The sequence below is a fragment of the Muscardinus avellanarius genome (genome assembly GCF_963383645.1).
Source record: "Muscardinus avellanarius genome assembly, chromosome: X".
Classification (NCBI taxonomy): Eukaryota; Metazoa; Chordata; class Mammalia; order Rodentia; family Gliridae; genus Muscardinus; species Muscardinus avellanarius.
In genome coordinates, this window is record NC_137792.1 from 106,046,267 (window position 1) to 106,190,445 (window position 144,179).

Genomic DNA, 144,179 nt, shown 5'->3' on the forward strand with positions numbered 1-144,179 from the left:
GCTCTGTTCTCAGTCCGCTTTCTCTCTGGAGCCTGGTGATTTTTTTGTTTCTCTGGTGATGGTGTTTTCTGGCTATGAAAGGCGCTGATTTTGTGGTAATGGAGATTGGTTGTTAGCGGGGCTCTTAAGCCCTGCTTTTCTCGGTCGCCATCTTCCCGGAAGTCCACCACATCATTTCTTATGATATGTTAGAAGGCACAAAAGGGACCCAAAAATAAAACAAGTGTTTCTAAAACCATAATGTACTACAGGATTTTCTTGGATATCCTCTGAGAAACACAATATATTCTGGGTCAAATAAGCTTTCAAGTACTGATTAAAGCATTAAACATGTTTCTTAAAAAAAAAAACAACTCCTCAGAGCCATTAAAATGTGTTAGTGTTAAATATCTCCATGGGATGATTTAGAAAATGCAGGATTTCCCAAACACATTTGACTGTAGAACCTCCTGATCATGGTACAATTTTTGACACTTTGTAGAATGCTATTGTTCACTTGAATGAAGTTTGTGAAATCCTAGTCCCAACAAATGCCTCAGATTTGCCATGAGATACACTAGCAGAGTTTCTAAGTGAACAATCTCATTCCACAACTGTTAGGAAGATGGAGGGGTAGATGGCTTGGGAGTGCCTAAATCTTCTGAGTGGATATACAAATCCAGAACATGGTTAGTCAGTTTCAAAAGCCCATGGTTATTTCAAAATCTGGGTCATCAGAGCAAAGATGGAGTGCTCAGGAAATAATCCTGAGTGAAACACATAGGGAATTCAGAATCCATAGTGGATTTGATCAGCCGAGCTTAGCAAGAGGAAAATGTCCAGGGATGGATCAGGAATTTTCCTAAAACCAACATAAAGCAACTAATATAATTGTTTTATTTCAGTTATATAATCAATCTTGGTGGGAGCACAATGAACTCAATTGAGAGAGGCATCTAATACTGAGATAACATTGGCATTTGAGGAATATAAAAAGAAAGATTCCAGAAGTATTTGGCTGATGAGTAATATAAGTCACCCACAGTTGGTAAATAAAAATTTTAAGTTTTCAGAATGCAAAATAAAAATGCAAAAGTTGATAGCTTTTCTATATTCAGAAATAAATTTTGTAAGAAAAAGATAAAGAAAACAATTTCATTCATGATAACTTTAAAATATATCTAGAAATAAAACCAAACCAAAAAAATAAATAATTTCTCAATGAAAATTGTAGAAAATTAGAGAAAGAAATTGAAGAAGATGCTACAAGATATGAAAGTCCTTTTTAATTCACAGATAGGCAGAGTTAATAATGTTAAAACAATCATACCAAAGTCAATCTACAGACTCAATGCAATCTGCACCAAAGTCTTTACAGAACTAGAAAAATAACTTTTAAAATTTCTGTAAAAAGTATATTCAGAATGCAATTCAGAATAAAAATAATAATGCTGGAGGTATCACAATATCTAATTTTACATATACTATAGACTCATAGTAACAAAACCAGAATGACACTAGCATAAAAACAGATATTTAGGTTAATAGAGCATTTTACCAGTTACAGAAACAAACCTGAATAGGTACAATCATGTGCTTTTCACAAAGGTGCCTAAAACATACATTAGAGAAAAGGCAGCCTATTTAAGAGCTGTGAAAACTGGAAATCTTAAATAGAGAAGAGTGAACCCAGATTCCTATATCTCATCCTGTATAAAAGCCAACTAAAAGTGGATCAAAGACCTAAGGTTAAAAACTTTGCAAGTGTTGAAGAAAACATAGAGGAAACACTTTAACATATAGGTACAGGTATCAATATGACCCCTGTAGTTCATATAATAAAATAAAGAATTAATACATGACTTAGCATCCAATTAAAATGCATATGTACATCAAGGGAAACAAAAACAAAGTGAAGATAAAACTAACAGAATACGATATAATCTTTGCCAGCCACTCTTTCAATAGGGTTAATATCCAGGATATATAAATAACTCAAGAATTCAACACAAATATTGAATTACCCAATAGGTTATTCAATAGGCAAATGAACAAATAGGCAAATGAAACACGACGACCTTTCTGAGAAAAAGAAATACAAATGTCCAATGAAAATAAAAACTATATTGAGGTGTCATCTTTCAAGTTACAATTTTAATTATTATAAAAAAATACCAGGTGTCATGGTACATGACTGTAATCCTGGTACTTGGGAGGTTGTGACAGGATGATTGAAGGTTTGAGGCCAGTCTCATTAACTTAGTGAGAATCTCAACAATTTAACAAGATGCAGATTTAAAAAAAATTTATTGGTGCACTGTATTTATACATCTTAATGGGATGCAAGATGGTGGCGACATACATGCACACATCACCTAATTAGCCCTTTCCCAGTTCCTACCCCATTCTCTTCCCCTCCCTCCCTCTCATGTTTGGCTTAGTGATTGACACTGATGTCTTTGTTAAAGTACATTACGTGCATTAGAGAATTTCCCTCTTCCCTTCTCCCATTCCCTCAGGTAGGTCACCTTATTTTTCTCATCTATACAATCTCCTTCTTCTAGAGTTCCTCCTATGACCCATTTTATCCCTAGACTTCTCATATTGAGGAGAACATCCAATTTCTTAATTTTTGTGACTGACTAATGTCACTTAGCATAATACTTTCCAGTTTCATCCATTTCACTGTAGATGATATAATTGTGTTTTTCTTTATGGCTGAGTAAAATTCCATTGTGTACATATTCCACAGTTTTGTAATCCATTCATCTGTTGATGGACATCTTGGCTGGTTCCATAGTTTGGCAATGGTGAATTGAATAATAGCTATAAACATAGATACACTTACATTAGTTTGATAGTTTTGTTTCCTCTTTTAGGGTAGATAACCCCAGGATTGGCATTGCTGGATCATATGGTAAAGTTGTTCTCATTCTTCTGAGGATCCTCCATACTGTTTTCCAAAGTGGTTGCCCTAATTTGCAATTCATTTGAGTTCCCATTTCTCCACATCCTCACCAGAATTTGTTGTTGTTTGTGTTTTGAATGAGTGGCATTCTAGTTGGAGTTAGGTGGAATCTCAGGGTAGTTTTGATTTGCATCTCTGATTGCTAATGTTGTTCAGAATTTTTTCATGCATTTATTGGCCATTTGAATTTCTTCCCTTGTGATGTGTCTATTTAGTTCACTTGCCAATTTTTGATTGGGTAATCTGTTTTCTTAGTGCTGAGTTTCTTGAGTTCTCTGTATCTTCTAGATATTAGTCCTTTATTGGAGAAGTAGTTGGCAAAAATCTCCCATTCTGTTGGCTCTAGGTTGAGGTTCTTGATAGTTTACTTTGCAGTACAGAAGCTCTCCAGTTTCATGTAATCCCATGTATTGATTTGACTTTTAGTTTCTTGTGCCTTTGGGTTTTGTTGAGAAAGTTTTTATCTGTGTCCGTGTGTTGCAGTGTTGGAACCTCTTCAAGGATTCTCAAGGTCTCTTGTCTCTTGATCTATCTTAAATTGACTCTTGTGCAGAGTGAGAAAGTGAGATTTGTTTCCATTTTTCTGCATATGGTTAATGTGTTTTGCCAACACCATTTCTTGAACAGGCTATTTTTATTCAAGTGTATGTTTTTGGCCCCCTTATCAAAAATTAATTTTCTGTGTGTGGATTTGTTTCTGATACTTCTATTCTGCTCCATTGGTTTATATATCTATTTTTTGTGCCAGTACCATGCTGTTTTTATTACTATGGCTTTGTAGTATAGTTTAAAGTCTGATATTGTAATTACTCCTGCATGGATTTTATTGCTGAGAACTACTTTTCATATTCTGTTTTTTTTTTGTTATAAATGAATTTCAGGACTTATTTTTCTATGTCTGTGAAGAATGATCTTGGTAATTTAATGGGTATTGTGTTGTATCTGTAGATTACTTTTGAAAGTGTGGCCTTTTTGATGATATTTATTCTGCCTATCCATGAACATGGAAGATCTTTCTATCTTCTAACATCTTCTTTGATTTATTTTTCAATGTTTTATCATTTTCTTTGTAGAGGTCTTTTAAGTTTATCCCTAAGCATTTTAATTTTGTTGGAAAATACTCAGTGGAAGTGATTTCTGGATTTAATTTTTAGTGGGTTTATGCTTGGTATACAGAAAAGCTTTTGATTTTTAAGACTGATTTTGTATCTAGTTACTTTTACAATTTTTTGATAAGTTCTGTAAGCCTTTTGCTTGAGTTTGTTGGGTATTTTAACTATAATATCATGTTTGACTTCTTCATTTCCTATTTATACTCTTTTTCTTGCCATATTGCTCTGGCTAGAGTCTCAAGTATTATATTAAAAAGAAGTGGTGATAATGGCCATTCTTGTCTTGTTCCTGTTTTTAGGGAAAATTGTCAAAGTTTTTCCCCATTTAACATGATGCTGGCTGTGGGCCTATTGTAGATTGCCTTTTGATGTTGAGATTTGTTTCTTTTATTCCTATTCTCTGAAGCGCTGTTAGCATAAATGGATGATGGATTTTGTCAAATGCTTTTTCAGCATGTCTTGAAATGATCATGTGGTATTTGTTTTTGGTTTTGTTTATGTGATGAATAACATAGATTAATTTTTGTATGATTAACCAGCCTTGCATCCCTGGGACGAACCTTACCTGGTCATGGTGTATGATTTTCTTAATGTGGTTTTGAATGCATATCTAATATTTTGTTTAGCAGTTTTGCATCCAAGTTCATCAAAGATATAGGACTATAGTTTCCCTTCATTGAGCTCTATTTATTTGGTTATGGTATTAATGTGATGTTGGCTTCATAGAATGTATTTGGGAGAGTTCTATTTTAGTCTATTTCATTAAATAGATTGAGGAGTATCAAGATTAGCTCTTCTATAAAGGTTTTATAAAATTCATTTGGGAAACCATCTGGTCTTGGACTTTTCTTTGATGATAGGCTCTTTATTTCTGTTTCAATCTCTTCTATTGCTATTGAATTTTCTACATCTTCTTGACTCAGTTCAGGCAGGTTATATTTATCTAGAAAGTTATCAATTTCTTCCATATTTTCCATTTTGTTAGAATATAGTTTTACAAAGTAGTTTCCTAATAATTCTCTGTATTTCTACATTGTCAGTTATAATATCTCCTTTTTCATCTCTTATATTCATAATTTCAGTTGATTCTCTCTTTTTTTTTGGTTTAGGTTGGCTAGTGTTTTAACTATCTTGTTGATTTTTTTTTGAGAAACCAGCATTTGGTTTTGTTTTTTTTCTGTATTTTTATTGTTTTTTTTCAGCCTTTTTTATTGGTGCATTATATTCATACAACTTATTGGGGTAAAAAACTTGTGTGTACAAACATATACTCATCGCTGATTTTTTATCGTTTACTTCATTTATTTCTGCTCTGATTTTAATAATTTCCTGTGTTATACTGGCTTTGGGTTAGATTGTTCCTGTTTTTCAAGGGCCTTGTGGTATGTCATTAGGTTATTTATTTGGTAATTTTCTGTCCTTATGTGGGCACTCAGTGCTATGAATTTTCCTCTTAATACTGACTGCAATGTGTCCCAGAGGTTTGGATATGTTGTATCACTATTTTCATTTGTTCCTAGAAATTTATTGAGTTCACCCCTTATTTCTTCTATGACCAATTCTTTATTTAGCAGTGTGGTGTTCAGTCTTCACATGTTTATGTGATTTCTCTGGATCTTCTTATAGTTGACTTCTAGTTTTATTCCATTATTGTCTGAAATGACACTGGAAAGTATATCACATTTTTTAATTTGCTAGTGCTCATTTTGTGGCCCAGCATGTGATCTATTTTGAATAAGGTTCCATGAGCAGCTGAGAAAAATGTAAATTCTGCTATAGTTGGATGGAATATTCTTTATGTGTCTAATAGGTCCATTTGGTTGGTGGTATTCTTTATGTCTGAGGAATACTTACTGACCTTTTTGTCTAGCAGATTGGGATAATGTTGTGAGAGGAGTGCTGAAGTCTCCCAGTATTATTGTACTAGGATTTATGTGTGACTTAATGTTACAAACAGTTTGTTTAATGAATGTAGATGCACCTATGTTTGGCACATATATGTTGACTATTGTTATTTCCTCTTGTATTTTTTCTTTTATCAGTAAAAAATGACCTGCTTTGCCTTTTGTACTAAGCTCGGGCTTAAAGTCTAACTTGTCTGATATCATAGTTGCCACACCTGCTTGTCTTGGAGTTCCATTGGCATGAATTACCTGGCTCCAGCCCATTCCCTTAAGTTTGTTACTATCTTTACTTGTAAGGCATATTTCTTGCAGGCAGAGATAGATGGATTATAGTTTTTAATCCATTTTGCCACTTTATGTCTTTGTTGTATAGTTGAGGCCATTTATGTTCAGTGTGCTTATTGAGAGATGATTTTAAATTCCTAACATATTGATATTTAATTTCTATTTGAGGTAGTGTTTGTTCTTCTTTCCTTAGTTGTTTGCTGGATGAATATTCCTGTTTATCTGGTACTAGCATGCATTACTCATTTCTTCTTTTCTGTTAAACTCTTTGAGTATTTTCTCTAGTGCTGTTTTGGAAAACAGAAATTCCTTCAGCTTCTATTTGTCGTGAAAGATTTTTATTTCCTTGTTTAATTTTAGTGTTAGTTTTGCTGGGTAGGAAATTTTTGGCTGCAAATTGTTTTCTTTCAGAGTTTGTTATATATTTATCCAGGCCCTTCTGGATTGCATGACTTGGTTTGAGAAATCTGGAGTGATTCTAATTGGTTTTGTCTCTGAACGTCATTTTGTCTTTTGTTTTTGTTGCCTTTAAGGTTCTTTCCTTGGCTTCTACATTGGTCATTTTGACTATTATGTGGCATGTGAAACCTTTTCTCTGATCTTGTCTAAAGGGGGTTCTATAAGTTTCCTTTACCTGTGTATCGACCTCTTGCTCTATGTTTGGACAATTTTCTGCTATTACTTCTTTGAAGAGACTATAACTTTGGTTTCACATTCTTTTCCCTCTTCTATGCCAGTTATTCTTAGGTTAGCTCTTTCTCTTTTAAAATGGGCTCATATTTCTTCAATGTCCAATTTATGCTGTCTAGTTGATTTTTCTGTTATATACTATGAGGTTTTTTTTGGGGGTCTGGGTATGAAACTCAGCGGCATTTGACCTCTGACCCACACCTCCTGCCCTCATTTTATTCTTTATTTTTTGAAACAGCATCTCACAAAGTTGCAAAGGGCCTCACTATGTAGCCAAGGCTATCGGAGAACCACAATCCTCCAGTTTCAGCCTCCCAAATGCTGGGATTACAAGCATGTGTCACCACACCTGGCTATGTGTGTGTTTTGGGAGTGATCATCTTCTAGGAGCAATATTCTATTCTCCATGTGGTCTAATCAATTGTTTTTAGCTTGAACTGATGCCTTCACTTCAATGATTGCATCCTTTATTTCTTTCAGACTTTCTCTAAATTCTTTTCAGAAGTTCAGTAAATACAGTTACATTTCTGATTTGACCAACTGGAAATCCCTGAAATTTTATCTCTTCAAGTTCTGTTATTATGGTATTATGGGAGATCATTGTTTTCTTCCTTCTCATGATTTCAGAGGTTTTTATCTGTTGCTTTTGATAGATTTCTCTCAGTCTCTAGATGTCAGCTGGTATATCCAAAGGCAAGTTGTGTTGTATTCAATAGTGAAGACTGAGTGAGGAGGGAAATGAAGTTGTAAATGTAAGAATATGTAAAGCCACAGATAGAATCAAATAGAATAAGAGTATGGATTTGGAAAGGTAGTATAAAGTAGAAGTTAGAGATAGTGGATATGTAGTTGTATTCTAGTAACAAATGTAGAGTTTTTAGTATAGTGATATGAAGTGGATTTAATATAAGACACAGAAGAGGGGGAATAAGAAAAAAAGAAGTGATAGAGAGAAGAGGATGGAGGAAGAGATACATAGAGAGGTAAGTACAAGTGGAGAACCTTGGGAGAAGGTTTGGGAAGAGGGTAAAAGAACAGGAGTTCACACACACACATACACACACACACACACACACACACACACATACAAGAACAAGAAACCAAAACAATGCCAACAACAAATTAATGCAACCCTATAAATATAGCAAAACTCAGCAGACTGGGCCTCTGCAGTTTCTCTCTGTGCAGACACCAAGTACCATTGGGACCTTTCCTGCTTACAAGCCTGGTTCTCTGAATCTTTCTCAGTCTATGCAAATGGTCAGTATCAATGGGGCTGGATAGAGTGTTAAGTGAAGGACATTCTCCACACTTTCTACAGATATGGAGTCTTGGTCTCTCCCTGTCTTTATAGGTGGTGGGTGCCTAGGAGACCAAACTCAAATTAAGAGTCTCTGTTCTCCACAGCTAGTGTGGTGAGCCGCCATTAGAAGATGGCGCCGGCTTCCTGCCTCTGAACTAGAAGATGGCGCCGGCTTCCTGCCTCTGAGCTTGATTGACACATGGCTGTGCAGGAAGCAACTCCATATTTGGAGGCTAAAGTTATGTAACGCATGACGTGGTGGTGGCCTGACGAGCATGAGCCAATGAGTGAGTGAGACGTGGCAGGAAGTGATTGGGAGAGTTAATGTTTATAATGCCCTGCGCAAGGCAGATTTCCGCCATTCCGCCATTCCGCCATTCCGCCATTCCGCCATTTCGCCATTTTCTTCGACTTGTATCCTGAATAAACGGCTTGCAAGAAGAGCTTCGTGTTGCGTCTTAATCACTAGTCGAGGGACGCGACAAGCTAGGACTGGTCTGGTCTGACTTCTACCCATTCACCACAACTGGGTGGTCTGTGGTGAATCCTGAGATCCTACTTGTTGGGTCTAGTGTTAAGCATAGGTCTCCCCCCAAAAAATTTCCACTGATGCAGAACCTGAGCCTGTCTGAGCCTCTGCTATGTCTAAGAGCAGACTCAATACCCACCTTCTTCAGGTTGAACCCCAAAGTCTCAGATCCAGGGAGTATATCATGGCCATGCGAGTCCCTGGGGGCTCCATGCTGAGTGTTCCCCCATGGGGACTGCAGCTTCACTTAAGGCATTGCTATGCACTGGTCTGGATCTATGGTATGTGTGTAAAGCTTTGCTGCCACTGCTGTAAGTTGTAGACTCCATCCCCACCTTTATCAGGTTGAACTGCAAAGTGCCAGGGCCAGGGTGTTTATCGCAGCTGCGCGAGACCCTGGGGTACCTTGCTGGGCGTTCTCCAGTGGGGACCACAGCTTCACTTATGGTGTTTTTCAGTGCTGGTCTGAATCTCTGGAGGGCATGGTGAGCTCAGCTGCCACTGCTACAAGTTGTAGCTGATGTTTGTGCAGGAGAAACAGATGACCCACAATTCTTATGACCCACAGTTGCCCACTTCAGATCCTGGTTGCCCTCCTGTTTGTACCTGAAGGCAAGTGCAGGGAGGCAAAATGGCTCCAGTATGTTGCCCCTGTATGTTGCCCCTGGCTGCAAGGTGGGTGGGTTTCCTCTCCAGTGCTCTGGTTGGCTACCACTGCTGGAGGATGCAGCCAGTGTTTGCACTGGAAGAATTGATGGCCCACAACTCTGATGATCTGCAGCTGCTCACTTCAGGCTCTTGAGTGTTTTCCTGTTTCTCTTGAGTTGGGTGCAGTGCAGTAAGGTGGTGCCAATTTGGTGCCCACTACCACAAGGCAGGTGGGTTTCTTTTCTACTTTCTGGTCAGCCTTCTAACCTTTCTTTTCCTCTAACCTTGTATCTATCTTCTTATTTCTCTACTGGTAATATTTTCTGGCTTTGTAGAATGCTGTTTCCAAGGCAATGGAGATTGGGTGTCAGCAGGACTGATATGTGCTGCTTCCCTTGGTTTTCATCTTCCTGGAATTCACAAAACCCTGTGTTCATCAGAATTCCATGGAGGTTGGGAAAGGCCTAGAAAGGCTGCTTCCAGAGAGATAAACAGAGTGTCGGTGAAAGAAAGAGGTTTCCCAAGAAGTTGTGTCTAGTGGAGAAGGTCAGACTAAAGATCTGTAAACCTGTTGGAAAAGGGCAAAAACAATGCAGCATAAATGATGAAGTGTAGATAAGAATGAATTGTAGGTAATTATTTTCACTTGTAAATTCAGACATAGATATGAAACATTTAAGACATTCTGATATAAAATGTATTTTATTTTTTGTATAGATACATATAAAATATAATATATACTTATAAAATAAAATATAGACTACTTAATATATGATTATATAAAATGTAGACATATTTAAGAAATGTTCTTCATATTTTGTGAAAACTCACCACTGATTTCACTGATCTGAAAAATGCCTGCCTATTTTTTTTCAGATTTAAGAGTTTTTTTTTTAAATTGGTGCATTGTAGTCATGTATCTTATAAGGTACAAGATGGTAGAGGCACACATCACTTATTTACCCTTTCCCATTTCCCACCCATTCCCTCCCCCTCTCTTATTCTCATATTTGGTTTAATGGTTGACTTTGATATGTTTGTGAATGTACATCAGGTACATTAGGGAATTTTTCTCTTCCCCCTTCCCATCACTCTCAGTTAGGTCCCCTTATTTGCTCATATATGGTTTCTCCTTTTTCATCTAGAGTTCCTCTCATGACCCATTTTCTACCTAGCTTCCATATATTAGGGAGTGAGTCTGATTTCTTCCTTTTGTAACTGACTAATCTCACTTAGCTTATGTTCTCTTGCTCCATCGATTTCCCTGCAAATGACACAATTTTTTTCTTCCTTATGGCTGAGTAAAATTTTATTGTGTACATGTCCATAGTTTTGTAATTCATTCATTTTATGATGGTCATCTTGGCTGGTTCCATAATTTAGCGATTGTGAATTGTGTGGCTATGAACATAGATATGCATGAATTAGTTTGGTGGTTTGGTTCCATTCTTTTGGGTAGATACCCAGAAGTGGTATTACTGGATTACATGGTAGGTTTATTCCCATTCTTCTGAAGGTACTACATATTGCTTTCCAAAGTGGTTGCACTAATTTGAAATCCTACCAACAATGTACTAGAATTTTCACTTCTCCACATCCTTACCAGCATTTGTTATTTGTGTTTTGAATGATGGCCATTGTAGTTGAAGTTAGGTGAAATCTCATTGAAGTTTTGATTTGCATCTCTTTGATTGCTAATGTTTAACATTTTTTCATAAATTTATTGGCCATTTGAATTTCTTTTGTTAAGTGTCTATTTAGTTCACTCGTCCATTTTTGATTGGGTTATTTGTTTTTTTAGCACTGAGTTTCTTGAGTTCTCTGTATATTCTAGATTTTAGTTCTCTATTGGAGGAGTAGTCGGCAAAATATTTCTTCCCATTCTATCAGCTCTCTGTTGAGATTTTTAATAGTTCCTCAGCTTAATGGAAGCCCACATAGTGATCCTTCTTTTAATTTCTTGTATGTTTGAGGTCTTGTTGAGAAATCATTTACCCATGCCTATGTGTTGAAATGTTGGACCTATTGAAATGTTGGAGCTACAAGGTCTCTGATCTTATTTCCAAGTCTTTGATCTATGTTAAATTGACTCTTGTGCAGGGTGAGAAAGTGGACTTTATTTCAATTTTTCTATATATTGTCAACCAGTTTTGTCAACACCATTTGTAGAAGAGGCTATCTTTTTTCCAGTGTAGTTTTTTGTTCCTTTGTCAAAATCAATTGGCTTTAAGTGTGTGGATTTATAGCCTTCCTCTTTTTGAAGTGTCTGTAGGAGCCATCAAAAATAGCTTCAAACACATTATATCACTGATATAATGTGATGTGTGTGTGTATGTGTGTGTTCTACCTCTCAGCTACACACCAGCCCTATTAACTTTTTATTTTGACAGGCTCTCAGTAAGATGATGAAGGTCTTGTTAAGTTTCTGAGACCTTCCAAGAACTGGGATTATAGGTATGGGCCACTATAGAGCCTATATTTTAAGGAAGACCATCATTCACTCTCAAAATTTAGTTGGACCAAGATCGTTTTGGGTACCTAGAGTCCATATTCCATATTAGGATAGATTTTTTTCTGAAAAATAAATATATAAATATATGATAGTTTCACCTAAGAAATAGAAAAAAATATTCTCTGGTAAGAAAGAAAGCAAAAAGAAATATTGAAATGTTATCTTTAAGTCATCAAAAGCTTGGTATCAGACAAATGAAACTGTTATGTGAGATTATCATTTTTAATTTTAGATAAATTGCCATAATACTAGATGTCAACTACTAAGCCAAGCATGGGAGGGAGGGATAGGGAGAGAATGGGGTGGGGATTGGGTGGGGGCTGACTGGGAAAAGTGTGCATGTATGTCTACAAAAGTATGTATCCTACTATGATGTATGAATACAGTGCACCAATAAAAAAAAATTAGTTGGACCTTTTTCTGCTTGGTATGGTTTGTGAGTGGGGTGTTCGTGGTGTTGGAGCCTTCATGACTAGTGTCCTGGACTTCATGGATATCACTGAGGAGGACCAGGCTGCTGAGCTTCCTGCTTACCTGAAATCTAAAGGAGCTGAGACCTCAGAAGAGAATTCAGAAGGTGGACTTCATGTAGATTTAGCTCAGATTATTGAAGCCTGTGATGTATGTCTGAAGGAAGATGATAAAAATGTGGAAAGTGTGATGAACAGCGTGGTATCCCTCCTGTTGATCCTGGAAGGGGACAAGCAAGAAGTATTAATCAAATACCTCTCTGAAAAGCTGGTCAAGTTTCTAGCAGGTGAACCCCCATCTCTGAGACTGTAGTTGCTATGTAACCTTTTCCATATAATGGATAAGAATACTCATGTAAGATACACAGTGTATTGCAGTCTTATTAAAGTGGCAGCATCCTGTGGGGCCATCCAGTACATTCCAACTGAGCTGTATCAAGTTCAAAAATGGATTTCCAACTGGAATCTCATTCTAAGACATCAAATTTTGGGAACACATTTATACAATAACATTTTATTTAATAACATTTTAATTAATAACAAATAATATATAGATATATATTTGTGCACTCAAATGATATAAAAATCTGTTGCATTCCAAATTCAAACTATAATACAATCTAAACACAACAAAATAGGTAAGCTGGGCATTGTGGTACATGCCTCCAATGCCAGTACTTAGGAGGCTGAGGCAGGAGGATCACATGTTTAAGACCAGTCTCCACAACTTAAAGTGACCTGTAGTCTCAAAATAAAAGTTATAAAGAGCTGGAGGTGTAGCTCAGTGGTAGAGAAATCCTGTGTTTAATCCCAAGTGCGAAAGGTTAAGATGGTGGATGCAAGAAATAGAAAAAATTAAGAAAAGCACTTTATGACAAAAGGGATATAAATAGCCTGCAAACATTAAAAAATATATCCTACTTTTTAATGACTAACAAATATATGAAAAATTGTTCAACTTCCAGTAATTAGGTAAATGCAAATAAAAATTACACCAAGATTACATCTAACCCCAGTTAGAATAAAATAATCTAGAATACAAACAATAATAAATGCTTATGAGGATATGGGGAAATAGGAACTCATACCCTGTTTTGTGTGGTTGTGCCAATGTTCACTTATTACAACCACTATTGAGATCAGTAGAGATTTTTCTGAAGAAAAGACTATGAAATGAACCACCAATATGAGCCATTTGTGTCACTCCTCAGAATCCTTCCAAAAGAATGAATTTATAGTTCTATCGTGATACATGCATACCCATATTTATAACAGCAGAATTTACAATAGCCAAATTCTAGAACCAATGAAGGTGTCCAAAGTCAAACAAATAGATAATGAAAATGTGGTATAATCATATGATAGAGTTTTACTTAGCCTTGAGGAAGGACAAATTATTTCATTTACAGGAAAATGGATGGAACTAAAGTATAATATCCTAAGTGAGATTACTGAGTCTCAGAAAGTCAAGGATTGTATCTTTTTCCTCATAAATGGAAGCTAGAGAGAAAGTGGAAAACAGAAGTGACTTGAGATAAATGGGGAGAGATCAGTAGAGCAATAGAAGGAGATTGTAATTGAAGGTAGGAATGATTAAAGAAGGGTTCAAAATGTTATGTTCAAATATAAAGGTATCACTACCAATCTCACTAACATGTTGTAGGAAGGGAAGGCAGGAGTGGGGTGGAATGCTGAGTGAAATAACACCAAGCAATTTGTGCATGTATGAATGTATTATATTTTGAATTTCACTAAGACATATAATTACAGTACACCAATAAAGTATAAAAATAAATAAAAATTATTAAGGTTTTCTTTAAAAATATGCAAAGTGAAACAAGACAATATGATCATCATCTTTTATATTGGCAAAATGAAAGTTTAAGATGGTGGATGGAACAGACACAAAGCCTGGAGCTCCTTGTGAAAAATGACCACAAGAATTTTACCTTAGTCTTTATGAGGTCACCAAACACCGTGGGAACAATTAAGAACTTTGTTAATATCTACCCCAGAGTAAAGCAGGAGCCCCATCCACATACATATTCTGCCACAGCTGCTTTATCAAAAGCCGCTTGAGGTCAGTGTCAGTGCTCTTCAAATTCCACCCCTTACAGCCTCCACCCCTTACAGCCAATAAGTCCCATAAAGCTGTGAGCATGGTTGGGTGTCACTTCTTGAGTGAACTAAGCAGAGTTCTTCTCCCCTGTTATTAGTTCCACAAAATACAAAATAGGCTGGAGGATAACTCACCAAATCCCATAAATTCACTTCTACTATACTAACAGTGAACACTGGGACAAGAGGCATATCCCTTTACAAATAAAAAGGAAGTTGGAAAAGAGTATTTTAGACAGCTTTCCCCATATCAACAAAACAGCCAAATTGAGGACAGACTACCTTCTTGATTAGCTAATAAATTTTGTCCAAGCTCACATGGAAGCCTAGAGGAAGTACCTAATTCCCTGAAAATATGGGGATAATGTCCACCAAAACTACAACTAATCTTCACAACCACATAACAATGAAACTCTTAGAAATGGAGGTGCAGAGGATGCCAAACATAGAAATCAGAATTTTGGTATTTAATATGATCAATAATCTCAAAAAGTAAATAAAAGAAAATATTCAGGATATAAAGAACTATGTCCATAAAGAAGTAACGGAAAACCTGAATGAACTGAAAGAGTCAATAAACAATTCCATTGAAGCTATCAATAATAGATTAGACCATATGAAAAACAGGGTCTCAGCTATAGAAGATAGTACACTGAAAACTGAGACTATATTGATGGATTTAGTATAAAACAATATAACAGCAGGATCAGAACTCAAGAACTATGTGATAATTATAAGTGAGATTAGTCATCACAAAAAGTAAAAAATCAGATGCTTTCTCTAATATGCAGAAGATAGGAAGAAAAAGGGTTATAAGAAGACCCCTAGACGAAGAAGAAGAAACCATAGATGAGCAAATAAGGCAACCTAACTGAAGGGCATGGGTGGTGTAAAGAGAATAATTCCCTAATGTATATGATGTACATTTACAAACATATCAAAGTCAATCACTAAGCCAAATATGAGAAGGAGGGAGGGGGTAGGGAATGGCATAGGAATTGGGGAAGAACTAAATGAGTGATATGTGCATGTATGCCTCTATCACCTTGTACCCCATTAAGATGAATGACTACAATGAACCAATAAAAAATAAAATAAAAAGAATAATTGACATTGAAAAAGGCATAGTAAGCCAGACAAAGGGAATTAAGAATCTCTTCAGAGAAATAATATCAGAAATTTTCCCAAACTTGAATCAAGGTGAGGGCATCCAGGTTCTAGAAACATTCAGAACCCCAATTAGACAAGAACAAAAAAAATCATCCCCATGCCACATTATAATAAAATTGTGCAACAATGAGGCTAAGGAAAGAATCCTAAAAGAGCTAAGAGCAAAAACAGCTGATGTTTAGTAGTAAAATTATGAGAATCACTACAGATTTATCAACCCAAGTACTGAGAACCAGGAGGGCATGGAGTGATGCACTTCAAGCCCTTTGAGAAAACAACTTCCAGCCAAGACTGCTATATTCAGAAGTTATCTTTCAGAATTAATGGAGAAATAAAAAACTTTCCAAGATAAATAGAAGTTAAAAGAATTCATGATGACTAAACCAGAACTTGAGAAAACACTCGAAGAAATGAACCACAAAGAAGAAATAAAAAATAAACATTAGAACTAAAAAAAGAATGAATACTATCAGATGAACTATACAATGGAGAATTAATATTGCCTCAAGAAAACTTAATTCAAAATGACAGGAATAAAAAATCATCTTTCCATCATAACAATGAACACAATTGTTTTTAACTTCCCAGTACAAGACATAGACTAGTACATTTAATTAAAATTAATAATCTTACTATATGCTACTTGTAAGAAACATAACATATAGGGATAAAGATTAATAAACTGAAGGTGGAAGGATGGAAACAAATTTTCATGTAAACAGAGATAGAAGGCAAGCAGTGGTGGCAACTTTCATATCTGATACAGTGGTGTTTATGCCAAAAACTTTTGAAAGAGGTAAAGATGATCACTTCTTTCTTATTGATAAAAGGAACCATCCAAAATGAATTCATAACCGTATCAAATATTTATGCCTCCAATATTGGTGCACATGCATATGTAAAGCAAAATCTTTTTGAATTGAAGACCCAGACAGACTTCATTACAATAACTCTAGGAGGCTCCAACACACCTTTCATATCATTAGATTGGTCATCCAGACAAAATATTGGTAAAAAACACTTCAGACCTAAAGAACACTATAAAATAATTGGACCTGATTTTTTGTCAGGAATATTCCATCCAACAACAGCTGAGTATACATTCTTCTTGGTTCGCATGGAAGATATTCCAAAATAGACCATATTGTAGGCAGCAAAAATAAGCACCAGTAAATTGTAAAAACAATATAACTCCCCGCATGCTTTCATATTATTAGAGACTGAAAGTAGAGATTAACAAAAATATCCAGAGGACTTACATACACAAATACATGCAGACTGAATGCTTCATTATTAAATGAAGACTGGCTCAAAGAAGAAATAAGGGGAGAAAAATTTTAAAATCCTAGAATCAAATGAAAACAAAGACATAACATATCAAAATCCTAGTACTTGGGAAGCTGAGAATGGAGAATTGCAGGTTCGAAGTCAGCCTCAGCAGTTTAGTGAGGTTCTCAGCAACTTAGTGAGACCCTATATCCAAATAAAATATAAAATATGTCTTGGAGTGTAGCTCAGAAGTATAAGGCTCCCGGGTTCCATCCTTAGTACTACAAAAAATTAATAAGCTTCTGAACAGCAAAGGAAAACATCAAAATCTACAGAGAGAGCCTACTGAATGGTAGATTTTCACCACCTATCTATGTGACAAAAGTGTAATATTCTACAAAGAACTTAAAAGGCTTAACACTAAAAAAAAAAAAGAAAGCAAATAATCCAATAAAAAGGGCAACCAAACTGAATAGGCACTTTTCAAAGAAGAAATACAGTGGCCAACAGATATTTGAAAAAATGCCCAACATCTCTAACAATCAGGCAAAGGCAAATTAAAACTGCCCTGAGATTCCATCTAACTCCAGTTGGATGGCAATCATCAAGAATGCAAATAAAAATAAATGCTGGCAAGGATATGGGAAAATAGAATCCCTATTATGCTGTTGGTGGGACTGAGAACTTGTACAGTCCCTATGGAAATATTTATGAATGTTTCACAAAATATTGTAAATGGAAGTATTATATGATCCAGAGATAGTGCTTCTGGGTGTCTTAAAGAAAATGAAATCTGAATATTATAATGATACTTGCAAATCTATGTTTATAGCAACACAATTTTTAATAACCAAATTATGGAACCAGCCTAAGTGTTCTTCAACGGATGAATGGATCACAAAACTTTGGTAAATACATACAATGGAATTTTACTCAGGCATAAAAAAGAACAAAATCATATCATTTTCAGGAAAATAGAACTTGAGAATATAAGTAAATATGGCCAGTCTCAAAAAAACAAGTAGATGTATATTATTTCTTATATGTAGAAGCTAGAGAGATATTCAGAAAAAGGACAACTTCAAACAGATGGGCAGAGACTGCAGGGTAGTGACTGCGGGATCAGGGAAGGAAGGCAGGGGATGATATTTGAAACAATGTATAAATGTACACAAAATTGCCAGTTCCAATCTAAAAGACTTGGAGGGTAAGAGTGAGGTAGTGGAGAACTGGTGGGGAGGGCACCAAGAGTTGTTTGCATGCATTTTTCTGACACTTTATACCCAATATGATGCTAAATTACAATGCACCAAAAAAAAAAACCACAACAATAAAACAAGAAAAGTTTAATGATATACAGTGCTGGCACATATATGAGGAAACTGGCAATATCCTGCCCCTGGAGGTCTTTTTGCTTGGTTAATCTGTGGCTTTGGAAAGATTTACATATAGCTTTATGATTTACATGTGTGTTTTCATTTGATAGTTATAATAATCAAATTAACATGAGAATGCCAAGATATGTAAAATTATGACATAGTTACTGAATCATAATTAGAATTCTTATCTTCTGACATACAATCCAAAGTTCTTTTTACTGATCCAGGCTAGAGGGTGCACTGAATGCATATCTTGACATTTTTCAAAGTTAAACCATATCCATTTATCAAACATTATTAACTAAATATCTTCTATATATCAGATACTATTCTAGGCACTGTTAACAGGGCAGTGACCAAAATAAATTATCTTTCCTCAGAGAGCCTACCTTCTAGGAAAAAGAGAGAAACAATAAATAAAATGATATACTGCTTTCCAAAGTGGTTGCACTAATTTGCAATCCCACCAACAATGTTTTCGAGTTCCCACTTCTCTACATCCTCGCCAGCATTTGTTGTAGTTTGTGTTTTGAATGATTGCCATTCTAGTTGGAGTTAGGTGAAATCTCAGGGTAGTTTTGATTTGCATCTCTCTGCCAATGATGTTGAACATTTTTTCATGCATTTATTGGCCATTTGAATTTCTTCTTTCATGAAGTGTCTATTTAGGTCGCTTGCCCATTTTTTGATTGGATGATTTTTTTAGTGTTGAGTTTCTTGAGTTCTCTGTATATTCTATATATTAGTCCTCCATTGGAGGTGTAGGTGGCAAAAATCTTCTCCCATTCTGTTGGCTCTTGGTTGAGGTTCTTGACAGTTTCCTTTGCCGAACAGAAGCTCTTCAGTTTCATGCAATCCAATGTATTGATTTGCCTTTTAATTTGTTGTGCCTTTCGGGTCTTGATGAAAAAGTTTTTATCTGTGCCTATGTTTTGCAGTGTTGGACCTATGCCCTCTTCAAGGAGCCTTAAGCTTTCTGGTCTAATTTCCAAGTCTTTGAGCCATCTTGAATTGACTCTTGTGCAGGGAAAGTAGGATTAATTTCTAATTTTCTGCATATGGTCAACCACTTTGGAAAACAGTATGGAGAATCCTCAGAAGAATGGGAACAAATCTATCATTCAATCCAGCAATACCACTTCTGGGTATCTACCCAAAAGAAAGGAAACCAAACTACCAAACTAATGCATGTGTATCTATGTTCATAGCTGCACAATTCACCATAGCCAAACTATGGAACCAGCCAAGATGTCCATCACCAGATGAATGGATTACAAAACTGTGGATAAGTACACAATGGAATTTTACTCAGCTATATAAAAATACAACTGCGGTATTTTTAGGGAAATGGATGGATCTTGAGGACATTATGCTAAGTGAAATCAGTCAGTCACAAAAAGTAAGGAATCAGAAGCTTTCCCTAATATGTGAAAGCTAAGGAGGAATGGGTCATAGGAGAAACTCCAGGTAAAAAAAAAGAGTTCTTATAGAGGAGAAAATAAGGCAACCTAACTGTGGGGTAGGAGGTGGGAAGAGGGAAATGCTTTGAAGTGCATGATGTACTTATTCATATCGAAGTCAACTACTAAACCAAGCATAGCAGGGAGGGATGGGGAGGGAGTGAGGTGGGGACTGGGTGGGGGCTGGCTGGGTGATGTGTGCATTTATTCCTACACAAGTTTTTCACTCCATTATGATGTGTAAATTCAATGTACCAATAAAAAATAATAAAAATAGCATTCCAAAATGATATAAAATATATCAATTCAATATATATCAAATTTTCTGATAAATTGTGATTAAGAAAAAAAAATTTTGAAAGGATAAGAAGTACTAGTGGTATGGTGCTCTTCAATTTCACATAGAGTAGACAAAAGACATAAACTACAAAGTAGATTTAAGCGAATATCTGAAGGGGGCAATAATAAGCCATGTGGATATCTGAGAGAACAGCCTGACCTGAATGATGTGGGAGCAATTCTAGTGCATCTGAGAAACCACAATAAAAGCAGTACCTGGAGACAAATGAGTAAAAGGGAAATACACAGGGATTGATGTATGATATTGAGGGAGACGGTATAGGACATTTGGCTTTTTCTCTGAATGAGATTGGAGGTCATTGGTGAACACATCCTCCTGAAAGAATATGTAACCAAGAAGGGTCACCATGTTGGTGGCTCTCAAGATGTCTGGTCAATCACCAGAACCCACCACAGACTACTTTCCCACCTTCCAGCATGCCTCATTACTTCTCTACTAGTGCTTAGGCCCTGCTTTCCGGGATCAGCAAGTTTGGCCCTTTTGCTCCTATTAAACAGAGCTCCCACCTGGTGAGACCAGTAGTCTGCTTGGCAGTCAGAATGGTACAAGCAGATGGCAGCAATCTGATAGCAGGCAGAGGATTTCAAAGAAATAAGCTGGTGAAAGGAAAGAGTGGCTGTTATGCTCACAAAGTAGGCAACATTATGAGGGGAAAGGTGCTAATCTCCATGCCAGCTGGTGTTCAGTGATTGCAGCTGAAGATATTACCCTGGCTGTATAACTGCCCACATAGAGGAAGGAAAAAACAAAGGTGTCCATTGGAGAGGCTGGGGTCTTCCGTAAGTGCCTTGCTTCAAAGGAAGAAGACCTGTGGGGTCAAGTATCATTTTGGTACTGTTTACATATTTTTTGCATCTAAAATGCATCTGTCTGCTTAGTAACCCCCAGAATTGCTAGTCTGAGATATGTAAAGAACTGATCCACTGCTTGGCACAGTGGAAGTCAGCTTGTGTCTTTGCTAGTATTGTTTTTGTTGTTAGAGCTGAAGACAATCAGTGAGAAATTAAGTAAGCCTACAGATTTTCAAGTTTCATGTTTTGGATTTTTTCTTGGTAGTGAAACATTTAAAAAGATTATTAAAAAAAGTACTCTAACAAATATATAAAATATAAAAATTATATTTATTATCAAAGACTTATATCATAATCTCAAACTATATATATTCATTATAAAGACAATCAATGAACAAAAAGCTGTTTTAAGGTAAAATAAAGTGAGCATACAACAATTTGATGTGGTATTATTATAGTTTCTAAGAGCCACACACATTTTTTGGTTCTAAGAATTGAACTCAGAACATTCTCCCTCTGAGGTATACCCTCAGTCCATCTTTTTATTTTGAAACAGGGTCTTCCTAGAGTGCTGAGGTTCTTGGTACATTGCTGAGTATAACCTCAAACTTGTGATCTTCTGTCTCAGCCTCAGAAATACTGGGATTACGTGTGTGTGCCACCACACCTGGGACATATTTTAAAAATGAAGTCCAAACCAAGTTTTTGTAAAGCTCTCCATATACTGAACTTGCATGAAAATCTGTAATGAACATAATGTGAAAACCATAGATATGGGACAATATTAAATTTGTGCTCTTCACATGTTTGAATTCTGGAAAAATTACCTCAGGTCATCCCTGGAATGAAGGGTAAGTAATATTCCACCTTCTTCACTCCACATTGCTTTAGCCAGAGCAGTTCTATATTTGTTTATTCTATATGACAGACATCTACCAAGAGTTTTATTTGATAGGTACCTTCCATCACTGTTAATGGCAGCATAGTATTGTACTGCATGGGGATTGAGAAACAGTGGTGGGACCTCTATTATAAAACCAGTTACTTGGGTGTGAGTGGGTTTGAAATGATTACTTTTGGCCAGTGTACTCATTATACAAATGAAGAAACTAAGTCTCATTTATTCAACTAGTATGGACCAAGATCACATCTTTAGCGGCAGAACCCAAATTAGAACAATTGTCTGACCCAAATTATTCAAGAACTTTCATGTTATAAAAAAAGTAAAAATCCATCTTCTTTTTTCCATCATTACTTTTAAGCCTTTTCTATTTGGGGGATGGTACCTGGGATTGTACGCAGGGGCATTCTACCTCTAAGCTAGATTTCCATACCTTTTTATATTTAGTTTTGAAATGGAATCTTGCTAAGTTGCCAAGGATGTACTTGAACCTGTGAATCTCCTGTCTCAGCTCCCAAGTATTGGAATTACAGGGTTGTACTATCACACTCAACTTCTCCTACTAATCTTTACTTCAGTCTTGCCACCCCAGACCCATTTGCCTACATGTCACTTGTCCTTTTTTAACACACAATTAATGCTTCTAACTTAGCTAGGAAAGCTTTTTCTGTTGGATATACTCTTACTTCAGATAAGCTTAAGGCTCACTTCTTTCCTTTCTTCAAATATTTGTTCAAATGGCACCTATTCAGACCTAACCACTCTATTTGATATTTTACATCTCAAATCCTATATTTCTCTTTTCCATGTAATTTATCATCTTAAAATATGTGAAATACATGCCTTGTTTATTATTTGGATTTACTTTTTCTTGTATTTTTTTCCTCACTGGAATATGAGCTCCACAACGACAGATATTTTCATCTATTCCTTCTTCTTCTCTATTCTTTTATTTATTTATTTATTTATTTATTTATTTATTTATTTATTTTTGGTGGTACTGGGGTTCCTCGAAGCCCTTCTCCCTCCAGGCTACACTCCCAGACCTTTTTTTAATTTATTTGGAAACAGGGTCTCTTAAGCCAGAGAGGCTGACTACGAACCTGCGTGATCCTCCTGTCTCCCCCTCCCAAGTGCGTGAATTACAAGCCTGCGCCACCATGCCCGGCTTCTTCTTCTTCTCTATTCTAAATAACTAGAACAGTGCTTGGCCACGGAGTGAGCCCTCAAGAAAAATTTGTAGTTGAATGAAGTTCTATTATTTTTGTTTAGTGTATCATCTAAAGTCTCTCTCCTACCCTGTGTTCCTCTCTCCCTTGCTCAATGTCTCTGTACTTCCTGGCAGTTAATGAATTTTAAACACTGTAGAACTCGTAGCCTTCACATATTCTAATAGGCCATGAAGTCTCCATCCCACTTTGGGCTTTAATCACTGTGGCTTTCACATGTGGCTTGGATTCAGGATTGTAAATAGCTAAAGTGCAATAGAAAGGAGGTCTACTATGGTCCTCCTTTCTAAATCCAACTCCCAAAGCTCCTTTCTTTTTAAGTGATTATATATATATATATATATATTTATATTTATATTTATATATGTATATATGTATATATATTTTTTCCCACTAGTATTGCAGAAGTAAGTTTGGGTTGGGGTAGCAAAAAAACATGTTAAAGTGCAAAGTGGAACATTTTGTTTTTGTCTTTCTTTTTTTTCTCTGTATGTGGTACTGGGGATTAAATTCAGGGGTGTTTTACTTTGGATCTACACTTCCAGTATTTTTTTATTTTGAAACAGGGTCTTACTAAACTGCTGAGGCTGGCCTCAAACATATGATCTTCCTATTTCAGACTCTCAAACACTGGGATTATAAGTGTGTGCCACCATGCCAAATTTGTATTTTGTCTTTCTTAATCATTGGTTGTGAGAGAAATCCTACCAAGGACTAGAAGGCAAGTGGTTAATAGTGTTCTAAGGATCTTCCAGAGCCTTGGTAATATCCACAAAGAATGAATTTAGTGCTACCATACTAATGAAATAAATGTCTAAAATAACCCTGGTAGCTTTTATACTTTTATCCTTTAATCAGAGAACCTGTATCTCCGTCATATAAATGACGAACCCCTGATACACATGAGCTACATTGGCTCCAATTTGACTTGAAAAGTAACAGGACAGAAAGAGAATTATACATTTGCTTTTCTTAAGTAGAGTGTGACTACAGCCACCTTCCACTGTTGAGTTCCCTATTATGGCTGCAGGTCCATTTATATTGAAAATCTTACTCTGCATCCCCAGCAATTCCAAGATTATATATTTTCTCTTTTCCTCTAAAACAAAGAAAGGGAGACTTCCATCAACTCCCTTTAATGTCTATTTCCAAACAGTCTCTCTAGCTGTTCTCTTCAGTCCATTTCCCAGCAGCCACTAATCCATGAATTACTATTTATATGACTCACAAAGCTCCTTGAAAGAACTTCATTTGGACATATATAGGGAGTTTATGTGTGGGTACAGGAGGTGTGCATTTGGGAAGCCAGGTTGAGGAATGGTTTTTGGAAGATCCATAGAAAAACATTTCACAATTTTACCATCCCTAGCCCACTACAGGTCAAGTCCGTCGATGTCAAAATCAGGATTTACTTGAGATTTGAGACCAATTTTTGAGTTGCAAGTTAGAACCAGTCCCTTACCATGATTTCTTTTGGATGTCTTCAGGGCAGAAACCAAGCCTGAGTTGATAACTGACTAATACGGGAATATTCCCTTAATGAAGAACAAGCATGTGTAAGTGGAGGTGGATGTGCAGGGAACAAACTCTTCTGGTTAATTAAACATTATGGTTAATAGAAAGGTTTTTAAGATCATTTTCCCACCATTCTTATTATTGAGTCATGGCACTTATGATCTTATTTACTCCTTCTGGAACGCTATAAGGGAGTATTATTATCTCAGTCACTTGCTGATGGTAACATAACAAATAATTGACTGCACTGAGATTCAACATCTGTTTTTTTTTTTTTTTACTCTAAATCCAATTGTTATTGCTGTTTCTAAATCAGTTGTACCACCGCTGTTCCTCAAGGGCATGTTTGTTGTAGAAGAAATTGAAAAATCAGAATATAAGAAAAACTCTTAAAGTAAGTTTGTCAAAACCACAAATATAATCATAAACTCATTAAAATGGCTACCATTTCCTGACTTCCTATGTCTTAGGTCTTTTACACTCATTATTTTGAATACTCCTACTTTTACAGAGGAGGAACTCATGGTTCAAAAATGTTAACATACTGTATAATTTATTTGTTATGTCTATTTTTCATTGTCTGCCTCCATGCAGTAGGTTAGTGGGCTGTAAACTCCATGAAAATAAAGATCTTAGAACACTTCCTAAAATACCATATGTCTTTCATCAAAAAGTTTCTCAAGCTGGGAGCATTGGCACACACCTCTACTCCTAGTACTTGGGAGGCTGAGGTGGGAGGATCACATGTTGAAGGCCAGCTTCAACAACTTTGCAAAATTTTCAAAATAAAAAATAAAATATGGCTGGGAGTTTAACTCAGTGGTAAAGCACCTCTGGGTTTGATCTCCAATATCACAAATAAAAAGGGTTTTATATGAATATTTTTATCAGGGTTCTCCAATGAAACAAAACCAATAAAAGGGATATATGATTTATTTATTCTTATTTCATTTTATTTTTTGAGAAACTTGGAATTGAACCCAGGGACATTCTACCTCTGAGCTATACCCCCAGCCGTATTTTCTATTCTTTATTTTGAAACAGGGTTTCACTAAGTTGCAGAGGACCTCAATAAGTAGCTGAGGCTGTCTTTGAACCACATTCTACTGTCTCAGCCTCCCAAATACTAGGATTACAAGCATATGCCACCATCCCTGGCTTATATGATTTATTTTAAAGAATTAGGTCACATGATTGCAAGGGCTGGCCAAGTTGGTAAGGTAAGCAGTCAGGAGTTGACACTGGCATTTTTTTTATTGGTTATTGTTTCTTTGTTTTTGTTTTATGGTACTGAAGATTGAACCCAGGGGCATTCTACCTCCGAACTCTAGCCACAGCCTATTTTACTTTAGGAGCAAGGTTTCACTAAGTTGCTGAGGCTGGCCTAGAACCTATGTTCCTCCTGTCTCAGCCTCCTAATTACTGGGATTAGAGATGTGTGTCATCATACTCAGCTGACACTATGGTCTTGACACAGAATTTCTTCTTCAGGACATCACAGGGTTTGCTCTAAAGAATCAAACTGATTAGATAAGACTCACAGTTTTGAGGGTAATCAAAATCAACTAATTATAGATGTTTACCACACCTAAAAAATACCCTAACCAGCAACACCTAGACTAGTGTTTGCATAAATAACCAGGTACTATACTCTAGACATTTTGGCACATAAAATGAACCATCACAGTGTTCAAGACTATACAGTTAAATAATTGGTAGTTCTGGGACTTGAATCCATGTCTCTAGGATTATAAATGCTATCATCTTTCTAGTATACCACAAGAATGACTAATCTGGAACAAATTTAATTGATTACCTAATCCAACCCTGTCACTGTATGTGTGGGAACTACTGATTTGGGGTTGGGTGGGGAAGGGATAAGTCACAGGAACCTGCCCCAATTCAAGTTCAAATTCCTAGATGAATGGACCATTTGCAATGACTTGTATTTTGCAGGACCTATTCTGAATTCTTGGAGTTATGACTCAGGACTGGGTAAACACTGAAGAGTTTGCCATAGTCTGAGGAGAATGTGTGCCAAGAGTGAATTCAGGTCATATTATGGAATAGATTTTTTAAAAGTCACTGAAGTTTTTCTTTCCTTTTTCTGCTCATTTTAAAAGTTGATCACAAATACTTGATGAAACTGAACTATGCCTTTAAAGTGGTTAAAATGGCAAATTTTATGCTTTGTACATTTTGTGCAATAATAAGAAAAAAAATTAAAATTTGATCAGAGTGGGGGATACAAACCTGAAATCATAAATCCAGTTATATCATCAAGTGGATTGTGTATTGAGTTCTTAATGCAGTCCAAAATTACTTAAAATATAAAGCAGTAAGTTCTATAAAGCAATTGAGGCCTATAAAACTTTGATAAGTTCCCAGGTGTCATTATTAAAAGAGAGGAGAGTCAGGAATTGAACCCTAGTCCATCTTATTTCTAATCCCAAGACAATTTTAGTCCCATTATGAAGATTAATAATGATGGTAGTAATAAGACATTATAAATGGATGATCCTTGTTCAATGGTCTCTTGAGGAGAAGGCTCGAGTCAACCTTTATCATTTATTTATTTATTGTTAATTATATATCATTAATTACAATAATTTTTATATTTGTCATTAATATTTTAGCATAAATCTGTTTTTCAGACCCATTAAAGTTACTTGGCAAATCCCTGAAAAGGTGAAACATTAGATACTAAAGTATATCAGAGAAAAACTCTAGGTTATAAAATGATGGAGAGCTTATGTTTGATAGTACCACGTTGAGGAAGACTCGACAGTAATAGAGCAGATAAACTCAAGATTTCAAGATTCACAGAATGAAGGATTTTGGTTACTTTCTCAGCAGAAATGAAGGAACATTTGCTCAATATTCCAAATATCTCGTTTATAGTTTCCATTCTGCATCTACTAACTGAGTGATCTGGAGTCAATTATTTCTTCCTCTAGAGTATTACTTTCCCCATCTTAAGAAAAAAGGTAGTACTGGGGTGATTCTTAACCCTTCTTTAAATAATGAATCCTTTTGAAACTGTATCAAATATTGTAAAATATCTTGCTGAAAAAGTACACTTAAATGTCAATTTTTGCCTCCCATTCCCAATAGTCCACAAGCTCCATGGTCACCCATCATCAAACACACATTGGTGAAGTGTCCCTGGACCAGCTGACATTCTGATCTATAAATTCTAGTGAGTGTGCTGGGTAAGCTTGCTGTTTCAGAGAACAGACCATGTTTCTGCTAGTGAAACACCCTGAGAATCAGGCCAGTTTCTTTACTTATTTGGAAACCTGGGCTTTTCTTCCAGACATGCCCATAGCTATGCCTGTAATTCAAGGTAGTTGCCTCCTTTAAAATAGAACAATGGCAACATGTTTCTTGCATCAGTTGGCCAAATAAAAAGATAAGCTAACAAGCTAAAGGTATTTGTGAATGTCCCTTTCCCACAGGTATTAGTTGTTGTAGTGGCTGTTTTCTATTCTTGCTGGTGGGCAAATAAACCAGTGGAGGTGGATGGATTAGAAATCAACTCAGTTCCCTGGCTAAGAGTGACTCATGTGAATTAAACAGGAGCTGTAGCAGTTATGAAAGATGAATAGGAGACTGGACTCAGCAAAACTGGTTAAAAGAAAACCAAAAATCAGGTCTCTGTGTGGCAGTCCAAGCTTCTTAGTTGCTATTAGGACTTTTCTGGGTTTTTGTATCTTTCTTCACTCAGACAATCATTCCAAACTCTCCTATTGGTTGGCCTAGGCCTCAGGAAGCTTCTCTGAATACTCAAAATTTGAGATGGGCTGATTACCAGGATATGAGAGTATAAGTTTTTAGAACACTTTAAGTACTCTGCCTTCTTCATTCTCACTTTGGCATTCTGGAAACAGTGGTCTCCAGGAGCTACGGAAACAGAGTCTGGCATACAGGGAGCATCAATTGTTTCTAGATTGAACAAAATGAGAATAATAGCTAGCAATTATTAAACATTTACTGTGTAACAGGCTGAAGCTAAAATTCTTTTGGAGAGACCCAGAGAGAAAGGCTCCTATCTAATTCTTCTTTATGCCCTTGAGGTCATCATCAAGGTCATAAATCAAGTAATTAACAGAGCTGAGACTCAAATCCAGTATGCTTGTACTCAGAATTCATACTTTTATATATCTACACCAGATTGCTCATCATTAGGACCTGCTACTCATGAGTGCACTATAAATATTTTCAGAATTAAGCAGTCTTGGCGTGGGTAAGTATGTTAAGTCATTTTGTATTCTGGTCCTGTGAAGACTTCTTTAGGTAAACCAGCACTTTCATGGCACCTGAAGTTTCAATTGGAGAATGAGCCATAAGAGTAGAATAAATGAATTCAACTCCTAGTTCTAGTACATGGCTTTGTGAGTCTTGGGTAAATAATTACACTCTCTAATTTTCTATTTCTTCATTTATCAAGTACAATGATTAACTATAATGGCAAAATGGAAAGCCTATGTTACTCTATTTAACAGATAAGGAGCCTAATCCAAAACCATGAAATTTCTTTTGCTTCCCTAAGGATTGCAAAGTCAAGGAACTTAGAATCTGGGAGTTACCCTGTATAAATAGGGAGGAGAAAGGGGTAAAAGATGAAGCATGGCAGCTAAGGATATGTGGATCATGACCTTGGAGGATGAAGAAAAAAAGGGAAAGTATTTCTTCCTGATATTGCACCCATTGTGTTTCCCAGATTCAGAAACTAGTCTCCAAGTATTTCAAGCAGTGCATATCAATTCTAGCAGTGCAAGAAGCCAAAGGTCTTCCATTTTGGGCAAGGAAGGTTCAGTACTAGTTCATTTTTTTTTCTTTCCATCACAGTGTCTGCCACATAAGTGCCCACTAATTATTTATTGAATAAATCAAATTATTGCTTGTTTTCTTTTCAGGAGGGGCAACATGCCAAAGCAAAAATTATCACCTCTTCAATTGCTTTGGCTAGTATTACTTAGTTATAGCCACCAACTTTGCCCTCTAGGAGCCACTGACAGAAGGCAAACGGATTGCCAAAGGACAAAAACACATGAACAAGCATTGAGCAAGCACAAATTAAGGACTCTCTGCAAGCCAAAGAATAAGTGCCTATTTCTTAGTCTTCACTTTATCTCTTCATGCATTTAGTACAGAGAGGTTGGCATTTCATAATCAAAATTCCTGGCAGCATTTTCCACGAGTCTGCTTTCACAGAGATGTGCAAATTAATTTAGTGAAAATGTAGTCTTTGGTTCATAAGCCGATGGAACATAAGACCTGCAAGGGCTTTTAACTTCAATCCCCTTCACTGTGCTGAGCAAAACAGAAGTGGATAATTGTTCAAGGCTATAGAGTCACAGAATAATATGGGACTTGAACCTATAGCTTAATTATCACTTCAATTTCTATATTATTGTACATTTATTTATAAACCACTTTGGAAGAATGAATATATCTATACTTACATATCAAGGAAGGACAACAGAGATCTTGATTTGTTCTGTGTGTGTGTGTGTGTGTGTGTGTGTGTGTGTGTGTGTGTTTCTAGGTATTAAACCCAGGGGAACTCTACCTCTGAGCTATACCCCAGCCCTATTTTGTTTTTTATTTAGAAACATGGTCTTGCTAAGTTGCTGAGGGCTCACTAAGTTGCTGAGGCTGCTCTTAACCCTGTGATCCTCCTGTCTCAGACTCCCAAGTACTAGGATTATAGGCATGCACCAGGACACCTGGCTTGATTTGGTATTTTTTATTATCCAGGTTTATTACATTTGGCATTTGCAATTACTATCTCCACAATATCCTATAAAACACATTTTCCTCATTTTTCTGAAATATAAATGTCTAACATCCTATGAATTCTATATCTGCACTATCCGGTATGGGAGGTAGGCATTAGCCTATGCAGCTTCTGGGTACCTGGATAGGAAACTAAATATTTATTTGTATTTAATTTTAAGTTATTTAAATTCAAATAGCACAAGGAAATAGTGCCTATCACATAAGGCAGCACGGCTATAAATTAAATAATTATTTCTGCTTTTCCTCCCTTCTATGATTACTGAGGTTGAAAGTGATAGATTTCTGTCAATCTAGAATGTCAGAAAGGACCTTAGAGTCAGACAGACTTGGGTTCTGACCTTGGTGATATTACTCATTAACTGTCTTCCCTTTAGAAATTCCCTTTATAGAGAAAGGGGAAATTTGGGAAAGGAAACACCAGATAATGACATCTGCAATGCATTGCTATGAATCTCAATATCATATATGATTACAATAAAAATTATAGACTGAACATTGTGGTGCATGCCAGTAATCTAATTATTTAGGAGGCTGAGACAGGAGGATTGCATATTTGAGGTAAGCCTCAGCAACTTGGGAATATAGTTCAAAAGTAAAACACACCGGTGTTCAATTCCTAGACACACACACACACACACACACACACACACACACACACACACACACACGCTTGGAAACAGTTTCCTCATCTGTAAAATGTGAAAAGTAGTCTCTAACCTCAAAAAAATTGAGGCTGGACAGTTTGAGGGTTGTTGTTGGCTTGGCATGGTCCTTTGTTCAGGGTAAGTGAATTCTTTTCTTTTTTCCTCTTTTATCAAAGGCTCTATCAGTAAACCACACAAGAGAGTACTGGTGGCTGCAAGCATAGCCTTGGCGATAAATGAGTTATAAGGAACAAAAGGGCACATGGTGATAGGCAGGGTAGAGATGGAGGGTTAAAAGTAGAGAATCAGCCAAAGAGGCAAGTTTCCAGGCAACTCTGCACTGAAAGAAGTGCCTGCAGCAAAAGGAAGTGAAGGGGCAAGGCAAGTGATGAATCTGGGCTTAGATGTGCAGAAAACCTTAGTTCTAGGCCCCACTCAGCAAATCCCTCCCTGACCTTCTCCCAGGCACAGCAACATCTCCCAGAAAATAGGGTGCAAGTGTAAAATGGTAGTGAGGAGAAGGAATCACTAAAGTATATCATTTCTAAAATTTGTCTGGGCCGGGCGTGGTGGCACACGCTTGTAATCCCCACACTTGGGACACAGGTTCAAAGCAGCCTCGCTGGCTTAAGAGACCCTGTTTCCAAATAAAAATATATAATAGGTCTGGGAGTGTAGCCCGGAGGTAGAAGGACTTCCAGGAACCCCAGTACCACCAAAAAATAAAAAAATAAAAATAAATAAAATTTGTCTGGCCTTCCAGCTAACCCATTCTACTCCATCCATAAGAATAGCAATTGCCTTGACTTTTATTTTTATCCTTTCATTGGTTCATTGTAATTATACATCATAGTGAGGTTGAAAATAATTCAATCATCCATGCACATGGCATTTGATGTGTTTCCCTTTGGATCATCTTCATTTCTCATCACTATTCATATTAGTAAGATTGGTAGTGCTATTTTTCTATGTGGACATAGATTTATTGGAACTGTTTCCCTCACCAGTTCTTTTTCCCCTCCCATAATCCATTTCCACTACTCTACTGGTATTTCTTGTCATTCATCCTAAGTCCCCTTTGTATCCTGCTTCCTCTCTTCCACATATGAGAGAAAAATAAAACCTTTGACCTTCTGAGACTGGTTGAACTCAGCATATTATTCTCTAATTCTATCATTTTTCTGCAAATTACATAATTTGTTCTTATTTAGGGATGAACAAAACTCCATTGTGTGTGTATATATATATATATATATATATATATATATATATATATATTCGTCTGGTGTCAGACACCGAGGCTGTTTCCATAATTTGTCTATTGTGAATTGTATTACTATAAACATGGACTGTATCACTAGATTATTCTGACTTGAATTCTTTTGGAAAGACATAAAGAAGTGGTATAGCTGGATTTTATGGTGATTCCATCCCTAGTATTTTGAGAAATCTCCATACTAATCTCCATAGCAGTAGAGACTTCCTCAGTAAGGCCCCCAAAACTCAGAAAGTAAAATGAAGAATTTATATACAGGATGGTATCAAACTAAAAATCTTCTGTGTAACAAAAGAAACAAAAAAGTCTGAAAAAAGAATCAAGAATGGAAGAAAATCTTCAGTTATTCCTTTGAGAAAGGACTAAACTACATAATGAACTCAAGCTGGGCAAGGTGGCATATGACTATAATCTCAGTACTTAAGGTGCTGAGGCAGGAGGATTGCAATTTTGAGGCCAGCTTCAGCAACTTAGTGAGACTCTCCACAAACTTAGGGAGATCCTGTTTAAAAAAATTAAAAGAAAAATTCTAGGGGTGTAGTTTATAGAGAGAACACTCCTGGGTTCAATCCCCAGTACTACATACACACAAAAAGAAAACTGAAGGTCAAAATAACTTTACCTGTAAGGATGAACCCTACCATATGGTCTCACAGTAGGTCTTACCAGTTTACCTTCCTCTCCTATCACCAGGCTTTTCTTTTCAGGCTCCACAGGATTTAGTTATTCAGTCTTCACAAAGTCCCTGTTCCTATCAGTCTTATCTTAAAAGTCACCTCATTCAGAAAGCTTTGCCTGATTCACCAGAAAACAATTGTCAGCTTTTCTTTTTTAAAGGAAGAAAATGAAGCATAACAGGTGCAAAAACCACAATTGGACAGATCAGAACTTTGAGTAAATTACTTAATTTCCTAGGGTCTCAGTATTCTCAATGTTAAAACAAGGATGTTAGCACCTATTTTTAAGGGCTGTTTTGAAGATTAAATGAGAGAATAAATGTGTCATCACTTTGTAATTTGTGAAGAGAAGTACACCTAGGAGAAATTACCAAATGAACTTTTATTACACTTTACTTAGACCTCCAGGGAGCTATTACTTGTCTGCTGTTTTAGAGTTAGATATTGACCTGTCTGTATCCATCCCCAGATTGTGACCTACTGGAGGATCCAGACAGTATCTTAGTTGTATCTTCAGCCCCAAGGGCAGTGCCTGGCACAGAGCAGACACAAATCATCCTGTAACAACCCATTTTACCCCCACAAAACTAAATTTCAAAATGATACTGTTTTCAACTCATTATTCAGTCCTTGACTAAACTTTTCTTTCTGTGCATAAACTAATACTGTACATTTTGTCCTGCCCGCCAGGAAGCTCGAGATGCAGCAATAATGACTGATGTATTAGTCCAAATAAACTTTTCCTTGACTTTTTTTCTATTCAGAACATACCATACATTCCAAGTGTTTTGAACATAAAGTGCAGCACACCTTTTGTGAAAATGAATAGTGAATATGTGCTTGGGCCCTAAAAGCAGACACATCACATTCAAATCTGATTTTACAAATTCCATACTGGATCAGTTTGGACAAGTTACTTCCCTCTTTTGAGAATTATTTGCCTCCATCACAAAATGGTGCTAAAAATGTATTACTTACAGTGATGCAAAATTAAATGAGGTAATATACAGTCTAGCACACCATTAGCAATCAGCATTCAGTTTATATGTAAACTATATACATATATGGCTTCTTTGCCTGTCTTTTCTCTAAGAGGTAGGTAAAAGCCAATCTAAATAGCTGCAATTAAATCCTCTTCTTTTGATGCTTCTCACTTCTGGAACCAAAGCCAAAGCCAATAGCCATTTGCTATAATAGAGAAATGCAGCAATTCACTCCACATGTCTCTTTCAGGGCATTAAAGTAGAGCCTGACAAATTTCAGCCCATGGAACAAAGCTTACATGCTGAGTGGTCCTTAAACTTTTCAAGAAGAATGTGGAGGAGTAAGAAAAAAAACAAGAGAAAGATTGAGAGCAGCGGCAGCAACAATCACCTGTTGCCTGCAGTCTAAAGCTTTTCCTATCTGGCATTCTGCAGAAAAAAATGGTTGCTGACCATTGACCTAGTGGCTCATTCCACTCTTGCCCAAGACACGGAAAAATATGGTGTACTGCTAATATGAAGTTCAAAGGCCTGGAAATCTTGCCCAGCAGCAGTTACTTCAATTTTACAGGCCAAAGTCATGGCAATGGAATACTGCATCTTTTCCTCAGTGCATTGATTTCCTTTCAATTTTATTTTTCTGTGTAAATGGATGTGTGTTTATAAATCTGGGGTTCATGATTTGGGGAATAACAAATTATTAATTCCCTTCCTCAGCCATATCGCTTTTAGTGGGCCATGTAGCCCCTACTACTGGAGAAACACATAGCCCATTGGGCCCTAGTGGGAACTCATTGTACCCTTTTTGCTTTGGCTTCTAGTGAACAAATTCCCAAGAGAGATCCCTCTTCTGTTCAGTTCCTCTTTTCCAAGTTTCATTAGACTGAAGATTGGCTTAATTATTCTAATTGCCATAAGCATTTGGAGTTTTTATTATGTGCATACTGCTTATCAACCGGTAAAGAGTTAGATGCTCTCCTTGATTTCTGCCTAACCCTTAGATTATGCTGTATAACACATAATTTTCTCTCCTATTCTAACAGATGAGGATACTGAGGATCTGAGAAGTTTTGTGACTGTTGGTAATTGGTTGAAGTTTAGGCACTATACCCTATTTCTGCTTTATACAATCCTTCAGTAGGTTGTTAGGAAAGGCTGTTTGGGAACCCAAAGTTGGGACAGAAGAAAAGGTATACCTAGTGTCTTTAAGTTTTATGACCAAGATGAATTTGAAATGGGAGATTTGGAGGCATCAGTCCAAAAATGAGACAAACTCCCAGAGACAGAGATAGCTGCTATAGTTTTTCTGCAGCAGGGAAAAAGAAAATGATTTACAGACCCTTGTAACCATACAGGTAAAGAATATAACTTTTCTCCCACTAATAGAGCCTTTTATAGTCTACAAATCCCTTCCCTATCTATTATCTAATTTTAGTGCTTCCCCCAGATGTTTTTTTGGTGGTACTGGGGATGGAACCCAGGGGCTTTTCTACCTCCAGGCTGTACTTCCAAACCTATTTTATACTTTATTTGGAAACAGGGTCTCACTAAGTTGCTGAGAGCCTCACTAAATAGCTGAGGTTGACTTTGAACCTGTGCGGTCCTCCTGTCTCAGCCTCCTAAGTGCTGATATTACAAGCATGTGCCGCCATGAGTGGCTTCCCCCAAATTTTTGAAGACTGCAGGACAGATGTTCACATCATAAACAGGAGATCCAGCCAAGTGTGGTGGCGCACTCTTGTAATCCTAGCATTTGGGAGGCTGAGACAGGAGGATCTTGGTTCGTGGATAGCCTCAGCCACTTAATGAGGCCCATCCCTAGTAACACACACACACACACACACACACACACACACACATACACATACGACGTACAAAGTATCATGACATGGCAGAGTTAAGCTTTGGGGCTATGGAATGTCACCCTAAAGAGTGGCAGAGGGAGTAAGTTAAAATGTCCTGAAGAAGCTGATCTTTTGGGCAATTGCTACCCTTCAGATATACACAGGAGACTAGCCCAGGCTCCCCTTTCCTCACTAAGTAGTCAAATCCCTCATCCACCCTGCTTGGCTCCAAGAAGCCCCAGTTAACATTTTTCTTACATTTAGGTCAAGGTTGAGGGGCTTTCTGCCCACATGCAGGTCAGGGAAAGCAGTCCTAGAAGCTTCCCTCTGAATTCCCCTCCTGAGGTATTTGGTACAACTTGACTATCTGGTTTGCCTTTAAAATTATTCTAAAAGATGCCTAAATAAGAAGAAAATATCTGGCATCTCACAGCAGCACCTGTCTCATTGTCTCCATGGGGAGTACCTTCAGACAGCTCTTGCCCGGAAGTTTTGTCTGCAGCCTCTTTCTATCCTTTTATTATATTCATATTTATTACAAGGGCATAAGCAGTGTCTGAGAGTCTGTCTGCTTAGCACAGCAGTGAGACTTTTTTATATTCAGGACAAAATTTGTGTTTTTTTTCTCTCTCTTTTACAAAATAACACTTAACAAGAATGCATTCTTATAATAAATGCATGGGAGTGTGGGGTAGGGAGAATTCTGTACATTATTATATGAAGAAAACTGTGTATGCTTACACATGTGTGAGTGTGTGTGTGTGTGTGTGTGTGTGTGTGTGTGTGTATGGGCTGGTTTAGATATCTAAAAGGTAAGACTTCTTGCAAATTTCCCAAAGTCTGAATTCTGTGAAACAGTCTTTCTTTTAACTGCATCAATAAAGAGTTCATGAATAATTGGCACTTGCTGAGATTATTGCATTCTTGTTAATTTCTGACAAATAGATTAGTAATAATAAGTGCAAGGGGCTGGAGATACGGCATAGTGGTGAAGCACTTGTGTACTATATGCAAAGCCTTAGGTTCAATCTTCAGCATCACAAATAGATTTTTTTAAATTTGAGGTCTAGGGGTGTAGCTCAATGATGTAGCACATGTATCATTGTAACATCTATGAAGTCTACAGTTTAATCTGCAGCAGCACCACCAAAATATTCAAAGTGTAATAAGTGAAAAATGTCATCCCTAATATAAGTGAAACAGGTGTATCAAATTATACAGATTACCTAATTCCATTTTCAGAACAGTCCTGTCAGAGAGGTACCATTTTACCTCCATTTTACCTCCATGAAGAAACTGAGGGTCAGAGGGATTATGTGTTTTGTTCAAGATTGCACAATTTAATAGTGGTAAAACCAGGATTTCAACCCAGGATTTTAGTATCAGTGATTTCTTTGTAACTATTTTATTCTTCTAGAATCAAACAAAACATGAGCACAATAGAGCATCTTACTGAAGATGTCAAAGACCCAGAATGTGGAGTTTAGAATTAACGTGAAAGGCCTTAGAATCCACTGATAATTTTGAATACCAGAGTTCATAGAAACAGATCTTTTGAAAGAATGGATTTCTAAAGAGCAGGGGCAGCATGTTTAGATCAAGTGTTTGTGGCTTTATGATACTGTTTTGTGTGATCTAACCAGGAACATGAGGAGAATATTGGGATTTGCTCAGTCCCATGACCTTTCCTGAAGTCATGGCAGCCAGCCCCAGGGAGGTGTTGACATGGGAGAAGGACACAGGAATCTGGCTTTTATGAACAGTTCTAGGTAAACCTACTATAGTTAACTGGAAACTGACTGCCAAATCACTTGACCTTTAGAAACATCCAGAGGCTCTGACTGTATTTTCCTATTTTAAGTCTCTAGATTTCATTCTACCTCTGCTTACTATGTAAGTTTGTCTACTTTTCTGAGCTTCTGAAAGCCAGTTGATCTATTAGTTCTCTACTCTTAACCTCTGGCCCCACAAAATTAAGGTCTGAAACACCTCACAGGATGTATGAAAGGGTAGAGTGGAGGCAATTTAAAAAATAAAAATAATAATTCAGCATAGTATGGTGTTGCATGCCCTTAACCCCAGTATTTGGGAGGTTGAGACAGGAGGATCACAGGTTTGAGGTCAGCCTCAGCAACTTGATAAGACTGTGTTTTAAAATAAATAACTAAATAAAAAGGGCTGGGAATGTATCTCAGAAAGAAAATTCCCCTGGGTTCAATCCTCAGGACCAAAACAAAACAAGTATTTTTAGCTCAGTACAACAAGTCATATAACACAAAGATATGTTTTAAAAAAGTTATTTGCCTCACAGTCCTCTGTTGTCCCATTTTCTGGAGGTAGTTGATGTTCTCAGTTTGGCATGATTTCTTCCACATCTTTCTCCATGCTTCTATGAACTTCTTTAAACAAATATACACATCTGTAGAGTTGGAGGGTTTTTTAGACAAAAGGGATTATGTTATGAACATGGTTTTATAACATCATCTCATTTTAGCTTAAGATGGAAAAAACAATTTGTTTTGCTCATTTAACATTAAACACACTGTGGATTTTACTCCAGGTTGACAATAATTTGGAAAAGACTAACAAATCAGTATACATAGAAATAAAAATATACTGGATAGAAAATTAGTTAAGTAATTAAGGACCCTAAACCTTTTTTCTGTTGGAAGTTACAAAATTTTTTTCCTATCTTATTTTTGTCTTTTGACTTTGATATTGCTGTCTTTTGTTAGAGAAACTATTTATACCTACTTGGAGTAAAGGAAATTTTAAACAAGGCAGAAAGCTCAGATTACATGAGGAAAAAGATAGGCATGGCTGAATGCATTGAAGACAAAAACAATTTTTTAACAGGCGGTTTCTCTAGACAAAGGAAAGTTTAATACATATAAGCTGTTGAAGAAGACCAGAAATCAAGAGAAGAAAATAGAAGTATTCAATCAGCATTTAAGTAGCTACAGAAAAGGCATTTTGACCTGAAATTGAGAATTTATAACTAGAAATTGCCAAGAAATGAAAAACAAGCTGGTGATAATGAGTTATTGTGTAAGTGAAATTGAAGAGCTAGAAAAATGACTCTTCCCAGGGAAATTCAAGTTTTCATGTAATAAGCTTAAATTCTGGGAGTACTGGGAAAAGGAGCCTGGAGAAAGGATCCATAAAGATGGTCTTAGGCCATGAACGTACCAACAAGATTGTATCCAAGGTTTATCCACGGTTTACTTAAATTGTGATCAGAAGATTCACAGCCGAATTGCCTCATGTAATCCATAAAAACCCTCACTTTTGCTCATCACCTCGGGATCCTGGACCAGATGGCCTAATTCAGGTAAATTTGTGATAACTTTTGCAATTGTATGATCAGAAGTTTCTGGATTCTTACATTGAGATTATGCAGTGAGTTACTCAAACTCATTAGTTGTATGATCTTGGGCAAGTAACTTTTCATCGCTGAGTTTCAGTTTCCTCATTAGGAAAAACAGGTTAATACTGTCGTGGAAGGTTTTTCAGAAAGAAAAAAATCAGATAACTAATGTATGTGAAAAAGCTTCCAGGATTGCAAAGGACAATAAAATATAGGTTATTACTGTGATTTCAGTTTAGGCAGATAAATAGCCTGAAGTAACATAGGATACCAAGCAGTAGCTTTCCACTACTGTTGTTGTCTCCAGAACATTTTGAATAGGAGAGGATAGACCATGTGTATGTGGCTAGATGGGCCTAGAGAAGATCCTGAAACTTCTGGAACCTATCTGCTACTAGCTCAATGGCCCTCTATCTCTGAAACTTATGGACTGGATGGCTCAGAGGCTGGTGAGACATAATGAGGTGATATCTGATATTAATTTAGTATCAATAGGTAATTTTTAATTTAAGTTCCAAGTAGGAAGTGTGTAATGTTATCATTGCCAAAACTAAGGAAGAAACAAACCCTAGAGTTCCAGAAAGTTCCAATAGACACCATGGAAACAGTGTGAACTCCAAGAGGCAGAGAGCCAGCCAAGCCCATATGTAACAGGGCCACATGAACATGCATTCTCAGAGCTAGCTGAGGATGTAAGAGGGAATATCCTGTGTGGGGGTAAAATGAAAAGATTATTAGTCCTCACTTCTCTCTTTTTGTAGTACTGAGGATGGAATCCAAGAGCCTTCTACCTCTGGGTTACAATAGCAGTAGCTGAGACTGGCTTTGAACCTGTACGATGCTCCTGTCTCAGCCTCCCAAGTATTGGGATTACAAGTGTGTGTCACCATGCCTAGCTTAGTCCTCATTTCTCAATGGATTCTGGTGTAGTATATTCAGGGGAGGAATCATGGCTTTGCTACCTACTGTCTGAGAATTTGTGAGATGTTGAGTAAATTATTTGATTTCTATGTACATCAGTACTATACTTATTTTACAGAGCTCTTTTAAGGATTAAATGAGTTAATATTTGCAAACTGCTTAAAATGGTGACTAGTGTATAGTATTATGGAAGTGTTATTTGAAAATAATAATTTAAACCCAAACAATTTCCTTAGTAAGGTACATAAGGTTTTCTTCATAATCAGTCCCCTGTCTAGCTCTTTAGCCTCCTTTGTTCTTTTTGCTGTTTTCTTTTAAAATTTTCTTTCCTAAGAACAGAATAAGTGCCAAATTGCTTAATCATACTAGGTGGATGTATGTCTCTTTGCCTTAGCTTTGGCCAGCAATGCCCTTCCTATTATGTTTATTCTGAAAATTCCTCTTCTCCTTTGAAAAGTCATCTCAAGCTTTACGTCATCCAGAGAATTTTTTCTAACTACTACCACAGCACTTTCTCACATTTTTTAAATTAGGTATTCACCTCTTTGCATAATTTCTGGACTTTGCAAACATTTCTATAATACAATTCACAATGTATACTTTAATTACTTGTTTTATGGACTGGTTTTAAGAGATATAGCAAGAAATCTTTAAGATAGAAACCATAGTGGGTGTGTGCAATCATACATGTATGTGTGTGTGGCATTGGGGATTGAGTCCAGGGGCTTTCTACTCCAAACTATACACCCAGCCTTATTTTATATTTATTTATTTTGAAACAGGGTGTTGCTAGGCTGCTGAGAGTCTTACAAAGTTGCCAAGGCTGGCTTCAAACCAGCAATCCTTCTGCCTCAGCTTCAAAGTACTGAGATGCACCACCATGCCCAGCAGAACCCATATGTTATTGTGTTTTTCTTTCCAGATCTGAGCCCATAGGTTGGCTCATAATAGGAGCGATGTGAATCTTGGCTGACCAGATTTAAATACAATGCATTTGTTTTACAGTACTGGGGATTGAACCCACGGCCTTATACATGCCAAGCAAACATACTACCACCAAACTACATTCCAAGTGCTTTATTTACTTTGAGAAGGGGTCTTGCTAAATTGTTCAGGGTGGCCTTTAAATTAGGATGTTCCTCCCTCAAACTTTGAGTAGCTGGAATTACAGTTGTGTGTCACCAAGCCTCGATGCAATGTATTTTAATAACTACTGAACTTTTACTCTTTTTGAAACAAGTTGATATAATAATAGACACTACTGTTATCCCAAGTTTATGAATGAAGAATCCGAGGATGAGAGAAATAAATGTTAATCAAGGTCTCATTGAGGTAACGAGTAACAGAGCTTGGTATTAACCCTAGAACTTCTTACTTTATTTATTTATTTATTTATTTATTTATTTATTTATTTCGTGGTCCTGGAGTTCCTGGAAGCCCTTCTACCTCCGTGCTACACTCCCAGACCTATTTTTACATTTTTATTTGGAAACAGGGTCTCCTAAGCCAGCACGCGCAGCTGGCTTCGAACCTGCGCGATCCTCCTGTCTCTGCCTCCCAAGCGCGGGGATTACAAGCCTATGCCACCACGCCCGGCTAGAACTTCTTACTTTAAACACAGTGCCCTTTTCTTGGCAACACTTTTGTTGATCACCTTCATACTTTATTAATAATGATGGTTAACATTTCTTGATCATTTGCTATGTTTTAGGCACTGAGCTATACTCATAACAAAGATTATTTTATTTAATCCCCTCAACAATCCCGACCAGCCCTATTTTGTTCTTTTATTTTGAAACTGTCTCACTAAGTTGCAGAGGGCTTCACTAAGTTGCTGAGGCTGTCCTTGAACCTGCAAACCTCCAATATAAGCCCCTCAAGTCCTGGTATTACAGACATGTGCCATCACACATAGCTAGGTTTACCCCATTCTGATATACATTTATGGCTGAGGAAATTGAGAGATGGAGAGGTGAAGACATTTCCCCAAACTCAGTATAACTTTATAGCTAGAGCTTTTAGCTATAATTCTCTACCCAATCTCCAGTAAAACTTACAGAAAAATCTCCAAGATTTCATTACAATCAAATCAGGTTTTGAACCCAGGTCCTGAAGCCTCTGAAGATCTGACTTTTCTACACAATATGTTCCTGTATACCTGATACAAAAAGAAAGACCTATGCTTTAGGTTGGGTATACCTGAGGAGTTGGGAGTTTTTCTACTCAGCTTAGAATGTAGGGCATGCATCTCTTTGTGATGTAAAATGCTGAGAGAATGTGGAAATGGAGAGGTAGGCCATGTCTTGTCTCCTATTCTCAGGTGAGCTCTTGTTACCTATCCTGATGCAAAAAGAAAGGCAGAAGAAGGGACAATGAGGCTGGGCAAAATCAGTAACTGAAACAACACTCAAGCTACACAAGCTTTCAGCAAGGCAATGATTTCATCGTGTGCTTGCCCAGCAATAATAATCCTAGGCAAATATTTATTTAACAGGAAAGAACAAGGGTGTCTATCATTTTGATTTTATTTATTTGCTGCAGTCATTGGAAGTTTCCCATATTTTGGTTGGCACTGATAAATAAAATATATCATCCAATCTCTCAGATTTATTAGCAAGTGCGCACCAATCACAGCTGCCTCTGGGTGTCTAAGAACAGTGCATAAACACAGTAATGGAGCAAGGCAAAGAATAGGAATCAGGAGTTTTCTGGTTAGGAGAGCACTTGCTAAGTAGCAAGGGGGACCCTTTTGATATAAGTTGTGTGATAGACCCATAGCTGGCCAAGCCTCGTGGTTCAAGGTGCATCTCCCAAAAATTAGAGAAATCTGAAATAATCCTAGGTCTACAGATCTCTTATTACAAGCTGATCTATCTTACTGGAAGACAGGTGAATGAGCTGAAACATTCAGGCTCTAAGGCAGCCTTGTATTTCCTTAGTGAACTAAGGATACAAATGTATGCTTTTTGGTCTGAGAGCATGGGGCATGCAGGATAGTTGTCTGGGAGTCAAATTTCCACCTTAGAAAACTGAAATTATGGCAGGAGATAGATTATAATCAAAGATCTTTGATTCTAAGTCTATTATTCCTACCAGTTTATCTTAACTAATTCTATTTACTAAGGCTATCTATATATGAAGCAAGACCTCTCATTTGTATACTTGGGAAGATTCCTAACAGTTCTGTGACCAGAAAGTTTAGAGAAAAATTGGGAGGTAGATTTTCCCACCAGTGTTTCCAAATAAGAGTACAGGTATAGAAAGAATAATGAATTTGTAATCAGAAATCCCAGTTTTAAGTCTCATCTTTCCCTTACTTAGGTAACCTTGGAAAAGACATATTACTTTTCTGAATATTATTTTCCATATCTGTAAAATGAGGTGACTAAAATCTACCTATGTGTTGAAGGATGTAAATCACCTGAAGTTTGAAGAAACACTGGAGATATGGCTAGGGACCATACACAGTCTCTCTGTAGCTTTCTCCCATCATTCATTGGCCTTAGGTTCTGCCCTTTAAATGGCTTTTATTTTGTGACCCAAATTTATATTAATATATATTACTCATATAATGCCATGTTAAGTGCTATGAGAGAAAAACAGACGTGCCTTGACTGAGGCAAGAGGCATCTGAATAAATAAGCAACAAATAAGAAATGCCAAATGAATGATAACTGGAGCTATAGCCACTGAGCTAGAGGCCAATGGCGAAGAGACTCTTTCTCTAAAGCAACCTTTGAGTGAATCTCATCTGGTTCACTCTTTACTTCCCTCTAATTAGTGCTGCTTTTCCTCCTCACCCCTGCCCCACTCTATTCATGTGGTCAGAAGATACTTCAAGCCAAGATACTTCTGCTTGACATTCCAGGGTCTCTCTATTCTAGCCCCAATGATTTTTCCCTCCTCAGTCCTCAGATTCAAACCCCCATAGTCCTCAAGGCCTTTGTTCTTTCAGAGCCCACTTTCCCATTATCGTTCCTATTCTTTTTCAGTAATTTTATCATGAGAGAATGGCAAGAGAAGGAAATTAATGGAATACAAGTAGGGAAAGAAGAATTGAAAATACCTTTGTTTGCTGATGGCATGATCTTATAATTACAAGACCCAAAAAACTCTACCAGACAACTTCTATAGCTGATAAATAGATTCAGCAGAATAGCTGGATATAATATCAACTTAAAAAACTCATTAGCATTTCTATACACCAGTCATGAAGTCACTGAAAAAGAAATTCAGAGAATAATTCCATTCACAATAGTTTTAACAAATAAAATACTTGGGAATAAATTTAAGCATGAAGGTGAAAGACCTCTATAATAAAATTATAAAACACTAAAGAAAAGAATTTAAGATCTTAGAAGATAGAAAGAGCTCCCATGCTTTTGAAAATGCAGAATAAATATAGTTGAAATAAAAATAATCAAAATATAGTAAAAAGTAGAATAAATACAATCAGTATAATCAAAATAATCATTTTACCAAAAGTAATCTATAGATACAGTTAAATCCCTATTAAAACACGAATGCCATTCTTCACAGATCTAGAGAAATTAGTCCTAAAATTTATATGGAAAAAATAGACCCAGAATAACCAGATCAATTATCATGCAGAAGATATCACAATATCTGATTCTACATTATACTATAGAGTTATAGTAATAAAAAGCAGCATGGTATTGGCACAGAACAGACACATAGACCAGTGGAACAGAATAGAAGACTCAGAAACAAATCCTCACATTTATAACCAGTTGATTTTTAGCAAATGTGCCAAAAGCATAAGGTAGAGAAAAGATAGTCTTTTAACTAGTGGTGTTGGGAAAACTGATTATCCATTTGTAGAAAAATTAAATGACATCCCAACCTCTCACCATGCATAAGCAAAAATTCAAAATGAATCAAAGACACAGAAATGAGAATAGAAGATGGCGACCGAGAAAAGCGGGGCTTAAGAGCCCCGCTAACAACAAATATTCATTACCACAAAATCAGTGCCTTTCATAGCCAGAAAACACCATCGCCAGTGAAACAAAAAATCACCAGGCTCCAGAGAGAAAGCGGACTGAGAACAGAGCCACAGAGGAGATACACCGGCCTTGCGCCCGAGGATGCGGCAGACGCGGCAGCAGCGCCATACTGCTGGCGGCAGCGGCGAATTCACCAGACGGCCACAGCAAGCCTAGGTGAGCCACTGCGGAACAGCTAGGCGAGATTTCTTCGTGCAGAGAGCATCTACAACTCCCAGTAGCCGAGCTCAGCACACGCTGCAGGGATTCAGAGTAGAAATCAAAATCAAGAAGAAAAACGCCAGCCCCACAGCCGAGGGCGTAGCAGCGGCGCCATATTGCTAACAGCGGCAGCAGCAGTAAATTCAGCGAGGCCAGTACAGCTACATCTGCGTACTCAAGAATAGTGAGTCAAATTGCGGGCCACAGAGGAGAAATCCCTGGGACTTGACCCAGTGGGGGAGGGGCGGTGGCAGAGATATCACACCATAGGAGAACGTGCAACTTGGCACCCCCCACAGTCTAAAGTAGCCTCTATGGACTCTCTGGGTCGGAGACTCTGTGATACAACCCAGTAAAGGAGTAGTGGGGTCTGAGATACTACTGACTCGAGATCCAGAACACCTTAAGTGAAGTCATAGTGACCCAAGGGAAGAACCCAGAGAAGGCACAAACTTCCAAAATCATGGGAAAGAGGAATAATACTGGAGCAATGAATGCTCACAACCCCACAACATCAGAACCCGATAAAACAGAAAATCAGAGATTTCTAGAAGATCAAATCAGGAAAATAACTGTAGAAATAATAGAGGTGCTTCGAAAAGAACTCAGAGAGAGCCAAAAAGAGATAAAGGATGCAATTAATGAAGTAAAGGCCTCAATTCAAAGCACAAACAACCGATTAGACCACATGGAGAACAGAATCTCGCTCTTAGAAGATGATCATTCCAAAAATGAACGCATAGTTTCTAATCTAGAAAAAAATATCCAACAGCAGGAATCTGACATTGAAGAAATATGGGCCCATTTTAAGAGAGCTAACCTAAGAATAATTGGAATAGAGGAGGGAAAAGAAAGTGAAACCAAAGGGATCCACAATCTCTTCAAGGAAGTAATAGCAGAAAATTTTCCAAACATAGAGCAAGAGATTGATACACAGGTCCAGGAAACTTATAGAACTCCCTTTAGACAGGATCGGAGAAGAGGATCCCCACGCCACATAATTGTCAAAATGACCAATGTGGAAGCCAAGCAGAGAATCTTAAAGGCAACAAAAACAAAGGGCCTAGTGACATTCAGAGGCAAACCAATTAGAATCACTCCAGACTTCCCAAACCAAGTCATGAGAGCCAGAAGGGCTTGGAGTAACATATTCCAAACTCTGAAAGAAAACAACTTCCAGCCAAAAATTTCCTATCCAGCAAAACTTTCTATCAAATTAGATGGAGAAATAAGAAGCTTCCATGACAAACAGAAACTGAAGGAATTTATGTCTTCAAAACCAGCACTAGAGAAAATACTCAAAGAGATTAACTACAAAGAAGAAATAGGTAACACACACCAGAACCAGAGAAACAAGTTTCCATCCAACAGTCAACTAAGATTGGTTATCTGTGGAGATTCATTACTTATGTTAGTCTTTTACCTATCACTAAATGGTATTGTTTGCCTTTATTGTTGTTAATTTTTAGGATTTCTAGTTGGAATATTAATATACCTTCAGATATAGCATTTGGAAATATTTTATCCCATTCTATTTGTAACTGTTAACTCTGTTTACATTGTCTTTGGATATACAATATTTTTTTTATTTTTTAGGGAGTTTGTATACTCTTCTGTTGCCTGTGCCATTGAAATCATATCCAAGAAATCACTGCCGATTTCAGTGTTGTGAGGTTTTATGACCCAGATTCTCTCCTAAAAGTTTATAGTCTTAAGATTTATATTTAGGTCTTTTATCTATTTTGAGTTAATATTTGTATATGGGATTAGGTAAGGGTCCAACTTTATTCTTTTCCATGTAATTATTATGTTTCAACAATATTTAGTTAAAACATTATTTTTTCCACCACCAAATGTTCGTGGAAACCTTGTCAAAAATAACTTGACAATATAGGGAAGAATTTAGCTCTAGGCTTTTATTTAACTCCAATGGTTTATATATCTGCCTTTAGAATAGTACTACACTGTTTCAATTATTGTAGCTTTATATGGTTTGAAATCAGAAAATATATATCTTCTAGCTTTGTTCTTTTTCAAGATCGTTTTGGGTATCTAGAGTCCATATTCCATATTAGGATAGATTTTTTTCTGAAAAATAAATATATAAATATATGATAGTTTCACCTAAAAAAATATTCTCTGGTAAGAAAGAAAGTAAACAGAAATATTGAAATGTTATCTTTAAGTCATCAAAAGCTTTGTATCAGACAAATGAAACTGTTATGTGAGATTATCATTTTTAATTTTGGATAAATTGCTATAATACTAGATGTCAACCACTAAGCCAAGCATGGGAGGGAGGGATGGGGAGAGAATGGGGTGGGGATCGGGTGGGGGCTGACTGGGCGATGTGTGCATGTATGTCTACAAAAGCTTGTATCCCACTATGATGTATGAATACAGTGCACCAATAAAAAAAAAATCAACAACCCCCCCCAAAAAAAAGAATACAAACAATAATTCATGCTGACAAGAATATGGGGAAATAGAAACCCTTATAGACCATTGGTAGGACTGTAAACTAGTACAGCCACTATGGAGATCAGTGTGGCAGTTTTTCAGAAAACTGGAAATGGAACCACCATATGACCCAATTCCTGAGCATCTTTTCAAGGAGACTGAGGTCTGGATATTATAGAAATGCATGTATATCTATGTTTATAGCAGAACAATTCACAATAGCCAAATTATAGAGCCAGCCTTGGCGTTCATTAACAGATGAATGGATTACAATACTGGAATAATCACACAGTGGACTTTTACTCACCCATAAACAAGAACAAAATTACAACATTTATCGGAAAATGGGTAGAACTAAAAAAATACATGTTCAGTGATTAGCCAATCTCAGAAAGGTGATAATTTCATGATTTCTTTCATCTATGAAAGCTAGAGTGTAATTGTGCCTTTATTAGCTCATTTAATTCTAATAACACGTGAAATTGGTGCTGTTTTTATCCCAATATTTACATGAGATGGACACATGTTTGTTAGGTTAAAGACTTGCTGTTTAAATTTGAATGTTTCTATAGTTAACATATCTCCAGAGTACTGAGAAAGACCCTTGAGATATATGTACAATTGCAGTTTCAAAGACATTGATCTAAATCTATCTCCAATGTTTCTCTCTTCTTTGACATTTTACAGGTTCAGAGTCATTTTTAGTGCAACAAATCAAGGGTCCAGTCTTTGTTATGGCTTAACCACATGGTGCCAAGTAAAAGAAAATAATGAGAAAATAGAAGGGCAAATGAGATGATGATATTCTCTAAACTCTGTAAGGTTCTTCACTCATTTGAAAAAAGAGGAATAAGGGCAAATTCTAGGAGTGACTTAGCAGAAAGTTGGTTCAAAATCCAATTTAAACAAGTTGTGTGACCTTTAAATTAATTATACATTTTTTCTAAGATCATTTAATCCAACCACCTCACCAAATCGATGAGAGAATTGAGGCACAGGTCCAAAAAAGTATTTGCCTGAGGTCAAAACAAGTGAGTAGTGAGGTCTGAGATAGATCTACAGTACGCTGTTAAATCTAGAGTCTTATCAGTCCCATGAAACTTCTAGATCTCAGTTCCCTTACATCTTAAATAGGAAAACAATTAACTTTGATGTCCCTGAAATTTTATGCTAATTTGCATACAGGTCATCCTCAGTGGTCTGAGGCAATGAATGTGGGATTTCTTATTGATCACTTCTTGTGATTGGAGAAATGATAAAGAGGGCATTGAGAGCACTGGGAACAAAAAGAGGGATGGGAGACCAAAGTGGAGCCAGACAAGGGAAAACTTTCAGAAAGAGAGGTAGGTTCTCTAAAAAAATGTTATATTGTTACTAGGTAGTTTGGACTAAAATTTTTTAATTTAATTTAACAAATTCTTACAGAGTGTTACAATAAGCACTGCTCCAAGTGTTTTACAAATATTAACTCTTTTAATCCTTCTGGCAAACTTATTAGGTGGGTTATGGTATCATCCCTATTTTACAGATGAACCAGGGGAGATCCATAAAAATAAAGTAACTTAAACACATGTATTAAATACAGAGAATAAAGTTGAAAACAGGTAATTTGCCTTGGGATTATCTGCTATTGACTGTTGAATATCATCTAGTCAGGTAAAATTTGTTGTGTGCAAGGTGGTTGTGTATGGCCCAGATTCTAGTTTACATTTTGTCATTAAAAATATCTTAGTGCCAGACGTGGTGTCGCACATTTGTAATCCCAGCATTTGGGAGGCTGAGACCAGAGGATCACAGTTCACAGCCAGCCTCAGCTACTTATCAAGGCACTTCACAACTCATTGAGACCCTGTTTCAAAAATAAAAAGACTAAAACTAGGGTTGGGGTGTAGCTTAGAGGTACAATGCCCCTGAGTTCCATCCACAGTACTGAAAAAAAAGATCTTAGTAAACAGAACATGGTGGTGCATGTCTGTCATCCTAGTATTTGAAAGGCTGAGATAGAAGGATCACAGGTAGAAGGCCATCCTGAACAACTTAGCAAGATCTTCAACAACTTAACAAGACCATGTTCCAAAGATTTAAAAAATAACAAAAAGGATTAGGGGTGCAGCTCAGAGGCAGCATGGCCTTGGGTTCAATCCCCAGTACCAACAAGCAAAAGGTCTTAGTAATCTTGGGTTCATCATTCTTTATAGATTTCCTGAGATTTACCTTTGTCATGCCCACTTATTGTTCTCTTAATATGATGTAATATAGACTACCCATTGAGGAGTTCAGGGTTGATATAATTAAGTTAGGATGGTTGTAATCTCATCACTAGACAAAATAATTTTGATTGGTTTACCTGGGTCTTAACTTAAGCTGCTGGGGCATGGCTGGAAAAAGTGGATCCCTGGGAGTATGGCCTCAGATTGTGCTATGTCTTTGAATCCCCATTTTTGCTTGCTCTGTTTCTGGCCTCTATGTTTCAGAGCCTTATTCTCTCCCTCCCTCTGCTTTCCATTGACATTTCCTGAGCTCCAGATTCTGCCCTCACATGGACTAAACTTATAATCTAAAAAAAAAAAAAAAGAAGAAAGAAAGAAAGAAAGAAAGAAAGAAAGAAAGAAAGAAAGAAAGAAAACTATGAGCAAATAAATCTCTCTTCCTCTAAGCTGGTGGTCATGTGCTTTGGATTATATCAGTGAGAATACTGACCAAGCCATCTCCCAAAGCTCAAAATTATTTTCTCTACTTTTTCTCAACTCCAGAAAAAACTATTCCTAAGTTACAACTTTAGTTTTCTTCTCTTGGTCTTCCCCCAGCTCAACCTGACTCATCACCTCTGGGAAATAATGCCCTTTCAGACCCAAGAGGATTCTACTGGAGTAGATGATCTTTTATTTTAGAGCCTCTAAATGCCTCACATAGAGTACAGCTCCAGGAAAGTTCACTTTGGTGTTGTCCATTTAGCTTTAATAAGATAATTACTGTCTGTTATTTAAATATTATTGGGTTATTAAAAGCATTAACAATTTCATTCCTTTTATCCTGTTTGTTTACTGTCTATTTGGGAACAGAGTGTGATTAAGCAAGCATTATCGAATATATTTTTTCTTTGTACCACAAATGTTAATTTAATTTGGGGAGGCAGCTAAGGACACTGCCTACATTTGCCTACATGACTTGGAATGCATCATTTAACCTTGGTGATTGTGGGTAACCATCCAAACAGGAGGCAGCCCCTTCAGTTCCTTGAGCAAAGACCCTTAAAAATGTGCAGTGTTGTGGAGCTGGAATGGACATTTTATTAATACTAGCTGAAACTCGTTTCAAAGATGATTAAACTGAGTGCAGAGATAAAGTGCACTATCCAAGGGCTCATACTGAGTGACTATACTGGGAGTATAACTTTTTTTTTCCTGTAAGCCTTTTGAGGATATGCACTGGATTTCAATGAATTTCCCCAGTTTTTTTCAATATTGAGCATAATGCCAGGTGTTTCAGTCAGTATTTTGTCTGATGTGACCCCAGATATCTGATGATCATAAAATAGAGGAAGTAATATTTATTTGCTTATAGTTCTGTTGGATTTAGTCCAACTTAGGCTGGGTCACATCTGTGGAGCTCAGGACATGAAAGTGGGAAGTAGAAAGATCAAGGACAGAGAATAAAGAATATATATATATATATATATATATATATATATATATATATTCTCTATATTCTCCAAGATCATGACAAGTGTCCTACCTCCTCATGTCACATCCTACCTGCCTATCTTAAAACCCAATGAACTATTAATTCATCAATGCACTTAAACACTGATGAGATTCAAATCCTCATGATTCAATTATATCACCCCTGAATGTGTTTGCAATGTCAATACATGAGATTTTCTAAGAGACATTATATATTCAAACAATTACAACAGGTCCAAATATAGCAGTTGAAAATTATTGTGGACTCAGTGTCAAAATCCAGTTCTCTTCCAAGTGAGAGATCTTTTCATTCAACCATAATTGTAAGGGGTATTGCGAATTTGAATGCTCACAGAGGCACAGTGCCTGAAAGAAATCAGGCTTTGAATAAGATACTCTATCTTTCAACTACTATAATTTGCCAGGTACAAAGGTGCAAGTCTATAATCCCAGTACTTTGGAGGAAGATACAGGAGGTTTCAATGTTCAAGGATAGCCTCTGCTACATTCAAAATAAAAAATAAAAAGGGCTAGGGGGTATCTCAGAGGTAGAATGCCTCTGTATTCCATAACAGTATTTATGTCCTTTATTTAGAAATAACTTTACCACCTAACACAATCCTCACAATAATCCTGGAACTTTTCTCAAAATTTCAGTTTCTTATAGCCCAAATAGAGTACTGCACACAAAGGGACTAAAGAAAGGGCCAGGGAGGTAAATACGGCTGCCATAGTAACCAAGTTAGTGTGGTGTTATCTGTTTAGTTTTTTTGTTGTTATTTCTTTTGTTAGTTATCTATTGATATACAACAAATCACTCAAAACTTAATATCTTAAAAAGTGAACATTTATTATTTCATAATTTCTATTCATGAGGAAACTAGGCATTACTTAGCTTAGTACCTCCAGGTCAGGGTCACTCACAAACTGCAATCAAGTGGCAGCTTGGATTATAATCATTATAAACTTGGATTATGATAGGATCAGTTCCTAAGCTTACTCAAGTATCCATTGACATGATGTGTGCCTTTTGATTAAAGATTTTAAATCCTCCCTATCTGTTGAATGAAGACGTTCGTTTCCTCCCCAAATGGCCTCTCCATAAGGCAGATCATGAAACAGCAGCTTGCTTCATTAAAGTTAGCAAGTTAAATAATAAGAAGGTGCATAAGATTCAGGAGAGGGAATTACACAAGGGTATAATTATCAGGAGGTGAAGATCAAAGCATAAACTCTTAAGAGCTGTCTACTACACTAGACGTTTTCAGCTCCAGCCTCATCCTTAGCCTTACAGAGGGTGAGCACATCATGTGCCTCTGGGTAGCAAATGGCAGTGACTAGACCCCTGGAAACTTATGGTGTTGATCCTGATCTAACACTTCTACAATGTCTTTGGTGACTTAGTTCACCTCTTTGACTTTAACTGCTCTCACAATCTATTAGAGATAATTTACCTACATCAATGGATGCTTCTGTGAATCTAAGGAGATTATGGATTCCAAAGAGCAGATAATCTAGCAAGTAGGCAGTATATGGAATTGATGACAGTAGCTGTAGCAGTGCTAACTCATTTTTGTTTGCATGAGGATTTATTATGTGTAGATATGATGTGTAGCTGCTTTCTAAGGACTTTATTTCTACTTTGTTATATAAATCGTAACTTTATCTGACTTATAGAATGGAAGGAAATGACCAGGAATACCTTTGGCAGGCCTTTGGTTAAAGGCAACATTATGAGCTGAAAGTCTAAAAACCACTTTTGGACTACAGGAATGTATTTTATTGCTTGCTGAACTTTGAAATAAATTTTAAAATTGGGAGATTCCTATAGAAATTATGGTCAGCCTCTCTGGAGAAATTGGAATATCTGTCAACCTTGAGCTTTCATTCTCTACAGTAGCATAATGGCTGAAATTGAATAGATATTAAATAAGACACATGCTCAGCTCATTATAGTCCTCACTATTGACAAAACATAAACATATGCTCTTTTATCCAGTATGTGCTCTCATTAACTATACTTGCTTATCCCCTAAGTACAGCTCAGTTTACATACCCATGTTTAATATTTCAACATAATTTTCCTTAGAAATGGCTAGCATCTCTCAGAACTGTGTATGTGTGGGGGGAAGTGAAAATGCTTTTATCAGTCATTAATCCCTCAGTTTGAATACATGTCTCAGAAATTTCCTTATAGACAACAATAAAGGGAGTATGGAGTGACAAAAGAGGGTAGATCATATGGATGGGGATAGGTAAAAAGGACTGAGAGACAGCCTTTATAATTGTGTTATTAGTGGCCTAGTAGGTCATTCACTAGAGGACTAGCCAGGAGGATTTAAATATTATGTCATGTGGTATAAGGTGGTAGGGGTAAGGCTAGAGAGAAGCCCTTGAAGAAGGTGGCTTGTAATGGCTAAATTTGGTGTGTGTAAGCTGGGCATGGTGGTGCACACTTGTAATCTCAGCATTCAGGAGTCTGAGACGGGAGGATCACAGTTTACAGACAGTCTCAGCTACTTAGGGAGGCCCTTTGCAACTCAGTGAGACTCTGTTTCAAATATCAAAGGACTAAAAAATAAATCAGGGGGGTGTAGTTTGAAGGTACAAAGCCCCTGGGTTCCATCTCCAGTACCGCACATAAAATAAATAAATAAATAAATTAATTAATTAATTTGGGGTGTGCCTCAGCCCTCACAGAAACAGGATGACAATGTTAGAAGCCAGGCTTCCTTGTAATCTCAACAGTAAATAAATCCATTTTAATTTATCTTGGTGGTGGCCCAGGCTAGTAAGGTATGATTAGAGAAAGTGACCTGGTTATTATATATGGGTCCTCCTCCCTCTGAGCCCTATCTTGCTTCTGGCCTCCATGATGTGAGAGCAAAGCCTTGTGCTCTCCCTCCTCTGCTTCCCACTACCACTATGCACTGAGATCTGCTGTTCTCAGTCTCACATGGATTGAACAAATCCCAAAATCTCCAAGCACAACTGTGAGCAAATCTTCCTCCCTCTAAGTTATGTGGTTGGTCATTGAGATTATATTAGTGAGAATGCTAGGTAATATAGAAATAATACCAGAGGAGTAGGGTATCAAGGATTGTAGATTGTGTACATGGAATGTGAGTCTTTTAACTGTTTCATGAAAGGAAATTGGAAGGGTCAGAGTGTGTCTAGAAAGGTAGATGATAGATACTGTGCTCAGAAGATTTTGGAGGGCAAATAAGACTCCTTAGGAAAATGGAGTAGAGGCTACATATATTACACTTTAACAAAAAATTTATCAGCATTTTGCCCATGTTCTGAAACTCTGAGAGTCCAAATTTAAAAATGAGTGACTGATTTAAAGAAATGGCACAGGAAAAATCAAAACAGGAAAATATTTAAACTGCATTATGGATATTGATATATGGATTGAGCAAATTGTACACTGAATATTTGGAGCAGAAAATAAAGCAGGGAGATTTCATAGACTTGCAGTTTGACCATAATGGCACATGTAAAGCTGGGGCCCAGAGAGATGATGTTGTGGAAGAAATTAAGATGACTGAAAGGAAGAAGGAAGTGGTGACCATAATGGGGGTGGGGCCACTGATGGCCACGATGGAGGCAGCAAATGGAGTTAGGGACAGAGGCCATCCATTAGGAGTTGGGGCCAGTGGTGGCCTGAATGGACATGGGCCAAACAGCTGTGAAATGGTTTCAGGAGTATGATTAAAAAGGATGTGATGACTTTTTCTGTTCTGGACCCATATGAGGAAAGTATCTATGGAGCTCAAGGCATGATGGAAGCAGGAAGCAGAGAGGAGGAGAGAACAAGGCTTTGTTTTCAAAGCATGAAATGCCGGAAGTAAGAGAGAGGCCAAGGAGAGAAGGAATCTTATATAATCCCCAAGGCCACAGCCCCAGGGATCTACCTTCCTCAGACACACCCTATCACCTGGGCCACCACCCAAATAAATTCATTCCAATGGATTTATTCACTGTTGCGATTACAAATAAGCCTGGCTTCCAACATTGCCACTCTGTTTCCCCTGTTTCCATATGGGCTAGGGCACACTCCAAATACAAACCATTACAGGAAGAATTGTAAAGCTCAAGCCAAAAAACTGGATGAATTTGGTATGATTTTAATAAAATGTGTTTGTTAAAAATAATAATAATATTTTCCTTTTATTTACATTAACAATTCATCCAGAAATAGGATTTGAAACATAAAGTCAAGCTGCAGGTGGATAAGGCATTCATCCTTCCTCAGAAAATTCTCTTCTGATGAATCACTCAGTACTGAAAGCTGAAGTTAACACATTGCTGTATGATGGGCCCTTGTTTTCGTATTTATTAAATTTAAGTCAGAGATTCTTTAGCTAAGAATTCACAAATAAAGTCCCAAGGTAAGAGAATCCCATGAAATCTTGTGCACAGCTACTCATACTTTTTTTCAGAGAGGGTCCATATCTAAAATCAGTCTCCAATGTTCCTAATTCTTTAAAATGTTATGTGTATTTTATTCATTGATTTATCTCACATTTAATAAACACCTTTGATTCTAAAATTATTAATCAAGCATTATTATGAATAGGGAATTGTCTTGGGCACTGGAGATACATTAGTGGAGAAATCAGACAATCCCTGGTGCATACATTCTAGTCATGAAAGGAAGAGGTAAAATATGCTGTAGGTTGGAGAGCAGAAATAGTAAAGAAGAGAAACATAGAGTGAAATAGTAAATATAATTTTTGATAGGAGGGTCAAGAAAGAGTAAAAATAAATAAGAGTGAGCCATGATGTTATGGAAAAAAGTAAGATGACTGAAAGGAAGGAGGAAGTGGTGACCATAATGGGGGTGGGGCCACTGATGGCCACAATGGAGGCAGCAAATGGAGTTAGGGACAGAGGCCATCCATTAGGAGTTGGGGCCAGTGGTGGCCTCAATGGAAATGGGCCAAGCAGCTGTGAAAAGGTTTCAGGAGTGATGACAAGAGAATATAACAGGGAAGAAGGAGAGACAAGTTAAAAGGTTATAGTGTATCTGGATTGTTAAAGAGTAGCCATATTGAGTGAGAGAGACAAATAGTAATGGTGGATGAGATTTGGGGGTCCTATTGAGAGAGTCCTAATCAATATGGAGATCAGTATGAGAGTTCCTCAAGAAGTCTAGGAATAGACCCACCATATGACCCAACTATACTATTCCTTTGAATCTTTCCCAAATAATTAAACTCAGAATACTATAGTGATACATGCATACCCATGTTTATAGCAGCACAATTCACAGTACCTACCTAGATCACTGAACCAGCCTAGGTTTCCATCAAAAGATGAATGGACTATGAAATTGTGGTATACACAAACAGTAGAATTCTATTCATCCCAAAAGAAGAACAAAATTATGTTATTTTCAGGAAAATGGATGGAACTAGAAAATATCATGCTAAGTGAGATCAAGACAGTCTCAGAACATCAAGGGTCAGGTGTTTCTTTCATATGTGGAAGTAAGAGAGAAAATAGAAAGTACAAGGGACTTTAACTTGTGTTAAAGAAAGGCCTATAGTGTAGCAGAAGAAAATATGGGGAGGGTTTAGGGAGGGGGAAAGGGATGAATGAAAGAGGAAACAATTCAAATAATATCAGGACAATATGTGAAGGTATTACTATCAAACTAACATGTGTGATTGTGTGGAAGAGGGTAGTGGGGTAGGATGTGGAGGGAAATACACCAAGAGCTGACCATGTATGTTTGTATCACAGTGAGCATCAGTACGATGTATAACTGCAATGTACCAATTAATAAAAGTGTATTGGGAGATAAGTCCAGAGAAGTAGTGGTGGGGATCACAAAGGGCTTTGAAGATCACTGTTCTGAGTTACCAGTGTCATTCTCTCTGCTCTTTAAACCATCCCTGGATTCTATCACCCACTTCTCATGTCTTATCAAACTGCTTTAGATCTCTTTTTCCAGAGTCCTGATTCAATCATTGCCCTCCTGTTTCTGGCTTACCTTTCTGACCTACTCTAAAACTTTTCCTCACCCTGTCCAACTTTTCCTTTGGACACTCCAATAAAGCAAATCCACATATTATGTATTATTGAAGCTCCAATATCTAGCTCAGTGTTAAAAGTACATGGCTTAGAAGAAGCATTCATCTAAAGCTTGTTGAAGAAACTGTTTTTACTACCTGGAGGCTGTTATCTGTGTCTTGAAAGATGTTGATGTTCTAAAATGGTAGGTTGTACTGGCTAGTGCAGGTCAACCTCCTTTCTTGGTAAGAAGGCACAAATTCAGAAGTTATTCTAACAGAAAGAACACTCATCATGGGTAGTACCTTAGAAGAGACAACTCTTTATGTGGGGATTGAATCTGGGGTCCTTCTACCTCTGAGCTACACCCTCAGGCTTTGTTAATATTTTTGTTTGTTTTGAAACAGGACTTCATAACGTTGCTGAGGGTCTTAGACAACTCTTCTAAGGTACTACCCATTAAACTATCATGTATAATGTTAAATTATTTCATTTAATCTTCACCACTACTATTTCTACAGGTAAGAAAACTAAGGTCTAGAGAATGAAAAAGTCTTTTTCTAAGATCACACAGTGAGTCAATGGCAAGTGCTGTAAGTGCTGTGGGCCGCAACAGTGGGGAAGGACTTCATTTTCCTGCCAGCCAAGCATCAATTTCCATGCACACCTCAGCAGAGGACTCTTATGTATGAGGGTGGAGGTCAGGGATATTGCTTAGGCCAACATGAAGATTACTGCTTCAAAAAGTATAAGGCATTCCTATTTAGAAGCTGACAATATTGGTACTGAATTCTAGCTCTCATTTCTGTGTGAACTAGAGGGTTTTATTCTCTTCTCTTCACTATCCTTTATATAAACTAGTATGGTAAACCTACCTTGGAAGGGGTGGTCAGTGGGTTCTAAGGATTGAGATAAATGTATATAAAAGCATTTAACGTTATATCTGGCATACCATCTCATCATTAAAGTAATTATAGTTTTCTTTTACTTTTATTTCGTTTTTAATTTTTGGTTCTGGGGATTGAATCTGGGGTCCTTCTACCTCTGAGCTACACCCTCAGGCTTTGTTAATATTTTTGTTTGTTTTGAAACAGGACTTCATAACGTTGCTGAGGGTCTTGCTATTGTTGCTGAAGCTGTCGATCCTGCCATCCTCCTGTCTCAGCCTCCCAATTACTAGGATTACAGGAGTGTGCCACCATGCCTGGCTAATGATAGTTTTCTTACACATAAATCTTTTTTTTTTTTCGGTACTGGGGATGGAACCCAGGGCCATTCTACCTCCGAGCTGCACCTCCAGACCTGTTATTTTATTCTTTATTTTGAAACATGGTCTGTCAGTTGCAAAGGGCTTCACTAAGTAGCTGAGGCTGTCTGTGAACCAAGATGCTCTTGTCTCAGTCTCCCAAATGCTAAAATTAGAAGCATGTGCCACCACCCTCACAAATTTTAATCAGGCCAATTCCATTCCTTCTGGGGCTGATGGACTCAAACATCTTTTATTAACATTCTAAACTTTCTTTTTTACTCAGTCTTTCCAGGAAGCTCATAAGGAGAAGGTTAGTTGTGGTGACAGCAGCCCAACCCCAGACTTCCCACCATTAGTATTTGACATCTGGTCACAGCTCACTCAGCTGCTAGCCATTTTTTTCTCAATTCCTTTTTTCTGTAACCCTGAAGATAGGGTACTTTCAAGAGGTTCTACAAGGCTTCTCAAGCTCTTTTCTTACCTGACTTTCTTCTCATTGGCAGGGTGTGGATTTGAATTAAAAATGATGGTGGAGATTATGAGACAGCTTATATTTTTTTGTAATTTTACTATGGACTGAAAACTTTTTCTTCTTTACTTATTTTAATCTTCCTGTTAGGCCTGGAATGAGGAGGCAGCATTAATCCCAATTTTCAGATAGAATAACTGAGATTCAGGTGGAGCCTATACTTTATTTTTCCTTCCATACCAGAATATATGTGTATAAGTATATACAGAGAATTCTGGACAGAAATTAATCTGAACAAAAGGAGTGGCTTAACAGTGACTAGGTGTGGGGATGCCTTTAGTCTCTCACAGCCTTCACCAGCCTTCCCAAATAACTATAAATATATAGAGATTGAATATAAATTCAATATACTTTGTTTTGGTTCTGGAGATTGCACAGGGGGCATTCTGCTTCTGGGCTACATCCCAGACATTTTTTATATATTTTTTCCCTTTGAAACAGGGACTTGCTAAGTTGTTGCGGGCCTTGCTAAGTTGCTGAGGCTGGACACAAAATTGGATTCCTCTTATCTCATCCTCCCAAGTACTGGGATGGCATGTATGTGCTACTATGTGCCACTACACCAAAACAAATCAATATATTTATTCAGAAAAATGTAACTTGAAGATAAACATCTTAGTTCCACTTCTAGCCTTTCATAAGCCCCTCTTATGTGGAGATTCTGGAAAAATCTCTGCCAGAAAAGCACGGGCAGGACTCTAAGCTTGCCTACTAATTTTTCTCTTATTTGCTATATCTGACACTCACCACATTGTCCCCTGTCAGAAAGGCAGTTTCTAAACACCAGTTGCAGAAAGATGTCAGACAGGAAAAACAACTCTTAGAGCAAAGCAGTAGTTCTGGCTGTGAGAATAATATACAGGTGCCCCAGGATAATTGGAAGTTTTGCTCTCAGAAAGACTACCATTTCTGGGGGACCAAGGCAGGGAATAAGGGAGTTGCCATGTAGGCTATTTGTGCCAATCACACATCCAAGTGCCAGTTATGCCAGAAGTCAAACACTAGTGGATACGCATTTGTGGATAAAGTAGCTGCTCTGAACTAGAGGCTGCAGATTCGACTTGGAAAGGTGACACAAGGTGCTTAATGCCCAGTTTTCCATGGTAAAGACTGAGCCATTCCTGGGCATGCTCTCTCTTCTCTCTCTTCTCTCTCTCTTCTCTCTTCTCTCTTCTCTCTTCTCTCTTCTCTCTTCTCTCTTCTCTCTTCTCTCTTCTCTCTTCTCTCTTCTCTCTTCTCTCTTCTCTTTCTCTCTCTCTCTCTCTCTCTCTCTCTCTCTCTCTCTCTCTCTCTCTCTCTTCCATTTTACTCTTTATTTCCCTTTCCACCTTGGACTGTATTTCCATTCTTGGAATTTACCAGGTAGGAGGTCAGACTTCACCTATGGGACTGTGTCAACACCTGAGCCCTGCAGCTTAATGGGACACAGTAAGTCAGAACATCATACAGAGGGAAGTGAGCAGGGTGAACAATGAGATTCCAAGACTTATAAGGAACAGTTGAAGGAAATGAAGCTGCTTGGCTGGAAGAAGAGAAGACTTGTGGGCATATGTAATCTGGAAAGTTTCTGGAGAGCTTATCAAAGGGTAATGATTACATGTGGGATGGAGAAATAGCCTGTGTATGGACTCCACAAAAGCAAATAATTTACTGCAATAGCATCTCAATGCAAGTAATTTTCTCTCCGAGCATTTAATGGTTGAGGCACAGAGCTCGCTATCACTGTAAGTGTTTGTACAGCGGATTGGAGCTTACCTGCTTAGGTATCCAGAAATTCTGAGATGCTTTTTATTGTCTATAATAATGTAGCTTCTAAGAGATGAAGCAAGTGCTTTAAATTTATGAATTTTAGGTGTGTGTGGTGCGCATGCTTGTAATCCCAGCATTTGGGAGTTTGAGACAGGAAGATCACGGTTCAAAGACAGCCTCAGCTACTACTTAGTGAGGCCCTTTGCAACTCAGTGAGACCCTGTTTCAAAATAAAGAATAAAACAATAGGTCTGGGAGTATAGCTCGAAGGTAGAATGCTCCTGGATTCCAACCCCAGTACCCCCCAAAACATTATGAATCCTGATGCCTTATGGTGATCTTAAATCCTGCCTTTTAACAAGGGTGGAAAAACAGTCCAGCTTCAAAATCTGGAAAAGTAGAGATACTGTTGGTGACAGATTTCATCCCCATTTCCTCAAGCCTAGTTTTCTTACCTCATATACATGTGCTATCATCATCTTCACTTTGCTATTGCTGCCCCAGGACTCCTAGAAATTCTCTATGGAAGAAAGAAGCCATGAGAGGATGGGATTTCAGGGTTTCCCTCTGTCTGCTTTCTCTTCAGCTTGCCTGATTTCATTTCAATGGTAGCCACTGCCAACTGTGTTTATCTGTGGTTTGTGGTATAGTGGTGGGAGGCAGTAATTTCCCTGGTGTAATCTGGCCTGCAGGCAAATCAAGCACCTACACTGCTCCTCAGAGAAGAGGACTCTCCTTCTGTGCACCCATTGCTTGAAAACCTTCAGTTTTCACACATTTCACTCACCATTTAATTTCCTTGCTTTTGACAGGAAAGAAAATTAGGAAGAGTGGTATAAAAAGAGAAAACAACCTCGAAAGGGCTGAAGGGGAGGGATGGTGGGGGCACTAAAACCACTGCTATGTAACTAGCCAACAGTGATACTGCATGTTTATGGGCTTTGGTTGCCATGGAGACAGTTACGTAACTCCAACCGGTGGTGAAATTTCATACTGCTTGTGGTGGTGAGCAATATTTCAGTCACTTAGGGCTACTTTTAAAGAGAACAAATAAAGTAGCTGAGGGGCCCTTTGTCTTGCCGGCTACAACCTGCACTAAGTTTCAGCCCCGCACGCCAGTCATTTTCCAGTTTTCTGTGTGTAGCAAAATGTTCCCAATTATTCTCTGAGTAGAGCTGGGCATTTACTCCTCTCCTTGGCCCAGAATGGCTAGGCGTAAGGCTCAAAGCAAAAAGAAAAAAATAATAAATAAAAGGCCCCCTTTTGGGGCGGAAAGCCTGTGTGGAAAATTTCAGCTTGGAAAGCTTGTTTTTGGAGAAAGTTATGAGTTGAGGGAAGGGCATCTGTTCACTAGCAGAGTCCAAAGGCTATGTATGCTGTCCATGTTTAATTTCTCACTTTCTCTTTCTCTTTTAAACACACACACACACACGCACACACACACACACACACACACAATGCAGACACACTTAAACTCACATGCATTAACTTATGTCTCAATCAATTTCATCCTTTTATTATTTTTTGTAGTATTGATCATCCTCAACTCTTTTTTATTGTATTTTTTTATTTTTATTTTCAGAGTCTTTTTAAGTTATTGCAAACTGGCCTTGAACCTGCAATCCTTCTGCCTCAAGTCTCCCAAGTACTGAAAATATAGGTGTGTATTCCACACCTGACTGTATCTTAAAGATACATGCTTCTCATGTATATTCATATTGAAACATGTTCTACCAAAATATCATTCATTCATGCATGCATACATTTTAAATGCATATTTCATTGCACATGCAATTTGTTCAGGCAGAAATACATATTTCCTTGAACTGACATGTGCATTCTGTCACATATATAGAATTAATTCAGATATTCCTAAATACACATACATTCTTACATACATAGTAGGCTGAAGTATTTAACATACCCAATGTTGAAGTTTTGTGAACCTATAAAAATGGCAATTTCATATGATCCATTTACAACCTCAGGTGTGCACATTCACTCTCTTACAAACTCAGAATCTCACAAACTCACAGTCTCACAGTTATTTACATTTCCTTTCTCCAATTCCCTTTCATGCATTTCCAAATAAACATAATTCTTTCACAAATTCCCATACACATTTATTTTTCTCCTACTTGTTTTCACACATATTCTGATTATTCTCTCTTCTACATTTTCACATTCAGTCCTGCACACTCAGATATGCCCAGTGACATGCTGAAAGTCTCTCATGGATACACATTATATTACTCACTCTCACTTACATACACTGATTGTGGAGGCACCCTGGACTCAGAATTTTACAGAGCATCAACTTCTGGATTGCCATTCATGATCTCACTGGATCCTCAGTAGCTACCCTTGGAAAGAAGACAGGAATGACACTCTTATTCCTATTAGACATATGAACTAATGGACAGAGAGCAAAGAATGTACCAATTTCACACAAGTGCTAAGCAGGATTGGAATCCAGATGTTTTGATATTGAGTTCAGTGCTATTTTCTCTATGGCACCTTCCTGTCATGGGTAGAATAGAGCTATTTCATGTAAAAAAAAAAGTCTACATAAAAGACTGAGATTATAACTTATTGCCTCTGGTGAAGCACATAAGAAGTGAAAGCTAGTCTTTAGATGATGTTTTTGACCTCTGTCATGTCTCACTTAACACAGGGTATAAATTCTGTGTAGCTAGATTTACATTTTCCACTCACTTGGTTCCTCTTCTATTTCTATAATACTCCAACTGTCTTTCACTTTCCCTTGCTGGTCTGGTTAGCAATTCCAGCCTCTGCTTATGACTCTCATCTTTCATGATTATTTACAGTGTAACAACAGCTTGCCTGCATGATGCACAGAGGAATGAAGCTTCAGTATCTGTCCTGTAGCAGAAGCAACTCATTGATGCTCTCTATACCTTAGATACCTTGGTAAAGAAAGTATGTTTCAAGGTCAGTTGGGATTTCTGGACAAAGAGTCTCAAAAGGATTCTGGACTAGTGTAGTTCTGGAGTTAAAGATGCCTGAAAATTGCTGATCTTAGAAGCTTCTGAAAGTACAAGTTTTTAGGGTAGATGCTAGAATTAGATGTATTTACAGTGGCCAGGTGTGATGGCACACACCTGCAATCCTAGTAGATGGGAGACTGAGATAGGAGGTGGATAACAGGTTTGAGGACAACCTCAGCAAGTAGTGAGACCCTGTTTTAAAATAAAAATAAAGGAAATAGGTCTGGGGATATAGCTTGGAGGTAGAATGTTCCTGGGTTTAATCCCTAGCACCGAACATACATGCAAAAGAAGTCTCTAGAGTGAGAGGACTTGTATCTGAAAGGATGGAAGAATAGAGGTAATGAAAGAGAACCAATATATGTTTTATTGTAGGGAGAAGGCAAGGAAATATATTCTATCATTCAAATTGGGATGACCAGCTACCTTTTGTTTCTCCAGATCTACTCTTCACTATCCTCCAACTTGTTCTCCATCTCAGGAGGCAAAATTATATCTCTAGAGGTTTCAGTACCCTCTGTCTTCCTGTTGGTTTTATTTATTGGATGCTCTGGTGGTATATAGGAGGAAAGTGGTAGATAGGATCATCAACCCAAGACTAGAGCTCTTCTCAACGTAGCCCTTTCTACAGGATTCTTTCTTTAATAATTTCATTAACTACTTCCTCCTACCCTGTATGGCTTAAGAGTGGTAGCAAAGCTCCACTGTGAGTAGTGTACTATGTCCTGTGGTTCCTCTGTGCCCCATCTATACCTTTGAAAATATTTTCCTTTAATATTTGCATATTATATTTATACATCATAGTAAAGTTCAAAGTGATACAAATGTACATGATCACAGTTCTTGGTGTGATTGCCTCCTGATCTCATTCTCCTCCTGGCACATGTTGGAGAGATTGGTAGTGATACTATGATGTATGGACGTAGCATTATTTGAACTGTTTCCTTAATCAAGCCTCTTTTCCCCTCCCCACCTCTCTCTCCTATCTCCTTTTACTATTTTACTGGTATATCTCTTCATTTATCTGATGTTCCTTTTCTTTCCTATTTTTCTCTAGCTTCCACCTATGAAAGAAAACATAAAACCCTTGACCTTTTGAGATTGGCTGAGCTCACTTAGCATAATGCTTTCTAATTCTATCCATTTTCCTGCAAATGACATAATTTCACTCTTCTTTATGGCTGAGTAAAATTCCATTGGGTGTATGTTACTCGTTTTCTTTATTAGTCTCTTTATTAAACCCTCCTTGAGTTCTCTTAGTTTGCATGTGGTGTGTGTTTGTGTGTGTGTGTGTGTGTGTGTGTGTGTGTGTGTGTGTGTGTTCAAAGTATAGGGGAAATCTGTAGGAAGCATATCTGTTACTGTCCTTCTGAGCTCTAAGCCCAAGATAAAGAGAAGAGGAAGCTGGCTTGGTTTTCCTCTATTGGCCAGGGAATGCTCTTAAATGCCCTGTGTTCCCCTGGGGACTTGCTCAAGAGCCACCCTTAAGCAGTACTCAGATGTTTGTCTAAGAGCCTTCTAAGTCACAGGCCAATTTTCAGGGTGCATAGCCCCACCCACTATGGAAGTGTGTCCTATCATTCAGCTTGTTGTCTACTTCATGTATTTCATGAACAAGGCCTAAGGCTAAGACTGTCAAATTGCAGGGAGACATATATTTTTACTACCAGCTCTGGTAGGAGACCCAGAAAAAAAATCACTGATGATACTTTACAGGATGGCTTGAAGGGGGCAATGTGTTTAGGGGTTCAGGCCGAGGGCAGGGAGCAATGACAAAGAAAGGCTTCCTGCTCTAACAGCCAACATTTCTATCGGTGTTGCCTGAGCCTGCCTATGAAGTTGATTGATGCTGGCCTTCTAGTGTCAGAAGGGCAGAACCAGGTCCAGAAAAGGAACTATTTACTTGCCAAAGTTTGCACAGCAAGTCTGGGCGGAATCAGATGAGGACTTGGGTATCCTGGGTTACTGCTACTGGCATACCATTCCTGGTTAGAGATCATGCTCTCTCATCCCCAACTATCCTCTCTTTCTTATCCCTAGAAGTAGGGTTGGGGGTCATTTTCTCATTCTCTCTCACCATGTAGCAATCTACCAGTGTTGTTTCTGTGGAAGACTGAGAAGAGCTGTTTCAGAAATCCTTAGCCTGGACCACTTTCTCCTTCCCTATTCCCAGACACCCCATTTTTCCTACCACTGTTGTCTATCAGAACATCCTATTTAGATGGAAACCTTAAGACAATTTAGATCACAAGTATCCAAATCATGTTTTCCCAAGGTACTCTAAGGCTATGATAATGGTGTGAAAATGAATGTAAGCAGCTAGGACTCCAGGGTAGAATTCTTTCCTCTTAATCACTACTGTCCCTACTATCCTTGATATTTTCAGTGCAGAAGAGAATCTCTGATTTTGTTTAAAATATTGGGCTTTAATTTAATATCACATTTTGAAAGCAATTTCTGGCTAAAACAATTATAAAACCCCTGATTTATTCCAAATCTTTTGTTGTACATAAAAGAAAATTGAGGCTCAGAGAGAGAAAGAGTTTTGTTAAAGTTTTGTAAGTAAATAAGTAGCAGGTTAAGTCAGGCCAAACATAATGAAGTTTCTCTTCATATGGCCCCAAACTTATTATTATTTGGTAATAACTTTGCAGCCTTCTCTACCAACAGCTTTGGGGTAGATAGGGGCAAGAACAAATAATTATGCAGTAGATTCCTAGAGGATATAGTTGTGAAAGGACAGCTACTACCTGGATGCCCGTGGTGCCTGCAGGGAGTGGCCCCTCCTAGGGAGCTGATTGGCATGTCCACGGCTGGATTATGTAAGTCTACCACTTCTCTCAGCCTCCTCCTTTGCATCCAAGGTCCTCAGTCCACCACAGAAAATTCAATACAATAAAATACATTGTCAATTTAGACTAAAATACATAGTCAATTTAGACTACAATTTTCAGTTATCCTAATCACCATGAAGTGACAGCTAGAGGGGATACTGATTATCTTCCAGGCCAGAGAATAATTTTGGCTTTTAGAATTGTAAATTGGTGGCAGTCTCTGGGTTTGGGGCAAAGTACACTTTGGGAATTCTTACCGATAATACTCCACTGCCAGAGAATTGCAAAATGCTCTCTTCTCAGGCTTAAGTCATTCGACACAAAGGTGAGGAGAAAAGGTTACAGCAGAGGGCCAGAGAACTCTGGAAAGGATGACTTTGGCCTCTGCTTCTCTGGATAAGCTCTGAAGTGAAAGAATTGGTAGTATTAAGTCAGCATTTGCCTTACTCAAGCCAAATTTGATGTAGCAGCTAAGAGCAAAGACTAAAAAAAAATGACTGCTTTGGTTGTAATTCTGGTGCTATCACTTACTATGAATCTTGCACAAATAATTGAGCATCAGTCATCTTACATGTTGAATGAAGATAATAACCTATATTGTAAGAGTGTTTCAAGGATTAAATAAAATGATACGTGAAAACATTTAGCTCAGTGTCTGGGCTCAAATGAAGTATTTTATAAGACTTAGCTGTTAACATTTTTTCTCAGCTCCTGGAGCCAACCAAGAGTCTGGGAATCAAGACTCAGATACTTCAGGACCAATTCAGGAAGCAGAAAGCCACATAAATGGTTCCTGGGAATTGAACACAAGCAAAAAGAAATTATTATTCATCATCTCCCTGCTCTAGCAAAAGTATTTTATTTTTGCATCATAATGGTATGGGTGAATTCTTAGGCCAACTCTGTAAGGTATACATAATGACCCCCTTTTTCATATAGGGAAATGGTGGCTAGAAAAATATAAACAGTTTGTAAAACTGTACCCAGAATTAATAGTCAAGCCCACACTCCATCTCTGTGTTCTATGGCCCCTAAATGTAAATTTCACATACAACCAGGTGCAGTTGATGGGAAACTCAGAGAACAGAGTTCACATTGGTAATGTGGAAGCAATGAATTAGAGGTGGTAGTTTTCCAGAGGATGTAATTCTTCGGATGTGCCTTTAAAATCAGGAACATTTTTATTTTTTTGGAAATATGAAAGTTTATTTTTTAAACTCAGCATTTATTTATTTATTTATTTATTTCATGTGGAACATATTGAAAATGGCATACATTCAGACTGTGCTTGGTGCCCTCTCCTCCCCAACTTCCCCTTCCCCCGCCCAACAATGAGTGTACAGGTTAATCATGATATATTCATATTTTCACACAAATTTGGGTGTAGCTCCTTCATTAATCAACCTCAGCATTTTTCCTGTCCTATCTTTCCATTCTAGCTTTGCTGAGGTTTCCTCTCCATTGTCTGGAGTCCCTCTGGTATCCTTAATCCTCCCTAGTTTGGGCATATTAGAGAAAACATATGTCCCTTTTCTCTCTGTGCCTGGCTAATCTCACTTAACATAATGTTCTCCACGCCTTTCCATCTTCTTGTGAATGGCATGATGCTTTTTTCCTTCTTTATAACTGAGTAGAATTCCATTGTGTACATTTCCCATAATTTTGCAATCCATTCATCTATTGTTAGAGACCTAGGTTGTTCCATATTTTGGCTATTATGAATTTTGCTGCTATGAACATGAGTATGCATATATTACTGTAGTTCTCTGATTTCAACCCCTTTGGAAAAATATCCAGGAATGGTATAGCTGGATCATATGATGGATTCATTCCAAGTTTTCTAAGGAATCTCCACACTGATCTCCATAACAGCTGAACTAGTTTGCACTCCCACCAAGAGTATAAAAGAGTTCCCCTTTCCCCACATCCTCGCCAACATTTGTTATTATTTGAGAAAGTCAGAAATATTTTTAAAACAGAAAAAGAGTGATAGGGATCCTTTGAATCTTGTTTTAGCATCTGAACTATTCTGGCCTCTTCCCAAGGTAGTCTGATGGACATGTTGAATTCCTTCATATCTGTCCCCTGGTAATTCAGTAAGTAATGAAGATTCTGGACAGTCAATCATTTATGACTCATCTCTAAAGTTGGCCTGTGTGCATGAGCTCAGGACAGTCTCAACTCAACTGCTGATTACTCTGAAATTTCAATGGATAATTGAGTACCAACATATAACTTAACAAAAGCAACCAGGGTAGAGTGAGAAGAAGTGTTATTCTATATGATATGAAGCCACCAGAGCTAAGATAGTGGATAAGTTTGCAATTGTATTTATTTCTTTTCCACACTACCCTGGGACACTACTGCTGGACATGGGACAATCCAGGCTTGGCCATAAAGTGTTGCCTGCAATCTGGAGTATGGATTATGCTTTTATGCATGAAAACTATGATGAAGACAAGCAGAGACACTATTATTTGCTTCTCAGGTTCAGATTATGAAATAAGAGAGAAAACCGTGAAATGATCTGGTGGAGGCAATGGTGAAATAGGAAGCAGTAATCTAGCCTAGAGAAGGACAGGCAGAGATATGGGTAATGAAGGAGTTGTCACAAAATTGGAAAAATTTTGAACAAATAGCCAATGAACCAAATTAAATTTACAGTAGGTACTAGCATGCATATATAACACAGTACAAAAATAGGAAAGAAGGAGAATAGTTGGGCAAGCAAGGAGAGAATTTTGGCTGGCTGATAAACAGGAATATTGTGCATGACTATAGTCCCAGTCCCTGTGAGGCTGAGACAGGAGAATTGCAGCCTCAAAATCTTGGCAAGACTTAGTTTTAAAAAAATAAAATAAATAAAAATGTTGGGTTTAGCTCAGAGATAGAGCAATCGTGGGTTCAATCCCCAGCATCACACACACTTATACACATAAAAAAGAATTGTAACAAATTTCCTATCTCAAATATGGCAATTGTACATGTTTTGTGTATGGTTAAGTGTGAGTAGAGGATATTTGTGGTCTTCAAAAGGGTGAAAGTTGAGGATAAGAAAAAATAGTATTGGACTCAAGCTACAATTCCTTTACCAGCTCCCAAGTCCCAAGTGTCTTAGAGTGCCTAGCATGCTGTTGGCATTCAGCAAAGGAGATTTATTATTATGCTCATTGGATGAGACAGGCAGGAGTCATGAGTCTTGGCAAAAAAACAAGGCCAAAAGATTTGCTTTGACTAAAAGTTGTATAACTTGAAAGGTTTATTGCTGAACTGATTATGTAATATAGCTTCGAAAGAGCAGTATTTAAGATAAAGATTTGAAGCCCTCAGGCAGGTTTGGAAAGAGAGTTGGGGAAAGGCTTGAAAGCATTAATAGTCCATTTAAGAAATGCCTGCCTCTTAAACATACTTTCAGACTGTGAAGTGGGAAGCCAGTGGGGCATGGTCAAAGGCAGTAATTTGGAGCCAGACCTCAGCTCTGACAAAAAATGTGATTTCAGGCAATTCCTTTCCCTTGTCTGTTTCATTCACACTGGGCTGGGGAACCAGAGTTAGATTCGAGAATTAGTAAGCTCTGATAAATACAATCACACCTTCTATACCCAGGTGTTTGGTTCCTTTGTTTTTCTCCAGAGTTCACAAAGAACCTAACTGGACCAATTCTATTGAAGGTAATTATTTTCTCGGTCCATTTTCTCTTGGACACTTTCAGCTTCATTCAGCCTAGTCCAGTAGTTTTCCACTCTGGCAGTCCCTTAGACTCACACAACAAACTTAGAAAATGCCAAGATTCAGGCCCCACCCCCAGAGATTCTGAATTAAAATCTCCCTGGGTGGTCCCAATGTGCAGCTGTGGTAGAGAACCACTGCATTAGACAAACTCTCTGGCAGACTCCATGCATATTGTTCTAATTTCTTCAATCTTAGTTTCTCTCCTCATTTTTTAAGGGAAGGGTCCTGGGGATTAAACTCAGGGTGTTCTACCTCTGCGCTATATACCCAGCCCTTTTTATTTTGAAAAAGGGTATTTCTATGTTGCTGAGGCTGGTCTCAAATGGGCAATCCTCCTGTCTCAACCTCCCAAGGACTAGGATTACAGGCATGCCTTACCACACCAGGCTCTTGACTTACTTTTTAATACTTTTTTGATTCATTGTAATTATACATCATAGTGAGGTTCAAAGTGATATAAGCATACATGCACACAGCATTTGGTGTGTTTCCTTCTGGAACCTACTACACTCCCTCTCCTTTCTGTTAATGAGATGGGTAGTAATACCATTGTATGTAGTAATAGTATAATTTAAACTATTTCCTTCACCAATTCTCCTTTTGTTGTCATCTTCATATTTGCTCAGTGGCTCTTTAACCATCACAAACGATACACTTCTAATACATTTTCCACTCATGGCTTACTATTTTATCATTGGTCAGCTCTTTTTAAATTTATTTTTAATTTGTATGTGGAACATATTGAAAATGGCATACATTCAGACTGTGCTTGCTGCTCTCTCCCCCGCTTTCCTTTCCCACCTACCCAACAATGAGTGTCCAGGTTAATCATGGTATATTCATACTATTAAACATATTTGAATTTAGCTCCTCCATTAATCAACCTCAGCCTTCTTCCACTCCTATCCTTCCATTTCCGCTTTGCTGTGTTTTCCCCTCCATTATCTGGAATACCCCTGGTATTCCTAATACTCCCTAGTTTGGGCATATTAGAGAAAACACATGTCCCTTCTCTTTCTGTGCCTGGCTTATCTCACTTGACAAAATGTTCTCCAGATCGTTCCATCTTCTTGTGAATGACATGATTTTGTTCTTTACATATGACTAGAATTCCATTATGTGTAATTCCCATAATTTTTCAATCCATTCATCTCTTGATGGAGGCCTAGGTTGGTTCCATATTTTGGCTATTATGAATTGTGCTGCTATGAACATAAGTACACATATGTTACTGTAGTTCTCTGATTTTAACCCTTTTGGACAAATACCCAGGAGTGATATAGCCAGAGTATATGGTGGATCTATTCCCAGTTTTCTAAGGAATCTCCAAAATGATATCCATAATGGCTGAACTAGTTTCACTCCCACCAACAGTGTAAAAGAGTTCCTCTGTTCACACATTCTCGCAGGATTTGATTTTATTTGATTTCTTTATGCTTTCCACTCTGATTGGGATTAGATGGAATCTCAGCATAGTTTTGATTTGCATTTCCCTGATGGCTAATGATGTTGAGTATCTTTTCATGTATCTATTGGCCATTTGTATCTCTTCTTTTGTGAAGCATCTATTCAGTTCAGTTGCCCATTTCTTGATTGGGTTATTTGTTTTCCTGGTGTAGCTTCTTTTGAGCTCTTTGTATATTCTGGATATTATCCCTCAGAGTGGTGGCTGGTAAAGATCTTCTCTCATTCTGTAGGTTTCCTCTTTAGGTTTATGATGGTTTCCTTTGATGAGTAGAAACTTTTTAGTTTGATTCCATCCCATTTGTTAATTCTTGCTTCAATTTCCTGTGCTTTGGAGGTCTTGTCTATATGCTAGAGTATTGAGCATATACCCTCCTCTAATAACTTCACAGTCTCTGGTCTAATTTCTACGTCTTTGTTCCATCTTGAGTTGATTCCTGTGCACAGTGCTGAAAAGGCATTTGACAAAATCCAACACCCATTTATGTTAAAAATACTTCAGGAAACTGGAATAGAAGGGATGTATTTCAACATCATTAAGGCAATATACAATAAACCCAAAGCCAACATCATATTGAATGGGGAAAAACTGCAAGAATTTCCCCTAAAATCAGCAACAAGACAAGTATGCCCACTATCACCACTTTTTTTCAATATAGTCCTTGAGACTCTTGCCACAGCAATAAGACAAGAGAAAAAAAATCAAAGGAATTCAAATAGGAAGAGAAGAATTAAAATTATACTTACTCGCAGATGACATGATTTTTTATCTAGAAGACCCAAAGAACTCAACTGAAAGACTACTGGAGCTGATTAAGCAATTCAGCAAAGTTGCAGGGTACAAAATCAATTTAAAGAAATCAGTGGCTTTTCTTTATGCCAACAATGAATCCACAATGAAAGAAATAAAGAAAACTATTCCATTTACTATATCCTTTAAACCAACAAAATAACTAGGAATAAACCTAACCAAAGATGTAAAAGACCTCTACAGAGAAAACTATAAAACATTAAAGAAAGAAATTGAAGAAGACCTTGGAAGATGGAAAGATCTCCCTTGCTCTCATAAATAGGCAGAATAAATAACATCAAAATGACCATTCTGCCAAAAGTGATTATATATATATATATATATATATATATATATATATATATATATTCAATGCAATTCCTATTAAAATACCAATGACATTCTTTATAGACCTAGACAAATCAATCATATATTTTATATGGGGAAAAGAAAGACTCAGAATAGCCAAAGCAATCATCAGCAATAAGAACCAGGCAGGAGGCATCACAATCCCAGACTTCAAATTATACTATAGAGTAATAGTAGTAAAAACAGCATGGTATTGGCACAACAAAAGGCAGACTGACCAGTGGAATGGAATAGAAGATACAACCCACACACACACACCTATAGTCAATTGATCTTTGACAAAGGGGCCAAACTCATATACTGGAGAAAAGACAGCCTTTTCAACAAATGTTGCTGAGAGCACTGGGTATCCATTTGTAGAAAGTTGGAACTAAATCCTTACCTCTCACCATGGTCAGCTCTTAAAACTTAGTTTCTTAATTATCCAAATCAGGCAAATACCATTTTTAAAAATCTTATCTCTAGACATTTTTGATAAATGATGTAAAGTTTGGTTGTACTTGTTGATTCATAGCTTTGCAATGGCAATAATGTACCTTATTCATTCATATGATATTCATTCAGATTTTGTGACATTTGGTGAGGAATTGAACTCATCTTTATTTCCAATTTTCTTTTTTATTCAATCATTAATTCATTTTCTCTCATTTTAAAGCAGCTTTATAGAAATAGTTTGCAGAAGAAGCAATACACCCATGTGAAGGGTACTAGTTAATGATTTAGGTATACTTACAGATATGCACAACTGTCATCACAGTCAATTTTAGAACATTTTTATCACATGAGTAAGAAACTTCATACCCTTTTCACTGTTACCTACCTAGCCACTACATTCCCACCTCACATTCCTATGTAAACATGTGTGGACTTTCCATCTGTATAGATTTCCCCATTCTAAAATTCCATACAATTAGTATCATATACTATAAGGTCATTGTGATTGACTTGTTTCACTTAGCATAGTGTTTTCAGAGTTCCTTAATTTCATGACATATATCCAAATGGTTGGATGTTATCTCATTGTATGATATGAATGCAGTGCATTTCCGGTCTTTTTTTTTTTTTTGGTGGTACTGGGGTTCCTGGAAACCTTTCTACCTCCAGGCTACACTCCCAGACCTATTTTATATTTTTATTTGGAAATAGTGTCTCTTAAGCCAGCAAGGCTGGCTTCGAACCTGTAATGATCCTCCTGTCTCTGCCTCCCAAGCGCAGAAATTATAAGCGTGCGCCACCACACCCAGCTTGAATGCAGTATATTTTCTTAATCAAATTTGTAGATGCTCTTTAGTTGTGGAAATTCCCTTCTGTTTAGTTTGTTGAGTGATTTCATCATGAAAAGGTGTTAAATTTTATCGAATTCATTTTCTGTGTCCATTGGAATGATCATGTGGTTTGTATTCTTATTCCATTGATATGATTATTACATTAACTTATCTTCACATATTAAAATAGCCTCGTATCAGTGATGTAAGTCTCAACTTGGTTATGGTAATTAATTCTACTTATGCATTGCTGGATTTTGTTGGTAATTTTTTGTTAAGGATTTTTGAGTTTACATTAATAATATACATTAGTTTGTCATTTTTGTTTCCTGTGATGTCCTTATCTGCTTTTGTTTTCAGAGTAAAATTGGCCTCATAGAATAAATTGGAAAGTAACCCTTCATTTTTCATATTATTCAAGAACTCTGAAGACTGTTATTAATCCTTCTTTGAATGTTCATAAGAATTCAAAAGTAAAACCATTATGTTCTTATCTATTTGTTATAGTTTTGTTTACTGACTCAATTTCTTTGCATGTATAGGTCTGTTCAAATTGTCTCTATCTTCTTCATTCATTTTATAGAAAATAGCTTTTGTCATATATATATATATATATATATATATATATACATATATATATATATATATATATATATATATATATTAGTCAACTAGTTGGTAGATATTTGTTCATATTGTTTCTTTATAATCCTTTCTATAAGGTTGATAATAATATCCCTCTTTTATTTCTGGTTTTAGTAATTTTAATTTTTAACTTTTCTTTATCAAAATAGCTAAAGATTTGTCAGTATTTCTGCTATTTTCAAATAGCCAGTGTTTGATTTCTATACAGTTTTTTATTTTATTAATTTTCACCTTATTGTTATTTTTTCTTTTTGAATTACTCTAGGGTTAGTTTGCATTTTCCCAGTGACTTAAAGTTGAAGATTAGGTTAGTGATTTGGCATTTTGCTTCTTTCTAAATATAGGCATTTGCAAACAAATTTCCTTTTAGGCACTGATTTGGCTTAGGGGATATAGTGCCTTCATTTTCATTTATTTCAAATTACTACCTGATTTTTCATTTTTTTCTTTGAAATTTAAAGAAATTTATTGAAGATCTATAAAACAATTCTAGAAGATTGACTTTTCCAGAAAACTGTAGCTACACAATGCATTGCATCTATAATGTTAAAATGTGCATAAGACACAAATACAAAACCCATGAAAAAGCCACCATTCTTCAACAATTTGAGCAAAGATAAAATGCCTAAGGAACAACATGGATGACTTGCAAAGGATGGGCTCTTTACTTTAAGCACCATTAAAAAAAGGCGGAGCACAAATGGATGAGTGTGTTCAGTTATATACACTGATTTTTATTTTGATTAATTCTTCAACCCACTAGTTTTTTTAGTGTGTTGCTTAACACACATGCATTTGTGAACTCTCTCAATTTTCCCAATTGTTGATTTTATTTCAGTTGACCAGAAAACATACTTTGTATTTTGAAACTATTAATTCATTCATGTTTGACTTATGGCATACTATATTCTGGATCATATTTCATGAACTCTTAAAAAAACACTATATATTGCATTGTTATTGGGTGGAATTACACAGATGTCCATTAGGTCTAGATGGCTTAGAGTATAGTTTTAGACTTCTATTTTCTTATCAAACTCTCTAGTTATTTTATCTATTATTGAAAATATTGTATTACATTTCTCAACTGTTATTATTAGATTGTCTTTTATTTCCTTCATTTAAGTCAATTTTTTGCTTTATTTATTTTGCTTTATTATTAAGAACATAATATGTTTATTTTTATTTTATCTTATTTTATTTATTTATTTATTTATTTGTGGACAAGAAAGAATCTTTTTTGTAAGTACTGCCATCAAAATGATAAAATGTTCTCTTTGGGAATTTGGTGTCTCTAGAAGAGCATTTAATTCCCTGACCTCAATATGCAATCTTTAACACCAAAGTCATAAAATAGGAAGTGTGATGCATATTCTTCACCCTGCGCAAGCACCTTCATGTCTCTTCAAATGAGATGAATGATCCTAATACACTTGAGTGCCGGAAAAGGGAGGATTGTGTTGTCCTCCTAAGCCTCAGAACCCGCTCTGTTTTTCTTCCCCATACTGATGTCAGTGGCAGTGGGCAGCAGACATCTCTCCCCTAGCAAATGCAAAGAGACTCCGGCTGCCCTCCTGGACCAGCCCTCAGGGAGTTACTCCTGGGTCCTCCTGCAGAATTCACAGGAGCCCCTTGCCCTCTGTGGGCTTTTCCTTAACAGGAGGTGAGCAGTTTCCACCCTGCTGCTTGGAATTCAGCTTCTCCTCTGTAGATCTGTCAATCCCCTCTTTGTTCTGTTTTTCTGAGAGAAAAACATGAATGGGGGACAGAAGGAAGGAGCTCTGTGAAAGGTGTATGGTGTCCTTTAAAGTGTCCTCTAAAGAGCTTGGGCCTCAGTTGGCTGGAGAACTCACAAATGCCACCGGGCACGTCTGCTGCCAGCTTCATGAGGTGTCTGCACAGACACTCTGCTCCTGAGCTTGCTAGAAAAGTACCCATGCACACCCTGCATCAAAAGCCCCTAGAAATCAGAAAGCACCAAGTCTTCCTTCATTTAAATGACTTGTAGTCTAGGCCCACAGAAGTTTAATTGCTGGTCTCTTAAAATAAAAAGATGCTATCCAAGTGTCTGGATGTCTGGTTTCTCTGAAAATTTTAGGGGAAAAAAAGACTTGGGAAATTTATTGGTGCATTGTAGCCATACATCTTAATGGGGTCCAAGATAGTAGAGGCATACATGCACACATTACTCATTTAGCCCTTCCTTACCCAATTACCACCCCATTCCCTCCCTCCTCCCTCCTTCTCATGTTTGGCTTAGTGATTGACTTTGATATGTTTATGAATGTACATCATACATATTAGCAAACTTTTCTCTTCTCCCTCTCATTCCCACAGTTAAGTCAACTTATTTGATCGTCTATGGTTTTTCTTTCTTTATCTAGAGTTCCTCCGATGACCCTTTTTCTCCCTAGCATCTGCATATTAGAAAGAGCATCTTATTTTTTACTTTTTGTGGCTGACTAATCTCAGTTAGCATAATGTTCTCCAGTTTTATCCATTTCCCCGCAAATGAAGTAATTTTGTTCTTCTTAATAGTTGGGTAAAATTCCATTGTGCACATATCCCATAGTTGTGTAATCCATTCATCTTTTGATAGTCATCTTGTTTGGTTCCATAGTTTGGCAATTGTGAACTGTGCGGTTATGAACATACATATACATGAATTAGTTTGGTAGGTTTCTACTCTTTTGGGTAAATACTCAGGAGTGGTATTGTTGGATCATATGGTAGCTTTGTTCCCATTCTTCTGAGGATCCTCCATACTGTTTCCCAAAGGGGTTGCACTAATCTGCAATCCCACCAAGAATGTACTAGAGTTCCCACTTCTCCACATCCTCACCAGCATTTGTTATTTGTCTTTTGAATGATTGACATTCTTTTTTATTTTTATTTTGGCAGTACTGGGGATGGAACTCAGGGGCATTCTACCTTTGAGCTACATCTCCAGCCCTATTTTTGATTCTTTATTTTGAGACAGGGTCTCATTGAGTTGCAAAGGACCTCACTAAGTAGTAGCTAAGGCTGTCTGCGAACAGCGATCCTCCTGTCTCAGGCTCCCAAGCATGTGCCACCACACCTGGTTGAATGATTGCCATTCTAACTGGAATAATGAATGATGAAATCTCAGAGTAGTTTTGATTTGCATCTTTCTGATTGCTAATGATGTTGAACAGTTTTTCATACATTTATTGGCTATTAGAATTTCTTTTGTAAAGTGTCTATTTAGGTCACTTGTCCTTTTTTTTAAATTGGGTTGTTTCTTAGCGGTGAGTTACTTGACTTCTCTGACTATTCTACTTTACACCTGGATGCAGTGATGCACACCTGTAATTCCAGTACTTGGGAGGCTGAGACAGGAGGATTTTAGGTTTGAGACCAGCCTCAGCAACTAACAAAGACTGTTTCAAAATAAAAAAATAAAAAATAAAAAGGGCCAAAGATGTGACTTGGAGGTAGAATTCCCCAGGATATAATCCACAGTGCCCCCCAAATTATTTTATTAGTGCATTGCAGTTATATATCATAGTGACTTTCAATGTATTAAAAACATAGTGCACAACAGGTCTTTATGTATTTCTCTCCACATCTCATCTTGATTATTCCTCCTCCCTCCCCACACAGATTATTGTGATTGTTAGTAATACTTTCAAATTCCATAGTACTATTTGAACTGTTTCTTTCTGCAGTCCACCCTCTTTTTCTCCAAACTCTTTCTTCTAACCACCTTCAAATACTCTATCTCTCTCTGCATTAGAATACTAATACATGCATACCTAAACTTATAGAAGGACAATTCACAATAGCCAAATTATAGAACCAACTCACCAGATGAATGGATAAAGAAAATAGGGTATATACACACAATGGAATTTCACTCAGCCAAAAATAATAAAATTATGTCATTTGCAGGAAAATGGATAGAACTGGAGAATGTTGTGCTAAATGAGATTAGTCAATCTCTTTCAGAAAGTCAAGGATGATATACCTTCTCTAAAATGTGGAAACTAGAGAAAAGATAGTAAATATAAGAGACTAATATATACATATTTATAACTATCACTCTTAATGATTGGAAGTTTTATTATAAACTGTCTTCATTTATCTCTATCAATTTTTTCACTTATTAATTTTTTTCTAGTAACTTTTTATCTCTAGTAAAATTTTTTCAGCTCAATGTTATTTACTTATTTTTTTGTTTATTTGAAACAGTCTTTTTAAATTATTGTACTCTGGCCTCCAACTGGCAATTCTCCTATTGCAGCTTCCCAAGAACTGGTATTACCAGAGTGTTTGGGTGCTGGGGATTAATCACAGGGGCATTCTCCCTTTGAGATACATATAAGCCCTTTTTATTTTTATTTTGAAACTGGGTCTCACTTTATGAGGCTGTCCTTAAACCTAGAATCTTCCTGTCTCAGCTTCTCAAATACTGGGATTAAATGTATGTGCCATGCTTGATCTTTGATTTTATGTAGACTTTTCAATACATTTACATTTATTTTTTACCTTTTTTGGTACTGAAGATTCAACTCAGGGACATTCTACTTCTGATCTACACCTCCAGCCCTTTATACTTTTTATATTTGAAACAGGGTCTTGCTAAGTTGGTGAGGCTGGCCAAAAATTTACAGTCCTCTTGTCTCAACCTTCCAAGTACTAAGATTATAGGCATTCACTACCACAACTGGCCACATTTATTTTTAATAAATTTAGAATTATATAAATTATATCTTATATTTAACTTTTTATTTTGTATGCCTTATGTTTTCTTTTTTTTTCTTTTTCTTTCTTATTTTTTGGAAACAGTCTCTTAAAGCAGAACAGCTGGCTTCAAACCTGTGTGATCCTCCTGTCTCCACCTCCCAAGCACGGGGACTACAAGTGTACACCACCACATCCAAATTATGTTTTCTTTTTTCATCTCTCTTCACGCTTACTATTTATATTTCTTTTAAAAATTTTATATGGGTCCTAGGAGGAACTCTAGACAAAGAAAGAGATTTTAAGATGAGCAAATAAGGCAACCTAGCTGAGGGGATGGGAGGGGTAAAACTGAAATTCTCTAATGCACATGATGTACTTTAACAAACATATGAATGTTAATCACTAAGCCAAACATGAGAAGAAGGGGGGATGGGGCAGGAATTAGGTAAGCGCTGATTGGGTGATGTGTGCATGTATGTCTCCACCATCTATCTTGCATCCCAATAAGATGCATGACTATAATGTGACAATAAAAAATAAAGAATAAAAAAAATATAGCTGGGGGTGTAGCTTGAAGGTATAATGTCCCTGGGTTCCATCCCCAATATGAAGAAGAAGAAGAAGAAGGAGAAGGAGAAGGAGAAGGAGAAGAAGAAGAAGAAGAAGAAGGTTATTAATGGGAAATATGCAGAAATAAGCAGCCCATTAATCATTGTCTTAGTTTTAGACCCATAAAACTCACTCAAACACTAACCTCCAGAACTATAAGTGAATAAATTTTTGTTTTTTATCTTCTAAAACTTATTACTGAGTTGTAACTATACATTACAGTGAGACTCAATACATCCATATATATAAATGTATAATTATGTATATGAATATATATACATATATGTATATATATATGAATGTATAACTTCTCTTGATGCTTTTCCCTCTATACCCCACTGTTTTCTGTCTTCCTTCCCTTACATGCTGGTGTGACTAGTAGTTGAACAACCATATACAAACATAATGCTATTTAATCTCTTTCATTCCTTAATCTTTTCCCCCATTCCCAACTCCTTCCAGGAATCCTCCATAATTCTACTGGTCTCTCTTCTCAATTTCTTGAAGTCCCTTTTCATAACTATTTTTTCTAGGTTCCTAAAATTAGAGAAAACATGTGACCCTTCACTTTCTGAGCCTGGCTGAACTCATTTTAGCAGAAGTTGTTTTATTAAGTTGATGCCATTCCATTTGTTGATTCTTTTTTGGTTTTATTTCCTGAGATATAGCAATCTTTACTGAGGAATTCTGTGTGAGTGCCTATATGTTGGAGAGTTGCTCCTATGTTTTCATCTCATAATTACCAAGTTTTTGGTTTAATTTCTAGGTATTTGATACATTTGTGGCTAATTTTTGTGATGGGTGAGAGATTGGAATGTAGTATTTCATACTTCTACATATGGATATTCAATTTTTCCAACATCATTTGTTTAAAAAGCTATCTTTTCTTTAACATATTTATCTGGCATCTTTTTCAAAAACGATCCATCCATAAATGTGTAGGTGTGTAGATTTGCCTCTGTGACTTTGATTCCTTTAGTCTATGAGTCTATTTTTATGCTAACACATATTATAAGATAGAAGGAACATACCACATCATAAAGGCAGTATATGACAAACCTGAAGCCAATACATACTAAATGGGATAAAAAATCAAAAGTATTTTTGAAAAATCAGGAACAAGCTAAGCATGTCCATTTTTGCCATTCCTATTAAATGTAGCACTTGGAAGATGGTTTTAGGGAGAAAGAGGGAAGAAGGAGAATTAATGAAGGGAATACTTCCACTGACATTATATACATATGTGAGAATATCAATGCCTATCTCAGTATCTTACATTAGGAAGAGAGAGAGTGGGAAGGGAGCTGAGGGAAAACTCACCAAGTGCTGTGTGCATGTATATCACCAGCACTATGAACTACATTATAATGTGAAACTGTAATGCACCAATAAAAGTATAAAATAAATAAATAAGGTACTTGAAATTTTAGATAGAGCAATCAAGCAAGAGAAGAAAATTAAAGGAATACAAATAGGGAAAGAAGAAAACAAAATTATTTCTGTAGTTGGCATGATTCCATGCTTAGATGATCCAAAATCCCAACTAGAAAGCTTCTATACCTGATCAAAAAATTCATCATAGTAGACTGTAAAATTAACATAAAATTATCTTTCAGTTTTCTAATACTCTCTTCTATTAGATCAAATTAATTATCTAACCCTCTAGTGAATATTCATTTCAGTTATAATTTTCATCTCCACAATTTTCATTGGTTGCAGTTTTTTGTTTCTATTGATGTGTTTTATTTTAATTCAACCTTCTTTTATTTCCTTATTTGTGGTTTCTTTTGGTTCTGTGAACATATTTTTAATGGCTACTTTTAAATCTTTTCCTGTTAAATGCAACTTCTAATGCTGTCCTACACAGTCTCTGTGGCTTGCTTTCTATTTTATGGCACATAGATTGTATTCCCCTGTTTTTTTTTTAAATTTTTTGTTATAAACTGAAAATTTCAGATAATATATTGTAGCAATTCTGGGAACTCTCTTCTATCCTGAAGATACCTATTGTCAATTGCTTGTATATTTGTTCAATGAATGACTGGATTATTTCAGTAAAATTATTTTTGGCTATGTTTAGTTGTTCATATTGCTCTTCCAGATGCTTAGGTTATACCACAGAAACCCTGAAATTAATGTGTTAGTGATGGGTTTCTTTTCCATTCTTACCCTGACAACATCCAAATGTTATATTTCATTAATCAATGGCTGTTTATTATATTATTTATGTCAATAACCTTGGGTATAATTTCTTCTACAAACTAATCTCAAATTGTGACTTTAATGAAATAGATTTTGAGGTCTTTATTTGATATTTGTTATTACACCAGTAGACTTCTATCATCTGTCCTACTCCCAGGTTCATTACCACAAGTGAGAGGGCTATGTCTTCATTAGGTCTATCAATTGTCTTGCATCAAAATATCTGCCGTTCTTGAGAGGCACTAAGATTTACAGTTATTTGACTCTTTTGCAAATGAAATCAGTTGTTTTGAAAGAATATTAGGAACTTTCTGTTGTGAAGTTAAAAAAAATCCTATTTATCCCTGTCTGAAGCAAGCACTTAAAACTGAAGGTGGGGTCAATGGTAAGTTTCTCACTACATGACTTACTTGCTCTAGAAGCTGAGTACTTATTAAAGGCACCAGGAGAGTCCAGCAGTTTGTGAAGGTCTGGGATTGCTTCTACTTATATGGAACTGTTATCTAATTATTTGGAATAATGTTTACTGGGCAGTAGGATTTTTAGTCTATTTAAACCAAGATAGAGACTCAATTCCATAAGTATGTGTTAGGTGAATGAAAATAACTCCATCTGTCAACCACACTTCTCTAAGATAACTTTGTGAATAGGACATTTGGTAGAGGATGAATAGTGTTAAAGTATGGCTCTTCCAAGGAAGGGAACTTTTTTGTTCACACATGGGGAGAAAGGGAGCCCTGTATTTTTCATTATAGCAATTTGGAGTGGAGGTAATTGATTTGGAAGGAAGAAGTAAAGGACAAGTCTTGGTTTAAAGGCCATATACTTGTATCATTCTTACCAAATTTTCATAAAGATAAGTCTTGGTTTAAAGACCATATACTTGTATCATTCTTACCAAATTTTCATAGTTATTCTTTTCATAGACTTTCCTCATTTTCTGTTTTATCTTAAGAATATTTCTAGAAACTTCAAATTGTTATTTTTTTCATTATTTTTTCATCACTTTTACTGGAATGCATATTCACAGGAATGCTTCAAGCTTTCACACCAGAAATTAATACAATTCATTTCTTCTTGCCAAAGATCATTCTTATAGGCTTTGTGTAACAGATCATATGATAGCTGATGGGTGTTATCATGAATTGAATGTGGTTTTCCCTTGGAAATGTCACAAGTCACCCTAATACTTAATGATATGATTTTTTGAGATGGGCCCTTTTGTAAGTGGTATAATTTAAATATGATTTTACCCCTCCAAAACTCATGTTAAAATTTAATCCCTCATTATGAAATATTAAGAGGTGCAAATAGATGGGAGCTTTAAGAAGTTATGAGGATTCTTTTTACTATTATTTTCTATAGTATAATTTGAAGCCAGGGATTACGATGCCTCCTGCCTGTTTCTTATTGCTGAGGATTGCTTTGGCTATTTGGGTTATTGGCACAACAACAGGCATACTGACCAGTGGAACAGAAGAGAAAATACAGAAACAAACCCACAAACTTATAGTCAATTGATCTCTGACAAAGGGGCCAAACTCATATGCTGGAGAAAATACAGACTTTACTTTTTTCTTTTATTTTTTAATTTATTTTTATGTGCAACATATTATAAATGGCATACATTAAGACTGTGTGTGGTGGCACATACTTGAAATCCCAGCATTTGGGAAGCTGAGACAGGAGGACTGGAGTTCGCAGACAGCCTCAGCTACTACTTAGTGAGTCCCTTTGCAACTCAGTGAGACCCTGTTTCAAAATAAAGAATAAAAAAATAGAGCTGAGGTTATTTCCTAGCGGTAGAATGGCCCCTGGGTTCCATCTCCACTATGACAAAACAAAACAAAACAAAACAAAAACAGCCTTTTCAACAAATGGTGCTAGGAGAAATGGCTATCCATTTGTATAAAGATGAGAAAGATGGAACTAAATCCTTACCTCTCACTGTGCACAGGAATCAACTCGAGATGGATCAAAGATTTAGAAATTAGACCAAAGACTGTGAATATTTTAGAGGAGGGCATAGGCTCAACACTCCAACATAGGCAGAGGCAATAACTTTCTCAACAAGACCTTCAAAGCACAGGAAATTAAAGCAAGAATTAACAAGTTGGATTGCATCAAACTAAAAAGTTTCTTCTTATCAAAGGAAATCATCAAGAACCTAAAGATAAAGCCTACAGAATGAAAAAAGATCTTTACCAGCAACCACTCTGATAGAGGGCTAATATCCAGAATATACAAAGAGCTCAAAAGACCCTACACTAGCAGAGCAAATTTATATACAATTTGTAATAGCCCAATGAAGAAATGGACACTTCAGAAAAGAATATACAAATGGCCAATATATACATGAAAAGATGTTCAACATCATTAGCCATCAGGAAGATGCAAATAAAAACTACAATGAGATTCCATCTAACCCCATTCAGAGTGGCAAGCATAAAGAAATCAAATAACTTTGATATGTTTAAGTACATCATGTACTTTAGGAAGTTTCCCTATTTCCCTCTCCCATTACCTCAGGTAGGTCACCTTATTTGCTTTTCTGTATGGTCTCCTTTTTCTTCTAGAGTTCCTCCTGTTACCCATTTCTCCCTACCTTTTGCATATTATGGAAAGCATCTGATTTCTTCTTTTTTGTGACCAACTAATCTCACTTAGTATAATGTCCTCCAGTTCTATTCCTTTTCCTGTAAATGATGTAATTGTGTTTTTCTTTATGGCTGAGTAAAATTCCATTGTGCACATATCCCACAGTTTTTTAATCCATTCATCTGTTGATGGACATCTTGGCTGGTTCCATGGTTTGACAATGGTGAATTTTGCAGCTCTGAACATAGACACATATAAAAGTCAATCACTAAGCCAAGCATGAGAATGAGGGATGGGGAGGGAATGGGGTGAGGACTGGGTAAGGGCTAATTGGGTGATGTGTGCATGTATGTCTACACAAGTCTTTTATCCCATTGAGATGTATGACTACATTGCATCAATAAAAATTTATAAAAAATCAAATAACAACATATGCTGTCAAGGATGTGGGGAAAAAGGTACTCTTTTATACTCTTGGTGGAAGTGAAACTAATTCAGCCATTATGGAGATCAGTGTGGAGATTCCTTAGAAAACTGGGAATAGATCCACCATATGATCTGGCTATACCACTCCTGAGTATTTTTCCAAAGGTTTAAAATCAGATAACTACAGAAACATATGCATACCCATGTTCATAGCAGCACAGTTTGTAATAGCCAAAATATGGAATCAACCTAGGTCTCCATCAACAGATGAATGGATACAAAATTATGGGAAATGCACACAATGGAATTCTATTCAGCTATAAAGAAGAACAAAATCATGTCATTCACAAGAAGATGGAAAGACCTAGAGAACTTTATGCTGAGATCAGCTAAGCACAGAAAGAGAAGGGTTATATGTTTTATATGTTTTCTTTAATATGACCAAACTAGGGAGTATTAGAAAAGACTAATACAGAAGATAATGAGATGAGTTTATGAATGTGATGGCTTTCATAATGGAAGTGGTGTCCTAATAAGAAAATACACCAAAAATTTCCTACCCTGCTCTTGCCCCCTTTCCTTTCCTCCCTGCTTTGCCCCACTTATGTACAAAAAATATTCAGGTAAACATTCAGTAAATCAAGAGGAGGTGCTGCAGAATGAAATTAACTTTGCTAGGACTTTGATCATGTACTTGCCAATGTCCAGAACTATGGGAAATATTTTTTTGTTTTATAAGTCACAGTCAGTGTTATTTTGTTATGGCAGTTCAAGTGACTTAGATCATATAGAGTGACGAGTTCGATAGCCTTCTGTCTTCAGGAATATTTTAAGAGAAAGAAATGATAAGAAACTAACACAAAAATATAGTACACGTGCAAAGAATGGCAAAAGAACACAATGCTAGCAGAACATTTAAAACTCATTTGACATAATTAAGAAATCCAGGAATAAAATACTGAATTCTAAATTAAGAATAAATGTTGTTATTGAGGTAGGTGCATTCCAGCTATCTACTTTAGGATATCATACAAATGACTGGTTGGTTTGGTTGTCCCCAAACCAACAGATTATCCATGGATTCTAGCTGGGTTGGTGGCCAACATTTCAACTAAGTACTAAAACTATCATCCTGGAGTTAACTTCAGATCTCAGATATTAAAGATTTACTCCTATAACTCTGAACTTCCTATACGTCTGACAGTTTATAAACTGGAGGCTCCCATATCCCACTCTTAGAGTTTGATGACTTTCTAGAATGACTTACAGAATTCAGAGAAACACATAACTTACATTTACTCATTTATTATAAAGAATATTATAAATTATACAATAAATCTAGATGAAAAAGCATTTAAGAGCTAGTATGGTGGTGCACTTTTTTAATTCCAGCATTTGGGAGGCTCAAATGGGAGAATTACAGGTTCAAGGCCAGCTGCAGCCACTTAGTGAGAGCCTATTTCAAACTAATGCAATAAAATAAAGAGCTGGAGTTGCAGCTCAACCAGGTAGAATGTCCCTGGGCTCAGCTCTAGTACCAAAAACAAAAACTCATAGGAAAAGATTTTCAAGGGTCCTGACATCAGGAACTACTACTCCTGTATAATTGTGAGTATCACACCCCCACATATGGATGTGTTCACCCACATAAAAGTCCATCAAATCTCATTGTTCAAGAGTTTTTATGGAACTTAAATCTCCAACCACACCCCATTTCCTGAGGTCAGTATATGAGGCTGAAAATTTAAACCCTCTCTCTATAAAATTCTCATGCTAAATCACCTTAATGGCATAAGATTAGGTTGACAAAAAAGGGGATCATTGTAAATAAAGAGACACTTCTATCACCCATGAGATTCCAAGAATTTTAGAAGCTCTTTGCATGGAAGCAGAGACAAAACCATATATATTTCTTATTATATCATAGGGACAAAACAGAAACAAGATCAAGAATGACAGTAGCTTGGACTGGGGTTCTGAAGGAGGAGGTTGAAAGCTGAGGATGCATTGGTATGGAGTAAAGAAGTGAATCTGGAATATAGAAGAGATAAACTTGAGAGAATGACCTAATTGACTAAAATTTGCAGTGTCAAGGAATGAGGGAAATAACAATGATGGTTCTGAGGTTTCAGTCTTACCATTCAGATTCCTGGTAAATATTGTATCAGATCCAAATCTGAAGGATAATGCTGTAAGTTTAGTTTGGGACACTATATAATTCAAAAGTGTATAGTCCTTCAGGTTAGGTTGTAGCAAGAATATGAAGAGAATATTGTAATTGCTTAGAGGCATTTGTTTAATAGTAACTCTATATATGGCTTGCTAATTATATTTAATTTTATGTGGAGCTATCCATACATTCCATATTTAGTAGCTGTTTACTCAATTCCTTTTTAAAACATACCAACAAAGATCATGTTATAAAATATGATTATTTCCACAATCTGATTCAGACCTCTGTGTGATACTTAGCTTGATAATAACTGTTTCAGAAAATCAGAGATAGATGATGGCTATAGGTATGTCAAACTTGAGTTCTGACTTAGGAGTCAAAAGAAGTAAATGAAGCAGTGTGTGATGGCACACACGTATAAATCCAGTAACTGGGAGGCTAAGGCAAAAGAATCACAGATTTGAGGCCAGCCTTAGTAACTTAGAAAGACCTTCAGCATCTTAGCAAGAATCTGCCTCAAAATAAGCAATTAAAAGGGATGAGGATATAGCTCAGAGATAGAATGCTCTTGAGTTCAGTCATTGGTACCAACAATAATTATCTTTGGTGGTACTGGGGGTGGGACCCAGAGGCTTTATACATTCAGGCTATATTCCCAGACCTATTTTATATTTTATTTGGAGACAGGGTATCACCAAGTTTCTGAGAGCCTCACTAAGTAGCTGAGGCTGTCTTCAAACCTGTGTGATCCTCCTGTCTCAGCCTCCTAAGCACAGAGATTACAAGCATGTGCCACCACGCCTGGATTACCAACAATAATTTTTTAAAAAAGCAATTTGTAGTGCCATTTCAGCTTTGTCTCTATCTTTATAGTGATTCACTCACCATTAGTTAATTTTTGAGGTCTGCCAATTAGTTCATAGACAGCGTGGTAATTTCAAAAGAGGAATTAATGAAAAAAATTGTTCATAGACCTTTCACAAAATTTAATATTATGATTTTTCTCATAAATCTCATTATGTCTTTAAAGTATACTAAGTTATTAAAGTATAATATTGTAAAAATGATAAAAGAGTGGTAATGGGTCAGTCACATTTCATCTCTAAAATCTTTTCACATCATCTGAATATTATTGCTTGTCCCAGTTATCTACTTCTTAAAAAATACTCCCACTTAATGGCTTAAATCAAAACCCTTTTATTACATCTTGTGACTTTGTGATTCAAGAATTTGATCAGGGCTCAGCTAGGCAATTGTTCTCTTCTACATTGTATAGACTGGGGTCACTGTATATTACTCAGCTGAAATTTGGCATAGTTTGAAAAGTTCTGAGATGACTCTGCTCATATGCTATAAGTATTAGTGCGAATATACACAAAGATAAGGGTAATGGACCACTCTTACTTTCCATGATGTCTTAGTGCCTCTCCACAATACCTCTCTTCTAGAGGAATATTTGGTTTTCTTACCTGATGTTCTGTATTGGATTTGTGTCCCTGTAGAGGTTATATTGAAGACCTAATCTCAGGAACCTAAGAATGACTTTATTTGGAAATAGGTTCATTGTAGTTAAGATTAGGCCATACTGAAGTAGGTTGGGCCCTTTCCTAAGATAACTGCTGTCCTTATAAAAAAGAGACACAGAAACACAGGCACACTGGAAGAACTCCATGTGATGAAGATGGAAGAGATTGGAATGATGAATCTGTAAGCCAAGAAATGCCAAGGATTGCTGGCAACATGAAAATGTAACAGAAAATTATTGGACAGGACAGCTTCTGCTCCAGGAGAGAGAGAGATAGAGAGATAGAGAGATAGAGATAGATAGATGAGAGAGAGAGAGAGAGAGAGAGAGAGAGAGAGAGAGAGAGAGAGATTCTTGATTTGAGATTTCTAGTCCCCAGAATTGTAAGATATTGAAAACAAATTCTGTTTTGTTAAAGCCAACCAATCTGTTGCACTTTCTTTTGGAAGAACCAGGAACTAGTACACATGGCAGGTCAGGGTTGCAATGCTAAGTGATCCAAAAGAGAGTAGGTAGACTCTGTCAGTATCTTAAGGACTCAAAGTGAAAACAAGTAAAGTAACACTTTAAATATAACACATTGGTCATAGTAGTTTCAGAAATCCCTCCCAGATTATAAGAGAGAGGACAAAGACACAATCTATTCATTGAAGAAGCATAAAAATATTGGAGATAAACTACCAGATTATTTACATCTGTTAAAAGTATGTTTTTGTTGATATTTTTCATATCTATAATTCACAAAATGTATTTTATATCAGACAAGTAGCTCATTAATGATACAATCAGAAAACAACCAATTATTTCCCCTTCCTACCCATTTTAACTTATTGTTTCAGGATAGTTGTTTCTATGATATTGAAAGAAATTTTGAGCAGGCTCCATAGTTTATCTGCTCAAACTTAGATAATAAAAATCTCATCCACTGTCAGTCACAAGAATAGACTCATTTAATAATTAATACACCCTTTCCAGTATAATAATAAAAGTCTCTGACTTCATTCAAAATTAACATTCACCCTGGACTTGTCTGCTTTATGTTGGCTGCTTACAATAGGGAAAATGAAGCATAATTATTATCTCTGAGTGTCCATCATGCCTAGAGAGCCCACATATTTCCTCATTAGATGACCTTCTGTTTCTCCAGGATTGGGATAGTGGATAAATAGGAAAGACAAATGAAGCAAAAAAGGCTGTGTTAGGATATGCAAGTTGCACATTGTACAAAAAAGGCTGTTTTAGGATATGCAAGTTGCACATTGTACAAAAAAGGCTGTTTTAGGATATGCAAGTTGCACATTGTACAACTTGTTCTACCATTTTCAATGTTATGGGGCAAGAAACATAGAATTTGACTGTTACAGATGAAAATCTGGCCTTTTATCTCTTTGGGGGCAAGTATTTAATATTGACTCTCTTAGAGTACATCCTTTATCCTTCCTTCTTTCAGAGTGTGCTTCTCCTTTACTTCTAGCCTAGTGAGAAAGGCACCAGGGAAGTTGTTGTGTAAATAGCTTGAAATTTAAGCACAGGTACTTGAAGGATGCAGTGGAAAGTTAAAAGGCAGGCTGAAACAGTCTAAAGGACTACATTAGAGGAGTGAGAATCATATACAACTGCCACTACAACAGTTCCTCAGGAAAAAAAGCAATTTAAAATTTGTGACAACAAGGGTAATTGAATACTCTTTGGAAATTTGATGATAAAAAGGAAATTTTGTTAATTTTTGTTTTGGTAATTATATTTTAAAGTATACTTGCATTTAGTGACACATGTTGGACTGGGTCATTTAAAAAAGTGATTTTCCCAAAAACTTTTTTCTAGAGAGAAAGAAAAGTTTATAAAAAGGCTGAAGATGGGCCTGGTATCACACATCTATAATCCCAGTATTTAGAAGGCTGATACAGGAGGATCTCAGAATCTAGGCAAGCCTTATCAGCTTGGTTCTATGAGGTTGGTTCAAATAAAAAATAAAGAGGTCTCAGGGTATAGCAAAAGTATAAAATGCCCCTAGGTCTTATCCTTAGTATCAAGAGGAAGGAAGGAAGGAAGGAAGGGAGGGAGGAAGGAAGGAAGGAAGAAAGTAAGCAAGCAAGCAAGCTGAAGATGTATCACTGAATTAAATATACAACTGCATGAGAGGCCCATGAAAGTGCCTGTGAAAGACAAAAGTACTAAAATAATAAGAGCAAATCAATATTGAATTAAGAGATTGATCAAATTGTCTATTAAGAACTTTCTTGTCTCTTCACTGCTCTGCCATCATAGGGAAAATGTACCAATATCTCAAAATGTTATATTCAAATGTAAAAGATGCATGGCACACAAAGAATCGATCCCTCAAAGTTATCTACACACTAATCCATGGAACGTGGAGATATATTATAATACATGGCAAGAGGGATTAAAACTGTAGGTGGAATTGAAGTTGTCAATCAACTGACATTGAGCTGGGGAGATTATCCTGGATCATTTTTGTGTGCCTGTGATAGCTTCTCATTGGAATGAAGATATACTTACCATAAATAACTTAAAAAGAGGAAATATTTATTTTGGAACATGCTTTTAGAAGTATGAGTCTCAGGTTGTATGATTCTATTGCTTTGAGGCTGAGACAATGCAGAACACCATGGTGGAATGGTCTAGCAGAGGAAAGCTGCTCAGGTTATAATAGTCAGGAAGGAGGGAGAGAAAGAGAGAGGAACAGAGATAGAGAGGAGAGAGAGAGAGAGAGAGAGAGAGAGAGAGAGAGAGAGAGAGAGAAGAAGAAGAAGAAGAAGAAGAAGAAGAAGAAGAAGAAGAAGAAGAAGAAGAAGAAGAGAAGAAGAAGAAGAAGAAGAAGAAGAAGAAGAAGAAGGAGGAGGAGGAGGAGGAGGAGGAGGAGGAGGAGGAGGAGGAGGAGGAGGAGGAGGAGGAGGAGGAGGAGGAGAAGGAGAAGGAGAAGGAGAAGGAGAAGGAGAAGGAGAAGGAGAAGGAGAAGGAGAAAAGAACAGAGACAAAAATATTTTTCCAGGTTATCCCCCTAATGACATATTTCTTCCAAGTAGACCCCAACTCTTAAATTTCCACCATTTCCTAATAAGCCATTCAGCTCTAAATTTAATCAGCTTAGTCTACTGATAAAGTCAGATACCCAAGAGCTCTACCTCTGAATACTACTGCATTGGGAACCAAGACTTATACATGAGCCTTTGGGGAACAATTCATATTCAAACTATAATAGGGTCCAATTTAAACATAGGGGTTCTTACAAGTTGAAGAGGGAGGCAGAACAAAGAGAACAAGAAATGACAACTTTAGGAGTATTTGCTCTAATATTGTTGGATGTGAAAAGCAGAAAGAGTCCCAAGAGCCAAAGACTGTGGGTGTCCTCTAGAAGATGAAATGAGAAAGGAAGCATATTATCTCCTAGAGTCTCCAGAAAAGAACTCAACCAACATCTTAATTTTATCTGGCTAAGACCAGTTTTAGATTTTTGACCACTAGAGCTAGCTATTCAATACTAAATTTATTTTGTTATAACAGCAATAGAATACAAATACAAGTACTAATACAACTTTTCTCAACTCAGTATATTGTCATTAGTGAGCTTAAATATAAATATAATATCACAAACAGCATTGGTCAAGCAAAGAAATGAATAAATATTGTGTAAATATTTATATTTACAATGATGTAATTGAAGTAATTGAAAGAGATTTCTGTGACCAGAAAATAATTTATATCATATTAAAAATTGTATTTTATTGAGCTTGTAATGCACACTTTCTTATTTTTCAGTGTGTTGCTATAAAACTTTGGCAAGTGGTGGCATTAAGCCACAACATTTTTTGAATAATTTTTTAATAAAACATGTTAATCTCTCTAGTAAGCCAATCACACTTTCACCAAAAACATGAAAAACCATATCTATCCAAAGATGAAATACATATAACAATAGATAGTACTCTTATTGAGGAATTTGTACAACTGATTGTAATTTTAATATCAAATATTAATTTCAGAGAGAAGGTAGAATGAGTAATTGGAAAGTCTCTTTTTTAAATCACAGGTCAATGGCATATAAGATGAAAGGCCAATTACTGATATTGAAGTGTTATAGCATTATTTTTATAGTATGACATATTCACTGATATGAAGAATCTGAATAAATTTTTGCCCTATATTGATAAATATATAGTTGAAAAGCACAGTATGCCTTTTGGTTCAGTTTGTCACTAAAGAATTCAAGCTATTTAGTTCACTTGTCCATTTTTATTAGTTTATTTGTTTTATTGGCAGTGAATTTTTTGAGTTCTCTGTGTATTCTAGATATTAGTCCTTTATCAGAGGAATAGCTGGCAAAGATCTCCTATTCTTTCTCTCTCTCTCTCTCTCTCTCTCTCTCTCTCTCTCTCTCTCTCTCTCTCTCCCTCTCTCCCTCTCTCTCTCCCTCCCCCCCTCCCTCTCTCTCTCTCTCTATCTCTCTCTCGGTTCTTGATAGTTTTCTTTGCTACACAGAAGTTCTTCAGTTTAATGCAATCCCATATATTAATCCTCATTTTAATTTCTTGTGCTTTTGAGGTCTTGTTGAGGAAGATTTTACCCATGCCTATTTATTGGAGTCTGGTCTTTTGCCCTCTTTGAGTAATTGCAAGGTCTCTGGTCTAATTTCCAGGTGTTTGATCCATCTTGAGTTGACTTTTATTAAGTGTGAGAAAGTAAAGTTTGTTTTCATTTTTCTGCATATAGTTAACCAGTTTTGCCAACACAATTTGATGAAGAGACTATCTCTTTTCCAGTGTATGTTTTTGGCCCCTTTGTCAATAATCAATTGGCTCTAATATATGAATTTGTTTCAGAATCTTATATTCTGTTCCACTGGTCTGTGTCTCTGCTTTTGTGCCAAAGCCATGCTGTTTTCATTACTACGGCTTTGTAGTATAGTTTGAAGTCAGGTATAGTGATGTCCGATATACTTTTGGTGTGATTACAAATTAGTGCAACCACTTTGGAATCCCCAGAAGAATGGGAACGAATCTACCATTTGATCCAACTATATCACGCAAAACAGTGGAATCAAAACTACCATAGTAATTGATGTATATTTATGTTTATAGCTGCACAATTCACAATTACCAAACTACAAAACCAACCTAGATGTTTATCAACAAATGAATGGATTACAAAACTATAGAACATATACAGAATGGAGTTCTACTCAGCCATTAAGAAAAATAAAGTTATTTCCTTTGCAGAGAAATGGATGGAAATGGTGGAAATGGAGAATACTATGCTAAGTGAGATTAGTTAGTCACAAAAATTGAAAAGCTGGATGTTCTCCCTCATAAACAGAAACTAGGAGGAAAGTATGACATAGGAGGGACTCCAGAAAGGAGATAAAACCTTAGTGATTGAAGGAGGGGACCAAACTGAGAGATATGGGAGGAAGACAGAAGATATAAAAATAAAAACATCTCAATGGACATGATGTACATCCACAAACATCAAAGCCAATTACTGTGCTGAGTGTGGGAAGGAGAGGAGGGGCAGAAAATGGGGTGGGAACTTTGAGAGGGCTCAATGACTACTGTGTGCATGTATGCTTCTATCACCCTGAACTTCAACAAAATATATGATTACAATGCACCGATAAAATAATTATGCTAAGGGAGAGTAGCTTTTTGTTCTGTTTTATTATTGTTTTTATTGAGTTGTTTATTGAATTGAATTTGATTTGATTTGAGCTTGCTCTGTTGCTTTTTTTAGTGAGCTCTGGTAGAGACTGAAAGAAAAACTTACTGGTTATAGTATTTATACGGAACCAATTTTTTGTTTCAATGAAGAACATTTCTACAAGATTGAGTGGAATTTACTTGAATGCCAGTACGTATGCTTTATTCATAGCAAATAATTGGTTAATATGCCTCTTAATTCGAATTCAGATTGAATGACATAGTGAAAGTTAACATTGTAAATATGATCGAATCATGTCCGTCACATGCATTACTTTTCAATATGCTGTGTGAAGAAATGTACAGTTAGAAGAATATAACTTCTCACATTGCAATATACTGATTGCTGGAGTAAAGGTGCTTACCTAACATTTTGAAAGAAAGGATGAGATTGAATATATGACACTAATAGAGTAGTTATCTCAAGTGAATTTCCTAAATCGCATATACCAGAGATATATTCAATATTTTTTTTCTTTTTTTTATTGGTGCACTGTATTCATACATCATAGTAGGATACATACTTTTGTAGACATACATGCACACTTTTCCCAGTCAGCCCCCACCCAATCCCCACCCCATTCTCTCCCTTTCCCTCCCTCCCATGCTTGGCTTAGTAGTTGACATCTAGCATTATGGCAATTTATCTAAAATTAAAAATGATAATCTCACATAACAGTTTCATTTGTCTGATACCAAGCTTTTGATGACTTAAAGATAACATTTCAATATTTCTTTTTGCTTTCTTTCTTACCAGAGAATATTTTTTTCTATTTTTTAGGTGAGACTATCATATATTTATATATTTATTTTTCAGAAAAAAATCTATCCTAATATGGAATATGGAGTTTAGGTACCCAAAACGATCTTGAAAAAGAACAAAGCTAGAAGATCTATATTTTCTGATTTCAAACCATATAAAGCTACAATAATTGAAACAGTGTAGTACTATTCTAAAGGCAGATATATAAACCATTGGAGTTAAATAAAAGCCTAGAGCTAAATTCTTCCCTATATTGTCAAGTTATTTTTGACAATATTTTAATAGCCCAAATTTATTAGTTCATGTCTAGAAGAGGTCAATTTTTAATGGTGAGGATAAAATATCAAATTCTTAAGGTGAAACTGGTATGCCAATAGCTCCAATATCAAGATATTTATTCTTATTATGTACTTGAAGATCTTCATCACTTATTAGAGACAGAAATGGATATGGTATAGTCACTCTCATGTGCTAAAACAGGACATGAATAAGTTGTTTTTGGAATCCAGGCCTGGCGGCCTACCCCTGTAAACCCAGGACTTGTGAAGCTGAGGTAGGAGAATCACAGATTTAAGGCCAGCCTTGGAGATTTAGTGAGATCCACAGCAACTTAGGAAGATTCAATTACAGAATTAAAAAAGGATTCGGGAATACCTGGTAGGTAGAATTCCTCCCAATTCAATCCCCTATACCACCTTGGAAATTTTGTTTTCAGGAAAGAATAAATTACTCATTTCATCTTTATTACCCATGTTAAAACATTCAGATTTCATCTACAGTGAAAATATTCATTTAAAATTCAGTTTTATCTTTAATAAAATATTCAGAAATGTTTAACAATAATTGCTACATTTTTGGTAATTGGTGATTGTGATTTTATATTTTCTAATTTGGTAGAGATAAAGAATAAACTCTGTGAGTGAAACTATACATCATTAAACCAGTTAGAGATACTTTTCTTTAGAACTATAAATAATTTACTTTCTCACTGATGGTAAATACTGACCTTTAATTCTTAAATCAAATTATATTTTAATTAAAATGTAATTAACCTTTTGAAAAAGACCTTTATTAGTTCTAACTGAATGTTTGTATACCAAACATTTTATAAATACTGGAGTACATTATTGCTAAATATCTTGTTATGGTTATAATTCTAACATTTCTTCCAATAGATATTATAACTAATATAGCCAGTCAGTTGTAGGTACTAAAGTAATGCTATAATATGTAATAATTTTTCTTGCCTTACAGAATCTGAACTTATTGGATAAGAGGCCAAATCACAACTATATATGTTTTTATGATAAAAAGAAAAAAATTACATAGGCTAAACTTGTGCCTTTTGCTAACTCATAAAATTAAGCTAAGGTATTGAACTTGGCTTCTTGTATTACAGTAGGCAATCCTACTCAATCTTTTTCTTACCATGAATTCATAGGAAATATAATATCTGGGTGGAAAATTGAAATAAAGTGAAAACATTGTTTGAAAACAGAGTAGATGTTCATCACAGGATCTTCTAGGCATCATCAAGTTTTAAATCTCCATAGCCATACATAGTTATCTCTGTAGACCTGATATTTATTTGTGAAATGGCTATTAGGAAGCTGTGGTATAGGGATTAAACACTTGATTTGTAGAATTAGAAAAATATAGGTGTGAGAGATTTTTATTCTAAGACTAATAGAGCACAGCTTTTACATTTTCAGAAAAGAAGCAATTGGATCTGAATTGTTCCTAAGAACTAGAAAATCTCATGGACACAATGTAGAAGATGAATTACTTAAATTTATGATGAGTTAATTTATCTAATCATCAGTTAATTTATCTAATCATCAGTTTATTCACCTATTGAATGGGATAATAATTACCTCACAGCATTTCAAAGAGCTAATGCATACTTTTATTCATTTATGCAACAAATAAGCACTAGGGACAAAGCACTGTGCTAGGCATTGGGAATAAAGCAGCAACAAAACCGTCATGATTCCTGGCTTAATGGAACTTACTGTTATTAGGGAAGATAGGTATTTAATAAGTAATTACAAGTGCACTGAGTACTAAAATTGTAGATTGAAATTACTCCAATTGCCAAATGTTAAGGATGGGTGAATATTAGGAGACTTCTGGATAAACAATATATTTATTCATTCTCAGAATTCATAAGCATTGAACTCTGGAAAATTGTGCTTTTCTAGTATCCCTATTTTATGAAGAATTTTGCATGTGATGTTAAAACTTTAGATATTATCCTAAAATGATAGAAAATAGCTTTGAAAGTTTAAGAAGAGTTGTAGAATGATTTGAATTGTGCTTAAGAATAAAAAATACATGGGCATAGGCTGCAAGATGAATTAGAGAATTCCCATCAAATGAAATGGAAGCAGTAATCAAGATAATGGAGAATAATATGACGGGGACTTTGGCCAGAAAGAGCAGCAGCATCCCTGAATAAATGGAAAATGAAAACACTTGAAAAAATAATGACAATGGTAGTGAACATGAGGAAGGAATTATCATTCCCAAATATACACTTTGGAAAATAAGATTCACTGCACAAAACTTTAGTTTTCCCTTTTTGATAGATAATTCTTTATTCAAAACAAGTTTACATTGACACGGTTTAACTAGAATAAATCAATCCAAATTCAAACTATATTAAGGACAAAACAGCTGACTGCTATATATAATGTAATAGTAGAGTTCCATCCAACATAGTGGGTCCTAGCTACATTGGAAGAGCTCTGCAAAGCAAAAATTTAATTAAAATAATTCAAAATTTTCTGTATAAATGAAAATTATGAGAGGTCAAAACATACAATGCATGTCACACACAAACAATGATATTAAATAACTTTTCCATATTCATATAGTTTCAAAGCACATATTTCTACCAATTAAAAACCACCAACTGACCTAGTATTTGAAATATCTTAGAAATATTATTCTTCAGCATTTAACATTTAACAATGTATCTATAATCACTTCTCTGAGTTCTGTCTTCATTTGTAGACAGTTGACTGTGTTAAACTGTGCTGCACCAGAATAATTTGCCTATGATATTTCTAGAGATATTAATAGGTTTTTGATGGAGCCAAGGGTACCTGAATTTTGAACAAAGATTTTCAATTGTTTCTAATATAGTAAATACCACATAGACATATTTTTAAAAATAGAATCAAAACAAAAACACCTTCTTAATGTTGTTCTTTGAAATATAACATTTAGAAATTCAGTTGAGCATAATTTATCTTTTCTCTGCTCATACTTTAAATAGCTAAGAATTATTTTTCAAATACAAAATCTTAAAGATTTACTGCTTCCCCTGATTTTATTATTTATTTATTTATTTATTTATTTATTTATTTATTTATTTATTTATGCTGAGGATTTAACTAAAGGGCATTCGACCTCTGAGGGAAATCCCCACACTCTTTAATTTTATTTTGAAACAGAGTTTTGCTAAATTACCTCACACTGGATTTGAACATGCAATTTTCCTGTCTCGGCTTCCCATATACCAGAGTCACAAGCATGCATCAAGACACCCAGCTTTTTCTCAGAATTTTATAGCTGTCTCTACTTAGATTCTTAATCCACCCTTTTTAAGGTAAATTTTATGTGAGATATGAAGTAAGACCCCAAATTCCTTCTGTTACATGGGCCTATACAGTTCTTCTAGAGCATTGAGAAGACTACTATTCTTTTTCTATTGGGTAGTCTTGTTCACCGACAGCCTCAGCTATTTAGTGAGGCCCTTTTCAACTCAGTGAGACCTGTTTCAAAAGTAAAAAAGTACTAGCCGGGCGTGGTGGCACAGGCTTGTAATCCCCGTGCTTGGGAGACGGAGACAGGCGCTGGTTTAAGAGACCCTCTTTCTAAAAAAAAAAAAAAAAAAAAAAAAAAAAAAAAAAAAAAAAGGATAGGTATGGGAGTATGGGAGTGTAGCCCGGAAGTAGAAGGGTTTTCCAGAAGGGTTTTCCAGGAACCCCAGTACCACCAAAAAAAAAAGTAAAAAGGACAAAAAAAGGGGGGTTGCTGGGTAACACACAAAAAACAAAATAGACTGCTGTTATTCTGATTCTACTTATGATTTACTTGTAGATCAGTTTGGGGAAGAACACCATCTTAACAATGTTGTTTTCATAGTATCAAGTTTTGCATTTATTTTATTAAATGTATTCCCCAGTAGTTTCTTATTTTGGTACCACGGAAAATGTACTTGCTCACTTCTTTTGGATAGTTCATTGCAAGTGCATAAACATGCAATTTTTTTTGTATAATAATCTTGAATATTCCAACTTTGATAAAGATAATTATTGGAAATTATCCACTGTTATTGCACTAGGGATTGGACTTAGGGACCTTCTACTTCTGAGTTACACTCAAGGCCTTTTAAAATTATTTTTTAAAATCTTAAAGCCTGGCATGTTGGCACACACTTGTAATCCCAGCATTTGGGATGCGGAGACCAGAGGATAGCAGTTCACGGGCAGCCTCAACTACTTAGTGAGGCCCTTTGCAACTCAGTGATACCCTATTTCAAAAATAAAAAGACTAAAGAATAAGACTGGGGATGGAGCTCAGAGGTAGAAGGCCCCCTGGGTTCCAGTCCCAGTACCACAAAAAAAAATGTAAGAAAGAAAATATTAAGATGATCTTGCTAAGTTACTGAGGCTGGCTTCAAACCTGTGATCCTCTTGTCTTACCTTTCAACATACTGGGATTGCAGAATGTACTTGAGTCTAGCAATAATATATATTTTAAATTCTGGATCTAATACATATAATATGTAGTATAATCTCATTACATATACATGTATATTTACAATTTTATTGATAGATTGTAGTCTCACATCATAATGTAATTCAGAGTGATGGCAACATACCTGCACACAGAGCACTTGATGAGCTCCCCCCACCTTGTTCCCTGTACATGCCCTTCCCTTACCCATACATGATATTGAGACTGACATTGGAATACATTTCTTAGTATTTTATAATTAAGCCATCTATGATTAAAATTACTTTATTTTTCAATCCAGATTCTTTAATATATTTTATGTATGTCTATTATTATTAAGACATTATTTTTACTAATTAATGGGATATAATGTGATAATTCCATTCATCCATTCATAAAGCATTGATCATATTCATCAATCCTTATTTTGTCCTTGCACCCCAATCTGGGACCTTTTCCAAACCCCAATAACTACTTCTACATTCAAGATGACTTTTTCTAAAATTTTCTTATCATAAGAAACAACCTTTCTCTATCTGGCTTATCTTGCTAACATTATGTCCTCCAGTCCATCCATATTCTTTGTGTGTGTGTGTGTGTGTGTGTGTGTGTGTGTGTGTGTGTGTTAGTGGGGATGGAACCCAGAGGCATTCTACCTTTGTGCTACACCCCTAGCCCTATTTTTTATTCTTTATTTTTGAAACAGGGTCTCACTGATTTGCAAAGGGCCTCACTAAGTAGCTGAGACTGTCTGTGAACCATGATCCTCCTGTGTAAGCCTCCAGAATGTTGGGATTACGCACTTGCACCACCATGCCCGGTTTCATCCATATTCTTAAAATCTTCAGTTTTATTCTATTAAATAATTTCCACTGTGTGTATGTATATATATGTATATATATATAATATTTTCCTTATTCATTTATCTATTATGAACCTAGGATAATTCTATATTTTAGCTATTATGAACAGTGCCATAATAATGCAGGTTTTTCTTTTGTTTTCTATGCTTACTTCATTTCCTTTGAATGCATACTCAGGTTTGGTATAGCTGGATCATAAAGTCATTCTATTTTTGATTTTTTGAGATGCCTCTATACTGTTTTCCATACATTATATACTAATTTACATTCTTATTAAGAGTGGATAAATGTTCTTTTTCTCCACATTCTTACTAGCACTTATTAATTTTAATTTTTGATACCAGACATTCTAACATGGGTAAGACAGTATTGATTTGCATTTCTTTCATGACTAATGGTATCAAGAAATTTTCATATATTTATTGGCCATTTACATTTTTCATTTTGAGAAGTGTCAGATAATTCATATACTTTCAGTTGGATTATTAGTGTTTTAGTGTGTGTGTGTGTGTGTGTGTGTGTGTGTGTGTGTGTGTTACTGGAGCTTGAACAAAGGAGTATTATATCTCTGTGCCACACTCATAGACCTATTTTTTGTTCTCGTGTTTGGGGGCTTTATATTGGCAAGCACTGCTTGCATTAATACCTTGAAATGTTTCCCCTATGTTTTCTTCTAGTAGTTTAGGAGTTCTGGGTCTTACAATAATGCATTTTGTACATTCTGACTGATTTTTGTACAGGGAAAGAAATAGAGCTTTAATCTCTTGCCTTTGTGTATCCAGTTTTACTAGCACCATAAAGAGTTCACCCTTTCTGCAATATATATTTTTTGTACTTTTGTCATGAATCAGTTGACTTTTGATGTGTGGATTTATTTCGGATTGGTTATAATGTTCCAATGATCTTTTTGTCTGTTTTTATGCCATGCCATGCTTGTTTTGTGATTATGTCTCTATTATATGTCTTAAAATCGGGTATTGTGATGCCTCCAGCATTCTTCATTTTGCTCAGGGTAGTTGTTTTAGGATTTGGGGGTCTTTTGAGTTTCTATGTAATTGTTAAAATTGCTTTTCCCATTTTGTAAAAAACTTGTTTTTATTTTCATGGTGATTACATTGAATCTGTAGATTGCTTTTATCAATATGGGCATTTTAACAATATTAATTTTCCAAATTCATGAACATGGGTGTTCTTCACATGTTTCATTGCCATCTTTATTTCTTCAGTGTTTTGTAAATTTTATAGTAGAAATATTTTTCTTAGTTAAATTTATTATGAGGCACTTTATTTTTATGCCAACTTGGATAGGATTGCTTTCCTGAGTTTTTTTCTCAGTGAAATTATTATTAGTTGTAATGGTTTGGATCTGAAATGTCCAACAAAGTCTCATATGTCCAGAGGTAGGCCTTTAGGGAAGGAATTGCATTATGACAGTTCTGACCTTATCTGAGGATTAACCTTATCTAATGGCTGAATGAACTGCTGGGAATTGGGGCCTAGTTTCAGGAAGTCATTGTGTCATATTCTGGAATGTTTTTTCTTCTCTATGGCCCCTTTTTCTCCTGCTAACTGGCTGCCATGAGTTGATCAGCTTTATTTGCCATCCCCTCCCACCATTATGTTTCTGCCTTGGAGACAGCTGATCATAACATGAATCTTCCAAAATGTTAACCCTAATACATTTTTCCTTCTCTATTATTCTTCTCAGGTATTTTGTTCACAGAATTGAAAAGCTGAAAAACGAATTGAAATATAGAAAATAGTAATTTTTGTGTGTTTATTTTTATCTTGTTTTTTGCTGAAATTGTTTATCTGTTATAACCATCATCTGGTAGGATCTTTAGGGATATATATATATATATATTTTTTTTTTTTCTGCAAACAGGGATAATTTGAATTTCCTCCTTCCTTATTTTTATCTTTTATTTTTTATGCAAATTGCTCTGGCTAAAATTACTTATGCTATTTTAAATAAGGATGGTGAAAATGCTTAATTTTTCTCTATCCTGTATGATGCTGAATATGGTTTTATTGAACATAGCCTCTATTACATTTTGGTATGATCTTAATATATCTAAATTATTCTGAAATTTTATCATGAAGGTTGTTGTATTTTATCAATAGCTTTTCCTGTATCTGTTGAGTTGATCATATGACTCTTATCTTTGATTATTTTATGTGATATATTATGTTTATTGATTCATCTCTGGAATGAAACTGAACTGATTGTGGTATATAATCTTTTTGATGTACTGTTGAATTCAATTTCATAGTATTTTTTAAGTATTTTGTACCTATATTCATCAGGGACATTGGTCTATAATTTTTTTGCTATTGTTGTTGTGTCCTTGCCAGATTTTGTAACAGGGTAATAATAATGTCATAGGATGAGATTGGGAGTGTTTACTTTTTTTCATTTTATGGGACAGCCTGAGGAGCATTAGTGTTAATTATTCTTTTTAACTTTTTGATGCATTGTAAATTTAACATCATCTTGGGGTATAGAGTGTCAGACAAATACATGTACATAGTTTTGGGTGCCTTCCCTACTTAGTCCCTTAACTCACCTCCCCTTCCCCATGCATGTCTTTCATAATGGCATTGGTAGTTTTGTATACATTCATGACATTGTTTCTACTATTACACTCTTTATGGCTTCATCTCCCATCTCTAAGAATCCTAAGTCATTCCCCAGAAGTCTCTGCTCATCTATCTGATGTTGCCCTTATTTCTAAATATCTCTCTAGCTTCCACATATAATAAAAAACATACATCTACTCATTTTGTAAGACTGGATGTACTCAGTATGATATTTTCAAGTTCTATCCATTTTTCTGCAAAAGGTGTGCTTTTTTTCTTCTTTATGCCTGAAAAATTTCAATTGTGTGTAAGGTACAATTGTGTGTAAGGTACCCATCAACAGATGAATGGATCATAAAATTTTGCCATATACACACATATAATGTTAATTATTCTTTAAAAGTTTGGTAAAATAAAGGACTGAAACTATGTGGGTTTTGGCATTTTTTGTTGACATAATTTCATTCCTTATCCAACCTATTTACTTGCTATGGGTATATTTAAGTTTTTTGTATAATATTCATTTAATTTTTATTATGTCATATGTGTCTGGAGATGTTTCCATTTCTTCTAGACTTCCCAATTGTTTGAATATAGATTTTTTTTGGTGTGGTACTGGGGTTCCTGGAAACCCTTCTACCTCAGGGCTATACTCCCAGACCTCTTTTATATATTTTTTAAATTTGGAAACAGGGTCTCTTAAGCCATCCTGGCTTTGAACCTGCGCAATCTTCCTGTCTCTGCCTCCCAAGTGCCGGGATTACAAGCATGCGCCACCAAAAACCTATATTGGCTGAATATAGGTTTTTTTTTTTTTTAAATGTCTTAATGATCCTTTGAATTTCTGTGGCATAAGTTCTAAATGTGACTTCTACTTATCCTTATTTTATATAAGATTGGTAATTTTTAAAAAATATTTTCAAATAATCATCTCTGTTTTATTAACTTCTTATATTATTCTTTAAGGTTCTATTTTATTTATTTCTTCTCTAATCTGTATTTCTTTCCTTCACTAATTTTGGGTTTAGTTTATTCTTACTTTTCAAGACTTTGAGACACACTACTAGGTTGCTTATTTGAAATCATTACATTTTTTTATATAGACATTCATTGCTCTAAAACAACCTTTTGTACTATTCTCTATTTTACAGGTTTTGGCATGTTGTGTTTTCATTTTCTTTTGTTCCAAATATTTTTAAAATTTTCCTTCAGACTTTTTCAATGACCCATCATTCAAAGTGTTGATCAATCTCTCTATATTCATATAAAAGTTGCTGTTGCTTTTCAACCTTAGTTTCATCTAAATGTAACCAGAAAAGAAATATAGCATAATTCAAAAATTTTCCATTATTTTTTAAAATTTTTTGTTGGTGTATTGTTATCATACATCTTGTTGAAATTCAGGGTGATAGCATACCGTCATAAAGTACTTATTGAGCCCTCCCCCAGTTCTCACCCTAGTCCCTCCCTCTCCCTTACTTTCTTTGCTAAGCACCCTGATTGGCGTTGATAAAATTGTGTATGTTCATCATGTCCATGAGATGTTTCACTCTTTCCCCTTCTCATCTCTCTTAGTTAGGTTCCCTTCACTCAACTAAGGTTTCTCTTTCTTTGTCTTGAGTCTCTCCTATGTCAAATTTTTTCCCTAGCTCCAACATATGAGGAAGAACATCCAACTTTTCACTTTTTGTGAATGACTAATCGCACTTAGCATAGTGTTCTTCAGTTCCATATATTTCTCTGATAATGACATAATTTTGTTCATGTTTGAATAGAATTCTATTGTGTATATATTCTATAGTTTTGAATCCATTCATTTGTTGATAGCTCAACTGTAATACATTCATCTGTAATCTATTTGTAATCTATTCAACTGTTGATGAACATTCCATAGTTTGACAAATGAGAATTGTTCAGCTATAAACATAGTTATGCACGCATTATTCTGGTAGTTTTGTTTCCAGTCTTTTGGGTAGATACCCAGGATTGGTATAGCTGGATAATATGGTATGGTTATTCTCATTCTTCTGAGGATCCTCCACACTGTTTTTCAAATGGTTGACCCCACTTTCTCACCCTGCACAAGTGTCAATTCAACATGCATCAAAGACCTGGAAATTAGACCAGAGACCTTGCAGTGACTTGAAAAAGGCATAGTACCAACACTCCAACATATAGGCATTGGTAAAAACTTCCTCAAAAAGACCCCAAAGGCACAAGAAATGAAAATTAGGATCAATACATGGGATTGCATTAAACTGAAGAGCTTCTGTGCAGCAAAGGAAGCCATCAAGAACCTTAAGAAAAAGCCAACAGAATGAGAAAATTTTGCCAGCCACTCCTCTGATTAGAGGAATAGTATATAAAATAGAGAAATCAAGAAACTCACTACCAAAAAAACAAGTGATCCAATGAAAAAATTAGCAAGTGAACTAAATACACACTTCACAAAATAAGAAATACAAATGGATAATAAATGTATGAAAAAATGTTAAACACCATTAGTAATCAGAGAGATGCAAATTAGAACTACCCTGTTTTACGTAACCCCAATTAAAATATCAATCATTATTAACACAAACAATAACAGATGCTGGAAAATAGGTGGAAAAGTAAAAATTGTTATACTGTTGTTCATACTTTCTTAAAATTGTGTTATGGCCTAATGTATAGTTTATAATAGAGAAAGTACCAGGTACTCTTTAAAGAAAATATGTATTCTGCAGCTTTTGGGTGAAATGCTATGTAATATATGTTTATTTGATCTATACAAGAGATTAATTTGGTGTTTTTTTGTTGTTGCTTAATCTTTTTGTCTGGATAATCTATTTATTAGTGACTATGGGGCACAGAAATCTCCCACATTAGTATATTGGGGCCCTTTTTTATAATTAGGTATAATGGTATTTGCTTTATATAATTGGGTGCTCCAACATAGAACACTTATTGTTACATAATTGGTGATATCTTCTTGATATAATTTTTATGATTTTTATATAATGACCTTAATTGTTTCTTGTAATTTTGTCTTAAAGTTTATTTTGTCAGATATGAGTATATCTTTCTCTAAATGATTTTGGATTCCATTTGTTTTAATCATCATTTTCATCTTTCTACCTTCAGTCTGTGCTATCTTTACCAGTGAGGTGAGTTTCATAGGGACAACATATTCCTGGGTCTTATATTTTAATCCTTTCAGTTATTCTGTGTCTTAATAAAGAATTAAGACAATTTACATTTAGACATGTGCCTTTTATTTTGTTGATTTTTTCAAGTTACTATGAACATTTTTATTGAATCATCATTAATTTGTGTTTTGATAGTTTACCATATTAATAATGTTTGATTCTTTCCTATTTTTCATTTGTATATTCACTTTTTTGCAAGATATTTATTTTCACATACTATCATACTAGTAGGTATATATTTTTTTACATTTCTGGAAGCAGAACTACCTTAAATATTTTTTGTAATTCTGATATGGTTGCTCTGACTTTCCTTAGTTGTTTTGTTGTTGCTAATTTTTTGTTTGTTTGGGGGTGGATTGGGGGAATTTTTAGTTTGTTTTTATTTTTGCTTTTATTGGTAGGTCTTTATCTTTCACTTCTGAAGGATATCCTTGTTTGGAAGAATCATCTTGGTTGTCAGTTATTTTCTTTCAATACTTCAACTATACTATTCCATGCTTTCTTGGCATTTAGGACTTCTGCTTTGATATTTGCTGTTTGTCTAATGGGGTTGATCTTAAATGGGCATTCGTGCACACCTACATTTTATTATACAGTTTTAAAGTTATTTATTTGCTCTGTGCTTTAAATTATTTAATTATAATATGTCAAGATAGGGACCTTTTCTAATCATACCTATTCAGAGTTCTACATGCCTCATATACCTAGATATCCATATAGTTCCAAGAATTATGAAATGTTTCTAATATTATTTTACTTAATAATTTTCTATTCCTTAGCTTTTATTTTTCCTTTCAAGTATGCCATTGATGCATAAATTTATCTTTTAATGATGTCTTAAAGATCTTAAATGCTTTTTATTTTTTCTTCTTTCTGAATGTGACTTTAAAACACCTGTAATCAAGGTCTAATACTTTTTTAAATTTTTATTATTATTTATTTTATATTTTTATTGTTTTGGTGCATTGTAGTCACACATCTTAATTGGGTACAAGATGGTAGAGGCATACATGCACACATCACTCATTTAGCCCTTCCCCATTTCCCATTCAATCCCTCCCTCCTTCCTCCTTATTATCATCAGCTTAGTGATTGCTTAATTTAATCTGTTGTTGAGGCTTTCAACTGAATTTTTATCTGACTTATTAAGCTTTTCCATTCAAAGATTTCTGATAGGTTCCTTTCCAAAATCTCTATGTATTTGTCAGATTTTTCATGTTTGTGACAAAAATACCTGACATGCATAACTTAAAAAAAGAAATCTTTATGTAGGGGTCATAATTTTAGAGGTTTAGAATGATTCAAAGTTCTGTCCATGGTCAGCCAGCTCATAGTAGCAGAATGGTTTGGTGGGATACATTAGGGGATGTTGAGGGAAGTGGCTCAAGGTAGCCAGGAACAGTTGCATTTCCTGGCCATGCTCCCAGAGATCTACCCCTGTTTTCATGTCCCAGCTCTGAATGTAGCTACACAACACAACATATAAATTTCTCTTGGTGCAATTTATATCCAAACTAAAACACTCTAACTCAATGATGTATTTTTTGTTCATGTTCTACACTGTCTTCCTAATTATATTTACCTATTAATCTTTATTATCCTGTATATCACTGAGCATTTAAAAGTTATTTTGAACCATTTTTTGGGTATTGGAGATTGAGCCTAGAGGCGTTCTACCTTCAAGCTATGCCCCAGCTCAATTTTTTACTTCTTCTTTTGGAGACAGGGTCTCACTAGGTTTCTGAGAGCCTTGATATGTTGCTGAGGCTGGCTTTGAACCTGTGATCCTCCTGTCTCAGCCTCCCAAGTACTGGGATTACAATAATGAACCACCATGCCCAGCTTTTTTGAACTCTTTATCAAGTATTTTATCTACTTTCACATTTTTAGAGTACATTACTGGAGAGTTATGACCTTTAATAGGTGTCATGTTACCTTGTTTAGTCATATTTCTTGTATTTCTATTATGAGATTAGTGCTACTAGTGAAATGAATATCTTTACTACTTTTTTGGGGTGGTTTTTCAGTAAGTCATTTTCTCTTTAGGATGTGTCTCAGTTTGTTAGAGATGTGGAGTTTATTTCTAGTTGGGCACCATACTGTTATTTCTTAGCTTCTTTGTTTGTGATCAATAAATTCTAAAGCCAGGTATAATCCCAACGTTCTGGAGGCTGAGACCAGAGGATTGCAGTTCTCAAACAGCCTCAGCTACTTAGGGAGGCCCTCTGCAACTTAGTGAGACCCTGTTTCAAAATGAAAAAAAAATAGGGCAGAGAGTGTAGCTCAGAGGTCAAATGCCCCTGGGTTCCATCCCCAGACCCACAAAAAAAAATCTAGCACACTGCATACTATATGGTTTTCAGGGAAACCTACTATCTCTGTGGGCCATGCTTGGGTGAGGACACTCTTAGCAGTAGAGGCAGGTGTGGGATAGATAGCAGAACACATGGGGGAGGTCCACCTGTCTAGTGACTCCTAAAACAGAAGTGATGACCACTATTATTCAAACTGAAGTGATGGGGACTTTCTCAGTCACTGTAATAATTTATTTTGTTTATTTTTGTTGGTGTATTGTAGCCATACATCTTAATGGAGAAAAAGATGGTAGAGGCATACACGCACATATCACTCACTTAGCCCCTCCCCACTTCCCATCCCTTTCCTTCCCTCCTATCTACTTTTCATGTTTGGCATAGTCATTGACTTTGATATGTTTGTGAAAGTACATCAGTCACTGTTGATATTGGCTCTGTTACTTGAAAGAGTTTATAGTGTAGGTTGTTCCAACAGTGGTAAAGAGTCTGAAACTCTTGTCCTCTGATTAGACACTGGTGCAAGTCAGGTGTTTCATAAATAGAATTAAGGGCAGGATTCACAGTACTCCTTTGGTGGCCCTCATACTCTCTCTTATCAGGAATGCAGGATGATTAGAAGTTCAAATGTGACCTACTCAGGCTATTCACATAGATGTGAATTTATAACACAAATTCAATGAACTTGTGTTATTCCTCTTTGCTGCTGCAGTGGGCATGCCAAAACTGGAGCAGGACCTTAGACAACACCTAGGTGTGCACTGATAGGAATGGGGCAATGGCTAAGGCTGTTCCTTCTCTTCACCAATTTTTTTCAGTTGTAATGGCCACTAAAGATTGAGGAGGGGTGTTTTGTGTCAGGAGCTTGGCAATATTACTATCAGCTGAGGCATTTGTAGGAGCTAGAAAGAGCAGGAAACAGCTAGCACTGGGCAAAATTTCCCTCCTGCTCTACGTATACTGTGTATCCTTGGGGCAGGCCAATAGCCAGAGTCATGGGGCATTTCTTAACACAACCCAGCATAACTTGTAAGTAGGAGAGCAGTGAAACCACAGCACTCTTTCTCTACCATTTTAGTGTCAGGTGCCTTTGTGCAGTGCTAGGAGAGAGGTGACAGAAACCGTGTGGGCAAAAACTTTAGTATAAGCACCCAAGCAAAACTAGACAACTGGCAATGATCCTGGTTTCAGAGGGCAGATTCCTGAATCTCCAAGTTTTTGAGGACTGTACTTTTCTTTCCTCTCTATGACGAATCATCTTTTCCCCACAGTTCAGCATGCTCAGCCAGGTTTAAGTCAGTTACTCTACTGATCCCATTTGGGTTTCTAAGGCAACTACCTACTGAGCCAGTGTAGTAAAATGTTTGTGGGTTCCCAGAGATGAGAAATGCAGGTATTCTGATCTCTGGAGATGTACTAAATAAAATAATAGGTACTTTCTCAAGATGAAACCTGACTATAGTACCCCAGAGATTTGTTAGGTAATGGAGTGAATTCCTTTTCCAAAGACAGGCTACTATGCAGATTTTAGTTTTCTTATCTACATGATTTGTTACTCTGTAAGAGTTGGGAAACTTGTTAATAATCAAGATTGTCAGTGTATATGTTAGTAATTTGCCTGTACTTTCACTTGGAATGTATCAAGATAGTTTGCTTTTCTTGCTATTCTGCTATCCACAGTATTTCTATTCAACATGGTTACCACTTTTCTTTATATATTTTATTGGTGCATCATAATTTCACATAATAATGTACTTCACACACAAATAGATGCACACTTGGTGAGATTTCCTCCAGCTCCCTCTGAACTGCTTCTTTTTTCCCTTCATAAAGATATTGAAATTGCCAGGCGTGGTGGTGCACGCTTGTAATCCCTGTGTGGGAGGTGGAGACAAGAGGATCGTGCAGGTTCAAAGCCAGTCTCGCTGGCTTAAGAGACCCTGTTTCCAAATAAAAATATAAAAAATAGATATGGGCGTGTAGCCTGGAGGTAGATGGGTTTCCAGGAACTCCAGTACCACCAAAAAATGATTGAAATTGGCATTTGTATTTTTACATACGTACATAATGTTAATGGAAGTGTTTCCTTAATTAATTTTGCATCCATTACCACCACCCTCCTTCCTTAGACCACCTCCCTCACTCTACTGCAGTTTCTCTTCCAATATATAAAGTCCCTCCATATCCCAATTACTCTCTAGCTTCTGCATATGAGGGAAAACATATGATCCTTGTGTGATTGGCTAATCTCATTTAACACGATGTTCTACAAGTCCACTCATTTTTCTAAAATGATGTATTCTTGTTCTTCTTTATTACTAAGTAGAATTTGATTGTGTGTATATCGCATAATTCAGTAATTTATTCACCTAGGTTAGTTCCATAATTTGGCTACTGTTAATTATGCTGTTATAAACATGGATATACATATGTTACTATAAAATTATGATTTTAATTCCTTTGAAAAGACATGCAGGAATTGTCTAACCAAATGGTTTCCATTTGTATACTGTTTAGTTCCAGTCTTAGTACCTCTTACCTAAATATTCACATCTGTTTCTTTGTTTCTTCTTTGTGGAAGACAAGGTTGAGTGTTGAGTGCCTATATTTTTAAATTGGTATTTTATTCTTTATCACTGAGTAAAATTCCATTGTGTACACATCCCATAATTTTGTAGTCCATTTATCTGTTGATGGTCATCTTTGTTGGTCCCATAGTTTGGCAATTGTGAATTGTGCAGCTATGAACATAGATATGCATGTATTATTTTTATTTTCATTCTTTTGGGTAGATACCCAGAAGTGCTATTGCTGGATCAAATGGTAGATTTGTTCCCATTCTTCTGAGGATCCTCCATACTGTTTTCCAAAGTGGTTGCACTAATTTGCAATCCCAACAAAAATGTATTAGAGTTTCCAATAAATTTATTTTAGCTTCTTTGAATTTGTTCTCTGGTAAATCTATCATCTATTGCCCTTCAAAGTCAATTTCTAATTGTGGTGGTTTCGTTATGTTTATGGAAGAGTCTAATGTTTCTTCATGTGTGATTTTTATTTTTTTATTTTATTTTTATTTTTTTATTTTTTTATTTTTTCATATTTATTTTTAATTGGTGCACTGTATTCATACATCATAGTGGGATACATACTTTTGTAGACATACATGCACACATTGCCCAGTCAATCCCCACCCGATCCCCACCCGATCCCCACCCCGTTCTATCCCTATCCCCCCCTCCTATGCTTGGCTTAGTAGTTGACATCTAGTATTATAGCAATTAATCCAAAATTAAAAATGATAATCTCACATAACAGTTTCATTTGTCTGATACCAAGCTTTTGATGACTTAAAGATAACATTTCAATATTTCTTTTTGCTTTCTTTCTTACCAGAGAATCTATTTTTTTCTATTTTTTAGGTGAAACTATCATATATTTATATATTTATTTTTCAGAAAAAAAAATCTATCCTAATATGGAATATGGACTCTAGGTACCCACATCGATCTTGAAAAAGAACAAAGCTAGAAGATATATATTTTCTGATTTCAAAACATATAAAGCTACAATAATTGAAACAGTGTAGTACTATTCTAAAGGCAGATATATAAACCATTGGAGTTAAATAAAAGCCTAGACCTAAATTCTTCCCTATATTGTCGTTATTTTTGACAAGGTTTCCACGAACATTTGGTGGTAGAAATAATAATCTTTTAACTAAATATTGTTGAAACATAATAATTACATGGAAAAGAATAAAATTGGACCCTTACCTAATCCCATATACAAATATTAACTCAAAATAGATAATAGACCTAAATATAAATCTTAAGACTATAAACTTTTAGGAGAAAATCTGGGTCATAAAACCTCACAACATTGATATTGGCAGTGATTTTTTGGTTATGATTTCAATGGCACAGGCAACAGAAGAGTATACAAACTCCCTAAAAAATAAAAAACATATTGTATATCCAAAGACAATGTAAACAGAGTTAACAATTACTAATAGAATGGGATAAAATATTTCCAAATGCTATATCTGAAGGTATATTAATATTCCAACTAGAAATCCTAAAAATTAACAACAATAAAGGCAAACAATACCCTTTAGAGATAGGTAACAGACTAACATAAATAATGAATCTCCACAGATAACCAATCTTAGTTGTCTGTTGGATGGAAAATCTTGTTTCTCTAGTTCTGATGTGTGTTAACTATTTCTTCTTTGTAGTTAATCTCTTTGAGTATTTTCTCTAGTGCTGGTTTTGAAGACATAAATTCCTTCAGTTTCTGTTTGTCATGGAAACTTCTTATTTCTCCATCTAATTTGATAGAAAGTTTTGCTGGGTAGGAAATTTTTGGCTGGAAGTTGTTTTCTTTCAAAATTGGGAATATGTTACTCCAAGCCCTTCTGGCTCTCATAACTTGGTTTGGGAAGTCTGGAGTGATTCTAATTGGTTTGCCTCTGAATGTCACTTGGCCCTTTGCTTTTGTTGCCTTTAAGATTCTCTGCTTGGCTTCCACATTGGTCATTTTGACAATTATGTGGCGTGGGGATCCTCTTCTCTGATCCTGTCTTAAGGGAGTTCTATAAGTTTCCTGGACCTGCGTATCGACCTCTTGCTCTATGTCTGGAAAATTTTCTGCTATTACTTCCTTGAAGAGATTGTTGATCCCTTTAGTTTCACTTTCTTTTCCCTCCTCTATTCCAATTATTCTTAGGTTAGCTCTCTTAAAATGGGCCCATATTTCTTCAATATCAGATTCCTGCTGTCGGATATTTTTTCCTAGATTAGAAACTATGCGTTCATTTTTGGAATGATCATCTTCTAAGAGCGAGATTCTGTTCTCCATGTGTTCTAATCGGTTGTTTGTACTTTGAATTGAGGCCTTTACTTCATTAATTGCATCCTTTATCTCTTTTTGGCTCTCTCTGAGTTCTTTTCGAAGCACCTCTATTATTTCTACAGTTATTTTCCTGATTTGATCTTCTAGAAATCTCTGATTTTCTGTTTTATCAGGTTCTGATGTTGTGGGGTTGTGAGCATTCATTGCTCCAGTATTATTCCTCTTTCCCATGATTTTGGAAGTTTGTGCCTTCTCTGGGTTCTTCCCTTGGGTCACTATGACTTCACTTAAGGTGCTCTGGATCTCGAGTCAGTAGTATCTCAGACCCCACTACTCCTTTACTGGGTTGTATCACAGAGTCTCTGACCCAGAGAGTCGATAGAGGCTGCTTTAGACCGTGGGGGGTGCCAGGTTGCACGTTCTCCTATGGTGTGATATCACTGCCACCGCCCCTCTCCCACTGGGTCAAGTCCCAGTGAGTACAGTACTGGGATTTCTCCGCTGTGGCCCGCAATTTGACTCACTGTTCTTGAGTACGCAGATGTAGCTGTAGTGAATTCGGTGCTGCTGCCGCCGGTGGCAATATGGCGCCGCTGCTACGCCCTCGGCTGTTGGGCTGGCGTTTTTTTTTTTTTCTTGGTTTTGATTTCCACTCTGAATCCCTGCAGCGTGTGCTGAGCTCAGACACTGGGAGCTTTAGATGTCCTCTGCACCGAGAAATCCCGCCTGGCTGTTCCGCAGCGGCTCCCCTCGGCTTGCTGTGGCCGTCCCGTGAATTCGCCGGCAATATGGCGCTGCTGCTGCATCTGCCGTGTCCTCAGGCGTGAGGATCTCCTCTGTGGCTCTGTTCTCAGTCCGCTTTCTCTCTGGAGCCTGGTGATTTTTTTTGTTTCTCTGGTGATGTTGTTTTCTGGCTTTGAAAGGCGCTGATTTTGTGGTAATGGATATTTGTTGTTAGCGGGGCTCTTAAGCCCCGCTTTTCTCGGTCGCCATCTTCCTGGAAGTTCCTCTATTTTTTTAAATTAGATATATCAGATATCATATTAATCAACTCTGGATACTACCCTCATTCTATATACCCCCCAGTTGTTATTGTTTGCTTATCTTTAGTGGCTTAGCTACTTAGCTAACTACATTTCTGTCTTTTAGCATTGGATATTTGTGAGTTGGAGGCTTCTTTAATAATTTAAAGAGTTTATGTGTTTAATTTATTTGTTTGTTTTTTTTTTGCCCACATTCAGCCAATTAAATATGACTTGGAAGTTCCCTCTCTAATGGCTACAGAGGGTGTGCAGCCTTGGTTTTGTGCACTGTCTTCCACACACTCAGGAATTAATATATTACTATCTTAAAGTGTAGATTCTCAGAAATCTCTGCTCGGAAGTAGATTCTTATTCAATAAACATTTTATCAGAGGTGGAATTTAATCTCCTTGATCCAATGAAGCTTTTGACCTGTGTGGCTTGGGGAATGCTACCATGCTTTCACGTTGGACAGGACTTACACCTGTTCAACTCTAATTGTAATTTGTGTAGCTGAGGCATAACTTCGGGGTGCTCTACTGTTTTATTTTATGCGGAAGTTTCCAGGCAGTCTCATTTTTTTTGAAGATTTAAAGAAATTTATTAGAAAGATAGAAATACAGAAAATAGAAATACAGCCCCCCATGCCAAAAATGGCATGGGGGGTGAATCGAAAAGAATACACCCAGGAAGTCTCATTTTAAATGCAATCTTTTACTTGTGTGTGTGTGTGTGTGTGTGTGTGTGTGTGTGTGTGTGACTAAGTATTGAAATCAAGACCTTACACATAATAGGCAGGTGTTCTACTACTGAGCTATACCCTAGACTTTTTAATTGTTCTTAAATAAAATCATCACTGTTTTAGACAAGATCCATAAATATGGAGTTCTAATTTTTTTTTGTTTTAAATTGTATCCTCAGACAGGATGAGTGGTCTAATTTTTCTTCTGAAAAGTCTTTAACCCTGGAAAGAACTTCTGTACTATTGCATTAAGACTGAGGCTGGAGGCCCATTTTCCACAGAATTACATCTCAATCTACATATAGGCATTTAGTGGGCTAGCAGCCCATAGTCTTCTAAGTTTGCCTTACACCACTCTAGAAGTTCTGCCATGTGAGCAAGGTAGGATTGATTAGATATGTTTGGGGCCCCAATATTCTCAGCCTACTGAATCTGGGGTAGACTTTCCAATTTATGAGTAGAAATTTGGAGGACTACCAGAGGTCTGATCCTCACAAATGTACATGTCTGGAACAGCTCTTCAGTGCCAAGAGATTATAATCTGCTCTTCTTAGAGTGAAACAAGAAGCTCAGACTACGAAACTGGAGGAGAGGAAACCTCGACTTGCTTGGAAATACATGCTTAGAATCCTAAGGATACATATTCTGTAAAAGAACAGTAGGAGAGAGAGAGAGAGAGAGAGAGAGCGAGAGCGAGAGAGAGAGAGAGAGAGAGAGAGAGAGAGAGAGAGAGAGAGAGAGTGCTCAGAGCTTAAGAAAGAGACTGTGACTCAAATGCCAGAGTCTGTCTTGTTTTTAGTAAAGTTTAGTAATTTTTTTCAAATAAACATTTCTCTATTTGAGGTACACCCTTAGGGCTATTTCCAAAGATTGCACATGACATACCCATTTTTTTAAAGAAAAAAGTATTTTTGCCATTAAAATTATTGTTTATCCAAAAAGAAAGTGTGCCTATTCTTCACTTTATCATTATGGAAGCCCCCTTAAAGAATATTTTTAATTATACAAATTTATAGGAACTATGTTTATATAGGTATCATATTGTATATTGCTTTATCATGTTCACTTTAACCTAAACATTATTTCTGTGATTTATTCATGTTGTTGCAATAACTAACATATTTATTTGTTACTTGTTTGTGTAAAATAAAATAATCTTGTTCTCTATTATTGTTAAAATTTTAATCTTTATTACTTTTTACTAATCTCAGTGCATTGCACACTTTAACGATATTCATACTGATATATTTATGTATGCACATAATGTTTTTTGTTCTGTTTTCTTACCTAAACCCCTTCTTTTTTCTCTGTTCCCTCACATGTTTTGACTCTACTATTTCATTGGTGCCTCTAATATTCTTTGTGAAGATCCTTTTATTTTTCTCCTTTTTTCTTGCTTCCACATATGAAAGAAAACATGAACCCTTGATTTTCTGAGTCTGGAATCTTATGATATCCTTCACTTTTATCCATTTTCCAGCAAATGCATAATTTGGTTTGTCTTTATGGTTAAGTAAAGCTTCATTGTGTATATACAGCACATTTTATTTATCCATTCACCTGTTAACAGACACATAGTCTGGTTCCATTACTTGACTATTATTATGAATTGTGCTACTATATACATGAACATGCATATACCACTGTAGTAGGCTCAATTTAGTGGGGTTTTTTGTAAAGATACTGAGATAGTGGTATAACTGGTCTTATGGTGGTTTGAATCTTAGTCTTTTGAGGAATCTCCAGAGTGACCTCCAAAGTGGTTGTAATAATTTGTGATCTGAACAATAGTGTATAAGTACTCCTTTTCCTCACATCCTCACCATCATTTATTATTTTTTAATTGATGATTATCATTCTAACTGGAGTGAGATAAATATGTATAGTTTCTATTTGCATCTCCCTAATTGCTAAGGTTGTTGAACATATTTTTCGTACATTTGTTGGCCATTTTTATTTCCTATTTTGAGAAATTTCTATTTAGTTCCCTTTCCCATTTATTGATTTCAGCTTAGTTTAATTTTTGTTGTTTTATGGTGCTACACATTAAACTCAAGGACTTATGCATGCTAGGCAAACACTCTGCCTCTGAGCTACATTGCCAGGCCCCAGAAGTATTATTTTAATATGATTTTATTGATTCATTATAGTTTCACATCATAATGTAAATCATGTTGATAATGACATACCTGCACATAGCACTTGATGGTCCCCACCTGCCGCCCCATTTCCCCTCTTCCCAGAACAGAGTAATGAGATTGACATTGGTATATTCACGTACATATATATAGAACATGACTGGTAGTATATCCATTAATAAATCTCAGTCTCCCCCATTCTCTTCCCTTAGACTACCTCCCTGGCTCCAATGAGTTTTCTCATTGGAGGGACTCATTAGCTAGAGTCCCTTTTGTATATCAGTTTCTCCCTAGCCTGCATATATTAGAGAAAATATATGACCCTTTCCTTTCTGTGTGTGGTTGGCTAATCTTACTTAATATAATGTTTTCCATGTTGTTCTATTTCCTTGCAAATGACAAAATTTTGTTCTTTATTGCAGAGTAGAATTTCATTTTGCATATTTCCAATAATTTTGCAATCCATTCATCTTTTGATGGACACCCAGGTTAATTTCATAATTTGGGTATTATGAGTTGTGCTGCCATGAACATGGGTATTCATATATTACTGTAGCTCTCTATCAACTGAATTGAGTAGATATTTCACAAAAAAATAGATACAAATGGTCAACAGATGCATGAAAAATGTTCAACATCATGAGCAATTAGGGAGATGCAAATAAAATCTATGCTGAGATTCCATCTAACCCCAATCAGCATAGCAATCGTCAAGAAATAAAATAAATGTTGGTGAGGATGTGGGGAAGTAGAAACTCTTCTACACTGTTGATGAGATTGCAAACTAGTTCAGCTGCTATGGAGATTAGTGTGGAGATTCCTTAGAAAATTGGAAAGTATTCACCATATGGTCGGGGTATACTACTCCTGGATGTCTTTCCAAAGAAGTTGAAACCTGAAGTAATATTTTAGGACACTCACTCAAGCCCAACTTCATCCCTAACAAATGCTGTGCGAAACCCATCTTCTTGCCCCATGTGATGATGTGCTCACTCTCTTCTTCTGAGACAGTCAACTGTATCTAATGATAACTCTGATTGTTGTAATGCTCTTCCTTGGGTAGAGCTGATAAAATCTACCCTGTCTATAGATTTCTAAAGTCTTTGCTAAGAAAACAATGAAACATTTCTCCCTCTGTTCTTTGATAACATTTTTGAAGTCTTATATTAGACCACATTTTTTTTTGCATGCGGAATGAATATTTTATTACTAGATTATAAAAATAAAATACAAAATAATTTTAAAACAGAACTTAAAACACTGTACAAAGCTTTCATATGATACAAATGGGAAAATTAAATAAATACTTACACTTTTATGTACAGATGGCCTATACAAAAGCATTCCATGCTTCTGCCAATACTCCATGTCCTTAGCTGCCTGAGCTAGACCACATTTTTAAGTTTTATTTTCTTCTCCAGGCCAAACAGCCCCATCAATTTCAAGTGTTTCTTACTGAACACTTTGCTCTATACCCTTCCTGTTCTGCATCAATTGTTTGTGCCTCCCCAAAATGACTATGTGGAAACCCAGCCTCTATTATGGTTATATTTTTAGTAAGGTAGTAAAAAGTTTAAAAAGTGTAATAAGAATAGGACTCTGTTTCAGTCAGCATTGTCCCTGCTATCACCCCAAATACATGATGACCACAACTTAGAGTAAGGAAGATTTATTTGATCACAGCTTTGGAGGTTGCAGTTCATGTTAGACTGGATAAAATTTGTGGAACTCAGGGCATGGTGGCAGGAAACAGAATAAAATAAGGGAGACTCTTCTATTACATTATGGAGGCTGAAATCAGAGAGTGAGAGCAAAGGAAGGAGGGAAATTTATATAGTTCCCAGGGTCACATATCCAGAGACTTCTTCCTTAAGCAACAAAGCCCCATTTTCAATATAGCTACCTTGTCTACAGCATGAGGTCTGGGGGACATTCCAAACCATAACAAATTTGTTTTAATAGGATTATTTTCCTTATTAAAATAAACCAGAGAGCTTACTCCTCCACAAACACCGCATTGGTTGTTTTCTGTCTGATATTATATACCACAGTCTGGGTAATTTATAAACAACAGAAATTTATTTCCTGTAGGAAGAATTTTAAGAGAATGGTACTGTCCTCTGGTGAGAGCCTTCTTGAGTTGTAATCTCATTGCATAAAAGGAATGGCAAAAACACATTCTGAGGAGACTGAGGAAGGGGAAATGAGAGAACTCTTCCTTTTATTGTAATTCACTTTTGTGATAATTAACATGCTTCTGCAATAATGACGTAAACACTTTCATCAGGACAGTGCCTTCATGACTTATTTCTCTTTAAATGCCTCACTTCTTATACAGTTATAATGTCAATTAAATTTCAACATTAGTTTTGGTCGGGCTGTTCAGATCATAAAACCCTATTTTACCCCCTATGCATACATATACTGAAGAAAGGCCATGAAATACACCACAAGAACACAACAACCTACAAGCAAAGAAAAAAAAAAAGGAGCCCTTGTCAAATACCAAAACCCTTGACATAGACTTAAAGCCTCTAAATCTAAAATTAAATAAATTTCCATGTTTTAAGTCACTAATTCTATAGAATTTTGTTCATGGCATCCTGAGTAGACTAATACTTCAGGCTATTAATTTTTCTTTGCACAGGCCTTTGTGTCTCTCCTAGTGTGGGGTCTAGAGCTTTTCTTGTAATATGGGCCTGCCCAGGAAAAAAGAGAGCCATGTTTTCAATTTGATAGTTAAATCCATTTGGGATTTTATTGGGGTCCTGAATAAGGTAGATATTTACCCGCTCTCTTGGGCTTACTTTCTAGTTAAAAAAAAAGTAGATGATGTAAAAATTGTTTTCTTGCTTTCTGGCAAGGAAAAAGATAATATTTGGCTGGACACAGTCTCAAACAGAGGGTTATAATACTTCTGTCTTACAACCTACCCTTAACAGAGGACTTCCAACACTTCAGAGAGGCAGGATTTCCCCATACCCTCAAAGAGTCCAAATTTCAGATGGGTTTTAAGCTGAGGGATAGTAGTCAGAAACCTGAAATACTTACATAAACCTTCTGGAGCTGAAGTGTTAAGGGAACCAATGCTAATAAAAGTAGCATGAGGCTCAATAGAGATTTCAAGTTTCCATGCATGTCTTCTGGGCTAGAAAACTCCAAAAGTTCTAGAATGGAAGTGCCAAAGCAAAATGTTGTTATTGGTAATATAAAAATGAAAAATAAGCCATGTGTGGTGGCGCACACTTGTAATCCCTGCGCTTGGGAGGTGGAGACAGGAGGATTGCGCAGGTAAAAAGCCAATCGCGTTAAAAGACCCTGTTTCCAAAAATAAAAACATATAAAATAGTGTAGCTTGGAGGTAGAAGGGCTTCCAGGAACCATAGTACCACCAAAAAAATTTAAAAAATTAAAATAAATTAATTAGGGAGAGACCTACTAGGAGAGATTGGGTGTTTATGGCATGTCTTGACCCATTTTTTCAAATGTTTGTGGTTCAGCATAAGCCAATTTCTTTTACCCTTAGTCCATTTTTTGGACTGGGGTGAAGAAAGCCAGGGAAGTGCATTTTAAAGGACATGCAATACATGTGTTGATAAACTAACCTGCATTTAAATAATTGAAACTTTTATAAGAATGTTTAGGGTTCAGGCAGCCACTGAGATTTTTAAATAATCTTTCTTTATAAATATGAACTTATCTTTAATTGATGCCCAGTTTTTGGGTTGGGAATGTGAGAGTGAAAAAAATTTACCATGCACAGAGGCTTCATACTGATGTAAAACAGGATCTTTTCTTCCTATTAACTTTCAAGTGGCCTAGTTGTTTTTTTTAACCGTGGTTTATTTTATTTTTAATGCAGTTGAATCTGGAATAAGCTCAGTATGAGCCCATTAGAGCAAGGATGTGATACTAAAATGGTAGGGGATAAAAATCACCTTGTAACCAGTATGGAAAATAGTCCAGCCTTCTCCAGACAGTGGCAAGAATACAATAGGAAGTGGCTGCCAACTCAGTCTCCAGGACAACGTTCAGTTTCCACATTAACCTTTACTATTTGGCTGCAGTAAAATTGATATGATCTTCCTTCAGTCTTCCTCAGTTTGCTGTTGTGGTTCTTGAAGAGCAGGATCTGCTAATCTGAGAATCCTTAATCATGCCACGAGCTCTTTTCCAAATGACTTCTAGCTTTGAGATTTCTCATAATGTTTTCCTCAGACTTTGGTCTTAAAAATTCCTCCATGCCACTGCACCTTCCCTGAGCCATCGAGTTTAGTTTACCATTGATTTCTGCAAACAAAAAGAAAAAAACTATCTTATTATAGGTCATTTTATTTGTCATCAAGAAGAACAAAAGGAGTACATTCACTTTACCTTTGAATTTATATTCAATGTAACAGACATATTTGACTTTACTACATCTCATACCCATAATGTTCTTTAATATATCCATGATCTCCTTTGAATATTCTTCCACTTCACCCTCTTTTATCATGACCAACAAAACTTCATATAATCCCAACCCTACCCACATCTACAATCCATTCAATCATCTCAATCCACTCTCATCTGCTCTATGCCATATCTAGATTTATTTAAAATTCCATTCTTGTTTCTATAAAGCTCATTTGTTTTAGGAACCTTTGCATTAGCTATTTTCTGTACTTTGCTTTTATATTACTATCTAGATATTTTACATATATTTTCTATCATCAGTTTCCCTGACTAGTAAGATTGATCATTTTATCTAGTGTAGTTGCTGGAATAGAGTAAATATTAATGAATATACTTGAAGAAAACATGATTATGGCTATATTTATCAAGAAAAGTGAATGCAGAGTCCATACCTGTACCATGCCTGCATTCTAACTTACTACTAAGAGACAGTGATGGAGATGTAGAGGTGGCAACCCTATTCCTAGAATTATGCTAAAATTTCAAGTATTGTATCCATGACCTTTGCCTTAGTCCATTTTTTCACACAGGAAACAAAGTGATCTTTTCTAATTTTAATAGTGCTTTATTTAGAGATTTCACACCAGGGACCAGGAATTTAGGAAATAAATTTAATATTTTACCTATCATAAATGTCCATTCTGTATTTGATACTTCAATACTGGGCAACAGTATTGAAACAAACATCTAAACCTTATCTCCATGAGGGTTTGATATTCTTGTACAAAGATGTAGAGAAGAAACAAGAAAATAAATGAAATATAAAGTACAACAGATGATGATAAATGGGGTAGAAGAATAGAGAATTGAGAGTGTTAGAGTAAAAATGGTATTGAAATTAATAAGATAATCAAGAAAGTTCTCAATAAGAAGATTAAATTTGAGCAATGATCTTAAAGATGTGAAGAGTCAAGTGCAGTTTGCAGTTATCTGGAGTAAGGGCATTCCAGGCAGAGAAAATAGCAAGTAAAAAGTTTTCAAAGCTTACAGAAAATAAAACCTGATTTTTGCCACAAATTTTGGCTCCTATATTCATATCCAAAATAATTTCACTCCTTTTGCTCTTCACATACCAATATTATTTTATATTATTCTCTTTCCTATAGTGCTTTTCCAAAGATCTTGAATAACTATCATGTATTTATTCATTTACTTATTTATTTATTATTTATAAAGAGGATTGAATATAGGACTATTCTGCCTCCAAGCTGTACCCCCATAATTTTTATTTTTATTTTAAAGCAGGATATTTCTAAATTTCTGAGGTTCTTAGTAAATTGTTGAGGCTCACCTCAATCCTACAATCCTTTTTCTGCCTTCCAGGTACTGGGATTACAGGTATGCTCCACAACACCAATTTAATGTCTCCACTTGTTAAATATTGGCTCAAGAAAACTGTTGAGTTTTGTTGATCTTCTAAGTATAGGATTATATCATCCACAAATAAAGATTAACAAATTTAGCAAAGTATCAGGATATAAAATCAATCTAAAATATCAATAATATTTCTATATGTCAACCATGAATCCACTTGAAAAGAAATCCAGGAAACAATTTTATTCACAATAACCTCAAAAACAATAAAATACATTGAAATGAATCTAACCAAACAGGCAAAATGCCTCTACAGTAAAAATTATAAAACACTAAAGAAAGAAATTGAAGATCTTAGAAGATGGAAAGATGCCTTTTAATCTTGGATAGGCAGAATAAATATTATCAAAATGAACATTCTACCCAAAGTGATCTACAGAGTCAATGCAATCCTTATCAGAGTACAAATACCATTCATTACTGACCTACAAAAATCAGTCATAAATTTTATATGAAGATACAAAAGATCCAAAATAGAATATTGCTCAGCAATAAGAACCATGCAAGAGGCATCAAAATTCTTTACTTAAAATTATACTACAGAGCTATAGTAATAAAACAGCATGGTACTGGCATAAAAATGGACACATGGAGCAATGTATCAGAATAGATGATTCAGAAAAAATATAGACATGCATATCCAATTGATTTTCTACAAATGTGCCAAACACATACTTTAAAGAATGATGTTAGGAAAACTGATTATCTATTTGTAGAAAAAAATAGAAGTAAATCTCTAACTCTCATCCTGCACAAGAGTCAACTCAAGATAAAGCCCTGAAAAATAGACCAGAGACTTTGAAATTACTGGAGGAGAGCAAATTCTTTTCTGTGGCTTAACATAGAGGCACAAGGAGGAACATCCTCAAGAAGACATTTAAAACTTAGAAAATTAACACAAAAATTAATAAATGGGATAGCATTAAACTGAAAAATTTCTGCTCATACAAAGCCACTATCAAGAGTCTAAAGAGAGAGCCTACAGAATGGGAGGACAGCTATCCCTCTGATAGAGGTCTATTATCTAGAATATACAAAGTGCTTAAAAGACTTAACAATAAAAATTTAATTCAATAAATAGATAATTGAACTAAATATACTTTACAAAAGAAGAAATACATATGGCCAATAAATACATAAAAAATCAACATCATGAGCAATCATGGAGACGAAAATAAAAACTACACTGAGATTCCACCTAACCTAAATCAGAATGACAATTATTAAGAAGTCCAAAAACAATAAATGATGATGAGAATGTGGGGAATTAGGAACTCTTCTATAGTGTTGTTGGGATTGAAATCATATCCAAGAAATCACTGCCAATTTCAATGTTGTGAGGTTTTATGACCCAGATTTTCTCCTAAAAGTTTATAGTCTTAAGATTTATATTTAGGTCTATTATCTATTTTGAGTTAATATTTGTATATGGGATTAGGTAAGGGTCCAATTTTATTCTTTTCCATGTAATTATTATTTTTTAACAATATTTAGTTAAAAGATTATCATTTCCACCACCAAATGTTCGTGGAAACCTTGTCAAAAATAACTTGACAATATAGGGAAGAATTTAGCTCTAGGCTTTTATTTAACTCCAATGGTTTATATATCTGCCTTTAGAATAGTACTACACTGTTTCAATTATTGTAGCTTTATATGGTTTGAAATCAGAAAATATATATCTTCTAGCTTTGTTCTTTTTCAAGATCGTTTTGGGTACCTAGAATCCATATTCCATATTAGGATAGATTTTTTTCTGAAAAATAAATATATAAATATATGATAGTTTCACCTAAAAAATAAAAAAAAAATATTCTCTGGTAAGAAAGAAAGCAAAAAGAAATATTGAAATGTTATCTTTAAGTCATCAAAAGCTTGGTATCAGACAAATGAAACTGTTATGTGAGATTATCATTTTTAATTTTAGATAAATTGCCATAATACTAGATGTCAACTACTAAGCCAAGCATGGGAGGGAGGGATAGGGAGAGAATGGGGTGGGGATTGGGTGGGGGCTGACTGGGAAAAGTGTGCATGTATGTCTACAAATGTATGTATCCTACTATGATGTATGAATACAGTGCACCAATAAAAAAAGAAAAAAAATAAATAAAAAGAATCAAAAATTGGGCTGGGGGTGTCACTCGGAGGTAGAATACCCCCAGGGTTCCATCCCCAGTACCATACCAAAAAAAAAAAGTAAAAGAATTCCAGCATCTGGGCCATCTCTAAAAAAAAAAAAAAAAAGAAAATTAGGGCAGTGGCTATAGTGATAAGTTTAGAGATTCCCCCAAAAATTGGAAACAGTTCAGCTATACCATTCCTGGGTCTTTTTCCAAAAGTTCTGAAATAAAAATATTATAGTGATCTACGCATATCCAAAGTTCTAGCAACACATTTCAAAATAACCAAATTATGGAACAAAACCTAGGTGTCCATCAACAGAAAAACATATTACAAAATTATGTGATAAACACACAATGAAATTTTACTCGGCAATAAAGAAAAACAAAACTTCATCATTTTCAGAAAATTGAATGGGCCTGAAGAACATTATGTTAAGTGAGATTATCCAGTCACAGAAAGTAAAGGGTCATGTGTTTTCTCTCATATACAGAAGCTAGGGAATGAAGGAAAAACCTCAGTGGAGCAAGGGAAGTGGTCTAGGCGAGGGTGGTGGTGAGAGATCAAGAATTAATTAAGGAAATACTTCCACTGATGTTATATACATATGCAAGAATATCACTGCTAATCTCAGTATCCAATGTGTGGAGGGGAGAGTGGGGATGGAGACAGAGGAAAGCTCATCAAGTGCTGTGTGCATGTATTTCACTGTCACCATGAACTACATTATGATGTATAATTACAATACACCAAAAATGTTTAAAAATAATAAATAAAAATACCAACGTCATCCCTTACAGATCTAGAAACAGTCTTAAGGTTTGTAGGGTAAGCAAAAGACCAAGCAAGTCAAATTTTTAATCCAAAGTCCTATATTACTTTAGTCTGATGACAGGAAATCTCTGACTTCTCTTATGAATTTAAAAAATTATGCCATGAAAAGTTCTTTCCAATTTTTTGTCAGATTTTTGTCAGTAGGATCAAAGTACATGATAAGAACAACTCAGAAGGTAAAAGAGTTGCTTTGGCTCATGGTTTCAGAGGTTTTAGCCGATGATTACCTGGCTCCATTGTGTTGGGCCTCAGGTGAGGCAGAACACTGTGGCAAAAGAGCATGGCAGAGGAAAGCTACTCAACTCATGGCAGCCAGGAAGCAAAACCCAAAAGCAAAGAACCAGGGACAATATATAGCCCACAGGATCATACCCTTAGTGACTTATTTTCTCCAACCATGCCCCACCTGCCTACAGAGTCTCTACCACCTCCCACTATTCTTGTTTTGTCCTGGTATTTTTTCATTCTTCCTGGATTTTAACAAGTGATTATTGATCCTTAATTTTGGAGTTAAACTTTTATCTCTAAAAGTTTGGTATTTATTAGTTTCTTGTTCATTTAGGCTTAACATTCCAGATGTTTGACCCTACTTAAAATCTTAATTCATTTATGATATTAGCTTTGGATCATCTGTAAAACTGATTTAAATTCCTTCTTTAACTTTCTTCATCTCTAGTTTAAAAATTATTAAACAGAACATAGCTTAGTTAATCTTTCCACATTGAACAGAACTAGCACTGAGTACAGCATTTGCATAGCCCAATTCTACTTCAAAATTCACCAAATAATATTCATTTTGTTAACATTTCAAAATATTATGAATTGAAAGTTTTACAGAAGATTTTGAAAGGTGATCAGATGAAATCAAGATAATACTACTTGGATTTATTATGCTAGAAATCCTGTTATAAAATAAAATAAAAATATTTTTGAAAGAGTTAATCATAATTAACTCAACATAGCTATTGATGATCACTTTTTTTCTTTTTAGGTCTTTATAAATCAAACTGATATTTTCTTCTAGAATTTTGATTTTCATCAAGTTTCTTGGTTCCCTATTTCCAGAATCTAACCTTTACCCATTTATTAATTTTTAAGAAAATCATGTCAATTGCCAATCACTAGTCTTCAAAGCTTAACAGGAATGTTCTTGGACTGAGCTACTCCATAGATAAGTGGCCAAATTCTAATTGTAGGCCCATTGAAGCCTTGAGGCATCTGATCTGAGCCACAATGCTCTCTGGACATGCCCTTTACTTACTTAAACTCCTTCTAAGATGAATAAACAATTGAAGGATAGGGACTTGAAAAGAGAAACAAGCCTAAGGTGACCATGGTTTGGTATTACAATTAAGGAGTTCCAAAATGAGTTCAGAAAATACCTTAGATTCTGTAAAAATATATTTGGAAAGTAAATAAGAATATTTTTTTATTTTAATATTCATTCATTTAACAAAAATGTTATCACTATTGGCAATTCAGAAATGAGCCAGATGCAAAGCCTCCTCTTATGCAGTACAGAGAGATGGGAATGGTATATAACTGAAAAGGATGCTTGAAATTATGTAATAGGCCCAAGAACAACTTATTCTTTCATACAAATCCTACCTGGCTTTATAACTGTATCCTTCTATAACTTACTTTTTGAGGTACCTAGAAAATTAGTGTCAGTGAGGTAGCATAATAAATACTTCTTAGCATTGTGAGGAGACACAAGCACTAATATCAAGTCTATTATTTGCCTGTCAGTGTGGACTTACAACAGTCCCCAATTCCAGTGCCCTGTACTTCCCAACTATAATATGAGGAAATAGAAGAATAATGTAATAATCACAAATAATTATTTCTAGCATTGCATATATCAACCTTGGATGTATCATGTATATTTTAGTGGGTTTTGCACATGTTGAATGACATTTTAAGATATGAAATAGATAATGGTCAAAGCTTGAGCATAAACAAGAAATGGAGCATCACCCATTAGATGTGCATGAACTTCAGGTCTATACATAGCATAAACAGGTTTTCCTCTCTTGCCTGAATTGCTACAAATTCCAATATACATTAGAGGCAGTGAGACAATCTATGAGGCCTCAGAGCAGGTCACTGAAAGATAGTCTCTGATTGGAAACACAGATAGCTCTTTTAAAGGCTGAGTTTCAGAATATCTGCACAAGGGGAAAGCTCTGTACAGGTGGGCCTCCTCCAACTGTGAGAGATGACTCAATCAACAATGAAAATAAAAATAAGATTGAGTATTAAAATAAAAAGGTAGGCAAAGCATAGAAAATGAATTTACAAGGAGAGAATGAGGGTACATGCATGTAACTGTAGTACTTGGGAGACTGAGACAGAAGGATCACAGGTTCAAGACTAGCCTCAGAAACTTAGGGAGAGTCTTAGAAACCTAGTAAGACCCTGTTTCAAAACAATGAATAAAATAGGCTGCAAATGTAGTTCTGAGGTAGATTGCACCTAGTTTCAACCACAAGTACCAAACAAAAGTAAAAAGATGAATTAACATATCTTAAACTGTAATGGTTTGGAAATAGAATGTCCTCCAATCCTCACAGAAACAAGATAGCAATGTTGAAAACAGGGACTTGTTGTTATATCATCAGTGGATAAAACCTCTGTGGATTTATCTGGGTGGTAGCCTAGGCTGGTGGGGTGTAGCTGGAGAAGGTGGGTCCCTGAGTGTGTAGTTTTGGGGATTATGTATATGTATGGTTTCTCCTCATCTTGTTCTCACTTGTGATATGAGAACATAGCCTACCCCCCCTTTGTACTTCCTACCCCCATGCTCCAAGATCTGTGGCCTCTTATTTCACATGGAAATAATCTCAAAATTTCCAAGAAAAATTGTGAACAAATAAATCTTTCTTCTAAGTTACATGGCCAGTCTATTAGATTATAGCAGCAAGAATGCTTACTAAGGCACAAGCCCTAGTAAGTCCCAGCCTCTGTAGCAAGCTTTTAGAGAAGAGTAACCAATTAGAGGCTCCTTGTGCATTTAAAAAGATAAATTAATTTATAAAGAATATATTCTACCCCTATTATTTGTCAGTAGCTATTTTAGGCACTCAGTGCACTAATGAAGACAAAGAGAGATAAGCTCTTTTATCTAGAGAGAGCTTCTCACATGGACAACTCCAGGGTAAAGAGCTTTCGGATTTTTCAGTAAAATGATGAAGGTATCCTAGAAAGAACTTTGCTTTAAAGTTAAAAATTGTCCCAATTCCATATTAATCATTACAAATAAAATTAATGATATGAATCCAATAATAATTATTTTATTGGTTCTATTAAAATATATGTAAGAAGACTCCTGAGATATTTGAGCAACACCAATTTAAATAGCAAGAAATAAATATAGAAACTATATACAATGCACCTAAAACTTAGAACAAGCACTTAAACCACAGGTACTTAAACTATGCAGAAAGTAGTAAGATCACAGTGCCAAATTCTGCATATTCTTCTTATATTATGCATCTGACTATCATGTACAAAGAAGTGCACGTACCATACCAATAGGCTTATACCTTAGTTGTTCAATTAAGTGAACGTACACAAACTGAATTAAAAAAAAGTCTAGGACAAATCTAATGCCTTTCTGAACAATGAACAATGATACATTTAGAATAAAGTTAAATATAATATGAAGAAATGCCAGGAGCTTTATTTCAATATCTGTGTGAAAAATATTAATCTTGCAGTCCAAGTTAATGCATTACTAGTTCCTAAAGGAAGGAAAATTTAGTGTATCACACATTTAGACATGAATTTTGTTTTTTTATTACAAATGTTCAAATCACTCATATATACATATATACATATATTTAAATGAAGCTAAAATCAATTGTTTGTGGTTTTTACGAAGCATTTTTAATAGACCAGATCATAGTTGCTTATCAGCTCAAAAACTAAATTTTGAGGGAAGAACTCTCATTTCCTTTAAACTATCATTTCTCAAACTGTTGTTAATAACCCATTAAAAAGGTACAAAGTTAATTTAGTGGGTAGAGTGGGACCAGTTGGATACACACACACACAAACACACACATATACTCACACATACACATATTTATGTATATATATGCACACCAGTTGTTTATATGTGCACATACAGTTATATATTTTATTCATAAATATATTCTATTTTATGTATGTATATATATATATATATTCCATTTATATTCATCTATGTCTTTGTTTTGTGTGGTACTGGGGTTCCTGGAAACCCTTCTACATCCAGGCTACACTCCCAGACCTTTTTTATTTGGAAACAGTGTCTCTTAAGCTAGCACAACTGGCTTCGAACCTGCATGATCCTCCTGTCTTAGACTCCAAGTGCAGGGATTACAAATGTGCACCACCATGCCCAGTTTATCTATGTCTTATATATCAGATTGCATCACGTTGGTCTTTAATAACTTTGAGGGGTACTTGAGAGTATAGTTTGGCTAAATATTTACCTAGCCTGTATGGAGCCCTGGGTTTGATCCTTAACATGGCCTACAAATTGTTTTAAAGAAAATTTGGTTTCAGATATAAACCATCCCCACATGAATATACCAATCAGAGACAGATATGTCTTTTCTTTCTGTGGATTTCAGCCAAAACTAATTTCTTTTTGCTTTAGATACCCCTTCCTTCCATTCACCAGAACTTACAAAGTAACTGCTATGATTTGATTCTGCCATATCCCCAAAGGCTCATGTGTTGATGCAGGCTTAGTCTCCAATGCAGCAGTGTTCAGAAGTGGGCTTTAGGGATGTAAATGAGTCATGAATGCTTTAACCTCATCAGTGCATTGATCCATTGATGGATTAATAATTTGTTAGTATTTGGGGAGGTGAGGAAAGCTTTTGGAGGTGGTACCTCCCTGTAAGAGTATATTATGTCAGTGGCCTCTCTTTCTCTCTCTCTCTCTCTCTCTCTCTCTCTCTCTCTCTCTCTCTCTCTCTCTCTGTAAAACACACACACACACACACACACACACACACACACTATTCTCCTTGCTGGTCATCTTGGAGTAAGAAGCTTTACTCCTCCCTCATGCACTTCACACCACGATGTTCTGCCTCAAACCTAGCCCACAGCAATGGAGTACCCATGAAACCATTTTTTACCATTTATTTGTACTGGCACTGACATTTCTCTCCTCTTTTTTGATTTGACCATGATACTTATATCTTATGCCATATAACTCTATACTTAAAGAACAGTATAATTGTCAAGGCTAGGAGAGACCTAAAAGGCTATTTGGTCTAACTCTCCACTGAGAGCAATACAGGACCCTCAAATCTGTATCCAAATAATTTTAGTAATCTACTCCACATGCAGATTTGTGGGTCCTTTGGCCGGAAATCCTGGATTCAAATCTTGTGGGTAGGACCTAGGTATTTGCATATGAATTATTCTCTGGAGACTTTATTACCCTCAAGCTTGAGAACTGAGTGCCTAATTTGTCCTGGCTTCTAGTCCATTGACTGTTGATTTTTCTCTTTTTTTTGAGGCAGTTGCTTCCATTTGCACCCATTATTTTTTTCTCCTGGCACTATCCAATTCAGCATTAGAAGTTACCATCTTACAGATTTGTAGAGATGAAAAACATAACGTTTCCATCAGGCAGATGTAATACTGAGTGATAACACATTCATAGCACCACAAGGAGATAACTATTAGATACATCTCAGAATCAATACTTTGCTCTCTAGAATGACAGAGTAGCCTCCATTGCTATGTGTCTTAAAGTCTGAAAATACTGCCTCCCTAATCACTAGAGCATAGGACCATAATCCTAAGCTTTGTGTTTATAGTTCACTAGGTTAACTGCTCTTAGCCTGAGTTTCCTCATCTGGAAAACAAAGGTGTGAATAGTGTAATTTGAAAATTAAATAAAGCAAATGACAGGAAATTGGCTGTCATACAAGAGAGGATCAATAAATGAAGGCTGTTATTATTTCCATGTTGTTTCTGGTTCCAAATGGCCTTCAACTGTTATTTTATCGCCTGGGCTCAGAAGACACAAGGACTAAGGCACAAAGCACTCTTTTCTGAATTCTATAAAGGTTGAATGGATTCAATCCCTGTACAGCTAGTCCTCAGATAGCAACAAAATTAGGTCCCAGAAGAATCTGGAGATAATACTAAAGAAATAAGCAGGGATAATCACTAAGGACTCTTGGTCTTCCTGGCATGATAAGTCATCTGAATCAGAGGGTGATAGGACAGAAGGGAAAAATAAGCCTATATCAGGAGAATTGGCAGAAGATTCACTTTTTTTTTCAAGTCCCCATCTTGCCTTAGTTCCAGATAGACTGACTGGGGCAGAATTGAGATAAGGGTTGGAAACTTGAATTGAAACAGGCAGGGGGCTCAAAAACCATCAAAAAAGAATGAGAGACAGATAGCCTAACAAAGGCAAGAAGAGAGAGTCTATTCAGATACCTTACCTCCTGGAGCAGGGTACTCACATGCTGGTGTTAGAGGCAGATGGAGGGAGAGGACAGGAAAGAACACAGGTACCAGGTTAGAAGCAGGCATGCTTATTTAAGCATGAGGATCACAAGAACCAAGTTATCTCTATCATCAGAACTCAGATAATCTGGAGGTCCCAGAACACCAACTTTCAAATATCAAAATGGAACTTTTAAGGCCTTGAGTAGAGCATGGTAAGTGGACATTGATGCCCCCTACGCCCCCACATACAAACTCAAACATGAAAGTTCAGTGTTTAGTTCAAATATTTCTTTTTGACATAAGATTTTGTTTAGAAAAATGTAGACAACCACTAATTTAAAATGAAATTAGAGCAGGGGATGGTGGTGCACATGCCTCTAATCCCAGTATTTGGGAGACTGAGACAGAATGATTGCATGTTTGAGGCCCTTAGTAACTTAGGGACTTTGCTTCCAGATCAAAAAGAAAGCTGAGTATCAGTAGGGCATACCTATAATCTCAGTACTTCAGAAGCTGAGGCAGGACAATCCCTGATTCAAAACCAGCCTAGGCAAATTAGCAAGACCCAGTTTCAAAATAAAAGTTCAACAAGGCTCAAAGGTAGAATTCCCCTGGGTTCAACTTACAGCAGCACAAAAATAAAAATAAAAATTTAAGGTTGAAAGCCAGCCTCAGCTACTTAGTGAGGTTCTCAGCAACTTAGTGAGATCTTGTTTCCAAATAAAATATAAAATAGGTCTGGGAGTATAGCCCAGAGGTAGAAAGCCCCTGTTTTCCACCCCCAGTACCACCATAAAATAATAATAAAAAATTTAAATGGGCTGGGAAGAGTGTAGCTCAGAGGTAGAACACTCCTGGGTTCAATATCAATTTTTAAAAATAAAAGAAAATGAATTTGAAATTTGTACAGACTGGGAACAGAGGAGAAAGCTGGAGTACAACAGGGGAAGGTACATGAAAAAATTTGTAAGGAGCCAGGACCAGAACCAGGACAGTAGCCCAGCCTATGCAATTACCAGTCCAGTGCTTTTTGTCCTTCTCTCTGATAGCCTTAGTAAATATTAATTATCAAACCATCAACATATTGCTGCCCAAGGTAAGAGATAGAAATGCTAAAACACTTGAGGGCACTTGTTAGAGTGCACATTCTGAGATTACACGTCTCCTGAATTGGAATATGGGGCTAGAGGATCAGGAATCTGAACTCACTCCCTATATGATACTGATGCACTACACACTCAAGTCTGTTTGAAGTATAAATCTCATTTCACACCAACATTAAGGCAGCTTCTCTCTACACCACTCTGCTGGCAAGCAATTTAGTATGGCTTGAGGCGGCCCACTCTATCTAGGGATGTCTTTGACTGAGTATAAGTTCTTTCTTATAAAAACTGAAATTTCTTCTTGTTCTGAGATAGCCACTCAGGACTCTCAGAATAGTTCTGTACCTTCTACTTGGTAAGAATCCTTAAAATGTGTGAAGAAGGAAGTGTTGTCCTTATGTATCTTCTCCAGGATAACCAGCTTTATTTTTTCAGCTCTCTCTCACAGGATCTCATGTGCTTTGTCTCTCCGCAGCCTGCTCACTACCCTCTGAATGCATCCCACGGTGTCTTTGACAAATTTGAGGCCCCAAGCTCACCATATATGGTAGATAGGGGTCTATTCAATAGAGACAGATTCTGAATACTATCAGATACTGAGATGCCCCTCACAAAATTGCCTTAATCTGCAGTTGCATATTCTCTCTCATGTACTTATATAGTCAACTTTGTACTTTTGAGGCTCAATATTTTTCCACTAAATATCACTTTGTTCCAATCTGTACAAGTAAATGTGCAGATATTTAAAATCTTAATTAAGTATCCCATCTAGCTTGATATCATACATAAATTTGAACAGCCAATATCTTCTGATTACAGATGTCATTTTCTAAGTCACTGATAAATAAAAAGCTATATGGAGCTCAGAATAGAACCCATGGCATGCCAATACAGACTTCTACAAATTAATTATACTCCACTGAAACAAATCATTAAGTCATAAAATCACCCAATAATTCAAATGGATGTTCTAACTTTAAGTAACTAGTATAGTAGGTTAGACAATGTCTGCCTGCATATTGGCAGTTTTGCAACTCTGACAAAAGAAAAAATAAAATTAATGTCATTTTATTATAACTCATGTATTTTGTATTTGCATAGACTTCTGAAAATAAAAAAATCTTGCTAAAAATTTAACTAGTTTTCTATAGCATAATACTATATTTAACCTTTTCTAAAAGCACACTTTTTGGTATATAGTTCCCTAAGTTCCTATACTTGCACATTATATTTTATACTGCTCCTTTGCAGTTATGCACACCCACACCCAAATCCTCTGCCAATTTCTTATCTGTTCTATTACAATGGTTTTGCCTTTAATACCATGTAAATGTAATCACACAGTATCTGGATTTTTGCTACTGGCTTCTTTTACTTAGCCTAATATATTTGCAAACTTACCTATGCTGTCACATGGATGAATTTACAAATAAATCATGCTAAGTTATGGATAGTTGATAACTTTCTGAGTATTATACCACAGATATATCACAATTTGTTTTTCCACTTAACTATTAGTAGACATTTGGAATATTTACAATCTTTGGTAATTTTGAATGGAGCTATTATAAACATTCACATAGACTTTTTGTGTGAATATCTGTTTCAATGATCTAGGATAAATACTTGAAGAAAGAATTTTGTATCATATGATAAGCACAGTTTTTGTGTTTTATGAAACAACCAATGTCTTCCTAAGTATTTTTATCTACTGGTTAGAATCTGGGGTTTTATCACTGTGTAACACAGTGCCTAGCCTAGTATAAAGCATACAGCAGGTAATTGGGGGTGTCATTTATAACTATGTGCTTTCCTTCTACTTTACAGACATGTAAAGACATTGTGACACATGCTTGTAATCCCAGTACTTGGGAGGCTGAGACAGGAGGATCCAGGTTTGTGGCCAGCCTCAACTACTTAGTGAAGCCCTCTGCAATTTAATGAGACCCTGCTTCAAAATAAGGCATAAAAAATCAGGCTAGGGGTGTAGGTCAGATGTAGAATGTCCCTGGATTTAATCCCTAGCACCACAAACAATTATTCTACTTAATGTCTCCCTCATAATTTGTAGGATAAAAGAAAAATGCTTCTGGATTAATTTAAAGTTTTTTAAAGCTGTTTTTAATATTTCTTAGTCGATATCTTAACAATATTTTAAAAAGTTCACTTTATTCCTTTCACATTGAATTTCCCCTCCATCTCATACTAATTCTATGCTGTGAATAATAGCAGATACATTTAATATTTAGAGCTAATCCACCTACTAGTTTCATTGTATCATCACAGTAGTTTATTTTATTATCTCTATTTTATAAACTCAGAATCAAGAATTCAGATAAATTAATTACCTTGACCAAGGCCGTTCAGCTACTGAGTTCTAGACACAGAAATAATACAAAAGACTATAGCATAGAGCCCTAATCTCTTACCCTAGTATTTAAAGTCCTTCCTGATATTCTGCCAGTCTTTGTTGAAAGGTAATATACTGAAGAAGTTGAGAGTGTGGATTCTGTCTGCATCCACTTTTTGGGTTTGAATCTTGACTCTGCACTTTGCTACCTGTGGGACCTTGAGCAAGTTATTTAACTTCCTTAGGCTTCATTTTCTAAACTATCAAATAAAAAATGACAATTTTATTCCATCTTCTAGGGTTGCTGTAAGAATTAGAAACGTAAATATATGTTAAAGTCAACATGATTCTCATCATATAAGTGATCCACAAGTATTAGATACTAATATTACCTTCTATCCTTATTTTCTCTCACTCCTATCACTACACATACTTTACTCTTCATTGTCCTATCTCCATTCATAGATTATGCTGTTCCCTGTACCTCATCTGTATATGTGCAAACCCATTTCTTTATTTCTGACCCAGGCGAAATGCCACCACTTGGCATAACCTTCTTGGATTACTCCAATTAGAAGTTAGCCCTCTCTCATCAGTACTGTCAGAATAATTTGCTTATCCCTATCTCACTAGAATACTTATCAATTGCTTCCTTCCGTTAAAATTGGTAACTTTTTGTCTCTTAGGTGACTGACTTCTTATGTTCAAAGATGTTAATTTATTCCTTTTACTGATACTTATAATGTGCAGTGTGATACATGTATGGCACAACAGCTTCAAACGGCAAATTGCTATTGAATTGTACTCATCTTTTTCTTGTTACTCCTAGCAGTGCCAGCTGCAGCATGGAACAAGCAGATGGAAGCTTCACTCTGAAGTTAAGCCAGCCAAGGCTTTCATCTCCTCTTTGCAGACACTTTTATTTTGTGTTAATATTTCCCATGTGGGTATCTTTAAATCAATGCCCTGCAGGTGGGGTTGGACTAGTCTAGGCAAGCCACTATCTAGTTAGTAGTTGTTGTCCACTTTGTGATTTGCTTTCCCAGTGGAGATGAATGAGGTCAATGTGCCTCTCTAATCTCTTGATCCTGATAGAGACCTTGACCCTTATGACATCAGATGCCTGCGAGCAATTACATAGAACTGGGATCTCAATGTTTTGGGGATCCGGAGTAGTTTCCAAGTTGGCCATATATGGTTTCATCCAGACTCAGACACAGAAATTCCCAAACTTAATTATAATTTATACTTAGCCTTCTATCCCTGCGATGGATCACCAAATATGAGTGGTCTTCTAATATGTGTTGAGAAAATGATAAATTGTCAGTGGGGAGCATGAATAGGTGGGGGCTGGGCACAGAAAGAAACCCCCCCTTTTTTTTGCGGGTCTGGGGAAGGAACCCAGAGGCATTTGACCTCTGAGCTATACCCCCTGCCCAATTCTTTTATTTATTTTGAAACAGGGTCTCACTGAGTTGCAAAGGGCCTAAGTAGCTGAGGCTGTCCCCAAACCATGATCCTCCTGTCTCAGCCTCCCAAATGATGGGATAACAAGCGTGTGCCACCATGCCCAGCAGAAATCCAAAATTTTAGGGATGGTATTTTTTTTTTCTTTGGTGGTACTGGGGGTGGAACTCAGAGGCTTTTTACCTCCAGGCTGTACTCCCAGACCTATTTTATATTTTATTGGAAACAGGGTCTCACTAAGTTGCTGAGAGCCTCACTAAGTAGCTGAGGCTGGCTTCGAACCTGTGTGATCCTCCTGTCTCAGCCTCCCAAGCACGAGGATTACAAGCATGCGCCACCATGCCCGGCAAGGATGGTATTTCTAATGCTTCTATCCTAAAAACATTGAGAGTGACCTCGACAAAGAACCATTATTTATTGGAACAATTGCGTTCATTTTTTTTCTCTATCATCTTGGAGGGGGGAAAAATCTTAGCTTTAGAATTTTGTCATCTGAGTATTCATAATTTTCCCCTTTATTATCACATTCTGACTTAACAGTCAATATCCATTCATCATTTGGTGTAGACATTGGCATCTGGCTCACTGTATTCTTCCCGTCATCATTCTATATTACTTCGGCACTCTGAGAGATGACCCACCTGACACCTGGACTTTTGGTCCTTTGACTTTCTCACCAACATATATTTTGTCCATTTCTTCTCATCTCAGCCACCCTACTTGTTGTTATCACCCAGAACTGCTCCACTCTTTGTGTGTCATGTGTGTGTGTGTGTGTGCATGTATGTGTGTTGCACTTGGGATGAAACCCAGTGGCATTTTAGTTCCGAAAGACATACACACCTGCCCTGTTTTGTAACAGGGTCTCAAGTTGCTGAGGCTGACTGAGAATCTGCACTCCTCCCTTCTCAGCCTCCCAAGTACTGAGATTACAGGCATGTGCCACTGTGCCCAGCTCTACTCCACTCTTGAAATACTAAATTAAAACATCCAGTTACTACCAAACAATCTTCCAGCTCTTCCTTCTGTTACTCCCAGACAACCCCTGTGTACTCTCTTTATTTTAAGCATGTCCTTAATATCATTCAGATTAGTTAATTATGTCTTCAAAAGGCTGGAATCAGGTCACCCATTGCTTTCTTTAGGGTTGTTTAGGATAAAATTACCAATCATTAGTTCCAACAGCCTCAGCCTTTTAGCACTAGAATCATAATATGTGGATATGACTGTGGTCTTCTTAGATAACTGTATAGAGGTATTATAATGGTTTGATGAGAGTTCTATCTGGGGCCATTAAAAACCCAAGAAAAAAAATTTGATTTTTATAAAAGACATTTTTCCATTTGGCCACCAGAGTGTTCCTTTAATGATTCGAAGCCTATATATCTTAAATAAAAAGCAGACTAAAATGATTTAATTATAATGTAGCAGTTTGGGGCTCAATTGCTATATTTCAAATATAAGATTGGCTTTTAGCAATATAATTGAAACGAGCTGATGGATTACTACTGTCTGGGCAAGATAACTTCCTGAATATCTGGCTGTTCTTGATAAGAACTGTGACAATGTCCAGGGCCTTCTGTCCAGGGAAGCCTGAAGTAAGAAGATGCATTTTCAGCATCACAAACTGTTCCTTTACCTTCTAGAATCTCCCATTGGAGATCTTTTCTATAAATCAAGCTAGACAGACCCAGCTCTTTAGTGATCTTCAGAAGGCTAGAGATGATTTTCACCACCCTTTTCTATTGTCTGCCTAAATGGTAAAAGTTTTAATTATTTTCTTCCCTCTGATCTAGAGAATGAGTCACTCTAAAACCTGACTATATTTTATTATCACCTTCTGACTTAATGGTCAATATCCATCATTTGGTGTACACATTGGCATCTGGCTCACTGTATTCTTCCCATCATCGTTCTAGATGACTTCTGACTGATCTCTGCTTTCTGAATAAAAGCCTGTTCTTAGAAGGGGGTAACGATATTCTTAGTTATATCTTTGGAATAAGAATAGATGTGAGAGGGGCAGAGTTGAGAAGACAAATGAAGCTAGGTCACACCATGAAGTACATGGACCACCACTGCAGTATATGAGATGGAGTCTGCCAATTCAATTAATTGTTATGATGGAAAAATTTTCTCCAAAATGTCATAAGACATTAGAAGAGAAATTGCTCTAGCATCTTAATATCTAGGTTTCAGATCTTAATTATGTTACTTCTGTGTTGTATGAACTTGACCAGACACTACTTCTCTGAGCCTCAGATTCTTCATCTATAAAATGGTATGCTACATTCTCTGTAAGGTTGTAATGAATTGTGAATTAAATTATGCATATGAAAGCATTTAAGTTTTCATTCATCTATACCATCTATAAGGAATAGTCAGAGAATTTTCTCTGAGTATCAATGTATCCATAAGCCAAAGGGTAACAGAGGAACATAAATGGATGTTCAGTCCTGTGAGGACTATAGTCCAATCCCCTTAAACCAAATGAGATCATATTAAACTAAAACACCATACTTATATGTTAGGTATTCCTAAAATGAAATAAGATTTTGCTTCTGAAGACCTAATAGTAAACTATTAAAGACCATGGATTTAGGTATTATATGAACTGGGTTCAAATTCTATTTCATAGCCAGGCGTGGTGGCACACACTTGTAATCCCAGCATTCGGGAGGCTGAGACCTGGAGGATCGTGGTTCGTGGACAGCTTCAGCTACTTAGTGAGACCCTCTGCAACTCAGTGAGACCCGATTTCAAAATAAAGAATAAAAAATAGGGCAGGGCGTATAGCTCGGAGGTAGAATGCCCCTGGGTTCCATCCCCAGACCCGCAAAAAGAAAAATTCTATTTCATCAATTTCTATCTATGTGACCTGTGCAAATGACTTCACACTCAGGCCTTGGTTTGTAAAATAGGAATAAGTATGGAATAAGTATGTTTAATGTATGTAAAAAAGTGCCTCATGCACTGTTCTATAAATATAAATGCTATATAATTTATTCACTCTTATAACTATTAGCTCAGTACTAGCCACAGTAAATCACCCTCATCTTTATTTGTTTGTGACACATGTACCCAACTCCTCTGGGAACTCCTCCAATATAAATAATATACACTAAGTGTAGAAATTTTAAATAATAATACATGAGTAAAATAAAAATATGAACACCCTCTTTTTCTTGCCCCAGAGATAACCACAGTTCTGTGTTAGCTTATATCTTTGCAAAAATAGATATAGCCTCATACTATATATAGTTCTATCATTACCTATTCATTTAATATAAATGATAATGTTTCTTATAAAGTCTCATTTCATAGTTTCATAAAGTTCTGAGGTTACTCATAAGATCACTGTTAATATTTTTAACATGAGGTAATTGATTGAGAAAATACCTAAATATAAAATTTCACTCAAACTCTATCATAGTCTTATCTATAATATTTTGAAAAATTATACTTTCTCCATGACAAGGCAAATTTTTAATTTTGCCTAGGATGTGCCTTAGGACTAGAAGAAGCCTACTAAAGTTCTAGAGTGCCACAAAGAGGAATCCATGACTTTTAGGAGAGAAGCTCATGATACTATGAAAAGAGTCTTAATAGATTTGACAGTCAGCCGGGCATGGTGGCGCATGCTTGTAATCCCTGTGCTCGGGAGGCTGAGACAGGAGGATTGCACAGGTTCGAAACCAGCTTCTGTTGGCGTAAGATACTCTGTTTTTAAATAAAATAAAGTAGGTCTGGGAGTATAGTCCAGAGGTAGAAGGCCCCTGGGTTCCATCCCTAGTACCACCAAAAATAAATAAATAAATAAATAAATAAATAAATAAATAAATAATTTTGACAGTCAATGACTTTATGTAGAATGGTAGGTCCTTGAACTTCCCCTTTTCCTAATCAAACTCTTAACCTGGCCTTAGATGTCAGGTGACACTGTCCTGTTATTCAGGAACAAACTTTCCACTAAGGTCAGAGAATCAGGAGGGAAAACAAGAATTAGGAGCAAAAGGAGAAATCAGAAGATGCAAGCACCCAACCTATCAAAGCAAACTCATTGTCAGGGAAGCAAAGGGGGATTTAGTCATATAGTGGAGATATTCCAGCCCTAAAAATTTTGCAATTCCTGCTGAGGCTTGGAAAGAATATTGATAAAAGGCTGTGAAACACTCTCCTATTCTTTTCATATTACAAGTCAAAAAGTTATAAAACAAAAATAAAAGTCTCCCACTGCGCCTATAGACTGGAAATCAAGATACACTTAGGAGTCACAGACACTTGTTAACAATACAGAAGAAGCTGTGATTCATACTTCTTGTGATTTCAGTCCCAAATGACTCTGAGAATGAAGTCAAAGAATCCTAGATATTAAAGTATCCTGTCCAGTTTTCTGCCTCAGAAAAACTCAACATTAAAATCCTTGGGGAAAAAAAATGGTACTTTTCCCCAGTGCTTCTGGGACTTACAGAAATCACAGACGAATGTATTTTCTTCAAGAGGTATTGATAAAGTTGCCAGCCCTTTGTTTTGCCATGTAAGGACATTAAAGCAACAACAAAACTACTCCTACTAATTACACCATTTCTTTTTTTTTTGGTGCACTGTATTCATACATCATAGTAGGATACATACTTTTGTAGACATACATGCACACTTTTCCCAGTCAGCCCTTACCCAATCCCCACCCCATTCTCTCCCTATCCCTCCCTCCCATGCTTGGCTTAGTAGTTGACATCTAGTATTATGGCAATTTATCTAAAATTAAAAATGATAATCTCACATAACAGTTTCATTTGTCTGATACCAAGCTTTTGATGACTTAAAGATAACATTTCAATATTTCTTTTTGCTTTCTTTCTTACCAGAGAATATTTTTTTTATTTTTTAGGTGAAACTATCATATATTTATATATTTATTTTTCAGAAAAAAATCTATCCTAATATGGAATATGGACTCTAGATACCCAAAATGATCTTAAAAAAGAACAAAGCTAGAAGATATATATTTTCTGATTTCAAACCATATAAAGCTATAAGTATTGAAACAGTGTAGTACTATTCTAAAGGCAGATATATAAACCATTGGAGTTAAATAAAAGCCTAGAGCTAAATTCTTCCCTATATTGTCAAGTTATTTTTGACAAGGTTTCCACGAACATTTGGTGGTGGGAATAATAATCTTTTAACTAAATATTGTTGAAAAATAATAATTACATGGAAAAGAATAAAGTTGGACCCTTACCTAATCCCATATACAAATATTAACTCAAAATAGATAAAAGACCTAAATATAAATCTTAAGACTATAAACTTTTAGGAGAGAATCTGGGTCATAAAACCTCACAACATTGAAATTGGCAGTGATTTCTTGGATATGATTTCAATGGCACAGGCAACAGAAGAGTATACAAACTCCCTAAAAAAATATTGTATATCCAAAGACAATGTAAACAGAGTTAACAGTTACTAATAGAATGGGATAAAATATTTCCAAATGCTATATCTGAAGGTATATTAATATTCCAACTAGATATCCTAGAAATTAACAACAATAAAGGCAAACAATACCATTTAGAGATAGGTAAAAGACTAACATAAATAATGAATCTCCACAGATAACCAATCTTAGTTGTCTGTTGGATGGAAAATCTTGTTTCTCTAGTTCTGGAGTGTGTTACCTATTTCTTCTTTGTAGTTAATCTCTTT